Source organism: Ammospiza caudacuta, chromosome 19 (genome assembly GCF_027887145.1).
Source record: "Ammospiza caudacuta isolate bAmmCau1 chromosome 19, bAmmCau1.pri, whole genome shotgun sequence".
In the NCBI taxonomy this organism is placed as follows: Eukaryota; Metazoa; Chordata; class Aves; order Passeriformes; family Passerellidae; genus Ammospiza; species Ammospiza caudacuta.
The window spans coordinates 2,854,784-2,992,232 of record NC_080611.1 but is presented as its reverse complement, the minus strand read 5'-3'; the positions used below and the strand labels follow the sequence as shown (position 1 = coordinate 2,992,232).

General features: G+C 54.4%; 8 protein-coding genes across 10 annotated transcripts in view; 5 read left to right on the top strand and 3 right to left on the bottom strand.

The window, feature by feature from the left end:
• Window positions 1-3,369, top strand: part of USH1G (USH1 protein network component sans) — a 9,133-nt gene extending 5,764 nt beyond the window's left edge. Inside the window, exon 2 of the mRNA XM_058817456.1 lies at window positions 2,133-3,369. Within this exon, the coding sequence (XP_058673439.1) occupies window positions 2,133-3,369 (1,237 nt within the window). The remainder of the gene's footprint in view (window positions 1-2,132) is intronic.
• Window positions 3,370-21,327: 17,958 nt separating this feature from the next.
• On the top strand, window positions 21,328-26,492 carry FADS6 (fatty acid desaturase 6). Its single transcript, XM_058817430.1, has 7 exons — window positions 21,328-21,343; window positions 21,694-22,046; window positions 22,826-22,992; window positions 23,244-23,424; window positions 24,225-24,412; window positions 24,958-25,137; window positions 26,012-26,492. Exons 2-7 carry the CDS (start codon window positions 21,698-21,700, stop codon window positions 26,159-26,161), a joined length of 1,215 nt encoding a protein of 404 aa, XP_058673413.1. The 5' UTR covers window positions 21,328-21,343; window positions 21,694-21,697; the 3' UTR covers window positions 26,162-26,492.
• A 2,679-nt stretch (window positions 26,493-29,171) lies between these two features.
• Window positions 29,172-38,877, top strand: FDXR (ferredoxin reductase). Its single transcript, XM_058817218.1, has 12 exons — window positions 29,172-29,386; window positions 29,478-29,575; window positions 30,670-30,765; window positions 31,937-32,059; window positions 32,580-32,693; window positions 33,205-33,306; window positions 34,540-34,647; window positions 34,836-34,920; window positions 35,539-35,741; window positions 36,034-36,205; window positions 36,605-36,778; window positions 37,461-38,877. Exons 1-12 carry the CDS (start codon window positions 29,356-29,358, stop codon window positions 37,589-37,591), a joined length of 1,437 nt encoding a protein of 478 aa, XP_058673201.1. The 5' UTR covers window positions 29,172-29,355; the 3' UTR covers window positions 37,592-38,877.
• Window positions 38,878-45,876: 6,999 nt separating this feature from the next.
• Window positions 45,877-60,700, top strand: GRIN2C (glutamate ionotropic receptor NMDA type subunit 2C). The gene is given in 14 exon segments (XM_058817366.1): window positions 45,877-46,103; window positions 46,105-46,476; window positions 50,529-50,952; window positions 52,481-53,076; window positions 53,599-53,713; window positions 54,271-54,482; window positions 54,598-54,766; window positions 55,105-55,258; window positions 56,591-56,716; window positions 56,802-57,031; window positions 57,264-57,424; window positions 57,973-58,160; window positions 58,674-58,906; window positions 59,306-60,700. Coding segments are annotated over 14 exon segments (4,602 nt in total).
• A 3,595-nt stretch (window positions 60,701-64,295) lies between these two features.
• TMEM104 (transmembrane protein 104) lies at window positions 64,296-107,936 on the bottom strand. 3 transcript variants are annotated; one of them, XM_058817262.1, is made up of 10 exons: window positions 107,902-107,936; window positions 106,532-106,656; window positions 104,624-104,745; window positions 102,646-102,727; window positions 101,655-101,757; window positions 101,184-101,264; window positions 96,739-96,838; window positions 95,860-95,968; window positions 79,552-79,645; window positions 64,296-67,815 (listed from the first exon to the last, which is right to left on the bottom strand). In XM_058817262.1, the coding sequence occupies exons 2-10, from the start codon at window positions 106,574-106,576 to the stop codon at window positions 67,055-67,057; spliced, it is 1,497 nt and encodes a 498-aa protein (XP_058673245.1). In that variant the 5' UTR covers window positions 106,577-106,656; window positions 107,902-107,936; the 3' UTR covers window positions 64,296-67,054. The 3 variants fall into 3 exon arrangements, with proteins under 3 accessions (XP_058673245.1, XP_058673247.1, XP_058673246.1); XM_058817264.1 differs by having other exon boundaries at window positions 95,860-95,965; XM_058817263.1 differs by lacking the exon at window positions 107,902-107,936 and adding an exon at window positions 106,819-106,860.
• Window positions 107,937-108,458: 522 nt separating this feature from the next.
• NAT9 (N-acetyltransferase 9 (putative)) lies at window positions 108,459-111,931 on the top strand. The gene is made up of 6 exons (XM_058817356.1): window positions 108,459-108,786; window positions 109,446-109,555; window positions 110,533-110,667; window positions 110,888-110,947; window positions 111,120-111,214; window positions 111,302-111,931. Exons 1-6 carry the CDS (start codon window positions 108,710-108,712, stop codon window positions 111,446-111,448), a joined length of 624 nt encoding a protein of 207 aa, XP_058673339.1. The 5' UTR covers window positions 108,459-108,709; the 3' UTR covers window positions 111,449-111,931.
• A 2,254-nt stretch (window positions 111,932-114,185) lies between these two features.
• NHERF1 (NHERF family PDZ scaffold protein 1) lies at window positions 114,186-123,860 on the bottom strand. The gene is made up of 6 exons (XM_058817327.1): window positions 123,435-123,860; window positions 117,403-117,564; window positions 116,505-116,658; window positions 115,971-116,011; window positions 115,333-115,434; window positions 114,186-115,240 (listed from the first exon to the last, which is right to left on the bottom strand). Exons 1-6 carry the CDS (start codon window positions 123,825-123,827, stop codon window positions 115,088-115,090), a joined length of 1,005 nt encoding a protein of 334 aa, XP_058673310.1. The 5' UTR covers window positions 123,828-123,860; the 3' UTR covers window positions 114,186-115,087.
• Window positions 123,861-125,971: 2,111 nt separating this feature from the next.
• On the bottom strand, window positions 125,972-133,600 carry RAB37 (RAB37, member RAS oncogene family). Its single transcript, XM_058817274.1, has 9 exons — window positions 133,447-133,600; window positions 131,483-131,593; window positions 129,442-129,483; window positions 129,229-129,295; window positions 129,091-129,143; window positions 128,550-128,615; window positions 127,823-127,879; window positions 127,481-127,557; window positions 125,972-127,371 (listed from the first exon to the last, which is right to left on the bottom strand). The coding sequence occupies exons 1-9, from the start codon at window positions 133,579-133,581 to the stop codon at window positions 127,266-127,268; spliced, it is 714 nt and encodes a 237-aa protein (XP_058673257.1). The 5' UTR covers window positions 133,582-133,600; the 3' UTR covers window positions 125,972-127,265.
• Between the last annotated feature and the right edge of the window lie 3,849 nt (window positions 133,601-137,449).

Genomic DNA, 137,449 nt, shown 5'->3' with positions numbered 1-137,449 from the left:
TGGAAACTCGGCATTGCCAGAGCACTATCAGATCCCTTCCCTCCTTCTCTTGGCTTCATGGCTCCTCAGCCCTGTGATCTCCTGCCTTCCCCCTCTTCATCACCCATCTTTGAAACCTCTTTCTCCTTCTATAGGAGATGTCAAAGGCTGTGGCTCAAAAGTCCTGAAGGGTTTGTGGTTTTTTTGGCCTTACAGAGTTTCAAACCTATTGATTAACTTGCTGAATTTGCCAATGAGCTCAAGGTTGTGCTTACTGTGTTTCTGTAAATTTAGTGAAAACATGTTTATGATGGAGTTTGCTGTTCCTGCTCCCACAGAGAAAGCTGAGTGCATCTCATAGCAGCTTTCAGGGAATGAACTTGGGAAGTTCATGCTCTGGGTGCAAATAATCTCCAGTTTAACCTCTGGACAGGCTTTATTGCTTTTCTAAAGCCTAAGGATTGCAAACTTGGCATTACACTGACCGGGCAGTTCCTCTCTGTCTCTGCTGCCCCTTGGACAGTGTTCCAAGCAGGCAGTGGGGTCCCTGTGTGGGGATGAATGTGCTGGATGAGGCTGTTTCTGGGGTTTGGGCGTTTGCATAAAGTGATGAAGGTGCAAAGCAGGAGGGTAAAGAAGTCCCTCTGCTCCTGTGGTCTCCTGCTCCTTCCCTGGAGAAGTTTTTGGATTCTTTGTAGTCAGACAAGCCATAGCTCAGAGCACATGGGATTTGGGAGAGGGTTCTGGGCTCTGCTGCTCCCAGCTCTTGCCAACACAGACCTTAAAGCAGTGAGGAGTTAAGTAATCTCTGCTGAAGGTCTGAATTGTGCATTTAAGGAGTTGGACCTGATGATCCTTGATGGGTCACTTTCAATTCTCTATGATTTGCCTTCTGCCCTCCTGGTGTCACCATGGACTGAGGTCTGTGTGGAGGAGGATCAGTGCTGGGCTCCTCTGCAGCTCACTGAAAGGGTGATGTGGGAACAGGCAGGAGCTGTGCTGAGCCAGAGCTCTGCCAGAGCCCTGCTGCCCACGAGGAGCGGCTCCTGAGGGTGGTGGAGCTGCCCAGCCTTAATAAAAGGCTTTGCCATATCCATGTGCACGGAGGGAGAGCGCTCTGTTGACAGATACTGCTGCTGGCTGCATATCATTAGCACACAGCTCGGGAGAGGGCTGGGCCAGCAGGGGTGTGAACTCTCTCTCGTTTCACCTGAGCACAAATACAGAGGAATGTCAGACTTCCCTTGAATCCCAGGTTTGTGTTTGTCCTGGCACAGGAGGCAGGAGATGCAGGCAGGTGGTTGTGTCCTGCCAGCAGCTTGCTGGGGCAGGGGCTGGCACAGTGTGAATGGAGATGCCACTGGCAGTGTCCAGCTCCTGAGGAGTGCAGAAACCTAATCTGCACTTTTTCTGAAACTGGATTCTCTGGATGTGCTAATACCAGCGTGCTTCCAGCTGTGCTATCGAGACCAAGCATGGTACAGCAAAATCTCCCTCAAAACCCTAATGCCAGAGCCAATGACAGCAAAATCACTCTTATCCTCTCATGCCAACATTCCTCTTTGTGCCACAGATTTCCCCAGGTGCCAAGGAACAGCTGGGTGGGAAGGTAGAGCAGCTGGGGGGTCTCAGAACCATTGCTGAGGATGGATGTTTCATGGTGGGATCCCAAGGTGTCCTACCCAGGATGTGGCATACAGAGAGGCATTTGGGCATGACCCCCCACAGAGGCTGAATGAAGCCAAGTTCTGAAGACAGATTCTGACTAGAATTAAATAGGATATTTGAAATTTTACAACAAGCTTAAGGTCTGAGATGGCATTAGACCCGTTGTCTCAGTTCTGGGCTATTCAGAACCTGACTTGCCTTTCTCAGAAGTTGGTTTGATGTGGGAACACATTTTTCTTGAGATCTAAATCCAAGTCACATTGCCACAGCCTTGCATGTGGGCCACATGATTCCTTGGCAGTAGTACACCCCCCCAGAAGACCCCTTTAAAATAACGTTGCAGGAACCTTAGGTGCATAGCTTGATATTTCAAGCAAGGAGGCAGCAGTTCATGGTGCTGATTTGCCCCTGCACAGCTGGGAATGTCTCAGTGAAGTCTGTTATCAATCCCTGCATGCTAAACATTTGATTTTCTTGCTGCCTAGGGGTGATCCAGACAAATGTGACATCTGGGGGAACACCCCCCTCCACCTGGCAGCAGCCAATGGCCACCTGAACTGCCTCTCCTTCCTCATCTCCTTTGGGGCCAACATCTGGTGCCTGGACAATGACTACCACACCCCGCTGGACATGGCAGCCATGAAGGGGCACATGGAGTGCGTGCGGTACCTGGACTCGATTGCTGCCAAGCAGAGCAACCTCAACCCCAAGCTGGTGAGCAAACTGAAGGACAAGGCCTTTCGGGATGCAGAGAGGAGGATTAAGGACTGTGTCAAGCTGCAGAAGAAGCACCACGAAAGGATGGAGAAACGCTACAGAAAGGAGATGTCAGATAATTCGGATACCATGAGCTTTTCCAGCTATTCCAGCAGCACCTTAAGCAAGAAGTTCCAGCACATGTCTATGGTGACTTCCCTGCCATATTCACAAGCCACCATCCATGGCACAGCCAAGGGAAAGACGAAAATACAAAAGAAATTAGAGAAGAAGAAGCAGGTGGACGGGACATTCAAGATCTACGAGGATGGCAGGAAAAGCGTGCGGTCTCTGTCTGGTCTGCAGCTGGGCAACGATGTCATGTTTGTGAAGCAGGGCACGTACGCCAGCCCGAAGGAGTGGACGCGCCGCAACATCCGCGACATGTTCCTCACGGACGAAGACACCGTCTCCCGTGCCATAAGCGACCCAGGTTTGCACATGGACTCGGCCCACTCCGAGGTCAGCACTGACTCCGGACACGACTCCTTGTTCAACCGCCCCGGGCTGGGCACCATGGTGTTCCGGCGCAACTACGTCAGCAGCGGGCTCTTCGGCATCGGCCGCGAGGACGGCGCCGCGCCGGGCGAGGACGGCATGGGCGTCAGACTGCGGAGCCGCCTGCAGCGCTCGCCAAGTCTCAACGACAGCATTGGCAGTGCCAACAGCCTGCAGGAGAGGAACGCCGAGGAGCTGCCCTGGGATGAGGTGGAGCTGGGCTTAGACGATGACGACGAACCGGACACCAGCCCCTTGGAAACTTTTCTGGCTTCCCTGCACATGTTTGAATTCATCTCCATCCTGAAGAAGGAAAAGATTGACTTGGAGGCCCTCATGCTGTGTTCAGACCATGACCTGAAGAGCATCAATATCCCTTTGGGCCCCAGGAAAAAGATTGTGGATGCCATCCAGAGGAGACGACAAACGCTGGAGAAGCCAGATGTCATTGTAGACACTGAACTGTAAGTGGGAGATGGGGTCTCTGAGGGGTTAAACCCTTCAGCAGGTGCAGATGTGGATAATGTAAGGTCTTGTTTTCAATCTGCTTTGGAAGAGTAGGAGTCCAGGTAACCTCAGCACTTCTGTGTGTGGGCAAATTCCTGCTCGTGTGGAAAGGATGAGAGTTTGGAGAGGTGGCAATAGTGTTAGTTCATTACTCAACAACCTTAATGTCACTGGGCAGGACGTGAAGCCCTTGTTTTGTTTCATAACCCATTTGAATGCAGACTGCTTTGTGGTCTGATGCTTCTCAGTCCATGTAGCTGAGATTTTCAACCACGCTCAGGCTTGTATTGACTCTTCACCTTTTGAAGACATTAGGAAATCAACCGCAATTCCTGGTGGGAGCAGGCTGATGGCAGTGCCAGGTGGCTTTGGGAATCCTTCCCCAAATGCTTGAGATCTTACTCAGGCCTCTGGAGATTGCATATCTGGGTTGAAGTTGTTGCTGTTTTATGGTGTCTCCAGGGTTTGGTTGTAGGGTTAAAGGACTGTGTACCTGTCAGAGAGGAGAAGGGAAGGCCACATGCACTGACACCCCAAATCACTGTTTTGTTTGGGCTTCCCAGCCTTCAGATATCTGTGTGCTGCTTTTACAGCCTTTCAGTACAGCTTGTTCTTGGATCCTCATGGTCCTGATAGATTTTTCTCTTTTCCTTTGCAGATAGCAGCAGCATCTTTTTTTTTTCTTTTTTTTTTTTTTTTTTTTTAATGCTCAAGAAACAAACCCAGTTCTAAGTTGCCAGAAAACACAAGCCAGAGACTCCCCTTCTGGGGCAGCTGAAAGCTACAGCCATCCCCACCAGTCCCACGGGACTGCTCCCTGCCTCTGCTCCCTGTCTGTGCAATGGTCCTGGGCAGTTCCTGGCACGGAGGGATGACAGCTGAGATTGGATCAGGCAGCTCCAACCTGCCAACCTTCAAGGGACCATGGTCTCCCACTCACTGGAGGAAGGAATGAGATGCACAGATGGCTGGGACACTGCTGTCACAGGCTGTGTGACCACACCAAGCCATGAACAGAAGGAGATAACGTGGTATTTTCAAAGGGACACAAAATAAATAATTACAATCTATTCTTCCCTGAGCAAGCGGTTGTTTTGGGGTTTGGGCTTGAGGAGCAGACAGTTTGGGAATTCTGCTCTCTCTCCTGGTTCTCCTTTGGTGAGAAGCATCATCCTGTCTGGTGCTGTGTTTTTGGAAGGGAGTTCTGATGCCATGGTCTCAGTTTGAGATGTGCCAGCTGTGACTTTAGCCAGCTGGTGCCCAACAGGTGTGTGAGTCTGCTCTGTGCTGTCTTGAGGGCAAAATCAAGAATGAAGATGGTGCTTCGAACATGTTGGTAGTTGCCTTCCAGTGTCAAATGGTTATTTCACAGACCAGTGTTTCTGTCCCATCTCTCCAGGGCACTGAGCTGTGACAGCAGTCTGTGTGCAAGGGACCTTGTCTCTGAAATCCAGCAATCTCCCAGGACTGAGCACAGCACCAAGCTGCAGCCCAGAGTCTCTTCTGAACATCCATGATGCATCAGTGCTCCAAGCACAGCTCTGAACCACAGTGTCAGGTGTTTCCACAGACCCATCCCAATGAACAGTGCACTCCCAGCTCCACTGCACCATTTTAGGTGTGATCTATGAATGGTTCCTGGGTTGCAGGAGTTTCTGGGGTGCAGCAGCAGGATGGGCAGCGACATATTCCACTGAGGGAGAGTCAGCAGCCTGTGACATGGGGTATTGGCCAAGTGCCTGTTCAGGCTGTGATACAGACTGTCAGATCAGAAAAATGCTGCACACGTTACTGGCCTTGCTTATCCACTTCATCTCAGGGATGCAAATGATAAGGAATGACCTGTGTGTGCTCATCCCAGGCCAGGCTGGGATTTGGACCACACTTAGTCCCTTTGGAACTGCAGAGGCCGTGGTTATGCTGGTTGGAAGATGGGGATTTGTTTGGTGTGAAGCAGCTGTGCTGCTCCCTGTCTGTGCTTGCCCTGGGTGTGGGTGTAGGGGAGGAAAATTACTCTTTGCAAGTTAGAAATACTCTGGCATTTCTCTGCCCTGCTGCTCCCCAATGGCTGAATCCCCACCAGGAGAGTGTGGGGTCCCAGCCTCAAGCCACTGCACACAGAGATGCTCTGGCATCCCCTAAACACCATCACTGCACCGAGGGTCTGAGATCTTTCTGCACAGATGTAAACTTATTTGGCTTTTAAAAGCATTTTTAAAAACCTAACAGTGCATTTATATGTGGAATTGCAAGTTCTGAACAACTCTTGTCTCAATGTACAGGCAAAAGGAATCAGATGTGCTGAGTCAGTTCTCCACGAAGGCTGCACTGCCCCGGCCCCAGCTCTGTTTTCTTTGGTCCCTTTCCAAAGCCCGGGGCTGGTGCCCAGCAGGGACAGCGATGTCTTGGCTGATGCCACAGCTCCCTCTGCCGGGACCAGGCCTGGGAGAGCAGGACAGGGCCCGCAGCCCGCTGGGATCCCCTGTGCCAGCAGCACCTGCACCCTCGGGACAGTTTTCACTAAATTCACCCTGTTCCTCATGCACATGTGAGCCTCATCCAAGGCCTCTGCCCCTTCTCTGGGTAACTGCCAGAGCATCAGTGCCCACCATGAACCAGTCCCCAGCCCCAGTTTCCCCGGGGATGGATTGTGCCTTTGGGTCTGTGCAGGGTGCAGGAGGGGAGTGATTTGCCGTGGCTCACTCCACTGCCACTCCCATGCAATGGCAACCAGTTTATCCCAGCAGATCACAAGGAGAAGTGGATCTATTGGCTTGGCACCCACTGGAATTTAGCAGGCCAGGCACTGGGATGTGGAGGGTATTTCAGAGGTATAGGCACCTGGGGTGTGCACAATCCCTGACTTTTGCTGTTTTGCTTAGGAGCACCCAAGCAGTTGCTGATGTTGAGCTGATGTGGGCAGAGATCCTTTCTCCCAACTTGTCTTTCCTTCAAAGAGCCAGTGAAAGGTTTGGTGACATGACAGCACCCAAGTGCCATTGGACATGTCCCTGCATAGCTAAGACCAAGCCCAGAAATGCCACTTGGGATCACCAAGCCCTGAGATCAATGTGGTCACCTCTGTAACACAGGGAAAAACCAAAACAGCTGGGGCATTAATGCAGTGTGGCATTGAGATGGGCTCTGTGGGATCAGGAGGGTGGTCTGTGGACATAGGGGGGCTGTCATTGGCCCCAAAATCTCCAGAACAAGCACCTGCATTTGGATCTCATGCATGTTCTTTGTCTCAAGGTTGGGTCCATGGTTTCCAACCAAGTTTGTCCCACAAAATGTGGGGCCACAGCCCTTGCAGGACACAACATCCAAAGCCCTGGCCGAAGAGATGTTTCCTGCATTCCAAGCCCCCCATCCAGCTGGGTTGCACCATCCCACTGGGCTCATGATGGAGCATGAGATGGGAACGTGGCTGTGCCCAGGTTCTCAGAGCTCAGCTTGCCCTGTGGCTGCTCTGCCCATCGGAGCTTCCACGGGGGAACCTCACGGTGCTCATTACACTCCACAGCCGAGAACAACAAGCTCCTCTTGGAGAGGGCGCTTGTGAAAGCAGGGTGGAGGCCAGGGCTGGCACACCCTGGAGAACACCCTTAAATACCCTCCCAAACAGAAACCCAGGCAGGCAGCAGGTTTCCCCGACCCGCTGCTGCCAAGGAGCAAACACTGTCCCTGCCTGTGGCACCGGAGCAGGCAGACACAGGGCAGGTCCTGCAGTGCATGGCAGCAAGTGCCCATCGGGGAACCAGTGATCATGGGGATGGTTGTCCTGTAACCTCCCAAGCCACAAACCCCAAACCACCCTGTGTCTGTGTTAAACGGGGCTTCCCAGCAAAACCAGTCCCCTGGGTTTAGCTTGGACACGTGTTTCATTGTCCCTGACGGTGTTGGAGGTGGTGTGTAGGGAGTGGAGAAAGGCCAATGGGCCATGCCAGTGGTCCAGGCATGGCTTGGACACTTCATCCTTGAGCTGGACAGCCCCAGCTCCTCCACTGAAGGACAATTGCTCACTAAAGTGATGCTGATTCCCAGGCCCTGCCTTTATCCCCAGGCAGCTGCTGCAAGGGGAGTTATGTTTGCACTCATTAGCACTCAGATGCTCCAGACCCTGGTCTGGAGTGGGGAGAGATCAGGGGAGGTTTTTGGGCAAGACTGAGGTCGTACAGTGGTGTTGTTGGAGATGTGGGCTTGCAGGATGGCAGCATTGCAGCATTTCTGCTTGGCTGCTGGGTACCACTGCTGGCCCGTGGGGACGGGGCTGCTCCTCCAGGCTTCTGGCAGCACCTGGATGGCACATGTGCTCAGCCTTGAGAAAGGACACCAACCACAGGACACCAGGTAGAGCCCACAGGACACCAGACAGCTCCTACAGGCAGAGAGGCCCAGGGGGAGGCATTTCCATTTCACTTGGGCTGGAGCATCCTGCCCTCAGCCCTGCCTGGTGCTCCTCTTCCCCAGGCTCGCCCAGCGTTGGTGACAGCCTTGGTGCCCACACCAGAGCGTGACTCTGGGGTCTAGGACCTGCCAGGCCAGCATGGGCCATTTCACCCCACTTGCTTAACTATTTCCTGCCCATCCCACCAGGGATTCACTTCCTGGCCCAGCAGCTGAGTAATGCATGGCTACAGGACAGAGGCAAGGGGATTGTTGCAGAGCACCTCCTGCATGCTCTGGATTTGCTGAGCCTTGCATGGTGACCCCTGGCAGCCCAGCACAGGGATGGATACAGCACTGATATGGCCTGGGTTGGATGCAGCACCTCACATTGGGCCTTGCAACTGCTTTTGGGAGTCTCCATGGCCGTTCCCAAAACCGAAGTGCCCCAAAAGGCAGGAGCATGGACGCAGCTCAGCATGTCTTCCCAGTGACAGCTGCTGAATGAACTGGGAAAGTGGGAGAAGCTGAGGGCCATTTTATTTAAATTCTGACTTAAGAATTTACAGAATTTATTCTGAATTCAGAATTAACAGGGAAAATAATTTTCTACATTTGCAATTCATTAATTTTCTACTTAATGCAATTTATAAATACTAGCAAAGTATCAAGCAATGCCATGGATTCTGACACCAGTTTTTTCAGGGCTGGTGTGAACTCCCTGGTACTCATTGTCCTTGTACCCATCATCCTGGCTTGCTCCCAAGAAGGAGCACAGAGCCACACTTGCAGATATCACTGAGCATCCCAGGGGGGAGCCAGGGCAGAGAAAAGTGTGAGGCATCACCAGTGCCCTGGGCCCACTCTGGATCCATCCCAATGGCCACTGACAGCACAGCTGGGAAAAGTATGCTTGGAGCACACCTGAGCATTCCAGGTCATCACCCAGGACATCATCCCCAGCTGCTGAACATGCCTGGTCCCCTGTGAGAGCCAGGCTCTGGCACAGCCCTGAAACCAGCACTGAGGATGGGCTCACAGGAACACTGCTCCAGGGAAACTGAAACTGGCAGCTATTTTAGGAGGACTTGACTTGAGCCCAGTGGTGGAGCTGGCTCTGTGCCACTCCACGTGCTGGGGTGAGAGCTCTGAGCAGTCAGGCACAGCCCCAGCACCCCCTGGGTGAACAGAGGGTCAGCTCAGCAGGGACACGTGGGTCCCAGGGGTGATGGCAGGTGGGGAACCCTCAGAACAACACCAGCAGTGGCTCCTGAGCAGTGCTGGTAGCTGTGACCATGCTGTACCTGGGGCAAACACCTGCCCTGCAGGACTGATGCTCTGGATGGCCTAGGGATGCTGCTCTGCACACTCTGCTGGGGGAAAAGGCACTGAGGGGGCTGTGGGACCCTTGGCTGGTGTGGGGCCAGGCCAATGACTGTCACTGCATGTACTGTGGCACTGCCTGCCCAGGCACCAGGGATCCCTGCTCACAGAACCTGAGCTCCGGGGTGGCTCTGAGGGCTGTGCTGACCCCAGCTTTCATCATTATCCCTCACTTTCTTGGAATGACAGAGACAACCTTCCTGCTGCTCCTGATCTCTAAGCTTTAAGGTTTCAGACAGTACTTTGACAACAACTATATCTTCCTGTTGCAGGACTCCAAGCTCTAACACATCAGCACTCTACACAGCCAACTGAGGCACCCAGCCCAGAAAGTCCTGGTGGGACCAGGAGCAGCCATCACCAAAGGAGACACCTGGGTGAAGGCTGGGCCACCCAGCTCCCCATGTAACTGCACTGGCTGGAGCAGCAAGGGCAGGGCTGCCAGGGTGGCATCCAGCCCAGAAACCACCTAAACCCAGACAGTGAGCAAGCATGGATGGAATTTCCAAGGGTCCCATCTCCTCTCTGTTGAGGCTGCAGCCACCACTGCCTGGGCAGAGGCAGCAGCAGGCTCAGCACTGCTCTGGTCCAAGGACGGGCTCTGCCCTCGCAGGAGGCGCCGGCGACAGATCTGTCTGCCACAACATCCCTTTGTTCCCATCCATTATCTCTAGCCCAGGAAACAGCAAAACTGGGCAGGCATGACCATGTCCAAGCAGAGCCTGGGACCCTTGCCCATGCTCATCCCCCCAGGACACTGCCCTGGGCTCTCTGGCTGTTTTGGAAATGCACTCGTGTCTGGGATGGCCAGACCCGACACGTCCCCATCCCTGGAGTGCAGTGCCATCACCTGTGGGCAGTGCTGGTGACCAGTGTAGAGGAATGTGCGGGAATTCCAGAATGCCAAAAGGCCTGAATAGGGCAGAAGGCGGATTCTGGAAGCCAGCCTGGTGCTGCCTTTTACGTCTGAAAACCCCACAGCCTGGTCCTTCTCCACAGCCACCAACAACCCCTGAGCGTGGCACTGAGGCTCGGCTGACCCGGGCTGGCTGCAGCTCACAGCACCGGAGCCAGACGGGGATGCCACCCCCAAACCTTTCCACATCCCTGGCGCTGCAGACCTCCCATACCAACACCCCTTGTTTCAGCACTTGACCCCACTAGTGTTTGGGAGCAGATTTCCCGGGGCAGGGGGATCCCCTGGGGTCCCACGAGGCCAGGGAGAGCTGAGCAGCACGGAGGAGGGACGGGGAGCTGCACAGGGCATCCATGACCCCATGGGAGCCGCTACCTGCGGAGGAGCAGCGAGCCCAGCCCTCGGCCCCGCTCAATAACCGAGCTAACGAGAGCCGCTGTCAACAAGTCCGCGCTCCCCAGGCGGCGCAGGAAGGACGGGGACCCGGGAGGAGAAACCTGTTTCACTGACCTTGCTCCATCACCGCCTTCTGGCTGCGCCGGGGGCGTTGGGGGCTGCGGCGGGGGGCGAGGGCCCCTCAGGGGCACGGCCAGGAGCAGGAGCAGGAGGAGGAGGAGGAGGAGGAGGAGCGGGGCCGGGGCCGCATCGCCGGGGCCGCGTCGGGCGGGAGAGGGCGAGCCCCGCTGGGTCGGTGCCGGCGCTCGGCGCTGCTCGCTGCCTGCGGAGCCTCGCTCCACCCCTCCCCGCTAATAAAGCCTCCGCCGGTCCCTCCTTTGCCACTGACTCACGGGCTGACCCAGCCCCGTCCCCGAACTGCCCCGCACTTCCATTTTCTGACCTACAAAGCCCGGCCCGTCCCCGCCGCTCTCCTGCTGCTTTACATAACAGCGCCCGGCTCCGAGCGCAGCCCCGCGGCCCCGGGACGCTCTCCAGGGATGCCCGAGGGGCGCTGTCCGGGCTCGGTGGGTGCTCGCTGGGTGCCCGGTGGGTGCCCGGTGGCGGTGTCCGGGCTCGGCCACCCCTGCCCAGGGAGGTGGGCCCGGCTGTGGTTTCGTGGGTGCTGCACAGCCCTGGAGGGCTGGCACACGCAGACAGCAGCTCCCCGAAGCAGGGGCTTTGCTCGCTAGGAGGGGAAGGTGAGCAGCAGGTGCTGTTCTTGCACGGTGTCCTGCCTGCTTTAGTGCCAGGGAATGCCTTCACCCCACTGTCCTGGTGCTTTGGCACCCCTCCAGCACCCCGAAACCCGGACAGTCGGGTTTGGAAAGCAGGCCAGAGATGGTTGAGGAGGTGGAGGCTTTATGGGCACCTGTCAGACAGTGATGGGATGTGCTGGACTCATCCCCACATTTCCACTGCTGGTTAGGGATCAGCTCTGACCACATCCTGCCCCTTCTCCTCTCCTCTCACCTGGGAAAAGCAAAACAGCAAGCTAATTTTTTTTGGCCTTTTTTTTCCTTTCTGCCCCCTCCCCACTCCCAGTTGCTTTCACAAACAATGACAAATGCTGCTTTGTGTTCCCCAAAAGGTCCTGAGGTGGAGGATGAGCATCCCTGGGTGACAGCACCTGCCAGCATCCCTGAGGGAGGCCCCGGGGTACTCAGAAGACGCAGGGATGCCCAGGGAGTGGGAGCCCCGAGCTTTGTGTCCAGGACTGGGTGCAGAGCCAGGCCAGGGTGCGCTGGGACAGGAGCTGGCCTGATGTGAGGGGTTACACACTGCCGGGCAGGCAGCAGCTGGCAGCAACATCGGCGTGTCCGTGACCAGAGCCCTGCTCCGGCCCCAGGGCGGCACCCACGGGAGCGGGGACAGCCCTGCCCGTGCTGGGCACCCCTCACACACCCGGGGAGGCAGCGGGGGCTCCCTGCCGGCACCAGGAGGCATTTTGGAGGTGCCAGGGCAGGATCCCGGTGCCAGCGGAGCGGCGTGGCTCCTCCCAGCCGGCACCAGGTGAGAGATCAGACCCGGTGTTGGAGGCAGGCGCTGCGGGTGTCGCTCACCTGGCCCGGGGCTGCTCCCTCGGCCGGGCAGGGATGCCACGGGCTCGCACCGCCTTTCCCAAGGGAAGATCAGCTCTCCATGCCAGGGGGATGAGCAGCTCCCCAGCCCTCCCACGATCCCACAGACACCGGGGGCTGGAGGAGGTGCCATGGAATGGGTGTCTCCTTCTCTGAAGGGCACCACGAGCTCGCTTTCTCACCACCCCAGGGGCAGGGGATGCCAAGGACCATGCCAGCCCTGACAGCAGGATAAGGCTGTGATGGAACTGAAGGCTAAAAGAATTACCTTTTTACACTGTTCCTTCCCAAAATTACTATGTGTGTAAAGAAGGGGTGGGAGCGGGCAGCCCTGACTCTCTCTCCTCAGATGTCCTCCCCATCCTGGGTCCCCACCAGCCCTGCCACCAGCAGGGACTGAGGGCAATCTGCCCTGCACTCCCACGGGACAGGGAACGGGCACGGGAGCCCACTCACAGCATCACTGCGGGCTTGTCTTTTGGAAAGGCAATTTTGTTGCCCAGAGGACTTTTTCTGTGGGAAAGGGAGGCCTACTGCTGGGGAAAGCAGAGCTTATTGGGATATTTCTTCTATGGCTGACAGCAGGTTTTCTCCCACTCTGGAGCAGATGGAGTGCATTCCTAGGTGACAAGTTGTCCTGTGACACTGGGAAAGCCATCAATCCATGCTCAGGCTGAACCTGAGCTTTCCCATGAGCTTCAAGAGGCTGGTTCCACCTCTTTTTCCAACAAAACACAAGTCTTAGTCACCTTTCTTCCGGCGAATTTCCCAGTTTTCTGAGGATATCACCTTTGCCACGTGCTAGAAATAAACATCCTTCTTGGAAGCGGGCTCAGGCTGGGCAGCAGGGCCATTCCCAGAACTGCCTCTGGCCTCTCTTGGTAAATGCTGCTATCAGCTCCCTGCCTGCCTCCAGCTGGCCGTGGCCCAGCCGGGGATGGGACTGCAAGATGCCTTCTGTGTTTTCCAGTGGATCCAGCTGCCCTTGGGCTGGCAGGTGCCAGGGTGGTGCCGGGCACCTTGTGAGCCCTGTGTGTGTTTCAGAGGAGCCCTCTGGGCTGTGGAGCCCCCTGTGAGCCCTCTGTGAGCCCTGTGTGTGTTTCAGGGGAGCCCTCTGGGCTGTGCCAAGGGCCCCGTGACGCTCGTGGTGCCACCGTAGGCGCTGCAGGAGGCCAGCCTTATCTTGCCTTGTGCCAAGCTTGGCTCATTGTTGATTGTTCTCTTCCCAATAGGGAAGAAAGGTAAAAACAAACCCTACGTTTTCTGCAGAACTGCTCTCTGAGTCCCCATTCCTGGTGTGTCACTGTCCAGGTCTGACACTTCTGGGGCAGTAAGGACCCTCTGGAGCCACGTGGCCATCTGATGGACCAGAAGAGCCCTTGCAGGATGAAGCAATGGCTTTAGGACTGAGCTCTTGTTCATTTTGCACCCAGCCTCATCCCTGTAGTCCTGCTCTCCCTGAGTCCTCCAGCACAGCAGCTCCCAGAACCAGGGGATGGAAACCCTGGAAATCTGGTGAGGATGCTGAGGATGGCTCGGAGGCCCTCTGGTCCCCTAGGCTGGCAGAGCAGAGCAGCTCTACCCGCCACAACAGCCTCTACACCCACAGTTTAGCCCTAACCTGGTTTCTATTCCCTACTTTTTTTTTTTTCTTTTTTTTTTTTTTTTTTTTTTTTGTGGCCCTCCTTCCTCTTTTGCCATGCCCCACTTTGCCCTCCCGCCAGTGAGCTCTGGCTGCTGCTGACCCTGATCCCAGCAGGACCTGGCTGAAGTCAGTAATAAAATGCACCAGTGAGGTGAGGTTGCTTGGGTCAGGGTGGCTCCTGCTTCCCCAGGCTGGGATTAAGGAGCAGCACATTGGATTTACCTGCAATGGCTTACAGTGGGAGGGGAAAAGTAGGAGGAATGGGGCCAGGGAGACTTTTCCTTCATGGGAAAACCAGCTGGAGGATTAGCAGCTTTCCTGGTGCTTGTGTTTTCTTAGTGGGCTGAAAAATGCTGTTTTTAGGGCACTGGGGATGGAAGGCAGCTTCTTCACCCAGTGCTGCTGGCAGGACTGGGTTTGAAGCCATGTGCCAGCCAGAGCTGCCCCACAACCTCCTCAGGGCTCCTCCAGATATTCCCTTGGTCGACTGGGATCCAGAGCACCACTTCTCCAAAGGTATCATTAGAAGAATCGTGTTTTTCCAAGCTAACTGGTTGTATGGGTCTGGCTGTGCTGATGAAATAGCTGCCAGGCAGCATGTGAGTTATCCCTCTGGATGGCAGGGAGCATTGGGCACTCGCTTGGAACAAGAAACAAAAACTGCCCTTGGTGAGTGCCTGGTTCAGCAGGGCTCTGGTGGGCCACCTGTGCCAGCTGGGAAGGATGTAATGGACCAAGTGGGCACACTGGGTGCTGCTGGGATGTGTTCCATCAGGATGGAGCTGAGACAGACCCTCTCCTCATCCCCTCAGCTCAACTAGAACCTCTCTGCAGCCACCAAAAGTGGGAAATAGGTTACAGCCACGCGGGACCGGCGAGGTGGGGATGCATTCTTGGAGTCCAGCTGGATTTGGGCAGCCCTTTGGCTCCCAACCACGTTCCAGTGACGCAGCACTCTGGATTGCCAGCCCGGCTCGCTCGGGCAGCGCTGCCTCCGGGCACGGCGTTACATCACAGCCCGCTGCCCTCGCCTGCCCTGCGGCCTGCCCGGGCACCAGGGCACCTCACTGCTGCTTGCACCCAGGCTGGCACCGCCCTGCCACGCCGGGGAGAGGCACGGGCACATGCCCAGAGCAGGGCAGTGCCCATCTCGGGTGCAGGGGCTGCATCGTGCAATCTCTCCTGTGTCCAGTTAAAGCTTCTCAATGAGCAGGGAGCTTTCTGTCTTGCAGGAATTCCTGGTTTCCATGAATTCAAGGTATCCTGATACCACAAAGAACAGGAACAGAGTAAAGACACAGCTTCTGGTCAGTACCCACCTTACTCTGGTTTCTTAAACTGGGCAAATGCAACAGCCCCAGCAGAGCCTGTTCAAAAACTCCTGGGGGAGAAAGGAGGAGGCGCTGGGCCTTGAGCCCTGCACTCCCTCCCCACCCCTTTCCCTTCTGGCATGTGAAGCCAGCAGTGGAAGCTGGCAGGGGGAACTGTCCCCCAAAAGCAGCTGTGGGTAGTAACACTCAGCCACCCTGGCAAACCACCCTTGCTCGGTCACGGACCAGCCCAAGGTGGCGAGTGCTGGCTAATGCCATCCTGGGGTCCACATCCTCCTTCTGCACACTGAGGAGGCTGGAAACGTCCCTCTTTCCTCGAGAGGGCAGAGGATGGAGCCTGGAGTTATGCTGCCTGCTCTGAGTGGTAAAAATGCTGTGTGGGCGTCTGATAGGGAGCTGCTGGCCCGGGTGCCTGCCTGCAGACACCTGTGTGTGGCCAGCCCCAGTGGCTCTGGTTGGGACCAGAAGGACACCTGGGAACTGGGAAGGCTGGCTTGGGTAGTACCACGTTTACAAGGAGAAAGATTTTCAATTTTTGAAGACCGGAAGTGTAGGGTTGTGTCCAGGAGCATAATTCCAATCACTGGCTGCTGACTGGAACTGGAGCCGTGGTGGTTCCCTCCTCAGGGCTGATCCTTGCCAGGACAGGACCCCACAGAACTTCAGCATTACAGAACACCTGCCAGGCTGGCAGGAGAGGAGACTCAGGCATCCCTTGGTGACACTGTTGGTGGCAGGCTCAGCATTGTGGCAGCAGGGAAGGAGGGAGCCCCTGGCATGTCCACGGTGCACCTGCGTTGGGTAACACCGGCCAGGCGGTGACGCCAGGGACACGGGTGGGGGCAAGCAGTTTCGGTCGGGGCAAGAGCAGAGGCATCCAAACCAGTGATTACCTTGGCCCTGAGCTGCTAAGTGGAGGAAGTCTGTGATTAGTTGACACCTTCAGCCAGGCTTTGGATTTTAAGCTGGGCTGGAGCAGGAGTGGATGACAGCTGCTTTATTCACTGCTGATACAGTGAATAAAGCAGTGGTGAATAAAACTGCAGTGAATAAAGCAGTGATAAAACTGAAAACACAGCCTAGGTATGGTATCAGGGTATGCTGGTGAGTCCCCAGGGGCCTTGGGGGTGCTCATGGGGAAAGTTGGGTTTTGATGCTGTGGCTTTGAGCCCTGGCTGCAGTGTCCAAGGGGTCAGGGCAGGAATTTGTGTTGGGTTTGGTTTTCACGTGCTTTGAATAAACCTCCCTTCACCAGCCACTGCTGTGAGTCTCATGCAGCCTTGGAAAGTAAAGAAATCACTTCCCAAGGGTAAGCTTATCCCTGAGCTTTGGGATTCTTGTATTTGTAGGTGGCTACTAGAGAAGGAAGAGGGGAGGTGGTTGTGTTTGGACATGTGGCACAGCTGATACCAGGCCTGTGTTTAACTCCATGCAGGGAATAACCTCCCACTCTGTCAGGCTGTCCCAAGGGTCTGTCCCCACTCTGCAAAGGCAGCATTATTCATGGTCTATCCCTGCAGCCCAGCAGCCCTCTGGCCTAGCCAGGACCCAGAGGACCATTGTCCCAACCCCAGAGCCAGGAGGATTGCCATGTAGCCCCCAAAGCTTGCCAGAGTGAGGAATTAGGTTGATGTCTCCATACCTGGCCGCTCCTGGCAGGTAAATCCCAGCTGTTCTCACCCTGAGTGAACATCACTGAGGTTTGGCACACCAATTCCATACCTACAACCCCTCCAGCACCCATCTTAGGGTCAAATGGATGAGAAAAACATAGAAGCAATGAAAAAGATGGTGAGAATGACACTGAGGGTGTGGAGCCTCCAAGCCCTTTCTGTTTGTCCTTTGTGGGGTTTTGCCATTCAGCCACTTCCATGCGGAGGTGTCAGGGCAGCGCAGGGCAGCACTGGAGCAGCACAGCGCCTGGAAAAGGCCAGCACAGAGCCTGGAAAAGGCCAAGCATTGTCCACACTGCCTCCCCCGCAGCCGGTGCGTGACCCAGGGCTCTCCCGCCCCGTCTCGCCGCCGTCCGCCCGTGCCGTGCAAACAGATGGGCCAGATTAGCCAGACGGGATCCAGCCTCTTCCCGGAGCTGCCCAGCACGAGGGGGAAGTGTTCTGGGGCCTGAAGTGGCCATTTGGGCCGTGCAAACAGCGAGATATCCTGGAAAGGGTATTTATTTAAGGTTCAAAGCATGACCTTGCCAAGGCTGGGAGGATGTGGGCTGAAAACCAGCCCTTGATAGATCTGGGATCTCAGCCCCGCCAGCTCCGTCCCAGCCTGGCACCACCGGAGCTCTCACAGAGGCTGTGGCTGCACCCAAGGTCTCGATCCCCAGGAGAGGACTGAGCAACCCATGGAATGGGGCTCAGTGGCTTTGTTCCCCCAGCATCCAAGGTTTTGGTCCCTGGAAGGAGACTTTGCATCCCATGGGTGAGGGCCTGGCGGCAGTGCCAGCTCTGGCAACCACTGAGAGCTTCTTTCCCTGGCACACAAATCAGGCTGGGTCTCATGTTTTGGAAGCCCAGGAGCTCAGGACTGTGTCCCTTGGGATCTCACCAGCTCGATCTCCTGCACTTTGGCCAAACGACAGGCGGAGCAGGCGCTGCACAGAGCTGTGACTCCCTCTGCTGCCTGCCTCGTGGTCCTGAGCTCGTCCTCCTCTCTTTCCTCATTCCACAGGAGGGAAGGTTTGGGGTGCCCCGCTGGCCTCAGGGCATCACCTTGGATGGGTGAGCGGGGAGCAGAGATAAACTCGTACCTGGGCAGCAGCTGTGGGAGCTGCTCGGCTGTGGGATGTGCCGAACACCCGTGTGCCAAGGCCCCAGTTTGGGGGAGCCGCGTTCGGGGCGATGGAGGCAGAGCTGCGCCTGCAGATGGAGCTCCGCGCTCGGCCGCTGGCAGCAGGGAGAGGGGTGGAGCGAGCTGGCGGAGCCGGGGAATTTCTCCTTCTTGAGGACCCCACAGCTCTGCCCGACCCCAAAAGACAAAGACAGGCGGTGCTCAAGGTCCCCCTGCTGGGCAGGGGGTGGTGGTAATTAATCCCTGATTAAGTTAATTACCCAAAAGCGTTTGGTCTGAAAGAGGTGGGAGGGAGTGCTGCCCAAAAGCAGGTATTATAAAAGTGGATCTCGATGGATGGGATGGATGGGATGGATGGGATGGATAGGAAGGAAGGAAGGAAGGAAGGAAGGAAGGAAGGAAGGAAGGAAGGAAGGAAGGAAGGAAGGAAGGAAGGAAGGAAGGAAGGAAGGAAGGAAGGAAGGAAGGAAGGAAGGAAGGAAGGAAGGAAGGAAGGAAGGAAGGAAGGAAGGAGAGGAAGGAAGGAGAGGAAGGAAGGAGAGGAAGGAAGGAGAGGAAGGAAGGAGAGGAAGGAAGGAGAGGAAGGAAGGAGAGGAAGGAAGGAGAGGAAGGAAGGAGAGGAAGGAAGGAGAGGAAGGAAGGAGAGGAAGGAAGGAGAGGAAGGAAGGAGAGGAAGGAAGGAGAGGAAGGAAGGAGAGGAAGGAAGGAGAGGAAGGAAGGAGAGGAAGGAAGGAGAGGAAGGAAGGAGAGGAAGGAAGGAGAGGAAGGAAGGAGAGGAAGGAAGGAGAGGAAGGAAGGAGAGGAAGGAAGGAGAGGAAGGAAGGAGAGGAAGGAAGGAGAGGAAGGAAGGAGAGGAAGGAAGGAGAGGAAGGAAGGAGAGGAAGGAAGGAGAGGAAGGAAGGAGAGGTGTTGGTTTTGGGAGTGTCTGGCTGAGGCAACCAGGGGATCTGGTGGTGTCCCAGCACCTGCAGCCTGAGCCTTCCTCCCCCAGGGAGAGGGATGAGGAGGGTGTGCAAGGTGGGCTGTAGGGAGGGAAGGGCTGCTGAGGGCGCTCTCCCTCCTCACCACAACCCTGGGCTGCAAATACTGCAGCCTTTCCAGACTCCTGGATTTGGGCTGGAAGCTGCGTTTCTGGGACTGCAGCAGGTGCTGTCCCACGGGCTGGGGGGACCCTGGGAGGGCTCAGCAAGGAAGCACTTGCAGCTGCTGGTGTCTCAACACGTGTGTCCTTGTGCCAGGCTAAGATGGCCCGTGTTCTCCTCTTTGGGGAGCAGGGACATGGGAGGACCTTGCTGGGAGCCAGATTTGGGTTTCTGGGGACAGAGTGGGTCAGATGGGGACAGTGGCAGGGTCTGCTTCCCGTGGCTCCCTCGGGATGGCAGATGCCTGGGGAAGCAGTGGGAGCTGCCCGTGGTGCCCAGGGCAAGGGAGAGCCAGTGCAGGGGGCAGCAGCTGCTGCTGGCCTGAGCTCCCTGCTTCAGGGATTACACTGATCCTCTCCAGCTGCCCTGCTGTGTGCTGAAGGATTTCTGAGTCTTACACATGTTTTCCCTGCTAAATTGGAGGTGTTTGTGTCCACAGTGCAAGGGCCAGGTCAGCATTTGCTTTGATCCCTAGGATTCAGCTGGGTCAGGGGAATTGTGTGACTTGGCCTGTGGTGGGAAATCAGAGGTTTAAAAGTTTCTTTTGGAAATGTAGCTCTGTAAGGCAGCAGATTTAGGGCTACCATCCTGAACCTGCTGACTGTCCTTATGGCTCTGCAGGCTCTTCTTACAGTGTGTGGTCTGTTGTCAGCATTGTGACTCCCATCTTGGCTGTACCTCTTTTGAATTCAGCACTTTTCCTCAGAAATCAAATTTCAGCCTCTCCCATGCAGTTTCCAGCCCACGATTTGTTCTCCTCTCCCAGGTGGCCTCTGGTCCCAGTGGTGCCACAGAACTGGGTGATGCCATGCCCCTGCCTCTCCCTGTGCCAGCTGCAGTGGGATCCTCATGGATCATGTTGGTCTTGGATGTGTGGGGGATCCCCACCCCCTGCTCCCCCCAGCTGCCCCACATAACCATTTCTGCCCCATTGTGCAATGGCAGCTCCAGCACAGCTCACCCTGCCCGCTGCCAAGCGGCGCCCTCGGAGCAGGGCTGTCACCCTCCTGCCACTGTCCCTCGTGGTGCCATCCCAGGGGTGACACTGCAGCTCTGTGTCCCTCAGGAGCGGCCCCACCCGATGCCCCTGCCTCCCCTGGCCTGGCAGCACCCATGGGTGCTCTCCCAGCTGTGGGCAGCTGGCAGAGCCATTCTGCCCATCAGAGTGAGTCCCTGGCTGGGCTTCACACATCCCCTGACTCCTCAGTGCCCCTGTCTCTAGAAATGGCCTTTCCTAATGCACACTCATACAGTGGGAATGAAACCTCAGCAGGTCTCTGATGCACTCTCAGCTCTGCCCCTTTTGCAGCAGCTTGGATTTTTTTTTAATTGTTATTAATTTTTTTTTTCCAGAGGATGATGACAATTCCCTGGGGTTTGGTGTAACTTGGGTGTGAGGTTTGCTTCCCTGCAAATCACAGCAGTGATGTGATGTTACTGGAGGTGCTGAGCCCATCCCAGTTTGGGGCTGTGATATCCAATGATGGGTGTAGCAAACCGGCCTTATTTGTTGCAAGACCATATCGATTTTATGGATGTCAATGTTCATTAGGGTTTTGGTGCATCAGTTGAGCTGATTTGAGGTTTGGCAAGGAAAAATAACAAAGCAAGAAGAAATCCAGTGCCACGGCGAGGGACAATGTGATTTTAGCTTTCCTTCATAAAAAAATAGGGCTTTGGAGGTTCTGGTCTGTTCAGGGACATCCTCAAAGCTTTTGGATGCCAGTGTCAGGGTGACGAGTCAGGAGGCAGTGATGGAAAATGGGGGAAATTCATACAGAATCAGGTCGGAAGAGAAGAGAGACCCCGCGGGGGTCAGAGCTGGGTGCCAGAGCTGCGAGGGACAGATTTGGGGTGTCCTGGTCCCTGGGGTGCCCCCGGCAGAGCGGGGGTGCTGGAGGCCCCGCGGCAGCAGCAGCCCCTCCCTGCTGCAGCCTGCTCCTCGCTGTGGAAAAGGCCGATTTTCTCCCCAAAACGGCTCCCACGTGGGACACGCAACGTTTGCTCCCTCTCCCTGGCAAAAGCGAAACCCTATCCCTGTCCTCAGTGCTCCGCTTGGGTTTCTCAGGGCTGTTCCTGGCACTCGGCTCCTTCGCCTTCCACATTTCCATCGCCTCTCTCCATCTTTGTTCCACTCCTTCCCTCCCGGCGCCCTCCCCACGGCCCCGCTGCCCCGGCCGCTCCCCTAAATGGGCCACGGGGCGGATTGTGGGCACGGCTCATCTGCACCGCCCTGCTCCTCCTGCTCCTCCTCCTCCTCCTCCTCCTCCTCCTCCTCCCGCCCGCAGCCGGAGCGCCGGGAGAGCCGCGGGGCTGCCGTGAGTAGGGGGCTCTGGTGGCTCTGCTGTCCCTGTGCTGGGAGGCTGGGTGGCTCTGCGGCCGGCTCCGCTGGCTGCTTCTCCTCGGATTGTTTATTTTCTTCCACCCCTGCCCTTCCCGTGTCCTTCGGCGGCCGCAGGAGCCGCAGCCCGTCCGCGGCGTGGCCCGGGCTGGCTCCCTGCGGGTGACACGGTGGTGCCGGGGCTGGCTCCCTGCGGGTGACACGGTGGTGCCGGGGCTGGCTCCCTGCGGGTGACACGGTGGTGCCGGGGCTGGCTCCCTGCGGGTGACACCGGCGTGGCCCGGGCTGGCTCCCTGCGGGTGACACGGTGTGGCCTCTGCTCGGCAGGGCGATGCCGCTGGAGGACGGGGACCCGCTGAGCCCGGGGGCACGGCAGGTCCGCGGAGAGACCAGCGGTGTCCCCCGGCTCCCGGCGATGGGGGAGCCCTCGCTCCGGGGCACGACAGCGCCTGGTGGCAGCAGGACAGACGCGGTGGCCGAGGGCTGGGAGCCGGGGCCAGCGCTGGGTGATGGGGATGTGACCCCCGGGGCAGCCCCACGGCGAGCACGGCGGCCCGAGGAAGCCCTGATGACCGAGCTTTCGGAGCTGGTGCAGAAGGTGGTGAAGAGCAGCAGCTGGTGGGAGCGGCACGGCGTGGACATCAGCATCCTTGCCTGCAGCTTCCTCCTGCTCCCAGCAGGTAACCTGGCTCAGCCCCCCCAAACCACGGCCGGGGGGTCCCCAGGGCTCCCACTGCCTCCTCATGTCTGCTTTGTGCTGGGAGCCTGTTGGCACCTACTGAGGTTGTAACAAAGCCACAGCAACTCCTTCAGCCCGTGACTTGGTGCACTCTGACCCCACAGCAGGTGACAGTGACACCCAGGCTACAGCCTGGGCTGAGGGGACAGTGATCTCTGGGGTACAGCCTGGCCTGAGGGCACAGTGGTACCCGGGGTGCAGCCTGGCCTGAGGGGATGGTGCCCACGCAGATGTACACAGGGCAGGACAGTGGGTGATGTGTCCCACCATGGGACAGGGTGGTTTTGGTGGCAGTGGCCCTGGCTGTCGTGGGTGCAAGGGAAAGCAGTTGAGTGTGGGTCTCTGGTGGCACGGCTGGAAAGCTGGGACCTTGTCTTGCTGTTGAACTCCTGGGGACGCTGAGATCCTGGCAGAGTAAGGGCACCAGTGGAATCCCACATCCCAGAGCTGGGGGGGGGGGATCAGGCACCTGCAGCACTCTTTGCCATCGAGGCTGGAAGTGGCCAAATCTTCAGCACAAGGGTGAGTGTGGCTGATCCAGTCACGAGGATGATGAGGAGGCAAACTCTGGCTTGCATGGTTTAATACCTGTAACTACGGCTGAAGAACAGGTTTAGGGCCGTGGCTGGCGTGTTTGGGTGTAGCAACACCTCCAGCCTGGCTCGGAGGGCTGCAGGACATGAGCATGGCCCAGCTCCTGCCCGGCTGGTTTCTCCACAGGGTTCCTGTGCCTGCGGTCAGCCCAGGCCATCCCTTTCCTGGCGGGTGTCCTCACCCTTGGCGTGGTGCATCACACCCTGACCGTCAAGGGCAGCCACCTGGCCAGCCACAATGCCTTGACTGAGTCCAAGTCCTGGAGCAAAGTGTGGGCTATCTTCTTCATTGAGGTGAGTGGGGCAGCCCCCAAAAACACCCCATCAGCACCCTGTGGTGGTGGGAAGTGTTTGGAATGGTGGGAAAGGTTTCTAGTGCTTAACTCTTAAAAGTCCATTCCAGACTGGTTTGGGGTCTGTGGGGTGTAGAGCATCTCCTCATGGTGTTTCATTATGAAACACCAGAGCATCTCCCCAGGTTCCTCCCACACAAGCCCAAGTCAGGCAGTGCCCAACCCTGGCAACTTCTCTCTCTCCTCTCCCAGCTCTGCTCAGCTTTCACAGTCGAGCAGGCCACCTACAATCATGTGAAGATCCACCACGGCTACACCAACGTCATTGGCCTGGGGGACTCCAGCACGTGGAAACTTCCTTTCCTGAACCGCTACGTCTACATGTTCATCGCTCCTCTGGCAGTGCCCATCCTAACCCCGCTGGTTGCACTTGGTACGTGTCCCACGTGCCTTGGGACAGGGTGCTGGATGTGGGAAGCTCGTGACTGCCCAGGTCTCACCCCACCCAAGGGTCCTGCTTTGTTTGGAGGCATCACATTAACTACACCAGTTCCTGGTGGGACACTGCAGGAAGGGCAGGAGATGCTGCACTTGCTCTGGGGACCACATCTTCTGCATCTACTGAGAAAACACTTCACCTTTTCCTGGGCTGGATGTTGAAATCCCTGGTAAAAGACATCATGAGCCTGCAGCACCCCAATTCCATTCTCCTTTAACTCAGATCTGTGGCCATAATGGGGTTCAGTCTCACACTCAGGTTGATCAGAGCATCACACGAGGTGTTTGATGGCTGTGTATGGGGTGGAGGTTTGGGGCAATGCAGGGGCAAGACACAGGGCAGGAAAGGTGGTGGCTCCAGGGAAATAATGGTGCCAGAAAGCAATCAGGGAGAAGAGCCCAGAAAGCAATAAGAGGCTGGGGAAGCAAAGCTCTCCAGGCTGCATGACCCAGCTCTGGGCAGTGCCAAATGCGCAGCCAATGACTTGGCAAAGTGTGAGAAACGAAGGTGCGTCCAAATCCCCTGAGTGATGCTGCACAGCTGGATCTGCTGCTCTGGGGAGTCTCCCAGCAGTTTTATAGGGTTTGGGCCAACCTGGAGGATGGGAAAAGTGAGTTCATGGGCTGGGCTGGGCTGTGGGGCTATTGGCACAGCCTGACTGCTGGAGCAGCAGTGGTGATGGGGAAACATCAACGCCTCTCCCATGCGCTGCCTCCTCTTCCTTTATTGTGCAGATTTATTGAGGAATGTGGAGTGGAAGGCAGCTCTCCGGACCCTCTGCTGCATGTTTCTGGGGTTTTACTGCCATTACTGGCTCCTGCTCCACGTCTCGGGCTTCCAGTCGCCGTGGTCTGCCCTGCTCTGCATGCTGGTCACCCGCTCCCTCCTGGCCCATCCCTACATCCATGTCAACATCTTCCAGGTAGAGACCTGAAGCTTCAAGGTATCCCAGCAGTGCTGGAGACAGGCAAACCACCACCCAGTGCCCTGATGCTGCTGGCTGGAGCTTGTGTCACGTTAAGGCGTGTGGGTTCAGTTGTCACCTCCCTTGTGCTGATGTTGTCACCAGGAGAATCAGGCTGGTGGTGCTGGGTGGGAAGTGGTGGCCCTTGGAAAGTGTCAGGGCAGATGAGTGCAAAGGGTGTGAGGATGACGGGTGTGAGGATGATGTCCTCTGCAGTGGCTGGGAGGGCTGATGTGTTTCAGGTGGTGTTACAGGCCCTGGGGTGGGGAGAGCCTGCTGGCTCTAAGTGTGGATGTGCTGGGAGAGCAGAGCCCGGGAGCTCCCTGGTGGCTCCATGGACAAACACAAGATGGGGTGACTTCAGGGACAAACCCAGCTCTTGGGCTGACAGAGAGACCCCAAAATGCGGCTCCTTGTGCCCACACACAGGCAGAGCTGCCATTGGCTCTGCTGGGGTGGCACTGGGGAGGTGCCACAGGGTGCCCACCCTGCCTGTCCCACAGCACATCGGCCTCCCCATGTTCGCCGCCGACCGCAAACCCCGGCGCATCCACCTCATGAGCCGGGGCGTCCTCAACCTGCCCCGCAACCCCCTCCTGGACTGGTCCTTCGGCCACTCGCTCATCAGCTGCCACGTGGAGCATCACCTCTTCCCCAGCCTCTCTGACAACATGTGCCTGAAGGTGAGGTGACCCACAGGGTGGCTGGGAGGTGACACGGGGATGAGAAATCTTCCCACCTCCACTGCCAGACCTGTCTGTGCTGCTCCTTCTCATGTTGGAAACTGCTTTGCAACAGTCCCTAACCCATCTCCTGCCATCCCAGTCCTATTCTCCTGGGTTTCTGCTCCCTGCTCCTTCTCCTGGCCCCAATTCCAGCCTGCAGCAGCCTTCCAGCAGTGCAGGATCCTCCCAGTGATTCCATTGGGAAAGTATCCCCAGCATTGCACAGTGCAGTTTTTGGTTCAGGCAACATCCAGGCAAATCTCTTATCGCTCTGCTCATGCCCTTACTTGCTGCTCTGGGGTGTGGGGTGTGTTCAAAACGTGGGCTCTGAGCACTGCCCCGGCTGGAGGGGATCCCAAGGCAGGTCCATACAGGGTCCTTCAGCACAGGATCAATGCTGTGCCCCTGTGTTCAGTGTCCTTTGCTTGAGCTCAGGGGGCTGGCAGGACCCACCTCCCCCAGAGAGGTGTCACAGGGAAGGACGTAACTAAACCTGTGGCAGCCTCCCAGTCCCATCAAGGAGCTGGCTGTGTGGGCCAATAATGATGGGTGTGAACGATGAGCATTCGTGGCTGCCTCTCATTAGAAACCTCATTAGGGCATCTCTCCTAATTTGGAGCCCTCCAAAGGCGTTTTGCCAGGGTGAATTCCCTGTGATGCTGCAACTGGAAACCACCTTCCTCTTAATATTCCCAGCAAAGATACTACAGCTGGTGCTGCCTGCTCCAGCCCAGCTGTGGGCACGTGGGATGGCTTTTCTGGGCACGTTTCAGGCACCTTGTGCAAACACAGGGCACCCTGCACAGCAGTGACATCTCCTTTGCCCTTGCAGATCAAACCCATCGTCTCCCAGTACCTGAAGCAGAAGAAGCTGCCCTACAACGAGGACACGTACAGCTCCAGGCTCTGGCTCTTCCTGCAGAGATACGAGGAGCTGATGGTCCATGCTCCCCCCATAACGGAGCTGGTGGGCATCCAGTGAGGGCCCTGGGGGCTGTTTCCTGCAGGGACATTCAGAAGGATGGTTCCAGCAGGACCAACACCTCCATGAAGTCACCATGTAGGAAACATCCCTCCCTGAAGTTTTTGCTTTTGGCTAGAAAATGGTGCACAGAGCCACTGCAGGGGGAGAGCCTGGTGGGGCAGCACCAGGGACAGCATTCCCCACAGTTGTTCCCAGTTTATCCACTCTGCTCTCACACCTGGGGAGAGGAACCCACCCCATCCGTGGGGAATGTGGCACCAGTCCAGGACATCCAGAATTGAGAAGCACCAGGATCTGCAGGATGGAGCTGCAGCTGTTTGGTTGGGGTCTCAGGGAAGGGGTGGATGTGGGGAGGGGGCTGTGACACTGCTGCTTGTGCTTTGCCTGACTTTGGGCTAAATCGGCCCCTTCTAGGAACAAAGATTTGTTTCAAAGATTTGTTTCAAAGATAAGTTCAGCCTTAACATTTTGGGCTGGATTTCCTTTATCATTGGGGTTTTTTGCTGGAGGGAGTCTGACTGGTGTCCTGTGCTGCCCAGGGCAGGAGTGGGGCAGAGACCCTCACCCCATGGGGGTGCCAGTGTTGGGGTGCCAGAGGTGGCCCCAGCCTGGGCATTGCTGTGGCAAGGATTTATCAAGGGAATCAGAGGCAGGCAGGCAGGGCCTGGGAGGCTTTCCCTGCCTGGGGAGGGTGAGCTCTGCCCCCTGTGCTGCTGCCAGGGCTGGGGTGCTCCCGTGGGCATCTCTGGGGAGCTGTGTCTGCCTTTACCAGGTGCTCTGCAGCACCGACGGCAAAGCCCAGCCCAGGGGAGCTGGCACAGCAAAGGCAGATGGCCAAACTGGGAGCAGGGGCTCTGCTCTCAGCCTGGGGTTGTGCTCTTTGGTTTGAGTGTTCTCCCATCCGGGCTGCACCCCTGCAGTGCCACGTTGGGGATTTATGAGGCTTCACAGGCAAATGTGCCCCAAGGCTCAAGGATGCTGTGCCCTGGCCCTGGCCCGTGGCAGAGGGCAGTCCATGGTGTTTTACTCAGCTTCTCCTCCAGCACGTCCAGGAGCCTCCTGAGAAGCACAGGAGAAGGGTCCCTCTGGTGTGAGGGGCCCTGCATCCATCCAGTGTAACCCTTTGGCATCAGAAATGTTGAGTTATTGATTTATGCTGGGCTGGGGTCCAGTGCTGCTGATGCACTGATCTGGTGTCATTGCCACCTCTCTGCAGGCCCATGTGGGTCATCGATCTGGGCGTTGTGAAACACCCAGAGGGCAAATCCCACAAATCCCACCCTCTGGGCAGGGCTTGGGCTGGGGCTGGAGCTGGGGGAGCAGCTGGAGGAGCATGGCCAGAGCAAATGGCCTGAATGCTCTGGGGGGTCTGACACCCTTCCCCAGTTCATCTCTCAATTGAGCATCAGAGATAAGTTAAGATAAATGTGACAAATTATTGACATTCCCAGCTCCAGCCAGGGGGTGAGGGAGCATTAGAGGTGCTTTTGGTTCAGGCAGGGTAATCTTAACCCCACATGTTCCTCTGTGTGGGCACAAAATGCTCTTTTGCCCGCTCTGCTGCAAGAGATCAAGCCCCAAAATGTTCCCAGGCATTGGTCAGAGCAACAGCTCCTCCCCAGCTGCATTTTGTGGATGTTGTTTAAAGCAATGCCAGCTGAAGGAAAGTGTTTGCAGGTCCCTCAGCCAGCAGGAGACAGCCTGTGGTTTGGGAAATAGATGGATTATTCCCTGCCAGAACTGGTGCATACAGAAGTTAAAGGGGAAAGGGAGAATTCTGGAAAAAAAGGAGGATTCTGACTCCTGGGTTTGGAACCCTCCAAATTTAAACCTGCTGCTTTTGTGGATGACCCCTGTGGTGATATTTGGAGCCTTCAGCCTTGCTCCTCTGGGCAGGTCTCAGTGGTTGCTGTGCTGACCTGAGGATGAGGGTTTGGAGCTGCTGCAATTCCTGGTCCTGGCCACAGCCCTCCTGAAGGAGCGGGTGCAGAAGGAGGCACAGAGCCAGCTGCTGTTTCCAGCGTGCCTTTGCAGAAAGCCATCAGCTCACTTCCACAACCAGGAGAGAAAGTGTGTGAGTTTTATGATCCATATTACAACCAGCTCCTGGCTGTAAACTCCTCATGGTCTTAATTGCATTTTAAAAGCCCCGTCAAGCACTTGCCTGCGTGCTCTGGCATCTGGCCAACTTTTCAATGTCTGCTGGGGCCGCTGAGATGATTTTTCTGTCTGGTGTGTTGTGCAGTGGCTGAACAAGATGGGATGTAGTGATCCTGCATGGAGGTGAGAGCACCAGCATCTGAAATGCGCTCTGATGGGGATGAAGGAGGAAATAAAGCAGCGACCGTAGGGACGCTGGGGCAGGAGTTCTGCCAGCATCATTTATCCACTCTCTCTGGCGTTAATGTTTTACTCTTTACTGAAGGGCGCTGGGGTTTTCTCCTGGCAAGAGCAAGGTCACTGTGCAGCGCATGGTTAAAATCAGTCTGAGGTTCGCTTTCCCCGGCAGATCTCGGCAGCTGGTCGCTGTCTGGGCGGCAAAGGGAGGCAGGCAATCAGCAGCATCAGTGATGATGATGATGATGCTGCTGCGGGAGCGCGCCGGGTACCGCGGACGTCTCACCATAGAGAGTGGCGGTGCGAGCGGCCGCCAGGCGGCCCTTCCTTCCCCGCCTCTCTATGGTAACACCGCGCTTCCGGTCCGCCGCCGTGGGAATGGCGCGCTGCCATTGGCTGGCGGGGCGGGGGCGGGGCCGGGCGGTGACGGGAGGAGGGGCTATGCTAAGCAAGGCGCTGTGTCGCCTCACGATTGGTCAGTGAGGATGAGGGGCGGGGCCTGGCCGGTGAGGGGCGGGGCCCGGTAGCGGCAGCGGAACGCGGCCCGGGGAACGCGTGCCCTGGGGGAGCGGGCCCGGAGCGGGGCAGCCGGGGCTGAGGGAACCGCGGGGCTGAGGGAACTGCGGGAACCGCGCCCCGCAGGCCCTGCTCCACCCCTGGGGCTGAGGGAGCCGCGGGAACCGCGCCCCACAGGGCTCTGCTCCACTCCTGGGGCTGAGGGAACCGTGCGGCCCCCGGGACCCGGTGCGCGGGCTCGGGCTCTCGGTTCTGGGCTCTGCAGCCGTTCACACCCGCCCGCCCCCAAGCGCCAAGGCCGCTGTCGCTGAGCTCCCGGTGCGGTGCAGAACTCGGCCATGACCGGCGCGGGGGGCCGAGCCCCGCTGGGTGGGTGCCGGGCTCCGGGGAGGGGCCGTGCCGGCCCTGGCCGGTGCCGGCTCCGGTGCCTTCACGCCCTGCCTGTCGTTCTCCCCCGCAGGTCTGCGGCGGTGGCTGTGCTCGGCTGCCCCGGCGCCCCGGGTCTGCGTGGTGGGCAGCGGCCCCGCCGGCTTCTACACGGCTCAGCACATCCTCAAGGTACCGCCATGGGATCTGCCCGCGGGGGAGGCCTCTGCCCTGCCTGCCTCTCAGCGCTGCTGGGCTGGGTTTGTGGGCTCCTGGCCCTGCTCCAGCCAGGTCGGTGTTGTTGGGAGGCAGCTTGGGGCTGCCCAGACCCCACAAAGTCCTTCTGGGCCTATTTGGTTGGGGTCGGTGCCACTGCTTTCATCCCTGCCCTGCCCCTGGGTCGTCCATTCAGGACTTTGGTTGCTGTGAGTTCATCCCAAGTGACTTTTCTAGAATCAAATAATCAGCAGGAATCTGCCTCGCTCAAAGCTGTTGTCACCCAGCAGGAATGACATTAACTGTGTGTTTGAAGTGGCTGTGTGGGACCTGCTCTCCTCCCCCAGCAGAATTAAGACACATGGGTGATGCTTTACCTTATGTCTGCAGATTCCAGTGCTCTGGGCAGTCAGGTCTGTTGGGAAATGAGACCTGAACACAGAACTGGGCTACTGGCACCCTCCCGAGATACAGCAGCTTAACCCCATCATTAAACCATGCTGTGCTGTCTCTGGAACGTGTTGGAAAATAGCTGTTACTAAGCCTCAGGGACGAATTTCAGGGCTGCTTAATCTCGGGAAGAGGCTGACTCAAAATACAAGATAACAAAAGCCTTGCAGCCAAGGGTCTGTCTAAGGCTCTGACCCTGAGGTGACTCAGCCCAGGCCATGTCAGGGCATGGGCATCTCTGCTGGGGACTGGGAGATGTCTGGCAGGTCCCCAGCCCCCAGGGTGCTGTACTGGCTGCTTCCCAGCTGGCCTGAGGCTCTCTGATCAGCCCCCCAGGTACTGGAGACCCACCAGGGTAGTGTGGAAAAGGAGCTCAGGACTGGGCAGGGAGATGGAGCCCCACAAGATGGACTTGATGGTGGCTGGGGTCACTCTGTGCTACATCTTGTGGTCTGAGCTGGCAGTAACAGGTGCAGCATCATGGAAGGGTCTGGAACAGGCTGTGTCTGGCTTGCTGCAGCCCATCCTCCTGCCCTGTATTCCCCCAGCTGCAGATGAGTGTTGCTAGGCTGCTGAGACCTTTCTGTCCTCATCCTGGCTGTGACTTTCTCCTCCTGCAGCACCATGGTGGGGCCCTGGTGGACATCTATGAGAAGCTGCCCGTTCCCTTTGGGCTCGTGCGTTTTGGAGTGGCCCCAGACCACCCTGAGGTCAAGGTTGGTGCTGGCTCCCTGCCCTTGCTGTGTGGTTGAGTGTGGGGACAGTGGTGGGTGCAGCTGAGGTGGTCACTGTCCTTCCTGGTGCCCCAGGCTCTCTGTGACATGGAGCTGTCAGGCCAGAGAGGTCCAGGTCTCCTCCTTGTCCATGCTGAGGCCACAGACGGGTGACATGGGACACTTGCCATAAGGGCTCAGGACAGTGGGCCACAACCAGGGGCTTGTGATAGGAAGTGCTGCTCCTGGTGCTGGTCAGCCTGGCTCAGAGCAGGGCCAAGGAGCACAGATGGGTTTCTGTGTCCCTGGGCTGCTCATTGCTGCTGCTGTTTGCCCCTCAAGCAGTACCCATTCTGGGAACACAGAGATCTCATGGGGGCTGTGGAGTTGAGCTGTAGGGGCTCCCCTGGGCAAGGAAAAGATAAAGCAAGGATTTCCCAGCCATTTTCCTTTGCCTGGCAGTGAGTGGTACCCAGGAGTATCTGCTGTGTCGGAGATGGTTGGAAGGGTAGGACACAGAAGATCCAGACATGGAGATCCAGACACAGCAATATCTTGCAGTGATTTCCTCTAATCCCTGGAGACCCAAAGACCAAAATGCCTGGATCCCTGTGTGTGAGAGGGGAGGAATGGACATGCTGCAGACACTGCCCCAGCTGTTGTGGTGGTGTCTGTCCTGTCCCCAGGCTGAGTCCATCTGGGGCTGCAGGGCTGGGAGGGGTGGTTTTGCTGTGTAGCCCTGATCACTCAGAAGAAAAAGGCCTGGATGCCATTGTGCCCTGCATCCTCTCTCGAGGAAGGGGCTTTCAGGAAGGGTTGAGATGAGATGCCAGCAGAGGGGACCAGGTGGGCTGCAAACCTCACTTTTGGGAAGGAGTTTTCCCCTGCAGTGGGGTTTATTCTGAGGGGCTGAATGTTCTGGGAAGGTCCTGTGCTCCCTAGGTGGGTACAAAATATGGATTTTCCTTTCACAAAGGGTGGTGGAGAGAGTGCCAAGTCGCAGCTGTGCTTATCTCCCCGTGAGTTATCTCTGGCTGCTGGTAGATAAGAGTCTCAGAATACCTTGATTGGGATGAGGCGGTGAAGATCTCAAGGCTGCAGGGGGCAGGCCCAGGGATGTGCTGTGATCAGCAGCCTTGGCCTGGCTGCAGCTGTGGCTCTGTGCTCTCTGCAGAACGTCACCAACACCTTCACGCAGACGGCGCGCTCGGGGCGCTGCGGCTTCTACGGGAACGTCGCCGTGGGCAGGGACGTGACGGTGCCGGAGCTGCAGCAGGCGTACCACGCCGTGGTGCTGGTGGGTACCCGAGCCTTGGTGCCCCACGAGTCCTGGGGAAGGTCTGCAGGGTTATTCTCCACTGGCATAGTGTTTGGGCGAGGTGTTTCTGGGTGCCTTGTTACCATGGGCAGCTCTTCCCAGCCTTGGGACGGCGCAGGTGCTCGCAGGCTCATCCAAAGCCCTTACAGGGGGTGTGTGCTGGAGCATGGCATCAAGTGCAGGTCTCTGAAACTTCTCCCTGTGCTGGCCACTGCTTATTTTAGCCTGCCATGGATTTGTCCTTGCTGATCAGTCCTCAGCTTGTCATGCTCTGCCTTGGACCAAGGACATTGAATTTGGCTCTGGAGCCCAGGACGATGAGGTGGATGAAGCCCCTGTGCTTAGGCTGTGTTTAGCCCTTCCACTGAGTAGCTCAGCCTTTGGGAGGGGATATCACAGCTGTGCAGTGACCCTGGAAGCAGCTGGGAGGGGAGATTTGTGTTTTGGTGTCAAATCCTGCACATAGTGACATCTCTGACTGTGCCTGCTGCCTCCTCAGAGTTATGGTGCTGAAGACAATCGGGTCCTGGGGATCCCAGGGGAGAACCTCCCTGGTGTTTACTCAGCCCGAGCCTTTGTGGGCTGGTACAACGGGCTGCCTGAGAACCAGGATGTGAGTATGGCCCTGTGCTTCCCTGCCCTTCCTCCCATCCTTCTTTCCATCCCAATACAGGCATTCAGCTCCAGATTAAGTCCTGAAAGGCCTGTAATTGGAAAAGATTAGCAGAAGCCATGTTAAATCCTTCTTAGATGGTAGAAATGTGAACAATTTGCACATCAGTGAGAGTGGATTAGCTGGCTGTGCACGTTGGCAGCACATTTTGGCAGAGCCAGATGGGAACCTGTAGGGGTGATGCTCTGCTTCCTGAGGAGCCTTTTTGGCCAAAACAGCTCCTGCTCCCAGGAGGGCAGGAAAGGAGGGAATGGGGATCATCTGGGGTGCCTGGAGCAGCTGTGTTGCTGTGTCTGCTTGGGGAGGGGGCTGGTGTGGAGTTTCCCAAGTTGCATCACCTCTTTTTGGGGCAGAGCAGGGTGGAAGGGAGTTTGGGTGGTAGGAGCGGATCTAAAGGGCTGGACATTGTGGAGGCCATGTGGATTCATCACAGCTGGGTCTCTCCCCACAGCTAAAGCCTGACCTGAGCTGTGAGACAGCACTGATCCTGGGTCATGGCAACGTGGCACTGGACATTGCCCGCATCCTGCTGTCCCCACTGCAGCTCCTCAGGGTGAGTGATGGCAGCTCTGCCCCATGAGGGCAGCCCATGCCCTAGATTCCCTCCCTGCTGGGTGGCTGCTGGCTCCCACCCATCTCAGGTAAAACCTCAAACTCCTCTGTCTTTGGGATGTTTCCCCGGGAAGGCTGCTGCCTCTCGGGTGCACCCATGGATTCACAGTCTGTAGGGAGTGATCCAAGGCTGTGGCCATGACTTGGGTGATGCTGCAGAGGCCTCTGGATTGCTCTGCTGGCATCCAAAGCATTGGAAATTGAGCATCATCTCTATGAGAAGCAAAAGAGGAGCCACTTTCTCTCTTCTGCCACCAAAGCAGAAACTTCTGTTGAGGTTTATCTTTTTCTGCTGGAGCTGAGGGCAGCAGCCTGGTTTCAGCTGGTGGCACTGGGCAGACTGGTGGACCTCATCCCTACAGACAGCTGGGAGCTGGTGTGCACCAGCTGCTCCATACAGCTGCTGCCCCAGATGTTGGCAGCAAAGGCTTTCCCTCTGGGAGAAATGCCACAAGGTTTGTTACACCTGTGCAGCAGCTTCCTGTATTAATATCTAAATTAAATTATAAAAGCCCCTAAACTTGGAGACACTGCCAGCCAGTGACTTAAGCCAGCTGGGAGCAGTGCTGCAAAAGACGTGGCACTGGTATGAGTGCCAGGGTGGGCAGGTAGTTCCTGACAGGAATATTGGTCTGGAATGGTTTATCCTGGTGACCTTGTGTCTCTCCCGTCGTGTTTTCTCTGGAAAAGATCTTGCAGTCTAGAAACAGAGCACAGGATTTCTGTGAGGTGCCAGTGCCAGGCTGAGGCTTGTGCTTGTGCTGGAGCTGCCTGGGGCAGGCAGGTGCTGATTTGAGCTGTGGTTTGCAGCAGGTTTCATCCAGAGCCTGGGAATTTCCCCAACAGCATCTGCAGGCACCTCAGGATGGAGCTGAGTGAAGGCTTTGCTCTGTTAGCCCCAAGGTGAACCTGCTGGGTGGATCCCCCGAGGCAGTCACGGGCTGCTGGCTCGTTACCTCTGGTGCATTATGGCCTCGGAAAGAACATTCAGTGATGAGGGACCAGCTGTGCAAATAGCTCTGTGCAAAGGGAGATGACTTCTTTCCCGTCCTCGCCCGGGCTCTCTGCATGCACAGCCAGCTTTTCTGCTGATTTTTCACCTTCAGAGGCTGTGCCTTCTCCCCAGCTCCCTCCAGATCTGCCCTCATCCCACTCTGCTGTCTCTGTTTTGCAGAAGACAGACATCACTGACAGCTCCCTGGCAGCTCTTGCCTGCAGCAAGGTGAAGCGTGTCTGGCTGGTTGGGAGGAGGGGACCTCTCCAAGTTGCTTTCACCATCAAGGTGAGGCTGGAGGTGCTGCTGTTTCCCAGAGCTGAGCCCCAAACTGCCTGTCCCTGGTGGGGAGAGGTGGTTTGGGGGTGAGTGTGGATCCCAGGCATCCTCCTTCCTGCACCCATTTCCTGACTCCTGGGGGTTTGGGGCTGTCCTCTCTCTGCTGGAGGTTACATTTTCCTGCCCACAATTGCCAGGAGCTGCGGGAGATGATAAACCTGCCTGGTGCCAGAGCTGTCCTGGACCCTGCTGACTTCACAGGCCTCGAAAGTGCTGTCAAAGGTGAGGGAAGTGTGCCATGCTTCTCCAGACAGGGACTCACCTTGGCAGGTGAGCAACCAGGAGTGATCTGCAGGTACCCAGAGTGTACATCAGAAAAAGTCTTGTCCTGTACTTAATGCCTGGCTCATGAAGGCTGTTACCATGGTGTGTCATGTCCTCAGAGTGCCAGGAGGCACCAAGACAAGGGAACATTGTGTATCTCTGTTTGTGCAGCCACTTAGTGCTTACACTCTGAGTGATGAGGGCAGGAGGCTCAGGAGGGCTGAGGGAACCTTGCAGGGGAGATCCCAAGGCCGTTGATTTAAGAGCTTCCTGCAGACCTGAAAAGAAAACACTGAGTTCAAGGGTGTCCAGAGACCTGCTCTTCTCCACAGGCTGCTGCCTCCAAGCACCAGCAAGACAGGAAATTGCAGACTTTGATTTGTGTGTCCCACTGGCCTCAAGCCTCTGGAGGTGCTCTGGTCACTTTGACTTGCATTTTGTCATCTCAAAGGTGTCAGGCTCCCACCAACATGACCGACTCACATAGTGACACTGCCCTGCCATGGCCTTGGCCCAGTGCTGTGTCTCAAGGGGTTTTTGCTGATTCCTGTTGTGAAGATTTCTCTCTTTTCCTAGATGCTTCCAGGCCCAGGAAGCGACTGACTGAGCTGATGATCAAAGCAGCCCTAGAGAAGCCAGTGGAGATGCAGGCAGGGGCAGCAGGGGCAGCAGCCCCCCGGGAGTGGGGGCTGAAGTTCCAGCGCAGCCCCCAGGAAGTGCTGCCCAGTGCTGATGGGAGCAGGGCGAGGGGCGTCCGCATGGCCCTGACCCGCCTCGAGGTACCGGGGGGCTGGGGTGGAGCAGGACACATCCATCCCTTGGGAATCTCCCCAAAGACACCTCTGTGTTCCCTGGCTGTCAGGAGTGGCCTCTGGCAGGCTCTTAGGGAATCTGGTACCTAAAGAGCTGGTACCACGAAGAGTTTTTCCAAAGGGAGCTCTTTCCCTGATGCTGCTGCAGAATGGCCTTTTACAAATACCCAGGGGTCAAAGATGCCAAAGGGGACTGGAGAGGGCTGTTGCTCTGCAGTGGTGACTGTGGTGGTCAGCAGCCTTTTCCTCCCTCTCTCAGGGCTCGGGTGACTCTGCCAAAGCCATTCCCACTGGAGATGTGGAGGAGCTGGAGTGTGGGCTGGTGCTGAGCAGCATCGGCTACCGGAGCCTGCCGCTGGACCCGGCCGTGCCCTTCGACAGCCAGCGCGGGGTCATCCCCAACAGCTCGGGCAGAGTCGAGGGTGTCCCAGGTCTGGATCCACAGGGATTTGCATGGGTCCTGCTGAGCACAGCTGCTGGGCTGGGGGCTTTGGTGTGGGAAGTTCATTCACCAAGGGTATGGGTATTGCACACCTTGGAGAGTGGGAACTGAGGGCATGAGGTGCCTCTGTCAGGGGTTAAGAGCTGGCCAGTCTCCATCTCTTTAGGGTTGTCTGGTTTAGCACAGGGGTTTTACTGCATCCTGTTACTAAAGTGACACAGCCCATGCAGCTGCTTTGTGCTGATCTGTAGGTACACAAACTCCTGCCACAGCACTGTGTAAGAGTCTGTTCACATCACCTAGGTGGGGAAGAGGGCAGGGACTTGCAGCCGGAAGAGTCCAAGGCCACATGCTGACCTGAGCCTGGCTGCTCCATGTGCCCCTGCAGGTCTGTACTGCAGCGGGTGGGTGAAGAGAGGACCCACAGGCGTGATCATCACCACCATGAACGACAGCTTTGACACTGCCCAGTCTCTGCTGGAGGATCTCCAGGGGGGTGTGCTGGATATATCCCCTTCCAGAGAAGGCTTTGGGCTTGTGGAGAGCATCCTGCACAGCCGAGGTCAGTGTGAGGGTCGGTAGCAGCCAGCAGGAGGGATCAACGCAGCCAAACTCCTCCTGGATCTGTGAGGGAGCAGAGTCCGAACTATGGGAATGGATTATTCTGCTGTTTTGATGTTCCAAAGCCCAGGGAGAACAAGGCTTGAATTCTCTCAAATATCTGTGTCATTGCTGAGGTTAATGACCACTTTCTGGGAAGGGCCAATAAAAGCAGCACAGACCTTGGGTAAAATGTCAGTGTCAGCTGCCGAGACAGTGAGCTATTGCTCTTGAGTGGTTTTCCTAGTAATCCTTCCAAGCAAGTTAGGGGAAAGATTAAAATGCCCAGGAGAGTAATTTGCTGTAGCTGTGTTTAAAGACATTCAATTAAAGTGTGTGTGTGTGTTTTGCCTCTTAAACTGTCTGAGGTTTAACAGTGAACTGGAAGCATTTTGTCCCCCGAGGTGGTTTGTGCTCGCTGTTGTTACGGCTCACAAAGGTCTGACTGATCCGAGCCGACTGGAACCTGCCACCCCTCTCCTTGTGGCATTAGGAATTATTTCTCCTTTGCGAGGCTGAGCTCTGACACCGTGTCGGAAAAGGGCAGCTCTGCTGCCGCATCAGGGCCCTGCCAATGGGGAGGTGAGGCTGAACTTGTTCTTACTTGGTTAAGTTCTCTCTCCTGTCTCTCACCATCACCTCAGGGGTCCGTCCCGTTTCCTTCTCGGACTGGGAGAAGATTGATGCTGCTGAAGTGGCGAGAGGCAAAGCTGCTGGCAAACCCCGGGAGAAGATCGTGGATCCTGCGGAGATGCTGCGGATCATCGGTCACTGAGGCAGCCCTGGTGGGGCCCTGGCACTGCCGCAGTGGGACCGTCCTGGGGCAACACCAGTGGGTCATGAGCAGAGCCAGGAGCACAGGGCTTCTGTCTGGGGCTGGTGGTGGCTCTGGAGGGGTGTGTGACACTGGGGCCTCTCTGGTAATAATGAACTCTGGGTTCCCAAAGTCTCAAGACCTGAGGCTGTTGGCTGGCCCCACATCCCTGCAGCCAGGTACCATTCCCGGGGGTGATTCTTGTCTGTCTTTGAAACATTAATGAATCATGCAGTGCAGGTGAAGGGAGGCGTGTGTGCACCTGGGGAACTCCTGACCAGCCACTCTACCACAGCAGGTCGCATGGAGAAGTTTCCCTGTGTCTTGCTGCCTCCCCTCTAAGCCACAAGCCAAATGGGTTTGTTGCCTTGTCATTCATGCCAGAGCAGGCATCTTTTAATAATGATGTTTTTTAAAAATAAACCCTTACAGGGAAGCCAAAATGGACCTACAACTTGAGTCTGGGCTCTTTGTCTGCCACTGCCTTGACCTCGGAGCTGCAGGTCCTGCAATGTCCCAAGGCAAGGCAGCTCTGGGTGCTCTCCACTTGTGAGCTCTACACAAGTAGAAAAGGGCATTAATTTGCTTTCTACTTCCCACAGTTAATTTGCCTTCTGCTGCCCACAGTCTGTCTTACGGGGTAGATTGGGATAACAAGCATGTAATTGCCTTGTTCAGGATCATGAGGGATCCTGTGTCCATTGGTACCTGCCAGTGCTGACTGGTGCAAGCAGTGCCTTGAGCTCTTTCTCTCCTTTCACTGGTGGGGTGGTTTTTTTTGTCTGTGTGTTTTGAAGCCTATTATATGCTTCTCTTAGCCCAGATTGCCTACGGTGACGGTGTCAGGTTTTAAGCCAGATTACAAGCCGTGAGCTGTAATCTCCTTTTATCCCTGGCGCAGGGGCAGCGTCAGCGGGGCCCCTTCCCTGGCTGTCCCCAGCCCCCCCGTGCTCCCTGCCAGAGCACTGCAGGATTGCAGCCCCTCCTCCCTGGCCTGTGGAAACGGTGACAGTAGCAGTGGCTCTGTGATGGAGGCAGAGGAGAGATCAAGCTAGGGCAACCTCCACCTCAGCCCAGCCCTCTCACGGCAGAGGACTTGCCCACAGGGCACTGTTCTCTCACCTCATCTCTGACTCAACTCAAGGAAGGGAGATCTCTGACTTCTCCCTATTTTTCCCTTTTTCTCTCCCATACTTTTCTATTTAAATCTCATTTGAAAGCTCATTAAGAAACTCAGGAAATGTGATAATGGGAACTCGTACTCAAACGAGCAATAAAGCTTTTGTGGAACAGCTGTTTGTGTGATGTGGCTCTCCTTACGTCTCGTGGCTGATGCAGTCCTAATGCTGAACTCTGGAGCAGGAGATTACATCAGTGCTGGGTTCCGAGGTGAATCAGAGCTTTGGGAAGGGGGAGGGAGGCGAGGGGGCTGCACCTACCACGGGGAGCAGCAGTTCGGCTTGGCAGCCCAGCCAGGAATGTGACAGCCAAGGGCTTGTTGTGGCTGCATCAAATCTGAAGGTTTTGGGAAGAGAGGAGATGGATCCTCCCCAGGATTTTCTTCCACATCGCCTTGAATGTTGATGCCAGGGTGCTTTTGTAGCGGTGGAAAAGGCCACTGTGCTCATGCTGAGCTTGGCACGTGGCTGTTCCCAAACTGAGGATGCTTCAGGGTAGTTTTTGGGCTGTGATAACAGATTAACAGGAGCGTCTGTCCTTGCTGAGCTCAGTGACTTTGCTCAACCCTGAACTTGGCCAAGGCCCTGGGGTTAATGCTGGTCTGTGGGAAAATCATGGGATGATGAAGGTCAGTGAAGGGCAGGGACAGGGGACTGAGCCTCATGGGCAGAGGGAGGATGGCTACAATCATGTAAATTTTTATTCAACGCTTCCAGCTCCCTTTCCTCTTCTGCCTACGAGCCCAAGCCCCAGCCCTGTGTCCAGGGTTCTTCTGCCTCCCCATCGCTGTCGCCGCCCTCCATCCTCCTCAGGGCTCGGGGATGCATCCCGCTCAGGAAGGTCCCTGTCCCTGTCCCCGCCCGGGAAGGTCCCTGTCCCTGTCCCCGCCGCCGCGTCGTTAGGTGGCGCTGGGAGCCCGCACCGGGGAGCGTGGGGCCGGGCGGGGATGGGGTGACCTGGCACCCCCGGGCCGGGGCTCCGGGCAGCCTGGGGCAGCCCTGCAGGCTCCCGCTCGCATCCGGGCTCTGCTTTCAGGCAGGAGTAACCTTGTGTTTGCCCCTGGTGTGTTCCCAGCGCGGAGGGGCAGCAGGGCAGCCTGGCCGGGCAGCCATCCCCTCGCCCCCTGCTCTCCTGAGCTGCCACACAGCAGCTCCAAAGCCATTTTCTGATGCAGGTGAGGAGCTGGAAAGGCGATGCTGTGAGTGACACCCGTCTGCTGTTGGAAAGAGGCCTGAAACAGTGAAAGCCGTCGCTGCCAGCTCTGCATGTGGATTGCCCTGCTTGGATGAATTATGGCTCAGCTTAGCTTTAATGAGGCTGCACAAAGCTGCTGGAGGTCAGCATGTGGTGAGCGATGGCCTGGAGAGTGGCTGGACACGGCTCCCTGCTCCCACTTCCCTCCCTGTCTCCCGTGTGCTTCTCTGCAAGGCAGCCAGGCTGGCTGTGGGGCCGAGCTTGTCACACTGTGGGGTGGTGACATGGTTCCATTTGGGTCTTTGCAACTTCCTCTTGTAGCTTTGCACTGCCTTGCCTCAGTTTCCCTGTCTGAAGATGTCCGGGCAAGCTCTTCAGGCTTGTGGGCTGCCTGTGGGCTCCTGCCTTGGAGCAGCAGGTCTGGCACATCCCAGAAGTCCTGTTGATGCTTCACTTTCCAACCATTCCCAGAAGACAAGAGCAGATCTCTCACTGGCTTGGCTAGTTGACTGCCTGCTGAAGTTGGCCTCTTCCAGTGAGTATTTAGAGCCCACAAAGCAGGAGGTTTCCTGCGCTCTCGAATAAGGGAAAAACCAGCTGGAGTTGGATCTCTGGCCTGGCACTGAGGAGCTGTGTTGCTGTTTAAAAGCCAGCTCACGCGACCAGAAGAATGGTTGAAAAGGCTTTTCCCCAGCGTGGCTAATTCTCGATTTTCCAGCCCCATCCCCGTGGCGCAGGGGCGGCGGCCGGGCCTGTGCCGGCCCCTCTCCACAGGAGTCACCGAACTGCGGCACCCGGAGCCCGGCGGGCCCAGAGCCGGCCCCTCTCCACAGGAATCACCGAACTGCGGCACCCGGAGCCCGGCGGGCCCAGAGCCGGCCCCTCTCCACAGGAGTCACCGAACTGCGGCACCCGGAGCCCGGCGGGCCCAGAGCCGGCCCCTCTCCACAGGAATCACCGAACTGCGGCACCCGGAGCCCGGCGGGCCCAGAGCCGGCCCCTCTCCACAGGAATCACCGAACTGCGGCACCCGGAGCCCGGTGTGCCCGTCTGCACCGGGGCCTGGCCGGGAACAGATGGCTCCGGAGAGTGCTGACCTCAGCGCCTTGGCTGAGCACAGCTCCGGGCCTGCCTTAACCCACCCTCACTCTTTGCTCTCCCGGGCACATCCCTCATGCGCTCTTCCCGTCCAGATCCATCCCCAGCCCTGGGCAGGGATGGAGAACACGTTGGCTCTGGGGTCACTGGAGTGGGACACCAGCCCCACTGTGCCCAGGAAGCCACTTCACTCAAGGCACAGCATCATCCCTCCTCCCAGAGGCCCCCAAGCACGTCCTTGACTCCAGACCCACCACAGGCTCATGGTTTTCCTGCCCAGTCTTACAGATCCAGCCTTGCCAAAGTCTTTGCTTGTGGTTGAAGGGCTGTGCAGGGTCAGGTAGTGGTGCTGCAAGTCCAGATGTTTTCCCTCTGCTTGGGATGAATGACTTTGGAAATTGGGACTGCATGAGCCCATTTCTCAAGGTCAAGAGAGGAGCAGAGGTGTAGGAGATGCAAACTCCAAGCAGCTGTTTCCAGGAGTTATTTAGGGATACGACAGCAGCAGATAAAGTTGTTGGTGGGTGATGGCTGAAAGAAGTGATTTCCTTCCTTCCTGGGAAATTTCCATTTCCAGCAGCTTTGTCTGCCTCATTCCCAACCTCTGGGGCAGCCCTGCAGGCACATGCCACCGCAGGGGGAGGGATTAACCCTGCAGGGATAAAACCATCCTTGTTTATTTTTGCTCCCTTAATTACTGTGAGGGTAGGACATGGTGGCAGCAGAGCTGTGCCAGGTTGGAGCTGCACCAGACCCATGCCAGGCATGCACCATGCACAGCACCATCCCCGTGCCTTCTGTCCCACCCTTCTCCTTGCTCCACTCTCTGCCTCGATTGCTTTTATGGCTGCTGGGATCCAAGATATCAGCCAGCTCTGTGTGACTATTTAAGCACTGGAGCCCTGAATTCTCTGTGGGATGGAGCAGACAGGGGAGGTGGGAATGGAGGGGTGGCCCTGTCAGCTCAAGGTGGCACAGTGTGGAGAAAGGTGATCTACACCTGTGTTTACATCTGAAGTGAGACCCAACAGGAGAGGGGACAGGAATAGGAGTACCTGGGCTCAGACCTTCTTAAGTTTTGGCCAGAGTTCTTGGGAAGGAGAGGTTGGCAGCCAACAGGAAGGACTGAGATGGATGCAGGGTGGGGATGAGTGCAGGGCAGGGAATGGAGGTAGGTCCATGGCCAAATCCCATGTGCCACAAGTGTCACCTGCAAGACTCAGCTCTGGCAGAGGGACCTGTGGGCTCTGATGTCAGATGCCATTAGCAGGCTGCAGATGCTTGTGGGGACAGCCCAAGAGAGCTGTGTCACCCAGATGCCCCTCTATATTTGCAGGGGCAGCTCTGGCTTTGTGCTGGCCATGCACAAAGGTCCTCTCCTTCCCCAAGTACTGGTCTAGGATGCACATGGATTAGAAACCTTACACTGACCCTCCCAGGAACAGGAGCTGATGCTGGGGTTTGTCTCTCAGAGCTGGAGATACCAAAGCCTTGGTGTGCTGCTCTCCTGGCTGGGGGTGGGCGCTTCTGAGTGGCTCTGGGTGCAGGTTTGTGCTGGAGGTGGGGGTTCCCAGGAGCTCTGCAAGGCTGGAGTTCTGGGGGAGCCAGAATGGAGGGGGCTGGGGCAGGATGTGGGGCTTTACCCGAGTTTAGGGTGTGAGATGCCAGCGGGGTGCAGTGGGCTCTGAGGAGTCTGCACAGAGCCCAGGGCACTTCTCTGACTGGTGTTGGCCTAGATGGGCCAGCGCACACCTGGGCAAACATCAGAGTCCCAACACGAGCCTTCCACATTCTCCTTGCTCCCCCAGCCTGGCTGCCAGCGAGCTCTTCCCTGCAGGAGGTGGCTGCACACCAGGAGCTGTCAGAGCACCATGCCTTGCATTTATCAACCTGCTCACAGAGCCTCCTGCAAGAGGAGATGCCAGGGGAAGGTAACGAGGCGATGGAGAAGCTGGCCCTTTGCTGGGACTGCCATGGTGAAGGGACCAGCTGGACGCCGAGGGTCACACACGGGGCCACAGCCACAGCAGTGGGAAGGAGGAGGATGAAGGTGGGGAAGGGCACTTGGTGCCTGTGTTGTCCCCACCCAGCCCAGAAAGCTGGGCAAGGAGGGCACAGCATCCCCTGGCAGAGTGGCTCTAAGAGGAAAAGTGCAGCTGCATTTCCTGAGGCTGTGGGCTCCATCCCAGGGTGCCAGTGGTGCTCCTGTTTCAACCTGGCCCTTCGTAGCCATCAGGGCACTTTTTTTCTTTTCTTGTTTTTAATATAGAAAGGACCTTAGGTGTTTAAGTGCACAAATGAATTATTTTGATGATGCAGAACAGTCCCCACAAGCTGCTTCATGTCTGGTGACCCAGACCCAGCAGCAGGTTGGATTTGGGAACTTACTGCTTTCTCCCAGAGAAAAATGTTGAGGTTTTCTTTTTTAAGACATTGAAGGACTTTGCCAGGAAAACTGCAAAACTGAAGCTAGGCTCTCAGGGCAGTTGCTCACTGCGAGCCACTGGACCCAGTGGAGAGGAGATGTGGCTGGGGGGCCTGGCATGAGAGTGCCACCACCAGTCCCTGCCCTCCACTGCCTGTCCCCACTTCCAGACACCTTCCAGCTTGTCACCGACATCTTTCATAAAAATCCTTTCTTTAGGATTTTTCCCCCTTCTGAGAAGCGGTGGCCTCAGCAACAAACTGTAAACAATGGTTATCTGCTGCTGTGGAATGCAACAGGTGGATCCATGATTGGTCTTGGGTGAATGTTTAGATTTACTGACCACTCACTGCAGAGCTGGGTCTCACTCTGTGCTGAGACACAGATCTTTGTTGATTCATTCCTTTTCTATTCTTAGCTTAGCTAGCTTCTGAGAACTTTCCTTCTATTATTTTAGCATAGTAATAATGTAATATATATCATAAAATAATAAATCAACCCTTCTGAACATGAGGTCAACATTCTCATCTCTCTCTTCACCTGAAGACCCTTGCAAGCCCTGTAACATCAGCTATGCCCAGTTGGTGTGCCCAGCTGACCCCAGACTTGGGGTTGTCTCTGTCTCATGTGTGGGGAGCGGGCTGTGATGGGGATCTCCATGGGATGGGGATCCTGGGGAGTCATGGATGTGATGGTGGAGCTGGGTATTGTCCCAGGTGTGGGGTTGCTGTGCTCCCCCAGCCCACCTGGAAGCTCTGCTGGGAAATATTTGTGAGCCAAGACCCTCTGAGGGATGCAGTCCATGGAGCAGTCAGTCCTGGGAGAGATAAATGAAGACCCTGAGCTGCTGGAGGAGTACTAAAGGCATGGGAACATCTCAGTGCTTCTATGCCAGCCCCAAAGGACCAGATCCGTGAACACTGGCCCAGATCCCTGGAACGCTGTCCCACAGGCTCTGTCACTCGAGATCATGAAGGCAGCAGAAAGGGTTAAATGCAGCCACTGCCTCCTTCAATGGTTAACCCAAGATCGTCCCTTTTGTCACCTGGGAGGAGAATTTGAGGTGTTGAGGACCTGTTGCCAACCCTTAAATCTGCCTTTGGGCAGGAGAGTGGACAGTGCTGCCAGAATCAGGCAGAGGTGGGCAGCCTGAGGCTGAGGAGCAGGACATGGCCAGCAGGTACCCAGGACAGGACAGATCCTGCATGCCCCATTGCCCTGAGCCCTCACACTGCAGCAACCTGAGAGATTTGGCTGAGCTCTCCTGCAGAGAGCGGGTGCTGCTTTACAGGGATTAAAACGTAGCCCTAGATGCATTTTCCTTTTCCTTTTTTTTTTTTTTTTTTGTTTTGTTTTTGTTTTTTTTGTTTTTTTTTTTTTTTTTTTTTTTTTTTTGTTTTTTTTTTTTTTGTTTTTGGTACCTTTGCACCCCCGAGGTGCCCCAAAGGCACCCACAGCACCCGGGCAGAAGGTGGCCAGGCTGTCTCGGGGATCAAGGATGGTGTGTGGAAGTCCTGCATCAGGCAGCTCATGGCTGAGCACAGACAGAAGGATTTTAGGCAAGTTGAAACCTCTCTGGAAAGGGCCTCTCCAGGCCCAGCAGCCACAAGGATGCTGTTGCAGGTGGCTGCAGTGCCAGCCTGGGTGGCAGACGCCCAACACCCATTTGGGTGGCCCTGTCCCTGAGCCAGGCGTCTGTCCCCGGGGAAGGCAGAGGGGCAGTGCCTGGGCACGGGCGCTGCTGGCACCTGGCTCTGTGCTCTCGGGGTGATGCCCAGGGTTTTGGTGGCTCTGAGCCGGGACATGGGGAGGTTTGGGAGAATCTGCCCCTCACAGTGGGGTCTGAGTTGAGCTCCGACTCCTGCCAGGTCCTGCCAGAGCCGTAGTCCATCTGCCTGCAGCCACGGCTCATTTTGGGGCACCACCCAGGACAAGGGAGCCCCAGCAGGGCCCTGCCTGTCTCCCCCCTTCCTTTACTGTATCTCTCCCCTTTTCTACCCCCCCGCCCCAGCCGGTCCCCCAGTCTGGCTCGCTCTAAACCAGTGCTGCGGGATCAGCTGATGCTTTAATACTGGCGACAGCTGGAGGATGCTGCTGCCTGCGGGGGCTTTGCTCAGTGTCACCCCCCTCCCCGTGACCGATGGGGACCCTGAGGCTGTCCTGCACCGCCCGGGGGGCACCACGGTGGGCAGCTGGCCGCTCTCCACCAGTTCAATCAGCAAAGGGATGGGAGATGTTGGCGGGAGGGAATGAGTCCAACCGCATTCCTCCAGCCCTCACCGGGGCTGGGGACGGGCACTGCCCAGAGAGGGAGTCTGTGCCATTTTACCATGGGTTTTCCCTCCTGGAGATGGAGGAGAGGGGCGAAGGAAAAGACGGGGTCTTGCCGCCTTCTCTCTCCGGCCGCGGCGCCAGGAGAGGCGGGCCGGTTTCGGGAGGGAGGGCTGCCTGTCCCCCGTGCCCCCCCTTCCATCGGGGCTGGCGGCCAGCCCCGAAGTTGCGGCGAGGCGGGAGGACACACGTCCTGTCCTTCCACCGCCCCCGGGCTCCCCCCAGCCTCCATCCCCGCATCCCTCCCCCGGCCGTCCCGCCCGGGCCGCCCCGCCGCTCCCGGGCCGGGGGGAGATGGCTGCCGGCGCTCGGAGGTCGCCGAGACACCTGCTGCCACCGGGCCCCCCCCCGTGCACACCCGCTCCGCTCCCGCTCCCTCCTTCCCCCGCTGCCGTCCCTGCCTCCAGCCGCCGCTGCAGAGCCGCCGCCGCCGCCGCCGCCGCCAAGGACGAGCCGGGACCGACGGCGGCCGCCGGAGCCCCCCGCCAGCCGCGGCGGGCGCCGACCGTGCCCCGGGGGGCTGCCCCGCACGAGGAGAAGCTTTGGCAGAGCCGAGCCCCCGGTGGGACGAGCCCCGCCGGAGCCGCGGGGGATGTAGGCACCGGGCAGCCGCGGTCCCGTAAGTACCGGGCGGGCTGGGGGCGTCCGGGGCCCGACGGGCTCCGCTGCCGCCCCGCCACCGCCGCCAGCAACTTTCCGGGATGGGGCGCTCGTTTTTTCTGGGGTGGGGGTTTCCCTGTCCGTCCTCCCCTAGCTCAGCATCCCCCGCATCCCGGAGCTCCTGCTCCCCATCCCGGGCACGGGACAGGAATGAGCCTCAGTCCTGGGCGCTCTTCTGGGGGGTTTTGGGGGGAGCGTGTGGCAGGAAAAACTGAGGAGACCTCTCTGGGTGCCACCAGCCCTGTGTCCCCCGCCGCCACCTTGCGTAACCCAGCGGCAGGCAGGACACTTGGCGTTTATTTTTGGTTAATCCATATTCGACCTTTTTAAGCTGCGTTTCGGTGCGTGCGTGTGGGGCCCTGCCCATGGCCCCGGCCCGCAGCCCCCGGCCCGCAACTGTTGCTGTCAGAGGTGCGGGCGAGCAAGGGGAGGGTGGTGAGGAAGAGGAGGGTGATGCCGAGTGGCGACAGATGAAGGTTGAAAGGAGACGGGGCTTGCCGAGGGCTGCCAGTGCTTCTCTGTCCCGAGTCATCCCCCCTGCATGGGCACAGAGAAGGTGACGAGTTGTCTTTGAGGAGGTTTTGCTGCTTTATCCCCTTCTGAAGGGCTTCATCGAGGTCTCCTTGCTGCACAGGGATGTCCCCATCGGGGCAATGACAAGCCCTGGCACATCCTGGTGCCCTCCTCAATGCCCCCTCTCCTCCCCACAGGGCTCCCGCCAGGTTTGGCTTTGCTCTGTCCTTCCCGTTCGCCATCCCCTGGGGCAGGCTGCGTTTTCCCTCTGATTTCGGGCTCGGAGGCTTTTTTTGGGGACATAAGGTTTCTCTTTCCTGAATGATATTTTGCATTTTGGAATTTAGTTTTTCCCATTCCTGAGGTCAAAATATCTGCATGAGCTCTCCCTCTCTTGGAGCAGAGGAAGGAGGGAGGGCAAAAAAAAGGAGGTTTAAAATGAGGAGCAAACTTTCCCTGTTGCATTAAAATGGCATTTCAGGGTCTGGTGAGAGGTAAGGGTTCTATTGGTGCCTTTAGCACAAGGTTTCTGTGAGTTGGGTGCACCAGGGGAAGTTGTGCCTAGGAAGGTGGTTAACCTGCTCAAAACTACCCCAAAGCAACAAAAAACAAGTGGCAAAGACACCAAGCAGCTTTGTGGTGTCCTCTGGTCCTTGGGGAGGCTGCCAGGAGGTGGCATTGCCTTGCCCAGGCTCCTGGCCGTGGCCACCTTCCTCCTGACCCTGACTGGCCACTGGCCTTTCACCCAGCTGGAAAACCTCCCTTTTGGGAAAGTCTTTTCCCCAGGGACCAATTCTGCACTGTTTCCTACAAGGGGTTGGGAAATGTGGAAGTTGGCAGGGGCTTTGCTGCGTTGTGCTGAGCCCAAGAGCAGCCCCAGCTCTGGCAGTAGCTCCAGAATGGGCTCAGTTTCTCCTCAGCCTCCACCACTTTCCTGCAATCTGTCATCTCCCCCAAAAAGCCCCAAAATTCTCCTGTACCCCTCTAGGTCAGTAGGAGAAACAGTGGGCTGGAAACGCATGGTGCTAGCTGGGCTGGAGGAGGTGGCTGCCCTTTGCCTCCCAAATTCGGCCATTTTGGAGCAGCCCCATCTCCAACCTGCACATGCAGCCCTTGCCAGCCACAGGCTCTCTGGCCTTAGACCCCTCCATGTCCACCAAAGGCTGTGGAGAGCCAGCCTGACTCTGCATGGAGGCACCAGGCTCCTGGGAAGGATGGAAATTCATTGCCCTGGATGTCTCAGCACGGGCTGAACGATGGGATGAGCCCACGCCCACCTCCCCTCTGCTGCTGCCATTGCATTTCAGCTGTGAGGGACGGGGATGTTTTCCACCTGCGGCTTGGTCCGTGGGAAACCAGATTGCTGAGCCCTGTCCCCAGTCAGAGCCAGGAGCAGGGGGTGGCAGAGCTTAGCATGGCAAGGGACAACCACTGGTCTGTGCCTGGAGTGCTCGGTACTGGAAGAGGCTCCCGAGCTTAGGCACGACTGAGTTGAGGAAGAGGAGGATCAGGTCCTGGAGTAGGTGAGGTGCCAGGGCTGGCACAAGCAAACCCAATCAATCACCACAAGGGCCCAGAGTATATTTAAATGTCCTTGAGGAGGGCTCAGACGGGCAGTGCTGCTGGCAGGGCGGTTCTGTTTGTTTTGGGTGGCGTGTTGCTCCCCTTCCTCTCTGCTTGGGTAGCTGATGCCGGATTCCCAATGAATTATTTATCACAGGACTAAAAATACTTGGGAATTCGCAGTGAGGAGCAGGCAGTGCAGGCTGCCCTGCCACTGAGCTGGCCGTGCCGGAGCATGGGCCGCTGCCAGCATGGCATGACTCACCTGCTGCCCTCTCTGGCCAAGGGGCCCCGGCTGCGGCCGGCGCTGTGGCGTTGTGGCTCCTGCAGCTCCACCAGCTGCGACAAGCAGTGGGCTGGGAGATGCAGTCAGGTGGAGTGAACCCCCTGGGTGGTGCTGGGTGCTGGGGGTGGATGATTCCCTGAGGAAATGCAGCTGCTTGAGAGAGATTCCGCCTGGTGAGCATCTGTGCCCGGACAGGTGCCTAAGACTTCCTGGTAGCCATGGGGTACAGGAGGGAAATGTGTGGTTTGTGTTCCCTGGAGGGAACAGCCCCAGTGCTCAAATCTGCACCGAGCAGCTCTTGCAGGGTGCCCAGCCCAGCAGCTGTTGGGTTTATATCCTGCATTTTCAGCACGCTGGCAATGTTTTTGCAGTGTGCTGAAGGGGTGTCCGTCACTGCGGCAGGGAGGAGCGTTGGGGTGCAGGTCACCAGGGCAGCCCAGACCCCAAAACCAGCCGGGACTCAGTGAGAGGAGCATCTGGCTGTGCTGGAGACACATTAAGCAACAGCAGCTTTTAATTGCAAGTGACGTTTCTTAGCACCAGCTGGCACCTTGCTGCATGAAGCAACACTGGTGCGTGGCTGGTGCCACTGTGGAGGGCTGCTTGTCCCCTCCCTGCTGCCCCACTTGGCACAAGGGTGACCGCCCTGGGGGAAATGGGGCTCAGAGGGGCTTGGATACCCCTGGCCACAGGTTGGTTTTGCTGGTGGTCTCTGAGAGGTGAACTCCAGCACAGGGGTGCATCACTGTGGGCAGGCATGTGTCCCACTTCAGGGGACTGTCACCTCAACTGCTGTGGCGTGAGCACCCAGGGGCAGTGGGGAACTGGGGACCTGGCAGGGAGCGTGTGCCCAAACAGCCCCTGAGAGCCTGGATTTGGGCTGCAGCCAGCACAGACACAGTGTGAGGGTGTCCCATCGGGGTGGGCACTGCCAGCAGGGGACACACACTGGGGGCAAAGAGAAGGAGGAAAGCAGAAGGATGCTGTGGAATACTTGGAGGGAAAACTTGGAGATATGGAGCCAGATAGGTGCATTGGTTGGGATTTTGTGGCAGAGAAGGGGCTGAAGTAGGGTGATGGGCAGGAGACAGTCAGCGGGACAGGCAGGGAACCAGCTACTTCAGTGACTGTGATTTGCAAAATCTCAACAAGCAGGGTGCAGAGCTGAACCATCCGTCAAGGGCAAAGCCTTTGAATATTGAAGGTGGCTGTCTGCTGCAGAGAGAGGCACCAAAGAGCTCCCAGCCCCTCCTGGCATCTCTTGCAGCTGTCTCTGTCCCTGGCTGAAGGGATGACATGGACCAGTGCAGCAGTGGTGGCTTTTGGATGGGGTGGGAGGGCAGTGGGAGGGAGATGGTGATGGTGAGATGAGGACAGGGTGGTGGTGGGAAGCAGGGGCTGGCTGTGAAGGGTTAGTGGTTGATAAGACTGGAGACAAGTGACACAGCACCGAGGTGTACAGTGGGCGGTGAGTACAACCCCGTGGTCATTCCTTCACCACATCCAGTGTCCAAAGGATGAGGGTCCCCTCGTTCCCTGGGGTCAGCTCTCCATGGTGACGCCCCAGGGCAGTGGGGAGGGCGGGGGTGAGCGGGGCTGAGGGTGCTGGTGTGCAGCTGGATGCGAGGGGCTGTGTCCTGTGCTGGCAGGGACACGCTGGTGGACATGGGCAGAGCGCCGGCGCACGCTCTGCTCCTGTCGATGGTGCTGGGCTGCTCGGCTGCCTTCACGGACATCCTGCTGCCGGGCCCCGAGGAGCCCGTGGTCAACGTGGCCGTGGTGTTCGGGGGCACGTCCTACCCCCTGCACATCCGCTCCCGCCTGAGCCCCCAGAGCTTCCTGGACATGCCCCTGGAGATCCACCCCATCACTGTTGTCGTCAACAACACCAACCCCAGCACCCTCCTCACCCAGATTTGCGACATCCTTGCCGGCCACAAGATCCACGGCATCGTCTTTGAAGACAACGTGGGCACGGAGGCCGTGGCCCAGATCCTTGACTTCATCTCATCCCAGACCCAGGTCCCCATCATCAGCATCAGTGGAGGGTCTGCAGTGGTCCTGACTCCAAAGGTGAGGTACTCACTATTTCCAGGGGGGATGAGAGAAATGAGGAACTATTAGAGTGGTGTAGGTAAGGGATGTGGAATGCTGGAGGGCAGAGGAACTGCTGGACTGCAGCCTTTGGGATCAGGGGCAGGAATGGTGGATCAGTGGCTGTGGCAGTGTGGTTTACTGGGGTGGTGGGACATGGTGGGGACTTCAAGGAGGAGCCCCGTTAATGGGGTGGGGGAGAGGACCTCAATACCCAGTGGAAGGACCTTCCCTGGTGTGCTGCTTCCTGTGCCCACCACGGGATGTGGGTTGGTGGCACTGTGGCCGCTGGGGCACTGGCAGGGTTATCACAGGGTTATCACAGCCTTATCTTCCTGCCGCCCTGCTGGGGCTGGATCCAGCCCTGGAATGGCTGCGTGGGCAGCATGGAGAAGCCTTGCTCAGCTGTGCCACTGATCTCAGGTGCACTGTGGCTGACACAGGGTTTATGTCTTCTCTGCTCCTTGCTGGCATCAGACACTGTCAGTTACTGTCACCTGCCTGCTGGGAGCTGCTGGTGGCAGGGAGAGCTGGAGCCAGGCTGGAGGGTCCTGGGCATGGAGATTTGGGCTATGTCCTCAGCCTGCCCGGCCTGGATGCTGGAGGGCTTTCAGTGCTTGCTCTTTCCTGTGGCTGAGATCCTGCCCTTCTTCAGGGAACAGATTTTGTGCTTTTCTTGCATAGTGGCTTGGGGTCCAATCCCCCTGGACTGCACTCCCACAGCCCTGTCTGTACTCACTGGTGCTCATGGAGCCCCTCGAGCGCATTGTGGGTGGGTGGCAGTGGGTGTGGTGGGCTCTGGTTGGTGCAGTGGACTCAGATGGGTGTAGAGGGCTCAGATGGAGCCCGGAGCAATGGAAAAATATCCATGGCTTTGCTGCCGGGTGATTTTCTGCAGCTTTCTCCAGGGGCTGCGTATTTCGGGGTCAGTGGAGGGATCTCCACCTCCTCCCTGTCTGGGATTCTCTGGGGCTCACCCCAGACTATTTTTCTGGAGGTGGGGAGGGTCTGGGTGGCAAAACCTGCTGCCTGCACGTGACCTTCGGCAACTGCCATTCGTTGAAGCATTTAAGACAGAATCAGACCAATTAAGGTTTGCTAATGAGAGGCCAGATGGCCAGGGAGGTGGAGCAGGAGGGAAGGAGCCACACAGGCTCTGACTGCAGGTAGTGAGATGGAGCAGGGATGGGATTTAGGCTCCTGGCAGAGCTCTTGCCCACCTCCTTCTCCTGGCTTAAGGAGAAACTGATGATCTCCTTTGGAGGATGGAGACATTTTTGGTCAATATGCTAAGAAATGGATGTGAGGCTGCAGGAGTTGACCGTTTGCATGGGGTGAAGTTCTTTGGAGGAGCATTAGTGTGATTTTGGGTATCTCCAGCCCATGGACCACACCAGTTCATGGCAATCTTGAACTTTTCATGATGGCAAATGCAAGGAGGCTTGCATGGGTGCATGACACCTGGATCATGATGCCAGAGCAGCCCCTGATCCCTCTCCTCCCTCAGGAGCCCGGATCAGCTTTCCTGCAGTTGGGTGTCTCCATCGAGCAGCAAATCCAGGTGATCTTCAAGGTTCTGGAGGAATACGACTGGGGCTCCTTCGCTGTCATCACCAGCCTCTACCCAGGCTACAACATCTTCCTGGACATCATCCGCTCCTTCACGGATGCCAGCTACTTTGGCTGGGAGCTGCAAGAGGTGCTCACCTTCGAGATGAGCCAGGAGCAGAGCAGCTCCAGGACGCAGCGGCTCTTGCGCCAGATTGATGCCCAGGTCCTCATTGTTTACTGCTCCCGAGAGGAGGCCGAGTATCTCTTCTCCATGGCAGAACAAGCCGGGCTTGTGGGGCCAGGATACATCTGGATCGTGCCCAGCATGACAGTGGGCAACATGGAGGTGCCGCCCTCGTCCTTCCCGGTGGGCCTCATCAGCGTGGTGACGGAGAGCTGGAAGCTGAGCCTGCGGCAGAAGGTGCGCGACGGCGTGGCCATCATTGCCATGGGGGCCGCCAGCTTCTTCCGCGCCCACGGCTACCTCCCCGAGGTGGGGCGGGACTGCTGGGCCCCCACCAGGGCCACGGCCACCAACACCAGCTTCTACCGGTGAGGAATGGGGAGCCCCTGGCGTGGGTGTGAAACGGGAGGAGCGGGGAAAAGGGGAGGGAGAGGGCAGGGGAGGAGGGGGATGGAGCTGGCGAGCAGCAAGGATGGTGCTCGCTGAGGGCTACAGCTGGTAGTCCGTGCCTCTTGGCTGTGATTCTCCTGGAGCATCTCCCCAGGGATGTCCCAGCATGTCCCTTGCCTTTTCCCATGTTTCTTGGCGACTCAGGAACCCTGGGGGTCTCAGGGGGGGCTATCACAGCTCTGTGGCACCTCAGAGCTGCTTTGGCAGTCTGTCCATCCTCAGCCCTGCAGTGGGCCATCATCCTTGGTGCCTCCTTGCTAGAAGAGCTTCCTCCAGCTCCCCTCTGCCCCTTGCATGGGTGTTAAAGCTGGTCCCCAGCTCTCAGCCCCACATGTCTCCATGGGACCTGTGGCAGCCTGGGTGAAGGTGGAGGAGGAGGAGGAGGGCTGTACAGTGCAGGGCTGCACAGCCAAGGGCTTACAGGCTCTGTGTCCCACCAGGCACCTTCTCAATGTGACATGGGAGCACAGGGATTTCTCCTTCAATGAAGGTGGCTACCTGGTCAAGCCCACCATGGTGGTGATCACGCTCAACCAGCACCGGCTCTGGGAGATGGTAGGACCCCCAGGCCCCCTGAAATGGGCACACTGCGGGGTGGCTGGGCAGGGTGAGCCTGGGGCCTTGCACAGGCTGGGGTCCCATCCTGGGGTGGGTTGTACCATGCAAAACCCAAAAGTACCATGGCTGGTCCCAAAAGTACCCATGGTGCCGTGGTGGGCGTTTGCAGCAATGATGAGCACCAAAGCTCTGGCAGGAGTTGACAATTTTTCCTTGCAATTTGGCTGATAAGTTCAAAAAAAGTCAGAAATGCAGATGCCCACTTCTGGAGAACAGCAGCCAAACACCTAGATCTGAAACAAGATGCATGGAGGGTATTTTTGTAGTTTGAAAGTATTTTGGGTAAAGTTTGGCCAGGTCTGTGCTCACCTGAGTGTGAAGCTCGGGGCTCAGGAGGAAACACCTCACCCCGTGGTCCACGGGCGTGTGGGGAAAGGGAGGCTGAGATGGGGCTCACAAGGAATAAGCCCCAAAGGTGGGAGGATGGATATGGGATCACGTGTGACCCCCAGAGACCCTCACAGGGGTGACCATGTGCTCTCCCTTGGGGGCAGGTGGGCAAGTGGGAGAAAGGCATCATCCACATGAAGTACCCGGTGTGGCCCCGCTACGGCTCCTTCATGCAGCCCGTGGTCGACAACCGCCACCTGACAGTGGCCACCCTGGAGGAGAGACCCTTCGTCATCGTGGAGAACACGGACCCCAGCACGGGGGTCTGCGTGCGCAACACCGTGCCCTGCCGCAAGCAGACCAACTCCTCCCACAGGTGGGCAGGGACACGGAGCTCGGCAAGGCCGGCCACCACTCCCTTGGCACGTGGTGTCCAGGGTGCTCAGAGCATCTCTGTTTGGTCCAACCCATCTTTCCTGGTGTGTTTCCAGTGGGGATGGCCTTGTGGATCCCTACACCAAGCTGTGCTGCAAAGGTTTCTGCATTGACATCCTGAAGAAGCTGGCCAAGGCAGTGAAGTTCTCCTATGACCTCTACCTGGTGACCAATGGCAAACATGGCAAGATCGTGCGTGGGGTCTGGAATGGAATGATTGGTGAGGTAGGGATGGGCATGGCTCAGACCCCGCTTTGACACTCCCTGGAGGGCACCACTCACTCCTGACCTGGGGCTTTCCTGGTGAAGATGGGATTTGTGGTGGGACTGTGGGCAGGGCAGAGCTTGGCATGAGCTCCTCCCTGGAGGAGTCATCAGATGAACACTTACAACTGCACAGCAGGTTGTGTCTGTGCCCCTGATCACTTAGGAAGATAATATTTTTTTAAAAAGTCAGAAATTAAGACTGGAAATGTTGGAGATGAGGAAATGCCTGGGGGAAGTGGTCTGGGTCCATCCGCTTGTCCCTCTGCCCATCCCAAGCTCACCTGCCCCTTTTCCAGGTGTACTACAAGCGTGCAGACATGGCCATTGGCTCCCTCACCATCAATGAGGAGCGGTCTGAGATTGTGGATTTCTCCGTGCCCTTTGTGGAGACGGGCATCAGCGTCATGGTGGCCCGCAGCAACGGCACCGTGTCCCCCTCTGCTTTCCTGGGTGAGCCCTGTGTCCCCTTGTCTTTCTGCAGGCTCATCCCATGCTTCCTACAAATGCAAATTGGAAATATTGTTCAATTTTAACAACTTTCAAGGAAAAAAAGCCTAAGTCATAAGGGAAGGAGATTGTGCTGTCGGCTTTGGGGCTTCTTTCTTCCCTGCCTGAATAATCCTTTTATTATGGAGATGGAGGCTGGAGACTAACGCTGGGCTCAGTGGTTTTCTCCTCTTCATTTTGTGTGTGGAGGAGGGAGGATGGGGACATGGGAGGATTTGCCAGCTTGGATCTCTGCTTTGGGGACCCATCTCTGCCACCATCACCAGAGCCAGTGCTTAAGCCAAGTGTGGGAAACCACCAGTGCTACAAGTTTTATTTAATGAGTTTTACACCAGCAAAGCTGCAGCCTAGGTAGGGGGGATGGGCCAATGTTGTCATGAAATTCAGCTTGAGCAGCGCTCTCTGCACTTGGCAAGGGCACAGCATCAATGTCCCAGCTCAGCTGGCACTGGGCTCTTGTGTGGGGAGGGTGCACAAGGGTGCTGGGGATGCCATGGAAGCTGGGACCATCAGCCTGGGCACATCCTCCTCATCTTGTCCCCCCCCACCACAAAGTCCAGACTCCCATGGAAGCAGGGTCACCTTCACCAGCCCCAGGGACAGATGGAGCATCCTGCCCTGGTTTGGCAGGGCTGGGGTCTGCTGTCCCCATGTCCCTGTGTCTCCTGCCTCTGCGCTAGTGAGCCACATCCCCATCAGGGGAGGCCTCTCCTCCCTGACAGCGAAGGACGCGCTGATAAATGGACCTCGATGGCTGCACGTTGATGGCTCAGATGCATCCCCAGTGCTCCTGCTGCTCCATCCTGTGCTCCTGCTGCTCCATCCCACATCATCTTGGGCAGGCAGGGGCTCATTGCCTGTCCCCACTCACAGGGGGCTCTCCCCAGGGCTGAGCAGGGCTGGGGGGCTGGTTCTGTGCCTGATGCAGGCACAGTCCTGTCTCCAGAACCATCATGGGGGACAACCTGTAATCCCATGGGAAACCCTCCTGCAGTGACCCTGGAGATGGGTAGCATTTTGTAAAGATCTCCCTGTTGGTGAGAAGCTGATTTGGTCTAGGCAGGGAAGCATGGCTGCATCCCCTAGCTCTGTAGCAACCCCCTTCCCTCCTGATTCCCTGTGAACCTGCTTGGCCATGGTGGTGCCAACCTCCAACTCCTCTCCAAGGAGGGGCAGTATTCAGGATGAGCCCCATCCATCCAGGAGGGCTCCTGGCAGTCCTCAGAGGACCAGGGGATGTCTTTGGAGGCTCACAAAGTTCTACTTGCTTTGCAGAGCCTTATAGCCCAGCCGTGTGGGTCATGATGTTTGTCATGTGCCTCACTGTGGTGGCCATCACCGTCTTTGTGTTCGAGTATTTCAGCCCCGTTGGCTACAACCAGAACCTCACCAGTGGCAAAAGTGAGTTGGGAAGGTGGGAGCTGGGAGAGGGGGGCACATCCCTGGCTGGGCTGACAAATGTCCCCTCTGTTCCCTGTCTCTGCAGGGCCAGGAGGTCCCTCCTTCACCATCGGCAAGTCCGTGTGGTTGCTGTGGGCTCTGGTCTTCAACAACTCCGTCCCCATCGAGAACCCCAAGGGCACCACCAGCAAGATCATGGTGCTCATCTGGGCCTTCTTCGCTGTCATCTTCCTCGCCAGCTACACGGCCAACCTGGCTGCCTTCATGATCCAGGAGCAGTACATTGACACTGTGTCAGGGCTGAGTGACAGGAAGGTGATCATTGGGGTGGGAACCCTAAAAAATCATTGGGGTGGGAACCTAAAAAAACCCTAAAGACAACCCTTTTTGAAGTTACCAGCAGTGATGTGTGTGGAGCTACACATCACTGCCAGTTGGCTGGGCGTGAGTGTACAAGTAGAGGGCTGGCTGCGGGGAGGGGACATGCTGGGGACATGGAAAGACATGGGCACTGTGTGATGCCACCCCCTGGGGCTCCCCATTGCAGTTCCAGAGGCCACAGGAGCAGTACCCACCCTTCCGCTTTGGCACCGTCCCCAACGGCAGCACCGAGAGGAACATCCGCAGCAACTACCCCGACATGCACACCCACATGGTGAAGTACAACCAGCGCTCTGTGGAGGACGCCCTCACCAGCCTCAAAATGGGGTATGGCTCCCTGAGATGGGGTATGACCCCCAGATGGTCTCAGAGCTCCCCCAAATGACCCCCATATATAGCACCCCCAAATAACTATGGCTCCCTGGAATAGGGTACAGGACTTCCCAGATGGAGAAGGGATTTCTCAACTGGGGTACAACCCCCCTGAAGTTAATTGTGAGCCCTCCTGGGTTCAGCTCTCCCAGACAGGGTATGGCTCTGTGCATCTTCCCTGGATGAAGTACAGGACCCCCAAACACGGCACAACCTGCTGCAGATGCAGTACAGATTCCTACAGCTCCCCTCAAAAGGCATGCAGCTCACCCCAGATGGGGCATGGCTCCCCCAGGTGGTACAGCTCCCCCCAAGATTGGGTACATCCCCTCCAAGTGTGGTTACAGCACTCCAGGATGGGCCAGGGACACCAAGAGAACATAGAACCCCCTCCAGATGTGCCACAGCTTTCTGAAAGGGATAGAGCTCCCCAAACAGGCGCAGCCCTCACCCACTAACAGCCTTTCAGCCCCCTCCTCACCCTTCCTCCTGTTGGTGGGCAGGAAGCTGGATGCCTTCATCTACGACGCGGCGGTGCTCAACTACATGGCGGGCAAGGACGAGGGCTGCAAGCTGGTGACCATCGGCAGCGGGAAGGTGTTCGCCACCACGGGCTACGGCATCGCCCTGCAGAAGGACTCGCGCTGGAAGCGGGCCATTGACCTGGCCCTGCTCCAGTTCCTGGGAGATGGTGGGTGTTTGAGCGAGCTCCTCCTCGGCCCTGTCCCCATCCTGCCCCACCCCTGCCCTGCAGATTAACCCAGCGAACGGGGTTTGGCCCTCAAACCCTGTGCAGCCTTCACAGCTGACATCCTCATGGCAGGATGGCACTGAGGGACTTCACCAGCTCCTTTCAGGGGTATGAAATCCTCTGGATGTTGTGTGTGTCGTTCCCTCTGGGGCTGTAAAATCCTGGAGATGGCTGTGCACAGCATTTGAGGGTCCTGAGGAGAAGCCTTGGAAGAGGACAGTAAGCGCGGCTGGCTGGCACATGGGTTGGGAACAGAGCCAGGAGAGGACCCTGGAGAAGGATGGGATACTCAGGCCAATGGCAGCAGCAACATTAAGTGATTCTAGCTCCAGAGGCTCAGGGGTCTCTTTATCTTCCTCCACCCACAGCAGACTGGAAAGGGGCAGGGATGTGCTTGGAAAGATGATTCCCAGGGGTGGATTTTCAACTCCTGCACTGTTATGCATGTCCCAGGTGAGACCCAGAAGCTGGAGACGGTTTGGCTGTCAGGGATCTGCCAGAATGAGAAGAATGAGGTGATGAGCAGCAAGCTGGACATTGACAACATGGCTGGGGTTTTCTACATGCTGCTCGTGGCCATGGGGCTGAGCCTGCTGGTCTTCGCTTGGGAGCACCTCGTCTACTGGAAGCTGCGTCATTCTGTCCCCAAGTCCCACAAGCTGGACTTCCTCCTGGCCATCAGCAGGGTGAGGGATGCTGACAGGGGCTTTCGAGGGGCCCAAATGTCTTCACACGGTGTCACAGAGATGGACATGGCTTGGTGGGCATTATCCTTTCGCCTGCATGGGAAGGAGTGGAGATGTTCTTGTTGATATGAGATTATCTCTTGGTGAGAAAAGCCAGGTTTCAGGCAAGGGCTCAGTCCCGGGAATGACCCCACACCCTTATCAGCAACCCTGGGGAAAGGGGTGATAGAGGATAGTGTCACCCACGTTGACAAGCTCTGGGGATCCTGGGGAGGGGGCGTCAGTGCTCTGAAGCTCCCTCAGACTCAGCAGCATGAATTCAGCTCAGCAGGGTGGGCTCAGGGGGGCAGGACTCCACTGACCTTGCTGATGATGGGGGGTCCCCATTTCCCCCCACAGGGTATCTACAGCTGCTTCAGTGGGGTGCAGACCCTGTCGAGCCCCGGGCGGGCGCCCACACCCGATGTCACTGCCAGCTCAGCCCAGGCCAACGTGCTGAAAATGCTGCAGGCGGCCAAAGAGATGGTGACGACGGCCAGCGTGGGCGGCTCACTGGAGCAGGCCACCCGCACCATTGAGGACTGGAGCAACCACAGCGAGCGCCTCCAGACCACCTTCTCCCTGAGGACACCCCAGCTCGTGGTGCAGAACAGCACCGGCGCACACCGGGGCCCGCACCCCGCCGACAGGCTGGGGAGAGTCTACGCTGCCAAGGGAGCTCCCCTGGGGCTGCCGCTGCCGCAGCCCATCCCCGTGGACTCCCGTCTGCACGGGGAGGAGAACTGGAGAGGGGAAAACGAGCACCCCCACCTGCTACACCCCCTGAAGTTTCGGGGTGGCTGTGTAGGGGATGAAGCTCTCACAGGTTTCCCCCACCTCCTGGTGAAGACTTCCCCAGGAGGGGATTATGGGGAGCAGATGCTGGTGGGGAACCATGTCGGGGCTCCCCTCCCGCCCCCCACATCCCCCCGGGACCTCCCGCCACCGGACATCTACAGGGAGCACAAGCGGCCGTCGGGACGGGGGGACCGGCTGCAGAACAACCCCTTGCTGCAGAGGGACGGGGCACACGGGGGCTCGGGGACTCTGCCCCGGCTGCTCTCGGCAGCGGAGAAGAAGCGGGAGGTGGGCAGCTCCTTCCTGCCTCCGTCCTGCTCTCGCGGGGCCTTCCCCAAAGTCACCAGGACTTGCAGAGCCAGGGGCGAGCCGGCGCGGCCGGAGGCGGCGGGGATGGAGCGGGAGAAGCTGAGCCGGTGGGCGAGCTCGGCCAGGGCGCCCGGGGAGCGCGGCGAGAGGCGGCGGCCGGCGGGGCTGCGGCGCTGCGGGGCCCCGCGCCCGGCCCGCGCCGACGTGCCCGACCTGTTCCCCGAAGCCGAGCCCGGCCACGGCTGCGGCTCCCGCTGCCCGCAGGCCGCTGGCCGGCTGCCACCGCGCTCGCCCGTCACCAGGCTGCCGTCCTACCGGGAGGCTTGCCGGCAAAACCCTCGGGCCGCCTTCACCGTGCCGGCGTGCGCTCCCCACGCCTGCATGAACTCCTACCCCAACCTGCCCCTCTACGCCGGACACCTCTCGCGGGGCTCCGCGCCGTGCCGGGAGCAGCCCGGGGCGCACCGCTGTGACCGGGGCTCCGGGCGCTGGGACGGCGCCTGCAGGGACTGCGGGCGGCGCGGGGAGCCGGCCTGGCTGCGGGCGGCGGCGGCGGAGCGGACGGAGCCGCCGGTGGCCCGCGGGGTGCCGAGTCCCTGCGCCGGCGGCTCCTGGCGGCGGGTCTCCAGCCTGGAGTCGGAGGTGTGATGGGGGACAGGGGGGTGTCCGCACCCCTCTGCCTGCCCTGTGCCCGGTGTCCCCAGGGCCAGCCAGCGGCTCCCGGCCGGGCTCCGGCCTCCCGGGTCCCGCACCGCCGGCGGCGGGATGCTCCAAGCGGCTCGGCGGGTCCCGGTGCGCTCTTTGGGGGGTCAGAGGAGCCTGGCAAGGGCTGGTACGTGCTGGGTCGAGTTGTCCCTATAGGCGGGCTGGCATCGGGGACGCCAAACGCATCGCCGCCGTTTTGCCGTCGCGTTTTGGTTTCATTTAAAAGACTCGAAACGCCATGTCCAGGTCATTAAAAAGACATTTTCAGCTGCCTGGGGACCTTTCTTCCGTCCTCCGGGGCTGCCCTTGGCATCATGGATTCCCATGAATATTCGTTGTCCTGTGCACCCCCTCCCCGTCCGCGTCCCGTTACTGCCGAGCCGCGGCACAGACTCGTCCCACCGGCAAGGGAAAGATGGAAAAGAAAAATGGCAACTGCTCCGAGGGTTTAACTGGGAGCCATCAGCCTGTGCAGAGGCTGGAGCCGAGCACCGGAGCCCCCTGCTCAGGCTTTGGGGTGCCTGGGCTCGGGTCAGTGAGTGATGCTGTCACGGCAGCCTGGCCGGGATCTCCAGCTCGGCACAGCAGCCCCGGGAAGGTGTGCTGTGGAGAATGAGAAAGGGAAAAATTCCTCCCACCTTCCCAGGCTGATGGAGCCATAAATCAGGTGTGATAGATGAGCCGGGTTTAATTCTTCTCTTCGTGTACGTCTGACACAGCCCTTTCCCTGCCGGGCTGGGGCGCGACCAGAGGCGGCCGTGACTCACAGGAGCCTCGGGCAGGGGAGAGGGTCTTTGGGAAATGGAAATTGAAGCTCCGGGACCCGGGGCTACAGCCAGGGCTTTGCCGGGCGGTTCCAGCCCCATCCCAGAGCAGCACCACCAGCACTACACGGAGCTGCCCGTGCGTGGCTGGCGGGCTGTCCCAGGGAGATGCCAACCCTCAGCCCCTCTTCTCAGCTTTGGCATCACCTTCCTCCATAAATGTCTCCCTGGGAAGCTGCTCTAGAGCAGCGCTTTTCTTTTATTCTTTTATATTTTCTTTTCTTTCATTTTTATTTTCTTTTATTATCTTTTCTTTTATATTTTCCTTTCCATTAAAACACAGTTGTTGGGGGTTGCTGGGGGCAGTAACAGTGAGGGGGTGATGGCAGGGACTGCTCCGGGACACCCAGCCCTGCCCCAGGGATGGCTGCAAAACCCCGAGGAGGTCCAGAAGGGCCTGGCCACGTGTGGTCCAGGCTCAAAAGCATTGGCAATATCTGTCTGTCCATCCATCTGTCCGTCAATGCTTCAACCCATCTGTCTGGGGTTAAATCCAGCCAAGCCCCCCATCCCCCAGCCTGGCTGCCATCACACACTGGTGCCGGTGCTTTAATTCCCTTTTCTTATTTATCATTGCAATTGTCTCTTAATGGCTTTGGCAGCCCCTCCAAGCCTCCTGGCGAGGGTGGGAGATGCCAGTGTATAAATAAAAGCCATAAGTAAATAAATCCGGTTGGAGAGGAGGGTATTCATCCAGGCTGCCACAGGTGATGGCACCCATTCACCCGGGGCAGCTTTTCCCAGCCAGTGCCCCAGATGCCCCCTGGGGTGACAGGCTGGTCCCCAGAAAGCTTCAGGGTGGCCTTGGGAACCTTCCCTCAAATTGTGGCTCTCTGGCTCGAGGAAGCCAGCATACACAGCTGCAGTCAAACCTGAGCTGAGGCTGGGGCTGTGACAGCAAAGGGGAGCAGAAAAAAAAACCCAGCAAAAATCCCCAACCCACGTTTTAAATTAATTAGTGATGTCCCTGGTGACTCAGCAGAGGCCAAATGGAGCTGCTTCATGTTTTATGGAAGGGCTTTGCTGCAGGAGACTGAGGACAGCAAGGGACAAATGGGGTGCAGGGGGTGCTCCCAGGAGAGGTGGCCCCAGGGTTGGGTGTCAGCACCTGGTGTAGCACCAAGGCTATTCTGGGTGCCCCATGTGAATGCACAGGTCCCTGGCCACCATGGTGGCATTTGCATAATCATCTTTACATGCCAATTGGGATGGAAAAGCAGAGCTTTTCTCCCATTTCTGTGCCAGGCGCTGGGCACTGGTGGGAAAGGAGGTGTTGGGGCATGACCAGTCCAGTGCAGGTGAGATCTGTGACCTTCAAGGACCAAGGAAGGACCAAGCTGCTGCTGCAGAATTTCCCTGCTCGTGGGTACACCAGGGACAAGCCTTCAGGGAAGCAGCAGTCTGGAAGCGCCCTCTGGCTAGGCTTTCCAAAGAGGGGCTGGGTAATTTAGTGTTTAACAGACGTTGAGAAATATTATTTCTTTTTGGTGAAATTGTCTAATCAATCACTTTTTAATTCAGCCTGCTCTGGCACCCAGGGTACCCTGGGAGGCTGTGGGCTGCTATGCAGAGAGAAATAAGGCTGGATCACTGCTGGGTACCCAACTCTGGGGCTCAGCCCCATGGAGGGGAGCAGGCACTGTCCTCCCAAACCCACCCCCCGCCTCTGCCAGCTCTGACATCTCCACAGCACACCCTATTTTCACTGCCCCTTTGCTCAGCATCCTAAGAGCCATCCTGGTGAGGAGAGGGGGAACAAAGCAGGCCAGCACAGTGGGAAGGGGTTCCAATGGCAAGGACATACTGCTGCTGCTGGGGGGAGATGGTGACTCAGGTTAGGGCAGAGGGAACTGCTTAAATCACAAACCAGGACGCATACGGGGCCAGGAGGGCGCTGAGGACAGCTGCCAGGCCTGTGCCCAAGGATGCCTGAGGGAGCAGCAGGTGCAGCCACCTCCTGGTTCCTGCCTCCTGCCAAGGCAAAGCCATGGCACAAAACCTTCCCCAGCTGTGACCCTGCAGCAGGTGCCCTTTCCTGACCCACTGACAGCTCCTGGGCTGACCAAATCCATCCAGGGCAAAGGCTGGTGGGCACTTTCCTCAAACCTTCAAAAGGCTGAATCCCCTCAGGGACACGTGGCTCCTTGATGGTGGTGAAGCTTTGCCTAAAGCTTCTTCCTAGGTTCAAAGTTTTTCTTTCCCTGGCCATTGCTCCTCCAAGTGCTGCAATAGACTGAATTCCTCCCTGATGCCAGTTTGGCCTCAGATTTACAGCCCAAGCCCCAAAATCCGCTGCTGCTTGTGAGGTCCTTCGAGAGAATCACAGTAGAAAGTGTTTATTTCCATCATAAAGATCTGCTTTAATATTTTAACATAAATCAAGCTGCGCTTTATGGTGATAATAAATTTGCTGGCAGAAACTGCCTTTGCAGCCTGAGGCATTGGAGCAATTCAATTTGTTTGGCTTTAAGTGTAAGGAGCCGTAATTGAGAAGGGGGAAGTACAGATGTTTTAATTGAGTTTGCAGCTTGCACCCAGAGTTGCAGTAGGCTAATAGAGAAGAGGTGAGGGTCTCCATTACCCTTTCCACTTGCCATTTCTCCTTGGCCTGCAGACCCATCCGTCACGGCCATCCCCTCCAGGAATAGCTGCTCCGTGCCTACGCATGAGGAAGAAAGGGATGGAAAAAGAAGTCAGACTAAACCAGATGTATAATGTGCATTTTATTGGTTTTAATCCCGTTTTTAAAAAAACTAATTACAGTCAGGACAAAGCATCACGTGTGAATCTGCAATAATGAATTGTTACTGCTGATAATGGCCAAATAAAAATAGACTTATTCACGATGAGTGAGAGGAGAGAGCTCGTGCCCTGCACCACGGGGTCACCCAGTGTCCCCTCAGCCAGTGCTGGCTGCACTGAACCATTCCCTTCTTGCTTTCTCCAGTAATTTTTAAGGCATTGCTATATCATGTTTTATATAAAAAATGTTCTCTGCTGTAGAGCTTCTTTCTGTTAATCACCCCAATTCCTCGGATATATTTGTTTTGCTGCTGTGCAAGGACAGCAGGTGTCTGGGAATTCATGGTTATTTATTTGAGAAGCACTCATGCTCCTTGGGGAGCACAGTAAGGTACCATGGCAAAGGCTGGGGCTTTGCAAGTGCTCAGCATCCCATTCCATCCAATACCTGGATCCAAGCAGCTCTTGGAGGTGCAGCCCCTCACAAGTCACTGTCACACATTGTTGAGGGGTACAGGGGAACACACAGGCTAGGGAAGAGAAGGCACATCTTTAAATGTAAGAGATGGCAGGAAAGAGGGTGCCAGGCTGGGCTCCCTCCTTCCTGAGAAGGTAAGGGAGGGTGAGAGGAGATGAAATAACAGAGAACAGCCCTGTTTCCTGGCTGCAATGAAATGTGAAGGCAAGAGACTGAAATGGGCACGTGGAGGGCAGGAGCTGAGCCAAGGGCCTTGCAGTGCATGGGCAGCTCAGGGCAGACAGCCCTCAGCCCCTCCATGAAGCCACATCTGCACACTCACGCAGAGGAACAGCACCCTCAGCCTCTCCAGCTTCCAAAGGCTCATTTCATCAGCATTCAATTCTCTCTCCAGCTCTGCCTAGCTCCCAGCTGCCACGCAGGTGGCTCCCAGCTCAACTGCCCCATGATTCTGCCCTCCAAACTACTGCTTCCTAAAAAAGACACCAGCACCAGATACCTCTAAAATACCTTCTTAATTTGGTACTGAAGACACCACATCAGCTTTCCAGGAGCACTTGGGGATGCTTAAACCCACTAGCAGGGGCTGCAAATGCCTGTTTAGGATCAAGCTGGAGAGAAGATGAACAATCTCTCCAGATTCTCTCCAGGCAGCTCAGCAAGGACGCAGTGGCGGTGCTCAGGCTTGAGAGGTGCAGGGTTTTGCTTTAAAAGCTATGAAGTGGTTTTATACAGCTCCAGGTACTTGCATATTCCCCCAGGAGGAGCACTTCAGGTCATATGGAAACCAGAAAGTCCTACTTGAAAACAGAGCTTGATTAGAAAGAGCTGCAGTTCAAAGCTTGCTTTAGTGACTGATGACATTTAATACTGCAGCAAGTGCAGAGGGCAGGAGGATCTGATGTGCACCTGGCTTTGAACCTGCTTTGATAACAGGGGGTTTAAAATAGTTCAGGTGAAAATTTTTAAAGTTCTTTCTCCTGTCAGGAAACCCCTTATGATCTGTGCCCCAGGGCTTCTGAACACAGGACCCGGTGTCAAAGTGGGGTCTTACAGTGACCACAGTCATCCTAAAAGCAGAGCCTCTCCTGGAGCTGCCTAAGGTAGGAGCAGCCCCAAGCCCACCTTAGCCCTGTGCAGAATGACACGACAGGGTCAAGCCCAGTTCCAGCAGGGTTTCAGGTTTTGCTCCCTTGTTTCGGGAGCGCTGCTGCTGCAGGCAGGGCTGAGCCAGGGCACAGCCGCTCCCTCCTGGCACCACTCATTCCCCTGAGTTAACACCCACCTTGTTTCAAGGCTAATTACCCAACGGGAGCCGGGAACGCTTCAGTGTGCACAGCCGAAGCCTCTGGCGTGTCAGCAGTGGGTAATTAGCACCTCCCCAGCCCACACCGATCCCGATCCGCTGGAGTTCAGGCCTGGCTGCTTGTAGCAGCCCCGGGCAAAGCTGAGAAAGGGAGAAGGGCTCTGCCAGTGGAAAGCTCCGAGTCCCGTGCTGGTGCTGAGGGCAGCAAGGCTGATTTCCCTTCCAGTGGGAAGAGCTGTATCCCTGCATGCAGAGGGGCATTGCTCTGCCCCAGCTGAGCTGTCACAGCACAGGAGAACAGGATGGAAATGTGAATGTAACTCCCGTGGCTGGAGAAATCCAGCTCTAAGCAAAAGATCCCCTATTCCAGGCAATGTGCACAAACATGATAATGCTTCTAGAAAAAGAAAATGTAACAGCACAAAATTATTTCCTTCTGAATTAGGTCTATTTCCACCCTTATGCTTTCCTTCAGCTGGCACAGGAGGTTGGTCTGAAGGAGTCTCAGCAGAAAGAGACTCAGTTATCCCAAACTCCTGCTGGATTCTGCACAGCACATTCCTGCCTTTGGGAGCAGAGACATTTAGTGATGCAGTCAAGCCTGTCTCTCTCCTGTGTGCCGAGACCTGCAGCACACACAGAACCACAGAGGGACAGACAGAGAATGTGCTGCTCTGACAGAGCCAAAGGCAGGAATGGCTGGACGCTGGTTAACGGTGCAGGCTGCCAAGGGCTCAGCCCCAGGGCTTTGTCCGAGAACCAGAACTGTAACAAGGCTGAGTCCACTCCACCCACACCCAAAGTGGAGTGAAGAAAGTCTGTGTCACCAAGCCAACGGCCTGGAAACTTCCCTTCATACTGCCTCTCCCCCTCAGTGCACAGTTCCAGAGGGGGAGCTGAAATGCTGGAGTCTCTGGAGCTCCAGAGGGAGTGTGCTGCTACCCCCATCAGAGCTTTGACTCACTCAGGACAATGTTTGCAGTCACAAATATGAAGCAAGAGAAACCCCAAATGAGCACGAACACAATCCAGAAGCTGTGCCGGAAAGGGGAGAGGTGCTTGTTCACCGTCCCGCTGCCGAACACCAGCTGCGTGTCCTTGCGACTGCAGTAGGCCAGGAAAGCTGGGATGAGGTACTGGATCCCATTGCCAGCATAGGCTCCCGTGATCCCCACCAAGGACTCCAGGTCGTGGGTGCAGAACGCCACCAGCACTGGGGGAACCAGCGTGATGGCAGGAAAGACAATCCTGTCCACCAGCCACGGGTAGGTGCCCCCCTCTCTGTGGAAAAGGGTTTTCCAGTTGTTGCGCAGGGTCACTGCAATGATGGGGAAGTTGGTGCTGATGGTGAAGACCGGGAAGAGGCCCAGGAAGTAGCGGATGAAGGCCACGCTGACGATGTCGCAGTTGGTGAAGTTGAGCGTGTACATGTCCATGAGGGTGTCGTTGCGGAAGCAGTAAATGGCAGTGAAGGACAGGAGGCTGTAGAACGCCAGGATCAGGACGTAATCGAGCAGCACGAGCTTGTTGACGTGCTTCTTCTTGGAGATGGGGGTGATGAGGGATGGCAGGGAGTGCTGGCACATGAAGGAATAGACGCACACCCCAAAGAGATTGCGGATGCCCGACAGCTCGGCCATGGACGGGTGACCTTCAGCTTGGCCTCTGCTGATGCGGATGAGGGCCAGAATAATCATGAGGATGAAAGCTGGAGAGAGAGAGAAGGTCTCAGGTCAAGCCCAGGCCCGTGCTCCTCATGACCTCCTCCCATAGCACTGGCAGTCTTGGCACCGGCTTTCTCCTGCTATGCAGAGCATCTCCTTATCTCTTTGATGCACCACCTTATCTGAGGGTGCTACATTAAAGGCAAGGTGCACAGGAATTAATCGTGATGTGCTGTCAGTGCCAGTCAGCAGATAAGGGAATGGGCTCAGGCATCTCCCTCCAGTCTCCTTCCCACAGGGACTCACCCTCCCACCCCAAGAGCACAGGGCTGTGCTGTGCCCTTCAGAAGCAGAAGGCTGGCATGGCTGGTGAACCCTAAGCCCTCAAGGGTTTTGGTCTGTGGATGCTTCTGCCCCACACACACACTGCTTAAATGCTGTCATTTCAAAAAGGCTGAAGTATGTTTGGCTCCAATCAACCCCAGTAATAGTCCTACACATTTCTAACTGGACTAGTGTTTTCAAGATCTCCCCTACATGCACAGAAGCAGCAGCTACTAGCAAGCTTTCCTGTCCCTGGGATCTGTCAAGCATGATAGAGCAAGAACTAGCCAGCCATTTCCTGGGTAGAAGGAACAGGCTGTCTGTAGCTAATCCCAGGGTGGAGAAGCCAGTCTGGAAGGGACTAAAGCAGCACTGAAAGACTGCTATTAAAATTCATCATTTCTAGACACAAAGTCTGCTTGTCTACCCTTCACTTATGTCAGGGAAAAGCCTAACAACATTTTACAAAGCTTATTACAAATAACAACATGCCAGGGACAACATGAATTGAGGAGATTGAGCTAATGCCCTTATTACTCTGAGGGTGGAAATTTGAGCCAGAGCAGTTACTGTGAGACTCTCATTCCTACCATGGCATATAAAAGCAGTAGAAAATTAATTCTGGTGTCACAAAAATTGCATCAACCTAGGAAAGATGATCATCAGCTGCTGGAGTTAACAAGCAATGGGGAGAAAAGGACCTGCCTGGCAGGGCAGCAAGCAGTGAGGTTTACAGTCTGGTGCTGCAATGGGTGAGCCACTGTGGCTTGCACAGAGCTGTCCTTGCACCAGTCTGAGGTACAGGAACAGAGCTGTGAATTATCAGGTAATGAAAAAATCAACAAAATGCTGAAACAACTACTACAGACAACTTTGAATGTCCTTAATATAAATCCAGAGGAATTAAACAGAGCAGTGCACAGTTCAAGTCCATAGCAGGCTGGCAGCAGTGCTGGGAGCTGGGCAGGCTCACCAGGGGGTGACAAGATGACAGGCTTGCTCTGTGCCCAGCCCTGCTCCCCACAACAGGGGAGATTGGGAAACCCTGCCAGGGATGGGACTAGGGAAAACAGTTACAGACCAGTTAGGGAATGCTGCCTCTCTTGTGCACAAAAATATCAGATTATTCTCACTGAACATTGCCTCCCATATATCCCCAGCACTCCCCACGACCCTCTCTCAGAAATTCACGTTCTCCTGCAGCAAACAGCAGCTCCATGCTGAACCTTTCCCAAGCCACATGCTGCATTTCACCCTGTGCTGCCTCAGGAAACCTCATGCTTCCAGCTGTTCCCAGTGACAGGGCACGTCTGCCAGCCCTCCCCAAGCACCACACTGACAGCAGCAGATCCATTCCTCCACCATTCCACAAGGCCAGGTTGTTTTGGGAGTGCTAGGCTCTACTTCCTCCCCCAAGGGCAGTCACACAGAGCTATGGAAGGCAACAGCTCATTGCTCTGGGGGTGTGCAATTCCCCTTGCCTTCACTCAAGCCAAGCAGGTGAGGGGCACTGAGAACAGGGTACAGTTGTTGTGCCTCCCCCACTGCTCCCTGGAGGGGAGATGCTTGCCAGCCATATCTGCTCAGTAAGAGACCCAGAAGAGCTGTGTTCCAGGTGATGTGACATGGCTGCACTCCCTGGGGTTGCACAGGCTACAAGGAAGAGGAAAGGATGCCCTGAGTAATAAGACAAAGCAGGCTGGGCAGCTCTGGAAATGGCTGAGACTGTTCCTTTCCTTCTTGCCTGGCAGAGGTGGTCAGGCTCTGCAGCCCCATCCTGAGCTGGTCCTGTACCTGGGCTAAGATGTGACTCAGAAGTCTCACACCTCTTCCCCTGCACACCAGGACAGTGGATCTCCTCATGCTCTGCTCAATCTATTTCCATCCCCCAAACCCACTCTCACCATCGGCTCAAAGCCCCACTTTCTGCATCAGTGCCAACAGGACCAGGGAAACTTTCAGGCAGGCAGCACCCCATCCTTGAAGCATCTCCCACAGATGCTCCTCTGCCCTGACATGTGCTTTTCTGGCAGGGAACACTGAAGGAGTAGAATTCTTGTGGACTCCCTAAATGATGGATGGTCTTTGGCTTATGCAACTAGAATTTAATCTATTTGTTTTTCATTAAATATGCATTTCAGAAATTTATTATAATTACAAGGAGTGAGGATCCAATACTAAGATCCAAACTAGTTTTGCTTCCAGCAAGGCAAGCTCTGCTTCCCTGCCCGAGCACTGGTGCACTGCAGATGCAAGACCCTTGAGAGGACAGGTGCTGAGTAAACTGGAAACCCCCCTGCACAGCTCCAGCCTCAGAAAGGACAACAAAAGTGCTGCCCCATGGTTGTTTTCTGTCAGTCCCTGAGGCAGAAGAGTTTCTCACTCCTGGAACTGGAGAGCTAAAACACTTGCCTGTCAAATTTATCTCTCTGTCCCTGAGAGGAGGTGAGCCAAAAAATGAAACTCTGAAACCTAGATATGGTTTGGATGATAAGTCATAATGAAAGGAAGATGACAGGCTGATGGACAGGCAGCTTTGAGCAGAAAAGAGGCAGCACAAGCTCCTCGGGCACACACAAAGCTCCCACTCACTCCCCTACCTGGGACAGCAGGCTGAAGGCAGAGTCACATGACACTATTTCATGTCACCTACTGTTGTCACATCAGCTGTCCAACAGCATTCCTTCAGCACAAGAATCCTGGTGAAGACATGGATTCACAAAAAACCCCTTGATGCATTCCTCTCCACACAGAACAGAGGACACAAGCAATGTGTTCCAGGTATGAAACACTCTCAGACCATGATCAGCAGCACTCAGAGCCACAAAGCAAGGTTGACAGTGATGGCATCTTGGATTGTTAGATGGTTACATTAAAAATTTGCTTTAAGCCTTGTTTTATATAAATGCTTAAAAAGCAATCAAGGGTTTTGCTTGTCCTGATTTTTCCACAGTGTTAAACCCACTCCAAACCCCCACACCACAGGCTTGGCAGTCAGCAAGGCACAGAGGCCACTTCTTGTCTCATCTTGTCTCTTCTAGATGTTCAAGCATCATTTTTAGTGAAGGATTTAAGTGAGCCTGAGGAAAAAAATAAAGAGGGGGTATGCCATAAAGGAAAATTGTGATGAATCTCATCCCAGCCATCCAACTGCCTCTCCTGCAGACTCTCTTTGCTCCCCTCACTATCTGAGGAACAAATGTTCTCAGATAAAGCAGACCTTGCAGTCACCTACTGCTCCTCTCCTGCTTGACTCAGGAGATGTTGATTCAGAGACAGGGCAGTTCTGCTCTGGTTCTTGCAGGTGAAGTAAGGATGAATATGGATGAGCAGACGTCCAAAGTAGTACAGTTTGGGAAATATGTGAGTCTGGGGATATTAAGAAATACATTTTTGTGCATTTTGATAGAAACATAACAGAGCTGCAGAGAAGCAGAGAATATAATTTAGCCATTCTGAGTTTAAGGATCATTTTACAGAGTCAGAGAAAACACCTCTGTAAATGAAAAATGGTGTTTGTACATGAGTTTCATCTCTCTGCAGAAAGGCTACTGAAGAAAAGAAAATAAGTCCAAGCCTCAAACACATTTTTTTCCCCTGTCATGGTAGGTTCCTGCAAGAACTGATGCTCAGAATGAGCTTCTGGTTTAACCCCCCTTGCATCCCTGCAAGACATGGTACTTGTGAGATGTTCCCATCTTCTCCAGCCAGCCCTGTCGCTGCTCCCATTCCTCCCTGTGCAAGGAAAGCCTGAAGAGAACATGACCCAGCTGCCTGCCCCCCTTGCAGGGCCCAGAGATCAGTGGAGTGCAGCCACCCCACGCCTGGCTGCTCCCCTACCCCAGCCATTTGTCTGAGCTGGGGCTGTGACACGTTTGTGGCAGGGCCATCCGTCAGCGGCGGCTGATGGCGTGACAGAGCTTTCCTGTCCAGGCAGAGAATCAATATGCCAGGAAATAATGATAATGGATCACCCCAGCCCAGTGCTGGCTTCCCTTTCACACATTAGGCACAATGATGGATCCCAGGAAGAAGACGTTTTCAGGAGCTTCCTAAACCCAGCTTCCCAAACCCAGATTTCTCCCCACCTCAATCCTGTATCGAGTCAAAACACAGCAGCCCACTCTTAAACAGAGGAATAGATCTCATTTAGTTTAACCTTAGGCAGTTTTTTCATAGAAAGGGCACAAAGCCAGGAGCATCTGCTCTGTACACACTGAACGGGCGAGGAACACGTCAAGACAGCCCTACCCTCTGCATCCCCACCTGACACTGGTGCTGTCTACTTCCCTGCTGATGTCTTTCTAGGATGTTGGAGCCCCTTCTCAGAGCCATCTGGCTTCCAGCAGTGATGTGGGCAAGCTGAAGAGCCCACTACAACTGTGGAATCACCAGGCATTCTGGATTCTTTGTCATTTGAAGTATTAAAGCACAGCTGGAGTCCAACATGCTGGCAGAACAAAGTACCTAAAATTAAGACATTGATTTTTAAATTTAAAACTAATTTAGCTAGTTTCTCTTGCAGAAGCTATATCCTGCCACTTGTTCATGACCTCCAGTTCTCCACAAACTCCAGAGCAGCAACTGATTAACTTCTCCAACCTTCAGAGGGGGTTTCTATATGAATTGACAGTAAAGAGGTAACATGAAAACCAGGTTTGCTCCATTAGATGGGGGAGCTGGAGAAGTTAAGGATCGGATTTGACAATGACAGAGCCTAAAGCACCATCTCTAGGAAGATGAAGGATTTATGAGTGCAGAGACTGTGGGGAAACAAGATGGATATGTTCATAGAAGACAGGAATTCTCCAGAGAGAAACATCAGAAGGAAAAGAGGAGGGAAATTACTTCCCAGAAAAAAGGTATGAGCAAAAGTTGTGGAATATCACTGTGGCTCCTTCCTCTAATGGGGAGCAGGGACTTGTTAGGACAGTGTTACCCTCCCTGCCCCACAGGCTGAGGGAGGATCCACATGGCACAGGACTGATGCTTATACAGACAAGTGTGACACAGCTTACCAAGAAAGCAAGAAGAAGCCTCTCGGGCACCTCCACTCCTCCAGGCCTGGCTTGCTCCTGCTGCAGCCAACTCAGACACTGATCCTTTGGACCAGGTGGACCCCCTTTTCTTCACAAAGGCAAATTCCATTTAAAAAGTACTACCAGGACTTTTTGGCAACCAAAAGCAGTTCAGTGGAGCTTCTCTGCTCTAAGGGCATCATTTCCCTGCTTTTCTTCATCAGGCTTGCACTACCATAACCAAGATTTACAAGTCGCTTCCCCAGCAGCGCTAACAACGCCTGCCATGAAACCAGCACAGCTGCCCCATCTCAGCCCACATCAGCTGCTCCCACAGACATCTGCACACCAGCAACAGCTCAGGGCAGAAAAATGGCCTTGCACTCAGGCATTTATCACAGATGCTTTTTCTCAACATATGGGAAGGAAAGAGGAGCCAGTGAGGTTTGTTTGCTTCTAGGGGAAAATTGCCCATGTAGTTTATGGGCCTCTCTCTGCCAGTCACCTTTGGCAGAAGAACCATAAAACCTCTGCAACCAGGACTCTGCTCTCAGCTCTGCTGCTGGCTTGGCCTATTAGCTCTGACAGTCACATCTCTGTCCATGTCATAATTTATTCTTCAGAGAGAATGGAATAATAAAAGTAAATAATAAAAAAGACACACTTTGGTGTCCCTGTGAGCCCAAACTACAGCTGTGCATGCTTTGGAAAGTACTGGCTGCAGAGCACCCATGTCCCATAACACCCAGGTGCTCTGCAGACTCAGCCACATCATGTCCATCCTGCCTTGGGCCCTACACAGCAAAGTTTTTTATCATCTTGTTCCACCAATGTCCACTCTGAACAGAAAGCAGCTTTTCATGCCACAGCCCCACTCTGAAAACCTGAGTGGGCACCATCATCCAGACCCTTTTGCAGGGTTGAATATGCCCTTAGATGTCCAGCTCCCCTTCCTCAGCTCTCAGGCCCATCAGTGTCTGTTGCTGCCTGAATAAAGTGCTCTCTTCAGGAGCATCAGCTTCTCAGGCAGGATCTCAGTGGTCCTGTCCAGACCAGCAAATCACTCTCCATCTGTGTCTGCAGCTCACAGGGCTCTTCCTCTCACACAGGCACTGCTTCACCCCAATGCCTCCCACAAACAGCCCTGAAATGAGCTCCTCAGCCAACAATCCCAAAAGCAGGCATGACAGAAGCACAGCATTTTAACTAACTCTTCATAAATATATTCACTTCTCTTAGTGAATTATTTAGCCTGGGCTCTAGCAGGAGCTTCATCTGCTCCAAAAGGGATATAAGAACACGAAGTAACTTTGTTGAAGCAGCATGTCAGAATGAACATGCAACAGTGTCCTGATTTACAGACCAATTCCCTCATCCTCCTGTATGCCCTGCAGTGTGAAAGGAGAGGGGCAGAGATCACAACGATCCTCCTTAAGCTATTTGCAGAAAGCTCAATTTCTGATCTGAAAAGAGGCCACCCACCTTGAGGACTGTGGGCACTAGCAGGCTAATTTCTCAGCAGGAGACTGGAAATGCAGGACTTCAGATAACTGTCACCCCCTCCTAAATCAGCCTCCTCTGTAATTCTCAGTCTCAGTACTTGAAGGGATGCAGCACAGTGACTCCAGGTTTCTGCAGTAAGTCAAGCACAGACAGCTCTGCTGCTAAGGATGGCAGGGACAGTTACCTGAGACTGCTCACAAGGTGAGATGGTCTGAGACCACTTCTCTGCAGAGCAGTGCTGTAAACAGCAGAGCTCTGGTGGAAAGAGCAGAACTACCAGAGAAACCACCAGATACAGAAAGTCAGCCCCACTAGCACGCTCTGGACAGCCCTTTTCTAGTTTCTGCCCCAGAAGCCTTCTACCAGGTATCCTGGAAAAGGACGGGATGGAGTAAAGAAGGGTTTAACACAGACTTCCCAGAAATTCTGGTTTGCTTTCCCTCCACCTTATCAGCCAGGGGAAAGAGCTGGGGTAGAGATTTTACTCCTGTGCATGTAATTGTGAGATCATTGTTTGGGCAGAGTTGTGAAGGCTCTGTCTCAAGGGCTTGAATAGATGTGGTGTGATCCAATAGGGAGAGAGAACTGAGCCTGTTCAACCAAACCCAGAAGTTTATTACTCTATGAACTATCTCTTCATTAAAATACAATACTTTCTAATAACTACAATACAGCACCATGAGCAGCACACAGAGCACAGGCCCCACGTGGGAGCTGTCTAGGAACATTTGGCAGAGACAATTTAATAACAGCAGCAATAATCACACTACCAATGTCTTTAGAGCCAGCAGTCCTCACCTATAGAGCTGGACATCTCAGGCTGCAATTAATCGGGTTAGCTGCTAATACACAATAGCCCAGTGTTTGCTGCTCAGCTCCACCAAGCTCTGTCCTTTTGTTATCTTTCCTAATCCATGTCCTATCCCATGATGCTGCTAGACAGTTATTATCCAATATTATCGAGGTAGGGCTGTGCCCCAGTGAGCTGCATCCCCTCTGCTGAGAGAGGTGTATGGGACTTGCCTGGATCAGTCTCTCTTGTTGGCAGCACAGCGTGCCCTTCAGCAGCTGACCCCTAACAGCACCCACTTGATCAGGATTGAAGAAATGAGAGGAAAAAAAAACCCAGCTAGATAAGCAAGTCTCTTTAGAGAGCAATCCATTGCCACCATAGATTTAAACCCTCCAGGAAAAAAAAAAAAAAGTGTCTGAAATCCAAACAGCAGAATTGGAAATACCAACAGCTCTAAATTTATTGATGGCTCAGTTGGTTTAGCCTTTGCAGGAAGCTCTGCTCCAATAACTTTGTAAGAGACCTGGAAACAGGCTCCAAAACTGGTAAAGGAATTGACCTAATAACAGCTCTACACTTTTCTGAGGCTGAGGTGGAAGAGAGCTGAAAGAAAGGCAGGAATTACACTTTGGGGAAGGACCTTCCTCACACCACAGGAACAATTTGTACTCACATGGCCTCACAGCTGGGTGAGCCAACAAGGTTCTAACCACAAATCAAAACAAAGCTTCACTGTAGGAACCATTGTCAGGATTTAAACCAAATGATATTTCATGACTGGCTCTCTCTCCAGGGAAGCACAGCAGGGAGGCTCCCTGTTGCACCCCTTAGGGTGCCTCTGCTCCATCTCCCAAGGCAGCTGAGGTACCTGCAAAAGGCTGACAAAGCATTCTGAGGAGCTTCTGCACTGGGAAAGGGATGAGAACTTGGGTAGGCAAAGCCTCACTCATCTGCCAGCTCCTGGAGAACAGAGATCTCTAAGCCAGGGTAAGGCCAGCAGTTCAAGCAGCAACTGCTGCACTGAATTTAACCATTGGCACTCAGCAATGCCAAGTGACAATCAGTTCTGCAGCCAAGTGTGTAAGTGCTACTCTTCAGAACACTGGCAACAGCTCGATTCTTCTGGAAGCCCTCTCTGCCACCAGCCCCACTGCACCTGGAGACACAGACCCACCCTCTGTGCTCCTGTCACTGCTGGCAGGGAAGTGCCTTGCCATGCCAGCCTTCCTTCCAGATGAGCTGTCCCTGATCAACAGGCCCAGACAGGGAGAGCCCATCTGTCTGGGCTCTCCAGCAGCACAACACTCGGCCCTGCAAGCTCCTCCTTCAACTTTCTCCTTACAGAGGCTTCAGAGGTGCCTGTCCTGGCTTAGTCCCTTATCCTGGGAGGATGCCAGATAAAGGGCTGATCCCTGGAACATCTCCACATTCTTTGAACTGGTCCATTTTTAATTTCCAGCTCAGATCCCAGTGTTTAAGCCTATTTTTCAGAAAGAGAATGATTTTTTTTATCTGTGAGGTGTGGAATAAGACTGCTGTAGGCTTTGATAACTGATGTGCTGCTTGTGATGAGCATAAGGCTCTGGAAGAGGCTGGTGACATTTGATTATCACTTAGATCAGGAGGAAGAGGGGAAGCAACTTTCAAAGGCAAGGCTGACACTGTTACAAACACCAGCAGAAATGACCTTCACACACAGCTAGCTCTCTCTGCTGCCAAGAACCCTCCTCTCAGCTGCTATCATCTGAATCACCAGTACACCTGGGGCAGTGCTGCTTTACATCAGCCTCTTCTGCTCAGAAATCCAGGGACTTTCCACCGGGCTGGGGAGAAGGGTATGTAGTGGGTCCTGTGACAGGCACATTGCAAAGTCTGTACTGACCTCCCAGCTTAGGGAGGTTCGATTTTTTTTCAAATCATGATGCAAAGCATGGGTCAGATTCCCATCCACAGCAAGCCAATGAGCACAGGTAAGCTGAATAAGCCACTGTCCACATGGGAAGGTTTTCTTTCCCCCACACAATAAACAGGTATGTGGGAAGCTGCAGTGCTGCTCTGCTGCTCAGAGTGCTTTGCAGAACCACCCTCAGCACCACATGGCTAAAACCAACCCAAGGAAGGTGAAGCAAAGGCACTGTTTATACCAGGACAGAGTTCACATCTGGCCATTGGCATGCAGGCAGGAAAAGTCCAGAAGACCACAAAACACTACCCAAACCCGTTCTTTAGGATCTAAGCTCTCTAAACACCAAGCTGTGTTTAACTCACAGCCCTGCGTTTGGAGGAGGGGGCAGCAGTGATGTGAGGACATGGGAGAAGCCAGCTTGACAAATCTCAGCAGTGTGGGACTGATCCTTACCCCAGGATTTGCAGCAAGAGCTTTTCCTCTGCTCCCTGCATCACATGACTTTTTGACAAATTGTCTTTCCCAATAAATCTATCCCTCACTGTACACATATGGAATCTGTTCTTCTAAGTAGCCACTGAGGTGCTGTCAGGGTCATTAACTATCATTATCTGGGGCAGCTGTTCCCCAGCGTGCTGACGCAGGAATCAATCAGGCTAAAACATGAATTTCCCCTACACTTCTCCAAACACTGCCTTTATCCCTCTCCATCAAGCCATGAAAGAGAGGAACAGTTCTGCCATCACACCAAGGTTTAGCAATCCTTGTACTGCAAGGAGCTGGCTAAAGGGAAACCAACGGCAGACGAGGCAGGCATCAGCCTGTCACAGAGACAGGATGAGGTCTGACTGATGTCTTTACCAGAAAAGAGGAGGCAGGGTGATTGGAATCAGGCCAGTCAGCTGAGCAGAGACCACTCTTATAAAGAAAAAAAAAAACAACAAAAAATCCCCATGCAAAACTTCCTCATTTCCTTTAGTACCCCTTAATGAGATAACTTCTTTCTCTGAAGAATGGGGGGGCTTTCAAACCTTTCATGTGCTCAGACAACAAAGGAGAAAAACAGGCATTCAGGATTTTCACACCATCCAAAGTCAGGATTCATTAACTCAAACTGTTCAACATCTTAGACTTGAGAGCTTAAAATCCAACTTAATTTTCCTGGGTGTCAACTGCTTAACCCCATCTCAGGATTTCTCTAGAACAGAGGATCTCCATTCCTCTGCAGCAACTGCCAGCCACCTCCAAATAGGATGAACTCACAGAGAAGGGACAATACCCAGCTGCAGTCTGGCCAAGAGTATGAGTGTAATGCGAAATAGTTAGAGATGCAGCTTTTCTTCTTATTCCAGTGATCGGTATAAACAGAGCTAATTCTGTGTCTGAATGGTCTGGATTTACACACCAGGAGACTGTTAACCTGCAGAAATGCTGATCATTAACCTGCAGAAATGCTCTTTATTAGCCCTGAGTATCAGTCACTCTGTCTAGGTGACACAAAAATAGACAAACCTGAACATAAACCTCCACAACCCACACACACCTCTCAGCCTTTAACAGCATGTACACACACAAGCCAGACATGAGGCAGCTGCATCTTTGAATAACAATGGCATTGGAGAAAAAAAAAACAAAACAAGAGTGATGTCTTACTTCCCTTAAGGGAATGATCTGTCTTCCCAGAAGTTCTTGGCAATATTTTGGAAAGAGCTTATGGGAGCAGGACTTCCCAAGGACAGCACACATCAGTTTGGGGGTTTCCAATACAGCACATCTTACCATAAAGGAATACTGAGGAAAATAAATGCAAGCAGATGATAAAACTAAGGGTGGAAAGTCTGAAAGAAATGCCTTTTTTTCTCGGATCAAAGCAAAGTTGTCCCAAGTCTGTTGAGCATATATGTGAGAATAAGTAACTTCCAACTGGTGGGTATCACAGCCAGCACCTAGGCAGGAGACTGCCAAACATCTTCTGCCCCTCACACAAACCAGACTAAAACCTCATTTACCAGCCATGTCTGATGGAGAACAATTTGTTTTGTTTTAATCGAAAATTTCATCCTAGACTAAAACCTTTCCCCTCAAAGATTTATTAGGCCTGCACAACTGTCCTCAAAGAGGTTGTTTTGACAAGCACTTGCTTCCAAACAAGAAGATCTTGCCAAAGAGAAGCATCAGTGGCATGACTTGGTTCCATCAATGGTAAAGAGGTGGCCGAGCCTCTGCCAAGACTCACCTATCCATCTCATGAGGGACGTCATGATTTGAAGGTACTTGGTCTTCTGCACATTGAAGAAGGTGAAAGGACCCAGGAGGAGCGTGAATGCTGCCTGGAAGGACAACAAAATCACACATTAGATTAAAAACCAGAAATTCTGCCAGCAAGATGAATTTATCAGAAGAGCAAAGCTTGCATTGAAAGTTCACCTCCAGACATGTCCGTTTGTCATGAAGCTTTCTTTGTTGCTTAATTTTACAGCTAAATTGGCTGAGACACAGGGGGTCAAGTAAGCTGCTGGGTATCAGAGAACATGCCTTGGGCAGAAGTAGAGCTCAGGATCCTCCTGGCTCTCAGCCGTTTGCTATCACTGCTACAGCCCTCCTTTACTGACACATTTCAGTAAAAGCACTCAGTACAGCCTTACAGAACATTAAATATTAAACTCTGGCCTCTTTGCCCAAGTACATGCTCAGTTTAGGTATGAATAGCAATAGCCCTCACCAGTCTACTTCTATTAGCATTGATGGGGTGGCTTCGGGGTATCCCAGGCTCAACAGCAATGGAGCCAAGTCTGCCTGGAACTTTTTCCACCCCTGCTTTAAGTCACCTGTGTAAAACATACAGGGTTTTTATAATAGTAAAAACAGATAGTGGGAACTACAGTGTAACAGTTCAGTTCTTGGAAGCTAAAACCCTATGCAAAATGAGGGAAAAAGTAATCAAAGAGATACTCAGAGAATTTAATTCAGTGTGGAACGTAAAGGTTCTTCAATGAAGAACTTCCTCACTCCCCTCTTGGATGTCTATTAAGAGACCAGTGTTTCATAGAATCACAGAATGGTTTGTGTGGAAGGGACCTTGAAGATGATCTTGTTCCATCTTCCTGCCATGGGGAGAGACCTTCCTCTAGACCAGGTTGCTCAAAGCCCAGTCCAACCTGGCCTTGAAGACTTCCAGGGGTGGGGAAAATTAAATTGGGGTACACTGCAGCACCAGTCTATTTCATCTCTTCCAGCTGGGCTGCAAAATACATCCAGCAAAGATCCATCCTAGGAATCTGGACTATACAGCTTCCCTTGAGAGCTTCTTCTAGCACCTCCTAGAGCACACAAGGCAACCATGCTATCAGCCCATGTCCTGAGGTGACATGTCCTGTGCAGCACTGTCACCTCTGCTCAAAGCAGCACTCAAGCCTTACCTACCCTAGAGAGAAGAGAAAAGGCTTCACTGCAAGAAGAAACAGACCCTGGAACACTGAGATGAGAGAAGCCACTTGTAAGAGGGAGACAAAATGGGTGTTAAGAGAAGAGAGCCCTGCCTGTCCTCTGTGGGATGGCACCAGCTAGCAATAAACTAACAGGTCCAAATGCTGTAAGCAGGCAGTGCTGAGAAAGCCACAGCACACACAGCGTAGGTTTGTAGAGCATCCCAAAGAGATTTTTAAAGACAAATATTCAACATTAATATTTACACATTGCTCTTTTCCATGACTTCTTAAAGCAGTTCAAGAAAAGGTGTCATCAGAAGCGAAGAACTGGGACTCAGAGGGGCAGGTCTGCCAAGCCTCAAGGTCTCTGTCAACCCCAACAGAGTCAGGACAGAACAGAATCCAAGCTATTTTAAGACTAGCACAACCCCAAGAAACCTTTTTTGAGACAGTTTCAGAATATCTGCAAGGCAAATTGGAAATGCCTCGCATCAGAAGTATTCTCAGGTGATGAAAGTAAACCCAGACGGGGAGCGGGGGAGAGAACTCTTGGTTTGACATGTTGCTTGGTGGGGATATATTCTGATCTGAGATCATTGCCTACACCAAGTCTTGCTTTTACTGCTCAGATTAAAAAAGAAAGGACAGGAAGCATGCTCAGAACTCAGATTTGTGAAGCAATTGATAGCTGTTGGATGAAATGCTGAAATCACACAGAATAGAATGCCACAGGCATAACTGGCAAGACTAAGAGCCAAATCAGGTTTAACAGTTATGGGACTTGAGGTTCTAACATAGAAGCAAACCAGTCAGTTACAAACCTTTTTTTTTACTCTTCTCCTCCTTGTTCCTTTATTCTAACTGGGACCTTAACTCCACTCTTTTCTCTTTAAATAAAAAACCAAGTTATGTTAAACCACGACACCTGCCCACTATGGACTGCCACTCTATCCTAGAGCAATACACAAACCACAACAGACTAAAGAAACCTTTGACTAAAAAGTGATGTAAGGGCAAGGGCCCAAAGCAAACAAAAATTGACACCAACTGTCTTATTGACAAGTATGTTTGAGTTTGTGACTAATCTCTTTCAACTTTCTCTCCCAACACTGCCCAACACAGCCTCCCCTCAAATCAGTTCATAGCTCCCGCATCAGAAAGCTCTGAACACAGAGAGATGGGCTGAGGATGTGATAATTAAGGAACAGGTGTCTGCTGCAAATGAGAATGCTCCAGAACCAATTGGCAAAACAACCCCTCAAACCACAGCAAGGATTGACACAAAATCACCAAGCACCAAAGCAGCTGGGTCTGAAACCCAGATTTGTCTCACCCACCAAGGAAAGGAGACACGTCAAGGTGGATTTGGGGCTCAGCTGCTGAAAAGCATCCTGAGGTACTGGAAGAACCTGAGTGTTCTGCACTTTTTGCAGAGCACCTTAAACAACCAAATCCATTCAGAATGGTTTTAAACTGTCCTCCTCTCTGGCCATTACTGCTTAACTCATTGGGAAGAGATACAAGTTGTGCTTGAATGGTCGAATGTCCCCCCCATCCTTTAGGATGATCAGTGTCTTCTGTTCTCAACCAGATCCTGGTCCAAAAGAGCCAAGCCAGAGATTAATTCTAATGCAACAGAAATTTATTCCCTTCTCCATTTGACACCCATTAGTGGTCAAAGATGAATATCCATGGATCAATACAAACAATGCTAAGGCCTTCAATGAGATGAGTTTGCCTTGCTTTGCAGGAATTTGTGCCAACCCCTCTTAAGGAAGGGAAGCTGCAGAACACACTGGACTGCTTGGAAGAAGAAAGCCTGAGCAGAACTGAACATTAAGCATGCAGATCAACATCATTTTGAAGTGAAACTGTGTGCAGCTCAACAGGATTGAGCACAGGGCAGGAAAAAGGGGCCGGTTTGCCACCAACAGCCAGGACATGAGGACAAGGACTCAGTCCCTGGATTAGAGCTAATCTCACCATCAACCATCAGGAGTCCCAAGGCCAGGAACTCTATTTAAAAACACATCCCCAAAAGGATGAGAAGAGACCACAGTGCTTAGCAGGAGAGTGTCTACTTCCTCTACCTCGCTGTGCCAGACACCTCGATCCTCTTCCAACCCATTAAGTTAATTAGTTTCATAACTTCTCCCTAAGGAAAAAGTAAGCCCAAATAAGCACCTCAGACATATACCCAAACTTTCTATCTGATGTTTTCCAAGCTCCAGTCTCTCCCAGAGGGAAATAATTCACAAAGTACTTCATTACACATGTAATTCAAACAACCTAAAACCTACATAGAAAACTGTACCAGTCAGCCCTGTCAAAAGTCAAATATACAGAGCCCTGGCACATGAAAAAACCCTCCCAAATTTTCCAGTTCACCTCTTGAGTCAGCTGAGGTATTTTCTAGGAGTTTATCATCCTCTTCCTAAGATTCAGCAAATAAACCCATCCAAGGCAGAATGGGCATAGTCTACTTTGATTAAGATTTTTCTGCTAGTGAAATGGTTTATTAGAAACAAGCAGGCATAGGGGGGTGATTCATTACTAAACTGAAACAGGGTAAAGGAATGCTTCCTTCAGCTAAGGAGGAGAACTGAATCTATTAACTGCTGTCTAAATTCACAGGATGGCAGAGAGAAACCATTACAGTGCTTTGGCACAGGGCTGGCTATTAAGAATGATTCCCTCATTCCCTCCAAGCTCCTCCATTAAAAGGGAAAGGCCAGGTAAATCACCAGGCTCATAGTGGAGGGTATGTGGAACCCACACACAGCAAGTAAATGCAAAATTTTTTATTTTTTCTTCCTTTCTCCTGCTAAAAAACAGCATGAAAATCCAGCACACTAAGGACTAAAAAAGACTGTAGTTTTGTTGCCTTTACTGACATTTCCAGTCCAAAAATGAGAAACCAGTGAGGGTAGAAGAAAGAACAGCAGCTTGTCACCCTGAATTACACTCTTCCCTGCAGGCTAGTAGGAGCCACAAGCAGCACACCAGCTTGCTCAACCCCTGGGAGGGTCTTCAAATCCATTCCTCCCACCAAGCCAAGCCACAGCAACACAGGCACCAAGGTTTGGGATCTTCCCTGAGCTGTAACTCAGCTGATACCACTTTCCCAGCCTCTGCACCTGTCAGCTCTCGGTATCTCAAAATGAAAAAGCAGGCTGGTCAACTCCAGTCTTCTTGCCACAGGGGAACTAACTAGGGCTTACCGTTGCCTGGAATATATTTTTATATATATTTATATATTTCTAACAGTATATTTTATTAAAGCTCTTATGTTAAAACTTGGTTACGTAACCTTGTTTATTGGATTATCTTCTAAAAGCAAGAGTAAGATCAAGCGTTAATAGGACATCTGGTTGGTTTTTATCAGCTTAGTTGCAGCCAAGAGGACCACCAAGACAGCTCTTAACCACTGAGGGATGGCCAGCTAATGCCAGGAGCCTTTCAGACCATACAAACATGCTTTAAGCCAGTCAGAGGGCTGTTTGACCAAACGGGGTCTTTATGGACCTGAAGGGTCCATCTATCACTCTGAACCAGTACAGTTCAATAGCTTTCATCTGCTGCTCAGCATGTGGCTTTTACAGCAGCAGCCAATATAGCTCAGGAAGCACAATTAGCATCCAAAATGTGGCTGATTCATGTATTAGATACAGTGGTTACAGCATTATGGCTAGTGCCTGCATACATTTGCAAGAGGACCATCTGAAAAACCAGCCCCATTCATAACTGTCATCAGAACTTGCTTGTTTTCATGCTACACAAACTCATCTGTAAGAATTGCATCTGTTTTTGGTGCTTGCCAAGTAGCAAATTAAAAACAGTAGTTATTGCTTCTTATTGATTCAGAACCTTGAAACTTTCAGAAAGATTGCATGGAAGCAGGGTATGTACCTGAGCAAAGTGAGACCATGATTTTTAAACGCAACAAACGTGCCAGAAGCAGTGCAAAAAGTGCAAGAGTTTTTGAATAAAATCATTTGTGCAGCACAGGGCTATCATACCAATGAGAAATTACTAAGTTTCAAATAACAGAGCAATGATCCCTCGGTTTTAATGTGAAGATGGAGAAGAGGTGTTGTAGCACTCATTCCTTAGATATCAATCTCCCTTTGGGTCCCCAGCCACCTCACCTTTTCCTTTCCTCCTCCCTGCTTTTTACACTCTCATTCAAACCTACAACCCACCCCAAACCATATAATTCCTTGGAGTTCTTGCTTCCCTGTGGCAGAAGTGACAACATCTCAGACAAACTTCACCTTAGGATGGTATCAAGCTCCATCTCTGCAGATACTGATGTTTAGATTTCACAGCTGTTGAGCAATGGTACTGCTGCCCCACAAGAGCACAGCAAATAACCCTACTCTAAAGAGGGGTAAGATAAGAGCTCATAAAAAAGTCACTGGTTTAATAAAATGGATCACTCTCCTTGGTAGACTTTGACACTTTTGCAGGGAAGCCAAGCGTTGAGTGCTTGATACTGGACTGTGGGTACACAACATTCCCACAGCAAAGCCTGACACCAATAAGACACAGACTTGACTGGATGAGCACTTCCCAAAGGAAGCTTTGCTTGATTCAGTGCTCAGATGCAAGGAAAGTCTCCTTGAGCACGGCAGGAAAAAGCAGACATTTCTTACATGCTGTCAGAAGTGGCAACTCTGACACTTGCTCTGCTTCTGCAAGACATCCCTGAGCTCAGAGCTATTTCACAACTCAGATGAGCACTAGAAGGGACAGATGAAACAATCCAACAAAACCAGACTGCGCAAGTACAGAGAGCAAACAAGATGTCAGGGAACTGGGATACTCTGTTCCCACCTCAGATGCTTTCCACTAGAGTGTGTCACATGCAGGGAAAAAGAAGTCCAAAAAGCAAACCTGCATTTATTGGCATGGGCACAGGTCAGAGGTTTTTTATTACTGGTTGGAAAACTGAACCAGACCTATCACCTTTCGTAATTCCTTAAGAACTGGTGTTCTGTTCACATTCTCAGGGAATTTTTAGGGCTGACTTTGGAGAGAAATGTTAAATGCATGGCGCATTCCCCACTCTTGTTTGGAACTCCTAGATAAAGAAAACAGCTTCATGGCATTTCAGACCTACCTGCAGCTCCCCCAAGCACACACCTGCAGCCTCTGCAAGCTCTTCTATACCCACTTCAAGTTGTGGCTACTGCAGTGCTACCCCAAGGTGGGCTCCAGCTACTCCTGTCAGGGCCCCAGGGCTTTTCAGCTAAAACACCTTAAGGGAAAAGGATCTTGAGTGTGGTGTCCCCCTCTGCCATCTCTCAACCCCTTCACTAGGGTGACAAGGCCATGTTTCTGTCCTACATGAGCTCATATCTCAAGCTACAGAGCCAGATGGCCCATCAGCAAGGGCGGCAATCCAAGCTTTCCCTGGTAAAGCTTTACCCCTTGCAGCGGACAGTACAAATATAAATACATGGAAAGAGTCTGATTGTTCAGGAAGGAGCTTTTTAGAGAGCTAAAAAAAAAAAAAAGCTGAAAATCCACAGCCTCTCAAGGCTGGAGGCAGGGCTGCAGCAGGGGCCGTGCTGATAGGCAGTAAGTTATCAGCAGACAAGCTGTTATGAAGCTCAAAGTTGGTTGAAAAGAGATAAACCAGCCACAGAACAAGGATTGCTCAAAGAAGTTGAGAGGCAAGAGGGATTTTAACCTCCAGATCCTCTGCAGAGTCAGGAAGTCACAATGGAGGGAGGCCACAGGCACCAGCCAATCCACAAGGAATATTTTTAGCTGAAGAAACAAGGGCAGTTATGCTTTGGGTACAGCAGGCAGCTGCCACAGCAGCTCCGGTAATTAACGCGCTGCTCTCGGGACACCTGGCAGAGCTCTACAATCATAACTCACATCAGGCACATTCCTGGCACTGAGGAGCCCTCACCCACCTTCTTCTCCTGTTCCTTTAGGCAGGGAGGAGGCATCCTCCAGGAATTAAGACCTCGGTTGCTGCCAGGGTGGTTTTTGCCAGTGTAGCAAAGAGGTCTTTCACCCACAGCACCCTTTAAGCTGGATGCTGCCTTCTACAGTTCCTGTGCCACAGTGATCCTAATGCCTCTTCCAAAATGGAAGACCTCCTGCAAGGGATGAAAAGAAGAGCTTGCATCCCCAAAGATACCAACTTCAGTGGATCAGAATACTATCTAGAAGTTTTCAAAGGCTCTAGCCCAGCAGCAGCATTTGATTCTAACTGCCCACCCAGCAAAAAGTGTAGTCATTCCAGCTCCTTAAGCTCTGATCTTGCTGGTGATCCAACACACCAAAAGCCAGCTGTGAACTGAGCAGCCTCCACATGGAGCACCTTGACCTTGGGAGGCCAAGGCAGAAGCAGCACATGGACAGCAAGGCAGCACTTGAGGGTGCTGCTCTCCTTTCCTCTCCCTATCCTTACTCAGGGCCCCAGCCTGTTTCTGAAGCTGGTCAATCTCTGAGCACCAGGAACTTTCCACTTTGGAAGGAATACCCTGAAATACCAGTTCTTTCTCCACTTAATTTGAAGGAATTCAGGCACAAAGTGTTCTCAGAAAGTCATTAGGTGCAAGGATTCTGTTCCTGGCATACCTGGGGTGTGCAGGATCACAGCCAGCGGCAAGCTTACACTCTCTGGGGTAAATACACTTCCATTATCATTTTTCACAACAAGAGAGAGATAGAGGCCAGCAATAACCCCGAGGTGACTGGCATCTAATTTTTCATCATTGGAGTATTTATGGCACAGCCGTTTGCAGCATCTTGTAATCACTTTACCGCCTCCTTGACCCCTGGCTCCCCCTTATTCTGCATCTCCTAATTGCATCTGAACAAGCAGGAGGGAAGCAGCAAAGTGGATAGATGCAGGAGAGCTGAATGCTTGGGTTGTGATACTTGGAAGGACAGCAGAGGAGGTGCAGAGCCAAATTTGGCTGTACCCCCCACCACCAGCTTGCTCTGATCTCCCACAGCATATGAAAGTGGAGCTTTCCTCCTTCCTGACACTGGGTGACCTTGAGGAGTTGTTCTCTGCCTCCCTAGTTCATTAGCATGGTATGAGAGATTAATGAGTTTGCTCCAAGAAAGTGTGAGGGCATCATCTCTATACACAAACACAGCCCCAGATTCCTGCATATTTGTAGCCTCTCCCGGCAGGGCATTGGCAACCACAACAATATTTATATTGACTACAAAAGCCCCTGGGTTAGACAGCACAAAGCAAGGGAGATGTGGACCAGCATGACATGGATGCACAGAGGGCCCTGCAAACATGTCAAGCTCCAAGCTGCCAGGGTTAGGAGGTACTTGGGTTCAGCAAGGATGAATGTTCCTGACGGCCACTAAGCCCTTGTCTGCCACAACACCAGCAGTGCTTTCACCACTAAGCTGTTATTTGTTCTCCCTACTTTTCTCCCCTACAAACTTCTCAGCTGAGTTTCTCAGGATTCTCCAGCTGCCTGGAAGATGTAGCTTCAGGGGCAGCATCATCCTGCCCACTGGGTGATGCAGGAGTTGCCTGAAGGGAAGGAAAGTCTCTCACTTTAAAACTACTTAGAACAAAGGAAGAGATAAAGCCTTGTTGCCCAGGGCTACTGGGGTGTCTGTTCACTTCCAGCCTTCTTCCCTGCACAGTGCACACCAAACAGGTGCAACAGGCTTGGGAGACCAGCTCTGCCCCAGAGCATTATACCAACTTCAACTTACAAGATAAATCCCAGCTGCATTATTTGTATTTATAGTCCTGCTTACAGAAGCATGAGCTACGTGTGGGATTTGCTGATGTAGTCCAAAAATCCACATTTTTGGACAACAGCGTCAGAGATCTCACTCAGACATACAGTGCAATTTAGGATGGAGTTAAGTTGCAGACTTATTTAGGCGTAAAAAGATATATGGGTCTGTCCAGAGCTTTCCTCCACAGCTTCTGATAATGTTCATAGCAGCAGAACTGCACAGTTCTGCAGTCCTGATAATTTCTACCTGTATATTAAAGAATTAAGTGTAATTTCAGGGGATGAGAGATCAAGACTGCTGTCTTACTAGATGAAAACAATGATGTGTATCAGGCAGGCAGCAAGGTCAGACCTCTGTTTAAAAACAATGCTGGTGCTAAAGCACCAAACAGAATACTGGAAAATATGCTGTTGAGAAAAAGGCTTATATTGCATTTCCCAGGGGATTGTTTAGCTGACTTAACACATCTTCTTCAGCTCTGGTTCCTAGGATGCTGTCACAATCACTGCAGAAAGTAACACTGCACAGGGGAAATCTATTTATCACTTATTTTCTACCAGTGTTCTGAAAATCTAAAATTTGTGGCTCTGCTGGAACATCCTAGCCCAAGAAAGGAATTTTAAAAGGCCCTTTTTAAACCTTTACCACTCAGTGTAGGGAGTGGGTGATCACATAGATTAGTTCTGACACCTGCCCTATTCGGGAGAGATTGGTCTCCAGTATCAGGAGAGAACAGTGTCAGCTTTGGTGCCTTGCTGCCCAAGTGAGCTGACTCCAAAGGACAGCTTTATTCAGGGAAAGCAGCAGCATGGCCTCTCAGCCTTGGCAGGGTGGCTGTGCTGTGCAGCAGGGCTGTGGTTTGAGCCCAACATCACTTCTGGTGAGCTTCCAAGTGCAGAATTTGCAGAAAAGCAAACAGAGATCTATGTAAAGTCACTGCTTCACCCAGTTTGTTTAGTTGGTTTGTTTCCAAGGTTCATGACCACCATCCAACACCACTAAGTCAAACCAAGCACTGAAGTGTACAGGACATTCTTCCTTGGGGAAGCCAAGAGTGTCTGAGCTCACTAATGGCCCTTGCCCATTGCATCTCTGCATCTCTTGCACCTTGCTTCTCTGAAGGGCTGGTAGCACCTGCAGCACCACAGCACCCTTCCCTTCCAGACAGCCCTTGGAGCCTGCTGGAGGTACCAGAGAGACACAATTGGTCAGCATCCAAGTGACAAGCACAACCCAAGCTCCACTTAGGAAAACACACTTCTCATTGTGAAGTGAACAGACAGCTCTGTACAGAAAACACATTCCAGTTCCCTGCACTATTGATTTCCCAGTGAAAAGAGACAAGCTAATCCATTAATGTTAGTTGCTTCAAAGTGTGGTCTTGCAGTTGCTTCAGTCTGGTCCCAAAGGCTGATTCTCTCACCCAGTGTTTGCCTTCTGGCTGGTATTTCTTTTACTCAAAATGCCATCAATTACAAGGAAGCAAGAAAAATCACCCATCAGAAGCTGAACTCCAGCTCTTAGGTCACTGGCACAACAAGTTTATATTTCATTTCCACAACACCACACTCATCTGCCTCCTCCTGATGGCTCAGGATGAACCTCTGTTTCACAAGTCCAGTTATTATCTGAAGATCCCTTTGCATTAGGAAACACAAGGAGTGTGGCAACCTCCAGTAAAGCCAGTTTATCTGTCACAGGCATATGATGAGCAAGCAATTGAAAGGATTTATTGGTGAGTCCACAGAAGAACGGACCAGGATGAAGGAGGAAGGATTTATGCCATATTAACAAGGCTGTGTGCCAATTTCAACCTATTAGTTGCACAATAAAAAGAGTTGAGACTTGCCTTCACATCCCACATCCAGACACCATTTATTTTAGCAGAACTTGGCTCCTATCCCTCTTCAACCACTTCAAACCAAAGCAACAACTTAACTGACCTTACTTTTTGGAGGCTGAATAGACAAGGGGCATGAGAAGACTCCAGTCAGCCTCTGAGACACAGCTTTTAGCCAAGCAAAGCTGTACTTCAGGGGCACCTATAACAATTTGGCCTACTGATATTGATACTTAATGCAGTACTAATTCCTCTCGTGTCACAGCAATGCTTCAAAACTCAGGTGCCCTGTACACACAGAAATGGCACAACATTGTGGACTACTGAAAAGCTTTTTTCTTATTTTGAAGGCTTTCAGAACTGCCTTTATGCACAGAAGTAGCAGCTGCCTTTTTTGTACATTTATTTATATTTCTATATCAGTATCATAGTAAACCACATCAAAGCATTTGTGGTAAGGAATATAATGCAATATTTTTGGCAAGAAGGCCTTACCATGAATAACTTCTTATAGGATATGCAGGGTGACAAGCTAATAGTGCCCCAGTCCTGCTGCACCCTTACTGCAAGCTGAAGTAACCTAGAACACAACAATGCTACAGTTTAAGCAATTTCTTTAAACAAGATAATGACTTCACACCATCAGGATAGACTACCACCAGCTTTCCTTCCTTTTTACTGGCTTGCTCTGGGAGCCCAGGACAAGCGCTCCAAACCTTTTAGATTGATGTGCTGTGAAATCAGCCCTCCCTGGTCCAGCTCCTAACTCTGAGGCAGCTTTCCTCCCCACCACAGGTTCTCAAGGTCTCTAGACATTAAGACCTGTAAGAATAAATATCCAGGAGACAGCAGCTGTGACCCATTTATTACTGAGTGTTGCTGCAGGGCACAGCTGAGGAAGGCAGGGCAGAGGAAAAGCACTTGCTGCAAAGGGAACGGTGGAGAAAACCCAGGTGCCCTTGGAAGAAGCACTCTGCTTGCAGCACTGCTCCAGCTCTGTTGCTCCAGCTCCCAGTTGGAAACAGACAGCTTAGATCAAGCATGGATGTTCAAGTACTGCCTTGAGAGCTCCTCTCATATCACTGCTGGGAGGCAAAATATAAAACAAAACAAAAAAAACAACCCAAAAAAAGGAGAAACCAACAGAAGCCAACAATGGACTGAGAGGCCACAAGAGCATCGTGTACCAAACAAGCTGCTAAAACTGCCCCAGTGCAGGTAAATGCATTTGGAAAGATCTATTTTGACAATAAAAATCTGAGACACCTTTACCCAGAGCAGGGCACAGGCAGAGGCAGGAAGGAGAAATGCCGTGGAGGGAAGCAGAGCACGTAGAGCAGGCACACAAAGCCCAGCACCCCAGCCTGCAGCTGGGGAAGGCAGCACCGCGCCGAGGCCGACGGGATCCACATCAACCCTTATCAGTTCAGCCTCTGCATTTGCTGATTAAGTTCTGCCGGTCCCCAGCAATGCTACAGCAGCACGTGTGTCCTCAGAGCACCCCCTCCCCCTGCACAGCCTCCTGCAGCTGCAGCCCGGCCCCGCTCTGGTCAGCGATCAGAGCATCGGGCCGGGGTGACATTGTCCCCTCCTGAAGAGGGACAGTAAGCGCCTGTGAGCCCGCTCATTTTATTCACTGCACAAGCACGTTTCCAACTGGGATAATCTCCATTAAACCATCTGCGCTCCCATCCTCGCCTGGCCTGCACCCGCTGGGCTGCCTGCGATACTGCAGCATCTGCGAACCGGCACAAGCGGATGCCACGTCCCTTTCCCAAGCAGCTAAAAAAACCAACAGAGACTCAGACAGAACAGATGCACCTGGTGGCTTTGATGCTCTACCGAGCCAGGCTACCAGGAGTACCTGTGCCAGTGCCTCTTCTGAAAGGCACATGGCTCCCCTTGAGAATTTAAGCCATTTCCTTTCCATCATGGGAAGACACCGTGTCCCAGATTGCCAGAAGAGGAGGGCTGAGAACAGAGTAGAGGTTTCAGCCTCAACGGCTGCCCTGGTGCAGAACAGAAGCATTGTTTGCCAGGTCATGAACACAGTTTGGATCAGACACTCTGAATAGCTGCTGATCCCTAGGATTTAATCTCTTATTTATCTCAGTACCCGCTTTCTAGAAACAGGGACTATCATATCACATTCCCACATGACTTCGACAGAAAGAAGGAAGTGTTACAATGAAAGATCTGAAACTTAAATCTGCTGCACCGTCCCCACGACCTCCCCAGCACAGCCCAGTGGAACCTACAGAGAGCATGATAAAGCAGCTGCACTGAAGTGTGAATTCAGCACTGAGAGAACGTGACCCTCTCCTCAGCACTGCCAGAGACAGCCAAGGGACTTGGGAGTCACTCCAGCTGTTGAGGACGTGGCAGGGTGGTAATGGGTCTGAAGCAAAGATAGAAAGCCATCGATCTGCTTTAACTGTGATCACTGCCTGCCTCAAACAAGGTCGCTGGGCTGCCCAACACACACCTTTCGTGGAAGAAAATTTGTCCTGCAGGGTCTGGCCCTCACAGGAGTGGAACAGCATAGCAAGGCTCACCCTTCAAACCTCCCAGGTCTTTTACGGTCCCAAAAAGGAGGTAAGTATTAGCAGCAGGTGATGGGACAGGAGCAGAAGTCTATTTACATATTTCCTGCACTTGCCTTCACTTATTTGTTTTGCAAGTTTTTATTTTCCAAAGCAATTTATAAACAAGAAGCGAGACAACCATTTGTTCAGACAAAGGTTAATAGGGGCCTAGCGGTCTCTGAAGACTCTGCAGACACACTTAGGTGTGAAATCTTGGAGCAGCAATAAAGATGCTGCACAGACAAGAAAGTCTCAAGAGAAGAATTTAATCTGTCTAAATATTCTCATTATGTACATAGTTTTCAGCTTCCATTCACAGTAATCAGAGCAGAGACAGCTTCCAGAAGCCTTTTTAGACAATAAGGCATGAAAAAGGATTTTTACGTCAGCCATTATTCCTCTCTTCATCCCCAGCTTGAAGAGTCAATGTTTGAAATGGTTTTTGTCAAAAAGAAGACACAGTGTTGGGAGAGAAAAAGTTGACAGGAGGAAGGCAGCACGGGTCTTTGGCAGACTGGTGGGACTTGGCACAAAGCAGCTCCCACTGGCACCATTTGTCCAGAAAACCTCAAATAGATTATTCTCCTCCAAAATAGGTTTTCTGTAGGGTCATGCACAGAGTATGAAATATAACACTACTTCCAGAGAACTGCTTCACTGCAATGAGCAAGACATTTCAGTTACATCCACACATCTTCCTCCTGGATCACTTAAACTTAAATACAGAACTAAGATAAGGTAGGAAAACTAGAAGCAGGCATCTAGGACAAAAGGGCTGATCCAAAACTCAGCTGCTTTCTTTTGGGATCACAGTGTCCATCTGTCCCCTTGCCACAGGGGAACTTGTTTGCAAAAAGAGACCTTGTTTGTCCACTCAAACGTGGAACCTGAATTATTCCATCAGGCAAGAATTCAAAATAGAAAGTTAAGAGAATAGTTCTCTATGGGTATGATCTCCTGGGACCAAGAGAAGCTGTGCTCTTGATGCATCTCTCCCCTCCTCACTTTCATGTTGCATTTTCCCCTTCAGACAGGCAGGTTTCAGCTTTCCTGGCATGTTCAAAACTCCACTTCTATACATAAGAAGCTTGGACAAAATGTGTAGAGATAATCACAATGGTTTACTACTAATTTTTTTTTGCTTGAAGTCAAATGACTTCCTTGCCCTCCCTTCCCCTCCCCCAGGTTTCTTTTAGAAAGTTTGAGAGCTCAACTGGTCACTAGTTGTCCACGCTACAAACAGGACAGTGGGAAAAATTTTTACCAGCACAGCCACTTTGGAGGCAGCCCAAACTCAAAGCCAGGGTCAGTACTGTGATCTGAGTGTTTTATAAATTATTACATCTCTTATCCCTCTCTAAAGAGGTCACCATCCTCTCTGTTTTCTGGAGAATGAAATCACACAGGTCAAACAGGGAGTGGGACCAGAAGAGCTGGAGGCAGAACAAGTTCCAGTTTACTCCCAGCTTCACCCAGTAAGAAGCATTAGAGACTTTTAACAGAAAAGCAGAACTTAGAGATAATGCTGACACCCAGAAGTATCCTGAAAATAGTGATTGTGAGAATTGACCTCCACCAGTAACCCACTACAGACCGGTCTGTTCTCCCACAAACAATCCCACCCTCCACCTAAGAGGGCGTAGAGAACAACACTGAAGCCTCATCCCAGTTACTGAGCAGAAAAGGATTAACCACTAGCAAGACTTTGCAGATATTTATTCTCCAAATCCACAAGACAAGCAGAGGGAAAAGCTCCTCTGAGAGTTATGTACACAGACTTCAAGTCTAATGCTTACAGAGTCTTAATTTTTTTAATTTTGCAAGTCCTAACAACAATTATCTTCATGAATTATAGACACAATATCTGAGAGACACAGGCAGTAATTAATGCATGTCTGCCTTTTCTGACTAGCTCCTTCTGCTGGGTCAGGGAGAGTTATTGAAATTCAGGAAGGAAATCTTCAATCTTCTAGAAGTTTTAAAGAAACAGACCAAGACAGAATTTAATAAAGCAATAATATTTTTCTTAAATAATTAACTAGTTTTTGACACTCACTAATATTTCTGAGGCCCAGCTCTTACTTTTGCAGTGACACTGGATGTGATCCACTGCATCTCCAAAATGTACTGACTCTAAAATTACCTCTGGATTTCTCTGCATACACGTAGCCACCCTCATTCCTTTTACTTAAAATTCTCACTGAGACCCTTAACAGAAGCCATACTGTGCAGCACTAGCATCCTTCCCTCCTCCCATTCTGCCCTACCGACATCTGTCTCCAAATCCAAGCGCTCAGCACTCCCCAGGCTCTACAGAAGCCATGTTCATCATCCTCTGGGAAAAACCCTGGGGTCAGAGCAGAACCCCAGCACAGCTTTAGATGCAATAGACAATCCTGAACTAGACAAAGCTATTACTAAGGCAGTGTTCACCACTGGATGTTATCTAAGTGGTTGTTTCCATCATCTTTCAAGCAGCAGATTCTCCTGCAGCATTAACAATTTTATTCACATAAAGAATGGACTCAATCATCCTTGTGAGTCCCTTCCAACTCTGGGTATTTTATATTCTAAAGCACTCAAGTGAGTTTGATATACTTCAGTATCTTGACAACAATTACCCCCAAGCAAATATTAATTAGCTAGACTGAAAAAAAAAACTTTGGCAAAAATATCTCACCTGCTTAAGCAATATAAAACTACACACCAAGATGGACAGGACTCAAACTCAAAACCATAAGAACCATCCTGATGGCCAACAAGTTCAAACACAGCCATGTCACCAAGAATAGGGAGGGGGTATTTCGGCAAAAAAGTCAAACAGAACCAAAAGTTTAATATTCTGTTGTTCACTTGAACTGCGTAATTTCTACAAGAAAAAAACCTCCCTGTGCACTAGAAGCAGAGTTTAAATGGCAACAGTGGTCATCCCAATTGCAGGAGCTCACCAGATACAGCCTGTAAGCATCAATCCTTCGAATTGGCCCCCAGCACTTGTCCGTGTCGTTGTACTTTGTGCTGTCTCCAACACTGCAAGAATGGTTGCCAGTGACACTGCTGGGAAAGGAGGGAGAAACAAAAGAGAATAATTAACTCCTAGCAGATGTCTTCCCCTCTCCTGCAAGAAAGAAGAATGAGAGGAGGCCAATCCTCCTCTCTGTCCCTGGTCACATTCACTTCCTGACATTTTCTGGACAGCGTAACACAGCGAGTTGCTGAGTTACACTGCCTTAAACCAGAGGTTTAAAGGCAAATTCTTGGCTTGCCTGCAGTTTTTTGCAAGTTTTGCCACTTAATCATCAAGCTGGTGAGCTTAGATCTTTTATGGATCGCTGAGGTTTTCCATTTTTAAGACTGAAGTACAAATCCAGCCCAGATTTGATCAAACCAATATATTATCTGTTTCTTTGAGAAAGGCACCACTCCCAGCGCAGAGCTAAGTCCACGTACCAACAACACCCACTGGCCTCAGGCTTAGTAAGCATCACACCCCTCAACTCTTACCCAAAGGGAGAGAGAAGGCAACATATTGCAGAGTACTGCAATCAAACTATGGAGCAACAAGTCTCATGTCTGCACGTGCTGGAAACACTGCACACCTGAGCACTTGTCTGGAATCAGGTCAGCTACTTTGCAGTCAGGCACACAGGTGGGGAATACAAAACAACTTCACCACCCACCCACAAGAGATGAGCTGTCCTTGAGTCATTTCTCCACCCCATGCTTTGGAAAGTACAGCTGATCCTAGTCAGACTTATCACCCCACCAAAGCCCAAGCCTGCCCTGTTCCCTGGCAGCACACAGCCCTCAGGAGTAGGCACACTTACCAGGTCACCTGCATTAGGGACACTGGCACCGCTGCTGCATAGATTGCCAGGTCTCCATAGAGGTAGATAATTATGCAGAAATAGAAGAGGTTGACACCCACTGCAGAAAAAGAAAATATTGTCCAGATTCAGCAGAGTACACAGAGACTCTTGTTCTCTGCACTTCAAATATACAAAAATTTTAAGATCTTAAATCACCATTTGCCTCCATGGTTTCTGCAGCAAACCACCCAAGCTCAGGGAACTTACCATGGAACAGGAACTGATGGGGCATGAGGGGTCTCAGAGCTCCACTCTGCCACCTTCAATACCTGGTACTGACACTAAATAAACCCTCTAGTTCGAGCCCACCCTGCAGTCAAGACCAACAGGTCTCACATAAGTCACCTGCCAGACAAAGCTGTCAGCTCTGAACAGCCACAGGCAAACATCTGGGTGATGCTCTCAGTGTGAGCACAGCCTGACACAGTGAAATGCAGAGGGAATGTTTCTAGGCTCTGCTGATTCCAAATCCTCTGACTGCAAACCTGCAGGACCTTCACAATATGGACTTGTAGGGATTTAGCCCTTCAGAGCTCAGATTGCAATGGGCTGAACTGGAGCTGCTCTGGGAGATCCCCTACCACTAGCAACTTGAACCAAGGTACAATCCTGCAAAGCTTTAAAACTGTTTCTGCATCCCACTTACCCTGATGCCACCACATATACACTGTACATGTTCCTGCCCCTACTCATTTTTTGGGATAATTTTTTTCTGCTTTTTTAAAAATTATTTTTAATTTAAAGCTTGCCCTGCCTTCACCTATGAGATTAAAAGAAAATCTTACACAAATTAACTGGGTGCACAGATCAACCTTACTGAGGCACAAGAAGACACCACTTTAAAGAGCTAAAATCTAAAGGGATAAAGAAATGCTTGATGAGACTCCAGGATTCTCTTCTTGCAAGCAAGTCTGTATAAATCTCACCAACAAGTTGGAAGATAATTTATTTCAGAGTCAGATGAGTTACAGAATAAAAGCCTCACATTTATTTAATTTAGGAAGTTGACATTGAAGGAAAACAGCTCAAGAAACCTGCCCATAGTTTCAAGTTGTGATGCCACCTGATGCTTAATCCCAGTGCAGCTTGAGCAAACCTCACACTCACAGCTGTGACAACTATCAAACAAGGACAACACTGCTGCAGGACTGAAGACTCATTCCTACAGTGCTTGGGTGCTGCAAAGCTTTGCCATGTTCTGCTATCATACTGCCCCTGGATCTCTGGATGTCAGGAAACATGATTAGGCACTCTCCTTTGTTTAAATAAATTATTCTATATGCTGAGCCTGCTTAGCATGACAGGGGCTGTATCAGCTGCCCTGCTTCTGTACAGTAGCACACTAAATCAGTGCTCTAGAGTTGTTTCTGGAGACAAATGGACTTGCTACAGAAATTGTCAGATCATTCCATATAGCTCTGCCATTGTTTTCTTGCTCTGTGAAAGATGTCTTCACAGTTAGGGAGTCTCTGCATTGTTCTGGAGACAGCAACAAACTACCAACCAGTCTTTTCCAATTTCCCATTAAGAAGGGTTGAAGGTTTTAAAAAATACCTAATATAGGACAGAAGCTGCAGAGACACAAAGCTGAGGGCTACACAGACTCAGACAGATATTCTGTTTTGGGATCTGTGACTGGTCTCAGGACTCAGCTACCCCTCCCCACACACACACAAAATAAAGCTGACATGACCAGCTCAGCCTCAGCAGCACCCCCATTCCATTGCAGACCTCTCTGTCTGCAGGAAGCACAGGTGACACTCCTCTCCAAGACAGGAAGACTTTAACATCAGTTATTTTATAAACTGCTGCTGACCCTCCCTGATCAATACTTTCATTACTTGGCACAAAACGAGGTAAAAAAAAAAAAAAAGGCAATTACTTCCTGTGAGGACACAGCGTGATAGATGTGCCTAGAATCTATTACTGCAATAAATGACTGCTCAGTTCCAGAAGAAAGCACCCAACATTAAAAAGTAAAAAAATCAAATCAAGAAAAAAAAGTAGTTTCTCAGAGCCAGCTCTTTCAAAAGAGCACATAGTCTCTTCACAGCCTAAACCTAAGTCAGCTCCCTTTAAGAAAGCAGACAATCTGAAATTGAGATTTATCCCCAGCTTACCTCCTAGGACTGCAGATTCAACTCTTGTCAGATTGTTGAAAATAAAAATCAGTCAAGGGAAAGGAGCAGAGAACTCACTAGAAATCAGGGGTTTTGAGGTCTACTGCACAGCTTTCATCAGCCTTCCCTCTGGAGGCTGCAAAGCCCTCCATCACCTTGGGTTTGGATCCATACATTGTATATCATCAGTAAACACCCAGACATTTGCCAGCTGTGAAACCTCACAGGCTGGTGCTTGGAGCTGGGAACTCCCCAGTGTGGCCCAGTTTCTCAGCACTAAGTGGTCACTGAGCTGCTGCCCTTGCTGAAGGCCTTTCTGTGCAGCTGTGGGGAGGGAGCACCTCAGCAGGGACCTGCAGAGGGAGGTTCTTCACCTGTCTGTCCCTGCAGCCACTGGGGTGTCTCTGAACCAGTGACAGGGATGGAGCCCCACAGAGGGTGTCTCTGAACCAGTGACAGGGATGGAGCCCCACAGAGGGTGTCTCTGAACCAGTGACAGGGATGGAGCCCCACAGAGGGTGTCTCTGAACCAGTGACAGGGATGGAGCCTCACTGCTGAGCCCTGACACAGGGAAAGCAGCACATGAACTACACCTGCCCAGGTCCTTTGCTGTGGGCACCTCACCCCATCTGGAAGTCACAAGTAGGGTGAGGCCATGGCCTGCAGCTGCTCCAGCCACCTTCTTGCAGATGGATTCATCCCTTGTGATGGGCTGAGCAGACCCTGGGGAGGATCCCTAACACAGAAATCAGATAACTCTGGCTAAAGCAACATTAAGAAGAGGGATTAAGATTTAAGAGTACTAAGCAGTTTATTTCACTTTGCTCGGAAGCTCCATCAGTGCTGATGGAGAGAGGACACAGATTCCAGCACCCTCTACTGGCTGAGCACCAGAGAGGCCCAGAACCTGCCTGGCTCCTGGGGGTCCTTTCCAGCTCCCCTATGAAGCACTTGCAGAGAAGGGGCCTCCTGAAACTCAGTGAGAATGCTCTGACTCCTGTGATCCCCATCCTCAGCAATACAGCTAAACCCTGTTACATGATTGCTCTCAAAGTACTTCTCAAATATTACTCCTCAGAGGAGCATCAAGAGACAGGGATGTGTTCACCATATTTTACACACAGCAGAGCAAACAAGCAAGAAAACTTGCCTCAGGTCATAACAACTCAGTGGTACAGGCAAAACCAGGAACAAGATGTTTCTGACACACTTCACTTCTCTGACTAAAAATGTGGCAGCCTAGTCCAAGGTGGATTATTTTGATAGTCCTAAGTGATTCAAATCTACAACATCCCAGAAGAGGCATGCAGGAAAATTTAAAAGTTTTTTCAATTAACTTTAAAAGCAAAAAATAAAGTTCAAAGAATATTCACTCCTTAAGCCCAGCTGTCCTTCAGAGGCAACAGCTTTACACTGGTACAACACTGATGTAATGTAGTGGAAAAAACCCAGCCTTCCATTACCTCTTTGCAAGCCAGTGAACAAGGGAAAACATCACTTTCCACAAAAAATGGGGCCTGACAGGCTCAAAACTGCACAGCCATGGTGTCTGATGATATTCTGGCTCTGCACAGCATTTCACTGTCCTGCTTTCCAGGTTTCAGAAACTTCATCACTGTGGTTTGCATTTCTATCACACGCAGCAATGGATGGGCCTTTATTAGAGCAGGGTTACAAGTTTGCTCCCTGGCATACAAGACATTTAAAAGCAAAAAGACAAGCCAGCTGCCTATCACATCCTCAGCAGGGACCTCTTCAGCAGTTTGTGTCCCAGCTCTCTTAATAATTCCCCAGAGGCAGACAATTCCTAGAAGCTCCTATCAGAAGTCTCTTTCCTTCAGGCTGCTATCTACAAGGCTCAGAGAAGCCTGAATGCTTTATTCTCAAATGCTACAACCAAAATGCAACTGGCAAACATTACAGCTGGGCCCTACTGCCTCAGAAAGTGGAGATGACAGAGGACACATGCAGTTCAGAGGTAGGTGAACTGCAGTCAGAAAAGGCACTTGCCTTTATCAAGGCTGCTCCCATAACCTGCATGTTTGGCTGGTTCCATGCCCACCACAGCAGGTTCTGGCCCACCTGGCCCATAAAATACCTTACAGAAACACCACACAGGAGGATGAATATAGTCCACAGTGAGAAGGAACAGCACATCTGGGTGGAATCATCACAAACTTAAGATGCAAACCCACACTGAGAAGCATGCAAACTTACAGAACAGCTATACACAAAACATGCAGGAGGACCCAAAGGGACTTTGGAAAATGTTCATCACTTACCTTTATTGAAGAACATGGAAGCCATCTGGCCCATTTCCACCCTCTCAGTGATTTCAAAGATATTGGCTGAGCCACGTCTCTCTGCAAGTTAAAAAGTAAGAAGTGTTTCAACCAGTGCCTCCAGTAAGCCCTAAGGCCAGGTTACCTGGATACTTGGGAACCTCTAGCAGCAGTTTGAAGGACAGTATGTACAACTCCACAGCTGCAGAGTCACTGGGCCAATTACTCTGCTGAAGCTAGTCTAAGGTGTTTAGAAAATAAGATGTTCTCATCTTATTGACGTAGAGGGAAAAGATCTTTATCAGGCTGCAGAAGGCAAACTGAATTCTCAATGAATCTTATCTTACAAGTGCTGAGGACTTTGGGATGAGAGCATGTGGAACTAAGGGTGAAATGGACAGAGGAGCCCACTGGAACAGTGTCTGCAGAGGAGAGGCCTCACAGCAGTGAAAGCATGAACTGGGTACTCACGAACTGACAGGATAGGCCGTGTCTCTGCTCGCTCGTAGCCATCTTGGAGGAGAACATCACTGTCAGACACTCCAGAGGAAGAATCCTCATCCTCATCATCCTCCTGGATGAAGAGATCACTGCTGAGATATCTGCTACCCACAGTACAGGCTGTGCCACCCCACGTCATGGTTACTTCCAGACACTCAGAGGAAGATCCCAAGCAGGAGGGGAGGACATGCAAGGAAAGGCAATACCAGGGAACCCAGAGGATGCTGTGGAGGGCAGAGGAGGACACCAGCAGAGCAGGCTGAAGTGAGTGACATGTACCACCCCCAGGTCACACACACAGCAACACTGCCCAGTTCATGTCATGATAAGTGGCACAAGGAAGTTAGAAACTTCAGGAAGATCTGCAGCGTTGCAGAACTGGGAGGAAAAAAGTAACCCAAGCATATTTAGCTAGCACAAGCAGGTCTAGTTCCTAACTCCATCCCACTAACACCAAGCCAGGGGTCTAAATCAGTGCAAACAATTATGCCTCCCTCTGATCCAGTAAAGCCACAAGTAAGTTTCACAGCCAAGGACATAATTCAGAACTGTCCACAACCTGGGATACTGCCCAAGCAACAGCAAGGACATCCCAGCCTGTCCCAGTTAAATGACCTGAGATCAGCAAGGATTTATAGTCCTCAGCACACTCCAAATAGCACCAATATATTGGCTGCCACCTCTCCACATTCACTGAGCAGCGTTTCTGGGCAAGGAGAGCGTGATCAGTAAGAAATGTGAACAGCACAAGAGATTTTTCAAAGCAGGAGCAGAAAATCCTGTCTTTAATAAGCAACCCCACAGGGAACTAACAGCTATATTTTATTTGGCAAAGTTAAGTACAGTAGAAATTTATTTCCTTAGAGTTAGTAACAAGACAAGGCAAAGATGCAGAGGAATGCCAGGAAAATCCTACGTGATAAAACAACAGGAGGAAAAGGAAAATTAAACCCACACAAACCTTGCGTTTTTCCATTCTCTTCCATCTCAGCTGGGCATTTGCAGCAGCCATGGCTTCCACCACAAAGGTTGTAGTCATATAGCTACAGAGAGAAGAATTCAATTGATATCATCAGTAATAGTCAAGAACTGTCACTGAACAGAGATGGAGAAAAATTCCCATCTGTTTGCAGGAGAAAACAAACAAACCAAAACTGTCCTTTTGCCAGTTCCCCACACACTATTTTGACAGTGTTTCATCTCAGTTTATTGCTTCCTTCTGCTCTTGAGATTCAGGTGTTCAAGCAGATCACAATATAACACACCTTCAGATATAGTAAGACATTTTAGATATTTGGAAGGCACATTCCTGGTGTTCCTGTGGGTTGAAGACAGCAAGAGAACTTTGATCTTTCTTAGAAAGCAAGTTTCCTTCCTCTTTTTAGAACCTATGACAAACCCAGCTCTTCTCTGAAGCTCATAGCAAAGATACTCTGGTCCCTTAAAGAATCTTACACATGGCATCAGAAGCAAAGCAACAATATAAGAAGGAGCACATAACACATGCAGGCAAATGCTGGAGGCCAGTGGAAAAGCTGTCCAGGGAGACACTGATGGAATGAATATCATTATCTCAGCTAAAACCAGTCCTATAATATTAATAAATAAATTTTAAAACCTCCTCAAATCAATCTTATTTAAGGCTTTAAAGTGGTTTCTCACTACTTCAGGAACTGGACTTGCCTATTGAGTTCAAGTAAGAGATGAGTTTTGCAAGAATAAAAGGAAGTGCTGAGGCCTGTGTAGCAATTTCTGCCCAGGCTTTTCCTGTGCCAAAGGTGCCCAGTGGGCATGAGGAAGTCCCAAGTACCAGAACAAAAGCAAGAGCTCCCCAGGCATGCAGCACTTTGAGCTGTGCCTTCTGAGCTTAATCCAGTGCAGTTCTGGTACACAGCTTTGGAGGTTTGTGCTCTCCTGCTGACCTTGAAGGATTGTCTGCTGGTGCTGAATTCCATATGCTGAATTTATGCTTTTAAACAAACGTAGCTAAAAGGAATTTCTCCTAAAGCTCCCAGTTACTGGAAACCCCACAGATATCATTTTACCAAGCCTTTGCAGCACCCAGCTCTGAGGTGGGGCAGTCACAAGCATTTGACCATACAGTCTCCCTGCACAGCAGCACAGAACAGATGCCAAAAGCTCTGCCTCCAAATCAAAGGCACATTCAGGCTGGCAGAACTGCTTACTGAAAAGGCTGGCACTTCAAAAGTCCATTTGTACAAATGGCAGGAGGGAATTTTGTTTTGTTTTATTTTGTTTTAAAGCCAAGCAAGAAGCAAGCAGGGATTCCCAGCCCACCAGAAGATGGCAATTGTAGCAGCAACTCTTCAGCAATCAGTGCTGCATCCACAGCCTTCAGCTCCACCTGCTGCTCCAGCAGGGAGGTACCTGGGCAGCAGCTCACAGTGAACCAGTGTGACAAACAGAAGACCATCTCCAGAGTCTTGAGCAGCAAAGGTCTGAAGGGCCTAAGACAGGCCTGGCTATACAGGAATTTGTGTTCCTGACACTCTTTCAGCTGTGAAGGCATTGCCAGAAGCCAAGAGAAAGCTTACACATCTGCAGGTCACAAAGCAAAGACTTGACCCTGTGCCACCTGAGACCTGGTTGGTGTTTGGGGAACTGATCTGTGACAGAGGCAAGCATGGAATGTATCACAGTGAGGACAATGTCAGAAAGGTAGAGGGGATAAAGGTCCCACAAGACTCTGGACTGGAGGAAAAGTCCTTCCCATCAGTCAGGAAATGGGATGTACCAGAGAGTCAGGAAGTGCATCCTTCCAACTCAGGCAACACCCCTGCAGAAATCAACACTCGAGGAGCAGAGGGACAGAGCACACAGGAAAACAGCAAAAGTCTTTGCAGTGTCCTCACCCAGCTGAACCTCCCAGTCCCCTAAAGAGACAGACAGACAGAAACACACACACACACACATCCTACCTCATAAATCCCAGGAACATCAGGAGGACGAGGCTGACGAGCCACCCTGCTGTGGCAAAGGCCTTGGGCATGGTCAGGGCTCCTGTTCCAACAATGAGGTTGAACATGTACACCAGGCCAACCTGTAATCAGCCACATGATCCAGCATCAGAGTGTGCAGGAATCATCCAAAACACCCCACATGCACCCTGATTTAAATGGAGAGGGCAATTCCTGAGCCAGCAGGGTGGGAACAAGTCCATGTGAGAAATACCTGGAGGAAGGGACTGAACTCCAAAGAGAACAATGTAGGTGTCAGCACATTTCTGGAGAAACAGCTATTGCCCTCCATTTTCTAATTATTTTAGATTATATTTTTTCTCTCTAGCTTGTAAAGTTATAAAGTGCATGAGATTTGTTTGTTTTCAAATCACTGCCTTCTACCAGAAGGTCTGTGCTGTGGGTAGGGGTCTCTCCTTTTTATCTGACCTGAACACAAGCAGTTATGGCTATGTACCTTTCAGGACCTTTTATTCTCAGTCAAGCAGGAAATATCCAAAAAGAATTCTAATTCAAAGCCTGCTTGCTATTTTACCAGTAAGAAGCTGAGCATATTGTGAAGAAAGGATTTTACTTCCTGAAGGGAAAGAATTTTATCTTCTCTGGCAATGAGCTTTTTCAGTGTCCAGAGACAAAAGAGAACTCTGCACATGGACAGGACCCCCCAGGCTAAGAATTTAGCTCACTTAAAGATCAAAAGCTGCCAAAGTTGTTGTGCTTTAGTGGGGCTTTTTTTTAATATAGGTCAGAGTCCTCCAGAGAAAACCAGTAAAGAGCAGTGTATGAGCAGACTTTTCTGGGTGTGGAGCAATTAACACCAGGAGAACGACTCCCCAGTGACCCTGAGAGCTCTCACTGGCATAAGCACAGCAAATTCATCTTTTGCTGAACATTCCAGAGCCATGACTCTCCTTTGGTCAAGCAGAAATGAGAATGGTGCCTGGAACGTTCAGCCAGGTTAGACATCTTCAGGGAAAGAGGAGAGCCTCAGCCTTTGAAATTGCTCCAGGAAACTCATGCAGCACCAGCATAACAATGTAAGAGCAGGTGACACTAATCCTTGAGGGTCCAGACATCCCAGTTAGTGTCTTCTCCATTTTCTCAGCTGTGACCTATTTCTGCAGCCTAATATCCACTTCTCCTACATCGAATCATTAACAGGGAGATGAAAATTTTAAAGCATTTAAAATCCAATACATGGATTTCTGGGCTGGTTCTAAATTTATTGAGTTGACTTAAAAAAAAAAAAAAAAGCGTTTACAAAGTGGTGTTTTTAAAAGCTGACATTTTGTGAAGACTTGTGGCTATGAAAACCGGTATTTCCAGTAATATAGGAAAGCAGTAATTGGCTCTGCAGTTGCACAGGACACCACATTACAGGGAAGAAACCTCTAAATTACTCACTTCCACTGAAGTGGTAGAAAACAAATTACTGCAACAGCTGCAGCTAAGTAAGCTTCGAGCAATTCAGGGGAAAATGTTTACATAAAGCAACAAAAAGGAAGAAAGTGGCGTAGTTTCAATGTCCAAGTCCCCCCTGTCTATTCCAATGACAATTTGGGTTGATGAAAACATTAACAAAATGTAAGAAAGTGGGCAGAAGGATGAAGAGCTGGTATGGGACATGAAGCTCTTTCTAGCACTTTTAGATCTATACTTCAAGCACACATCATCCCTTTACCTTATGAAAAATCACCTGTGATGTCAAAAAACCCCACATAACTACAAACACTAAGCACCTTTGACCCCCATAATCTCCTGAAATGCTGAGGTTATGTCCATGAGGAAGTAGGATTTGCAAGCAAAATGCTGAGGAAGGAGGATTTTGAAAAGAATCTTGTGACCAAACGCACAAGGAGCAGAACTTACATAGGGAGAGTAAAGCTCTCCGGTGTCAGTGATGCCACCTGCCATCCTGGAGAGGGAGGGGAAGCCCAGAGCAAAGCCAGAAGGGTGTTTGTGGAAGGGTGTTTGCAACTTCTGCCACCTTTAACCTAGGGAAACATTATAACACTGTGTTATCTTTGCTGGGAAAAGGAAGAACTCACAAGTTAGCTTTGGCACATCAGTTTTCTGGTATTTGAACAGATTTCAGCAGGATCTTGCCCTTCAGACAGACCCCACTTGGTTCAGTACCCTGTGAGAAGTTTTCGTACCTGTTAAAACTGGTTTAAAAGCAACCAAAAGGCCCTGCCCTTCCACAGCATGTGATGACCAAACTTCATCTTCTCCAAACAGCCAGAGGGGCTGTTCCAGACAACTAAAACCTCAAGAGGAAAAATTACCGCCTTGCAGATGATCTCAAACTGCTGCTTCTCATGCAGCTACTACTCCTTGCAAACATGTGCCTCCCACAAATCAAATAACCAGCCTAAAGTCTCTCCTCCTAAATTCAAGTACAGAAATAAGTAGACAAATTAAAATATTGGACCTATTAAAGACACACCAAGATGTTTTTCATGCACCAACATTTCCAAAGCAGAAGTATCTGGGAAGCTTTACATTGTTTCTAAAAAACTAGACGTGTATGGAGGAACTGAAGCCTTCTGGAAGGTTTCTGTGTCAATAATTAGCCATAATTGCATTAAGGGCTTCACACTTCTACATGTGCTCCTACTCAGCCCCACCAGCTGGGACAAACCATCAGCACAAGCTGAGCTCCACGACAAAGCCCAGTTAGAAGCTTGTACACCCACGCTGAATGTCAGGAAAGAATCAGGCAGCGTAACTCACTGAGGTCACAACTGACCAGCCTCAGAAGGAGAGATCAAACACCGCCTTTTACAGCAAACCTCGGCTCAAAACACTGAAGCCAAGCTTGGTAAACACGGAGCCAGCAGAAAGACAACGGACGCTCCGGGCCGGGGCCGGGGCCAGCCCGGGCGGGGGAAACCGACACCGGGAGCCCCGAGGGCACCAGAGCTCCCCGGCCCTCCCCCGGCCTGCACCACAGGCGGAACGCTGCTCGCACCCCCTGCCCTCCCCGGGGGAACTCCCCCGGCCCCACAGAGCGCCGGCAACCCCGGCAGCCCCCGCCTCACCCCGGGACGTTCTCCCCAGGCCCGGGTCCCGCCGCTCCGGTGCACACCCCGGCCCGCAGCAGGACCCTCCCCAGGCCTGTCCCCGCCCGTCGAGCCCCCTCCCGGCGCTCGCCGCACGCTGTCCCCGCTCAGGGCCGCCCCACAGCCCTTCTGAGGGCCGCGTCCCGCCCGGGCCCCGCGGGACCCCCGGCCCCTCACCAGCGCCAGCGGCTCGTGCCGGCGGCCCCGCCCCCGGCCGCGCGGGGGCACTCACGGCGCACGCGCTGCCCGAGCGCGGGGCCTTCCGCGCACGTGACAGGCTCGCGGGGCGGGGCGGGGTGAAGACGGCGATCGTGATTGGGTGAAGGTAGGGGCGGGGCGTGGGAGGGACGGGGTGGGGCCCCAAGGGGCGTGAGCACGAATGGGCGCGGCCCAGGAGGGGGCGTGGCACGGAAAATGGGGTGGGGCAGAAAGGGGCGTGGGCGTGCCAGGAAGGGGCGTGTCCAGCAGAGGGAGAAGTGGGGCGGGGATGGAGCAGGGGCGGGGACAGGGGGAAGGCACCGACCGTGATTGGGCCACAGGAGGAGCGGGGCCGTGCGAGAGGCGGGGCCACGCAGGAACACGGGCGGGGAAATGGGGGTGGAGTCGTGGAGAGGCGGGGCGGGGGGGCGGGGGGGCGGCACGAAGGGGGCGGGGTCACACGGGGCGGAGCGATGGCGCCACACATTCCGTAGCTGGACGGCCCCGCGGTCTGTGCGCATGCGTGGGAGGCCGTAGGGCGGGCGCGCGTGAGCTCCCGGTGCCGGTTCCCGTCGGTCCCGGGTCCCCTGCCCAGCCCCGGGGTCCCGTCGGGATGTCGGACCAGCGATTCGGGCCTGTTAATGCGGCCGCATTGGTGCGACCTGGGCCATCCGCACTCTGAGAGCCGCCTCTCGCTCCCGGAAGGCGCCAGGCCGCGTTGCCCCATCCCTTGGCCTCGCCGGGGACACGGAGCGGGGTGCCGGGTCTCCCCCTCAGTGCAGAGGCCATGAAGATTAACCAGGACACGGTGCTGCGGGGCGAGAAGGTGACGCTGGTGCCCTACACCGCTGCACACGTGCCCCGGTACGTACCCGTGCCCGTGCCCTCCTCGGACGCTCATGCACGGTCCGATTCCTCTCCTCCCTTTGCAGACAGTGCTGGGTCGGGACAGGGCCCGCTTCCCCCGGAATCAGCCAGCGATTCACCCTCAGCGCCCTGGGGTGGCAGCGCCGTCCCTGTCACGCTGAGCTTGGTGCCAGCTCTGCTGTCAGAGCCTCACCTGTGCCGCTGGGAGATCCCGGCTCTGAGGGCACACCGCAGTTCTTGCGTTCACTGAGGCCTTTCCCCGGTGACGGTGCAAGAGCAAAGCTTCAGCGTGTAAAGCCAGGTGGATGGTTGATGAATTAGGCATGCCAACAGTTTGTAAAGTAAATCAGCACAAAGATAGCAGCGTTAGTGTTTTGTCAGTGTCCAGGAGGTGCCGTGTCAGTGTTGCTCGGGATGAAATGCATCAGAACTCCAAAACATCAGGTGTGCATTGGGCACTCCAGACAAAGCCACAGGACAGGCAAACTTCCTAAATTTCGAGAGGGCATTGTGTTCTATAAAGGACAGAGGCTTGAAGATACATTTTAAGTTGCCACAAGAGCCGGGCTGGTGTTTCCAGAGCTGACCCCTGGAGCGCTGGGAGGGATCCTGAGTGCTGCAGTGGGGCAGCGATGTGGGGCCGGCTCCATTGCCAGGTACCACGAGTGGATGCAGTCGGAGGAGCTGCAGCGCCTGACGGCCTCGGAGCCCCTGAGCCTGGAGCAGGAGTACGAGATGCAGCGCAGCTGGCGGGACGACGCTGACAGTGAGCATCTGGAATGCTTTCTGACCGAGGGTGGGAGTGGTGAGCAGGTCCTTTCCCTTCTGGGAAGGACTCTCAGTGAGCTGTGAGTGCCCTGTGAGCGAGTTCCCATAAGCCAGAGGGGATGTGACACTTTCTACAACAGCAGCTTGAACAGGTTTTCTCATTACAGCTGGTATATATTGAGGGAAGTGGAGAATATCCACTTCCTCGAGCTGTTTGTGTCTTTTTTATGCAGTTTTCCCAAAGACTGTAGTGATTCATTCCCCACAGCATTTTGTGCTGAGCTAAAAATCATTAAGCATCACTCCTGCACAGCCAACACTCCCCAGGTCTGATCGTTGCAAAAAAGTAGAAGGATATACAACAGGTAGAAAGAAATACAACAAAGGTTGTATTTATCCTTGATAAATTGTACAACTTTATGGTCACCTGGTTGAGGTGTGTTGACTAAATTGGTTCCTTGACTCTCCTACAGGTAATGAATCACTGCCCATAAAAGCCTGGTAGAAATTTAGTGAGCTGAAAAATACTGAAGCTGGCAAAGAGCTCAGTCTGGAGCATTTGTCTTAGGTGGCATAAAAAGACCTTACTCAGAGTGGCAATAATGTGGACCAGGTGAATCACTCAGTCTCAGCCTCTTGTGCACCAAAACAATTCTTTGCCCCAACTTGCTGCTGAGTAAGACAAGGCAAGGAGACCTCAGACATAGGAAGGAAGTTTTCACACTTCTTCCACAGTCTTGGTGTCTGTGTCACCCTCACAAAAGGTTTTTCCAAGTATTTTTTCCTTTCTGCAGGTGGGAACAGGCACACCTGGTCACCTGGTGTGGGAAGCCAAATTATTAACTCTTCCTTGCTGTTAACATGTGTAAACTGTTATTCCTCTGTCCATTATGCACCTTTAATTTCATTCTTTGGTCATTTATGAATAATTATCAGCACACTCTGAGGATGCTGCCACATTTTTGTTTTCCCCAGAGTGCACCTTCATCGTGCTGGACTCGGAGCTCTGGCCTGGGCAGGAGGAGGAGAACTCCATGGTTGGGGATGTGAATCTCTTCCTCACCAACATCGAGGACCCGACTGTGGGCGAGATCGAAATCATGATTGCAGGTCAAGTTCTGCTTCACAGCTTGGGGCTCTGTCACTGTGGCTGCGGGCTGCAGAGAGGTGTTGATGTTCCTGCATCAGCTTTTTATTCTCATGCTTTACCATGGCTGTTCAGCCCTGATCAGCCCATGGCATGCCCAGGTCACAGCCTCCTCTGACAAGTGCCTGCTGTGGCTGGTTTGTCTCCCCCAGCTGGATGCTGACTCTGTGCTGTCTCTTTCAGAGCCCAGCTGCCGTGGCAGAGGGTTTGGCAAGGAGGCAACTCTGCTGATGATGGCCTATGGTGAGGGTGGCTCAGTGCACAAACAGGAGTGTGGGGGGCTGAGGTCTGGGAGCACATAATTCCCAGTGATACAGGCAGGGTAGCAAGGGATCTGGCCCACAGGACAGGAGTCTTGTGCTTTTATAGATGTGGCATGTAATAAAAGTGCCTCTCTTTCTGATTTCTCCTGCAGGAGTGAGAAAACTGGGGATCACCAAGTTTGAGGCTAAGATTGGTCAGGAAAATGAAGCCAGTATCTGCATGTTCAAAAAGCTTCACTTTAAGGAGGTGCAGTAACAGCCCATCTCCCCAGAGGATGTGAGCAGCATTTGCCCTGTGGCTGGGCTTGAGCTGCTTTCTCTGTGTGTGCTGCAGGTTGCTGTGAACAGCATTTTCCAGGAGGTGACCCTGAGGCTGGATGTCAGTGACCAGGAGAGACAGTGGCTCCTGGAGCAGACAAAGCACGTGGAGGAGAAGAGTTACACTGAGCTGAAGCAGCCAGCTGGGGTGCAGGACAGCTGACAGACACCTCCAGACACCAGCTGGGTTTCCAGGGAGAAGTTGGACGTTGTTGCAAGGTCTGGGTGTGGAGGACACCAGAGAGCCAACAGTGGAGCTGTTCTGTCTCCTTCAGCTGCTTTGTCATCTTGTCAACTTTGCACTTTGCTCCACCAGCCAGGATTACTGCCTGAAATTTGGACCTGGGGAACAGCCACTAACTCATAGGTTTGGCTAGGAATGACTCTGACTTTGGTTTGCTGTTCCAACAGAGCCTAAAATCACCAGCAGTTGATTCCTGGACAAGCAGAAACTTCTCCCACTGCTCTTAAATCAGGATTCATCAGCGAGGAGGTTTCATATACTGGCAGCTCATTCTTTTTTACTCTTGAATAAAAAATAAAAAAATCACAAAGATTCTGAAGTGCCTGAGCACTACGTGTGGCTAAGCTGCTTTCTTTGGCAGCTCAAAAAGTGGCTCAGAAGTTGTAAAGGACAGCAGAGACCCTTTAAACCCAGTTTCCTGGGGTGTGGTAGGTTGCAGGGGGGCACTGCTGGGTCCTGGCAGGGAGGAGCTCAGATGGGGGTGAGCACAAACAAAGGGCAAGCTAATATGATGGAAATTGTTGATATTGGCTGATCAAGGCTGGAGCTGAGCCCCACCACTATGAGGGGGCTGAGAGCTACAGGAGGCTTCTGAGACAAACCCCCTCCAGCTTCAGGGCTGAAAACCTCAGGCCAGCAGTGATGTTGCACTTCATTTTCCTTGGCTGCTTTGCTGAAAGAAAGGAGAATGCACTGAAAGGAGACAGCTCCCTTCTTCCCCCAGCTCAGGACTCACTCTGCTGGTCCTGGAGGGTCCATTGCTGCTCTCCACTAAGATAAAGATGAACGTGGGGGAAAGATCTCTTGCTGGGGGCAGATATACTTAGGGCAGGAGTTATCCAGCCTCTAGATCTGAGGTCCATGGATGAAAAAGAGGCACTTGCCTGACTCCCACTGGACAAACTTCCCTGTGCAGTGACTCGGCCTGACCTGTCCTGCCCTACACACACTGTCCACAGCAGAGAAGCTGCTAAGAGTAGAGGACAGAAGGTAAGAAGGATAACTGATGCTCCTTTGTGTTTTCATACTGTAACAGCAGCTCAAATCCTAGACCGCAAATTATCTGTTTCAGTGATAGAAGATCAGGTAATAACTTTCAGATTTGCCGAGGGATGTTTTGGAGATTGGCAGTCTGTGGAATTTTTATTGTTGCTGTGCCTGTGTTTGTAGGGCCTGGGGGCTTTAGTTTTCCAATTTTAGCTAATTTAAATACATTATTCCTGTGACTAATATTAAAGCCAAGTACGGGAACACCGTATCATGGCATTTTAAACAAGTATTTAGTGTGGATTTAGTTGTAGTGAAAGCTTTGTGTGGTAATAAAGTGAAGAGCTGCTCTACTTCCTTCTGGGATTACCATGACAAGGGCTGGTAATCCTCCTGCCCCTCAGATTTGCAGAACCTGCTGGGTGAACTGCTGGCTCTGGTGCTCCTTCCGTGAAGTGTCTCATCCCTCTGCCAGAGGAGCGAGGCCAAACCGGCAGGAGAGATGGAGCTGGGCTGGGATTTGCTCCCCTAAAACCCGATCAATGTGGGAAAAATAATTTCTTTTCCCCTCTGCTGCCGGGGGAAGGGGCAGGGTGATCTCCTGTGCCCGCTCCTGTGCCCGGCTGGTTGCTCTGGAGGCAGCGAGGGCCCCGCTTGGCATCCCCGGGCTCGGCAGGCGGCTGGGAACAGCCTTTCCCTGGCAACCCTCACAGAGCTGGGCATGGCCCGGAGCTCAGCCCACCCCAGAGGCTGGGGACAAGAGTCCTGGCAGGGCTCACACAGGGCTCCCACAGGGAACCAGTGCCCAGCTGCTCTGAGCAGGCCAAGAGGCAAAAGATGCTGCTGGGACCCGCTGGGTGCCCCCACTCCTGCCCTGCTCCCTGTGGCATCCATGCCAGGTAGGGGTGTCCTGCTGCCCCAGTGGGATGAGGATGGGAAAACAGAGGATGGGGGCTCACCTTCCCTCAGAGGACACGTCTTTGGAGGATGAGACAAGTTGGAATGGGCTCCCCCTGCTTCCAGGAGCAAGTGACAGCCTGCACATCCCCAGGAATCTGGTGGCACTTTGTCACCTAGGTGTCACTTGAGGCGCAAAGATCTGTGACCGTTTGTGTGCTCAGGTGGAAAAGCTTCTTTGCAGATTTGGAGCACAAAACAAGAGTGTGCAGAAGGGGAGGAAGCAAAGATACCAGACAGAGGCCAGGCACAGCCCTGCCTTGTCCCACTGTGCCACCAGTCTGGCCCCACTGTGCCACCCAAGGCTACAACCATTCATTCAGAGGGACAAGCACCCCTCCCCTCACTGATCCCCCTGCCTTCCCTCAACCCAGGTGCAACCCAGACTCATCCCAAAAACCCCCATAGGGGCTGGGGGCACATTTGGGCTGCCCCAAACAAAGCTCCTGCCCTCCAGCCTGGCCAGCAGACCCAGATTAGAGCTTTGCATCACCCCCCTCACTCCCCAGGGATTAAAGCTCATTAATCACCCCGAGGCGTTAACCCCCACTGGGACCAGCCAGTGCCTCCTCAACCCCCTCAGCCTGTCCCCATCACGTGCTAGATGTGGCCCAGTGCCCCCAGTTACCCATTTTCCCCCCAAGCCCCAGAGGGCCACAGCAAGCCCCCTGCACCCTCTCAGGCTCTGGAAGGATTTAGCCTTAAACCAGACTTGTGAAGTCAGAAAGGTTTATTCCAGTAAACAGAATTTCTCTTGAGCTCAACAGTACAACAACACCTGATTGCAGCACATGGAAACAAAACATCCACAGGAAGAATTTCCACAAAATACAGGTTAAAAAAAATAGATGTGATTGGAAAAACACTCATTTCAGAAAAAAACCAAAAAGTCTGTGAGAAGCTTTTAAATTAAACAGTGTTGGATTCAAACCCTGATTGGCTCTGTCTCCGGGAGTGTGCAGGAGCAAAGGAGACTATTATTGCTTGCTGTGCTGGCTCCAGACACCCTCTCCTCTCCCAAAATTTGCCCCAGGGCAGGGTGCTGGGCACTCCCCAGTGCTGGGCACCCATACCCCTCCTTGCAGCTGCAGAGGCAAAGGGACAGGGTCATTGTAGACGGAGCTTGCCAGGCCAGGGGGAAATGCCCTGGCTGTGGTCAGTGGCTGGGCAGGTGGGGTTTGGGAGAAGACATTAAAGCCTCAGGTTTTACAGCTAAAGGGTAATTTGGGGGGGGAGGGATCTCAAACAGAGATGAGGTTTGGGGTGGGGGAAGAAACAGGGAACGGTGGGGACCAGGAGTGTTGGGCATCAGGCCACCCCAAACCCTTGATCCCTCCCAAACCCTTGCTTGTGCTTACCAGGGTGTGCAGGGCTTCGAGGCAGGGCTGGAGGAGCACCCTGGGGATGAGCTTTCGGGAGGGGGCACCCCCAGCACCCCCGGGCCAGAACCCCTCTGCAGGGATGCTCACTGGCCACCAAGCCCAACTCTTGGGTCAGGGTGGAGGGAGCAGCCCCACATCTCTACCAGGAGCCCCTGGCAGGGAGGAGAGGAGTGCAGGAGAGGTGGGTATGGGGCTGGGGGGTCTAGAAGACACCCACCCTGCCTCAGGGCCTTCACAGGTTGCTGAACAGTTCGTTTTTCTTGCTCCAGTCCATCTGGGGTGCCCTCTTGCTGGTGCGCTTCTGGTGCGCGCGCTCCTTGGCCACGGCCAGCGGGATGTCGAGGTCCAGCAGGGAGCCGGATGCTGAGTGGCGTTTGTCACCGTCCTGCGGGCGAGGCTGGGGCTCAGAGGGGCGTCAGCCCCACGGCGGGGGTAACCCAGGCCCAGGCACCGCCTCCCCCACACTCCCAGCCCTACCTGGCCGCGGCTCTCGCTGGGGCACGGCGGGGACACGGCCGGGGCCGCGGGGCTGCGCGGGCGCTCCGACACCGACACCGGCTGCGGCTCGGCCCCGTTCTCCTGAGGGGAGCAGGGACACAGCGTGAGCTCCAGCCCCGGGGCCTGACAACAGCCTCCAGAGCCGCAAACCCCACCCAGGGGGCCATGAAATCCGTCCTTGCTGCATGTAATCCCCGGCAAGCTCCAGGCACATAAATACCTCCAGCGCTGCCCATCGGGGCGGGCAAGGATTAAACCCCGGCCTGACTGCCCTGGCTTTAGCAGGAGGAGGAGGAGGAGGAGGAGGAGGAGGAGGATGGCTGCAGGGCTGGGTGCTACTTCCCTACTGCAGCACAAGGGCTCCCAGCCCTGGAGTATCAGAAGGCAAAAGAGAGCAGGAAAACAGCCACCTCCATCAAACTCAGCACCACAAGCTGCGTTTCCCCTTCCTGGAGGACACCAGGTCCCTTCCCAGTGGCACCAGCTCTTGTGTGGCAGGCTGAGACCACTGCAGTATCTGGTGGCATCCCCCACCCATGGGCACAGGGGACATGAACAGGAGGGTCCCTGACTGGAGATGGGCATACATGGAATTAAAATCAAGACAAGGCTCTTACCTTCCCTATGTCACCATTGGCTACTGGTTCTGGCAAGGGACCTGTGGGATAAGGACACAGGGTGAGGATGTGTTTGCTTTGTCCCCTTGCCAGTGGAGGGCAAGCCAAGGCTGCACATGGCCAATGCTCACACAACACTTCCAGGGTCTGGCCAGGTCCTGAATTTTTTAACCACCCGCTGCAGCCAGCCCCGTGGCACAGGGGAATGGTGGCATCCACATGATGGCAGCTGCGATGTGGAGCCCTGTGAGACCCCTTCCCCATCCTTCTGGAGAGCAAAGGGCAGCTGATGCCTGTTTGCTGCCCAGGCCATAAACCCTGCCAAAGTGCAACCCAGGGCCATAAACCTGCCCACGTCAGCCCTGCATGGGGCCCTTGGCTAAGCAGGGAGATGCCAAAGCCAGGTGATTCTGCTTGGCCCCAAGGTGATAAGGCCACCTCCCAGGGCTCAGCACCCTTAGGTTTGGTGAGAAGGTGACACAGAGCCGCCAGAGGTGGCACAAACCCCTCCCAGAGGCACAGTCCCCAGCCCACCTGTCAGGTGCTGCTCTGAGGGCACCACCTTGCACTTCTTGAAGAACTCATCTGTGAGGATGTCCACCACCAGCAGCCTGGTCTCATCACCACTCGCCTTGATGGCTGCCACCACGTCACTGTGCTGCTTGCCCTCCATGCACACACCATTCACCTGCAGGTACACATCACCACTGGAGCTGGGGGACATCCATCCCTCACAAGCACCATGCAGGGGTCAGGTACCAGCCTTGGTACCGCTCATAATCCCAGCACAGCCACCCCATAGCCCCCACAGGCATTCATGGCCTCACAGGGATTAGCAGTGAAGCCAGAAAAAAAACTCATTAAAAGCAGATTTTCCTCTGAGTAATTGGCATGGGGTCAAATGGGCAAAGCTGGCAGGGAACTCCCAACAGCACATGGACCTGGGGCTGGCTCAAACCCTTGTGCCAAGTGAGGGTCTCCAGAAACCCCACAAGCTTCACCCCAGAAGAGGCAGCAGCCCCACACCCCGGTGAGCAGCAGGGCTGGGGCTCAGCTGGTCCTTGCTCTCATGGATCATCATCCCACGTGGCACAAACCTGAGCTCATCCCCACCCTGGTCACACCTGACAGCAGGAGTCGCCATCATCATGCACCTTGTCCCAGCCTGTGCCACCCCAGGGGATCCCCGGGGACAGTGCCACTGCTCATTAACCCCCAGACTGCTCATTAGTGCTCAGTGCCAGCCCTCCCCAGCGCTGCACCCGTGGGTGGGGACCGGCAGGCTGGCGCAGGTTGGGCGGCTGTGCCGTGAGTCACCAGCGGCAGCAGGGACACTGTGTGCCTCCCTGGCCAAGGGCAGCTGCCTCCCAGGCTGTGGGGGAGTGCCAAGGCTCCCGGAGAGCCCCCCTGAGCTCCCCTGGCCCCAGCACACCTCGATGATGCGGTCCTGGGGGGCCAGCCCCGCCGCCTCGGCCGGCGAGCCGGGGTCGACGGCGCGCACGTACTGCCCGGGGCGGCTCTTGTCACTGTGCAGGTTGAAGCCGTAGCCATCGGGGCCCTTCTTCATGTGGCACAGCCGAGGTCTCAGCTCCTCCTGCAAAGGGAACAATCTGTGGGTGAACTGCTCCTGGACCCCCCAACACCCCAGGACAGCAGCAGGAACCCCAGAGAGCTGCTGGAGCACCAGGGACACCTTCCTCAGGTGGCCACCTGTGGGCACTGACACCTCAAGACAGGATGCAGGGTGCCAAACAGCCTATGACGCTGGACTCCAATTAATTAATTAGGTTCAGGGCACACTAATTGCAGTGAAACATTGAAGAAACTTGTCATTATATGTGTGTTCCCAGACCACACTCTTCCTTTTGGGACCAGGGCTGCAACTGCCATGAAGGTGGAGGAGGAAACCCAGCCCAGGTGGCTGGGGAGCACTCCCACTCCAGCCCATCCACTGGGAAGCTTTGGCCACTGGAGAGGTCTCAGGTGCTGGCACAGGTCCCCTGCATCACCCCCCTGCCAAGTGCCCCTCCTCATGGCAAACCCAGCCATGGGCTCAGCCCAGAGCACCCCACAGCCACTGGCAGCAGGGCAGGGGCACACAGGGCTCAGGAAGGCACCCCACAGCCCCTGGCAGCAGGGCAGGGGCACACAGGGCTCAGGAAGGCAGCTGGAGCCCAGATGGAGCAGCTGTAATGCTGAGGCACCTCCATGCCCCAGCGTGACCTCCCAGGATTGCAAAACAGAAACCAGCTCCACTGGGGCGGCGTGACTGCGACGTTCACCTCTCCAGGAGGCCACACCCAGCTCATCTGAACCTGGTTTCACCTTGACCTGTGGGTCCACCAGTACCTGGAGCCAGGGAGCCCCACTGGGGCAGCCACACTTGGCCCCCCTGGTGCCCTCTAAGCTCCCCACACAGTGAGCAGCAGGAAGAAGCAGGAGCATCCCCAGGAGCCTGGCACACAGGAACTGCCCTTGCTCAGCCAGCAGGGAGTGGGATGTCCAGGAAGCATCAGAGGAACCAGGTGACATAAACCAGACACCTGCAAGTCACACCGTCAGAACTGCTCTGACCCTAGCACCCAATACCACTTTTACAATTTATATATTAAATGGTTTGATCCCACCTTGATCACCAGAACCTGGGCTCTGGTTGGGCTCTCCCAGCAGCCAAGGCTCACTCAAACTGCCAGAATATTCCTCACCAAGGGGGTGTATTTAATCTTTCATCTGAGATAATTTTTTCTCTGTGGGTGCCCATAGCATCACTGAGGACAGGCACTGCAGGAATTTGCCCTCCCACACCTGCACCAGGGTGCTCTTTACCCCCTGTACAGCACTCTTGCATCTTGGCACGGAATCACCTTTGCCCACAGCAGGGAACACCTGGGTCCTGGGGTGCTGACAGCCCATATCTGACACACTGGTGTGGCACAGGGTCCCACACGGGCTGGGGTGACACATTTACAATTGCTAAGCCCAGCGCTGCAATAAAGCCCTGATAAAGCCCCATCCTCTTGCACAACACCTTCCTTCATGGTCAAGGCTGGCCACCACCCCAGCAGCACCTGACAACGCCCTGGGAAGGGAGGTGCAGGCAGCACCCAGCACATCTGCCAGGAGGGAAGGTCATCCCCAGATGCCTCAGCCCTGGCATGCAGGACTTGGTCTCCACGTGTGCCAGCTGCACATGCCCCATGCAGCAGCCCAGCTGTGGATTCCCTGCCTGGGTGGAGCATTGTGACCCCCTCGACTTCGCCCCTTCTGCCCTCCCCATCCCCACGCCGTGCCCAGGTTCACAGGGGGGCACAGCAGAAATCCCAGGCAACAGTGGGGACAGACAATACCCAAAATAATGACAAAGGGCAGGAGCTGCTGGATGAAGGTGGCACCTTCCCAGACCCCTGCCCTGGCTCAACCCTGAGCAAGGGTTCAGGCTCTGGAGCTGCCGGTGCCCTTGGCAGCTCTGTGGGGCTGCTCCACGCCGATAGCTCAGGACAAAGCCAGAGGGAGCACCCAGCAAGCGGGGCTGGCAGCGCTCCCGGGCGAGGAGGAGGAGGGAGGGCTCTGCTCCCACCCATACCAACAAAGCCCTGGCGGCCTGAGCTCGCTGAGATGCTGGTGCCATGAGTTTTGGGGGGATGGGAAATCCTGCAGGGTGGACAGATGTCTCAGGACACAGGGACAGGTCACAGCGGTGAGGGAGGCACTGATCCTGCAGAGGCAGCTGGCCAGGGCAGCAGCACTTGCTGCAGGGCAGCCTGGCCAAGCCATGACCGGCCCCCAGCAGCCCCCCAGCCCAGCATGCCAGGCTGCCTGACCCTCCCCCAGCCACCAAAACCCTGCAGGCAGCCACCATTCTGCCATCCAGAGAGGAAAACAAATGCATCTGATCCTCCAGCAGCCGTATCCTGCCCATCCACGGGGTGAGCACCCCATGGCAGTGCATCCTTTCAGCCCCAAAGTCCCCTCTGCGCTGAGTGATGTGAGGCAAGGGGGTTTGGGGCCAACAACCCAAGGATACCCGTGGCTATGGAGCTGGGCAGTGGAAATGCCCCTAATTTCTCTAAGCTGCTGCATCCTGTCCTGCAAGGCCAGCAGCTCTCCTGCCGCGCTGGGATTAGCTGGCAGAGCCTTGTTACAAGCAATTACACCCTCAGGCAGGGAGGGCGGTGGGGGGAGCTGCAATCAGCCCTGCAGAGGCATCCCACGCCTCCCCTCTGACCCAGGGAAGGCAGAGAGGTCTCTGTCTGCAGAGATGCCCGCTCGGCATGAGGACTTCAGGAGCACTGCACGGCTGCTCCTACCCTGAAACAGGATTTGGGGCACACCCAGATGTGTGCTGCTCCCCCCGCAGCACCTTCAGCCACCTGGCAGGACCAGCAATCCCAGGATTGTGGGGACCTCAGCTGCACAGCATGTCAGGACTCACACCCCATTTCCCAGCCACTCCATAGCGATTCCAGGACACCTTTGAAGCCTCAAGTCCCAAGAAATTCCCTGCAGCCCTACAAGCAGCATCAAGCCTGCTGGCGGCAGCAACCTTCCCAGTTACTCAAAGAGAAACACAAGAGCTCTGAGGATGCCTGAGCCAGCAAATTCACACGGGTCCCAAAATCTGGCTCACACATTCAGGCTTCATACAAAGGGGATGCAAAGCAGCCTCCTTTGCAGCATCCCTGTCACGTCCTGTTTGACTGGAGCTGCTTTTCATGCAGCTGCCTTGAGAGGAAATTTAATTCATTTCCTAATTAAACTCCAGCTACCCCAATGCAACGCTCCCAATGCTGGGGGAACTGCTCCCTATTACACTCTGAAACCCAGCCCTGGGAGGCTCTCCCAGGTTTTACAAGGAGGGATGAGCCTTGCTGGCAGGAAGGGCTCTAATTGAACACCAAATTTGCAAGAGGGAAGCCTGAGGCTGGTAGCAAATGCCTTGCCCTGGTAGCAGAGCACTGTGCAGCTTGTATGAAACTTTCTCAAGCCACTCCCGAGCAGCTGAAACCTCCGGAAATAAAGCCGGAGGCAGACAAACTGTCACAGTTTGTCTTGGTGGGGAGACATCCCCATGGCACAGGGCCCCAGGAAATGGGGCTGACCTGAGGGCTGTGAAACTGTCACCACACTGGCTCAGCACCGCAGACAGGAGGGCATGGACCGGCTTCCCAGGGAGGCTCAAAACCTCCACCACAGTATCAGGGGGATTTGCACACTCAGGGTTTGATAGGAATGAAAAAGGAGCCTCCCACAACTGCCTCAGGGACCTGTGGGGGTATCTGAGATCCCTGGTAGTCCCAGTCATGCAGGACCCAGAACAGTTTGGAGAGAGAATGGATTCTGCTGGAAGGTGGGAGACATTAAACATTGCTCACCACAAGCAGCTCTCCCAGCTCCTGAGCGTCTCCAGGCTTGTTAAACAAATAAAGGCAAGTCCAGCCCAATAAAGCAAACAGAACTCTGACACGTGCAAATCTCCTGCTTCCCCTGTGATCCCAGGAAATCCTACCAACCCACAGTGATGGGATGGGGCTGCAGGGGGATGGAGCAGCCAGCACTGGTTGCCTGCCAGTGGCCAGAAACAGCCCAGCAGTGTGTTCCTGCCTCACTGGAGAGAAATCCCTTTCTGCCTGCTCTGGCTGGGCTCAGCATCCCACCCTGCTTGGTGGGTGCCTGGCCTGGGCGATGCCTCCAAAGCCACTTTTCCGCTGGGCCCTGCCCCCAGCCACAAGATTTCCTGCTGCTACCTGTTGAGAAACCGTCTGGGGCCTTGTGGCAATGTCACCCCATGTCACCTGCTTCCTGATCTAGTGAGGAGAGAAACCGCTGGCAGAGAAACCGCCAGCAGTAACCGTGCATGGGCTGTGCCCTGAGCCTGCTCCCCAAAACTGTGGGGAGTCTTCAGCCAAGACTGTCCCCCAAAGCCATGAGGTATCTCCAGCTGGGGCTGTCTCCCAAAATCCTGTGGGGCATCTGCTGCTTCCTAAACTCTTTCCATCACTCCAGCCAACACAGCGAGCAGGCAGCAGTCCCACAGCGTGAGAGGGCTCCATCCTCTCTGGGGACTGCACGTCCTTAGCCCCCAAGCTGGGCAGGGGACTCACCTGAGCTGCATTAAGAACACCCCCTTTATTTTTCCCAGCCCATGGAGAGGTGTGGGAGCAGAAGGCAGAGCAGAGTCTCACTAGCCCCTGGGAGGGAGTGCTGGCACGGTGACACACGGGAGATCAGGCACGTTCTCCCTGCATGGGGCAGCTCCAGGGCCCAGCACGGGGCCACACGTGAGGGACCTGGGATCACACAGGGGACAGCCAGCAAGACAGCAGGGGACAGAACATGGCTGTTCCCACCCAAATAAGCCCATTAAGGAGGTGCTGGAGTGATGTTTTAGCCAGGCAGTGATGAGAGCTCTGCCTGCAGTGGATCAGCCCAACCAGGGGAACAAGCACAGGCCAAAGTCCCACGGGAGATACAGCTCAAAACCACCTAATCCTCAGCAAAACCTTATGTTGATAGCAGCTCAGCGGGGCACCCAGCTCTTCTTGGGGCTCAGCATCAACACTGGGAAGGCTCCACTACACCAGCCTCTCTGGGAACAGGTCATAAGATTTCCCCAGAAGGTTCCTCACACTGGGAACTCAAGAGGCTGCTGCCCAGGGAGCCATCCACGTGTCTGTTGTAACAACAAACACGTCTTTGCTGGGTAAATAAAAAGCAGTATTCTCTCCCAGAGCCCCTAGCGTTTCTTAGGAACCGCTTGGGGCATGAAAGGTCAGCTGTTTCTCAATTCCTCACCTTTCTACATCACTTTGTTTGTGCAACTGCTCACTCCCACGCGTGCTTAAGGCCAACATTCCTGAGTTAGGAAGCGTCTGTGGGGACTGACTGCCGGGATCGAGCCCCCAGCCCGGGAGGAGCTCTGCTATCTCCACTCCACAGCAGGAGCGACTACTCAAAGCACGAGTGACTACTACCAATACCTGCAGTCTAAGCCCCGAACAACCTCTGCCACGGGATTTTTGTTGTATTTTGGGGTGGGTTAGTGCCGACCCCCCTCAGCCCAATTCTGGGCTCAAAGCTCCCTCCCCGCGTTGCTTTCCTCACCCCGTTTTACCGGCCCCGCAGCACAGGACCGAACGGGTTCCGCGGTGGGTCCAACCAGCCCGGTTCGCCCGCCTACCCCCGCCCGTCACTGGGAGACAGGACCATTTAGAGGAAAAAAAATATTTAAAATAAAAAAGGCAAAGCAGCCGGGCGCGGCAGGACCCGGGGCTTCTGGGGAGCCGCGTTTAAAGCAAAGTAAAAAAAGAAAGAATCGAGACCGAAACCACACACAACGCCCAGGGCGGCCGCGGCTGCCGCTCGCTCGTTCGGAAGGCGACCGCGGCCGGTCGCAACCCCTCCTCCTCGGACAACACCCTCCGCCCCGAAAACCTCCGAGCCCCGGTCCCCCGGCCGCTCATTTACCCGCTGGTCGCCACCACCGGGCTCCCGCGCCGCGGGCTCCACCGGCACCGGAGCCGCCTGCCCGCCGACCACCGGCGGCTCGGCGCCCGCCCCGCCCTGCTTCGGCAGCTGATCCTCGGCCGTCGAGTCTACGACGAGGAGACTGACGGTGCCGGCGGCGGCGCGGATCCGCTCCACCACCTGCTGATGGCTCTCCCGCTCCACGTTCTCGCCGTCCACCTCCAGCAGCCGGTCCCCAGCGCGCAGCCCCGACCGCTCGGCCGGCGAGCCCGCCTCCACCAGACGGATGAACTGGCCCGGCTTGCCCTTCTCGCCGTGCAGGTGGAAGCCGTAGCCATCCGGGCCGCGCTCCAGGCGGCACAGCCGGGCGGCGGGGCCCGCGCCGCTGCTCATGGCGGGGGAAGCGGCGGAGCAGCAGCGGGCCCGTCCCGCCACCCGCACTCGGCGCACTGCGCGGCAACGGGCCCGCGGCAGCCTTATATAGGGGGGCGGGGCGCGGGCACGGCGGCCGCCAATCGGAGCGCGGGACGGGATGATGCCCGCCAAATAAGGACAGTGACGGGGCGTGGCTATGCAAAATTTAGAGGTGCGGTTATGCAAATTAGGCGGGTGGGTATGCAAATGTACCCTCGCCCCGGCGGGGCGCTCCGGGCGCGGCGCCGCGGGGTCGCGGTGGCTGCAGCGGGACCGGACCGCTCCCGCTGCCCTCCCACCCTTCCACTGCCCCGCAGCCACCCGAGCCCATCGCGGCAACTCCCGATTCTTGCTGAACTCCCCGCGCCGGGGATCGGCTCTGCCGCCGTCCCGGAGACAGCCCCACCACGGCCGGAGATCGGCGGGACGCTCCCAGCTGCTCCTGCTCTGCGGCACGTCCCGGGTGGCCTCTCGGGGAACATCCATCCCATACCCTCACCCGGTCCTTGAAGGCTGCAGTTGCTCCCAGCGCTTCTCCGACGTAGAAGGTGGAGGGATGCTTGAAGTAAAACAAAAATAAGTGAAATAAAATCCCCAAATCGAAACTGCGCGGGAAGGCGGGCTGGGAAGAGGGCAGGTAACTCGTTTTGCAGGGGAAATGAGATGCCAGCCCTGTTCCCCCAGCCGCCCCTGAACCTTGCTCAGCCCTCCGGATCTGATGGCCCGAAGTGGGGAAGGCGGAGGGAACCCCAGGGGATTTGCTCTGCCCTGGCTCCGTGTTCTCTGCTCATGGACTGAGAAGCACAAGTAGCTGCAGGGGATCATGAGCATGTGAGATCCTGGGGTTTGGACTCAGACGGGACAGAGCAAGGCAGTCACCAGCGTGGGCTGCTCCGGCCATGCCGCAGGGCTGCTGGTGCCAGGCAGAGCTGGCTCCTGGGACTGTCCCAGAGAGGACAGCACAGAGGTGTCTCCCAGCGCAGGGCCGGGCTGAAGGTCCTGGGCAAAGGCCCTCGGGGCAGCCAGGACCGAGTTTACCCGAGCTGCAGACCGCAAGCAAGGAGGGCACAGCTGCATGCCGTGGCACAGGTCTCTCACAAGGCGCTCTGCCCCAAAACCCTGCTCAGGGACCCCAGCGGCCGGAGAACCCCCGTGTGCTCGGGGGGGCGTGCTGCAGCTCCGTGGGACGCAGCTGCGAGCGGAGGGTGGGCTCATTTGTTTCCTCCACTCGGCTGAGCATTCGCCCGCGGCCGCTCGGCGCTGAGAAAAGCGGCGCAGAGGAATCCCACGGCAGCCGGCGGCAAATGCCTTCGCAGGGGAAAACCAGGGCAAGCGTGCTGTGGTACGGCCCCAGGACAGGGGATCTACCGCCCGTGCACAGCCGTCCCCTTGGTAAGGGGAGCCCCACAAGTGAGCTCTTTGGAAGGGCAGATGCAGAGCGCATTTTGGGTAGCCTGTGCTCAGCCAGGAAACAAAACCCAGCTCCAGCAGGGCTGGTTGGAGCATGGGACCGAGATAAGGAAGAAAGGCAGCAGCAAAGGAAACCGCTAAAGCTGCTTTTGGGTCCAACAGTGCCTGCGGGATGGCAGGGCACAGGCAGGACCGTCGCGCCCCAGCTGCCTCCTCCTGCCCTTTGCATCTTGGAGTGAAGTTAAAGGAGCTCGGGCAGGAGGGGGGAAAGAGAAAAGAGCCAACGTCTGTTTGTGTTGAAGCCATCCAGCATTTTTTTGCAGACATCAGCCAAGCGGCAGCAGCAATGCCATTGGTGGGAAGACAGAGTTATTTGGGGAATGCTGGACTCCGCACCATGAGAACAGCAGGGGAGGAGGTTGGTTTTAATTTAACAGGCGTGTTTACTCTTCCCCTCTCACCTTTGGTCGGTGTGAAATGTGCGGTGGGAGCCCCCCCGGCAGGCAGGAAGGGGCCGTGGGTGCTGCCCCCTCCCCACGCTGCCCCCAGGCCCGGGCCGGCCGCTCTGCAGCGCTGTGTGCAGCAGCCTCCCACGGCGCACACCCAGGGCAGGGAATTCTCACGCGATGAACAATCAGGCAGATGCAAAGCCTCAAAAAATACTCAGCTTTAATCTGTAAACTTGCAAAGAGAGACCCAGGGGCAGAGCAGAGGTGAAGGAGGCACCGGGGCAGGTGAGACACGGGCGGTCAGGTGCAGAGCCAGAGAAGATGCTGATGGGGACAGATGTGCTGGACAGTCCCTGACTCCGATGTGCAGTGCCGTACCCTCCACAGCTGCTCTCTGCATCAGTGCTTCAGTTACACAACCAAATATTCACCATCTGACTGCTCAGAGGAGTGGACAATGTGCTCGAGGGAGCAACAGAGCTGGGCTGAGCACCAGGGATGTCCCTGAGCCCCACCAGCGCCCAGCAGAGCAGTTTGCTGGCTGGAAGATGCCGACAGTGGGTTCCAGCTGCTATTTGCCAGCAGCAGGAAGGCGTAGTTGTATTACATGGACAGTGACAGGAGAGAAACCCCGCCTGGCCTGGGAGGCAGCAGGGCTGAAGCATTGCCCCAGGTGATGCCATCATGGGAATCTCCTGCATGAGGCTGGAGATGGTTCAGTCTGGAGGCATTGAAATGAAAAAGCCTTTTCTTGTTAAAAAAAAAAAAAAAATCTCTAATTTCTGTGGCTACAACATGGGGGAAGCAAAGTTTTTCCAAATTGCTGTGTGTACCAGAAGTGTCCCAAGCATTGCTCAGATGCTCCCAGGGGAATTTTATTTCTCACACCAGCTGTGTGGGCAGGAAGCAGGTTTGGCTGGACCCTTCCCCATCCCAGCCCTTCCCTCGAGCAGAGCCAGGACACAATGGGGACATCATTGCATTTGTGGTGGCAGGAGGATAAAAGCCATTGGCAGCAACTGCAGAAATGAGGAGCCACAGCCGAGCGTGGGCACTGGGGTGTGGGGCAGCCTGGGGAGACAGAGCTGAGGATCCTTGGAGGGAAGCCAGAGCCTGGCAGCACCAGGGACAAGGGGGCTGGACCAGGCCCTTCCAGTTGGACAACAGCAGCACTGTGAGCAGGAATAGCTGCAAGGGAGGCTCATCCATGGCACAGCTCCTCCAGCTGCTCCAAGGATCCCTCAGTGAGGTGTGTGGCTGTGTCCTGCACCCTGCTCGAGTGGCGGAAGTGATGGGTCACCATGGCTTGCTGGCCTGGCTGGCAGTCACCACACCATAGTGATTCCCACGATGGCACAGAGGTCATTGCTCTGCAGGGCAGCAGGATCTGAATCCTGGCACCAGGTCAAGGGCCCTCCTCACGCACTCTGCTCCACTGTACTGTGCCATCCACCTTGGCTTGTCAGAGCTTGGTTCCCTCCAGTGCTTGAGAGCGGGATAGGGCCCCACTCTGCTTCACACCCGGGCCCCCAGGCCTGCCAGCTCCTCTGGGCCACCCTCAGGAGAAGGCACAGCAGCTGGATTTCTTCTTCTGTGCCTCGATGTAATCGTGGATCTGGAAGTGGGGCTCATCCAGCGGCTGCACCGCGCGCTGCTTCAGCTCCCTGGAGTGGTGAGGCTGTGTTACCCCTCCCACACTGTGCTGGGGTGTGGGAGCTGGTGGGGCTGCAGGGAACACCTTCCTTGTTCAGTGCCCTGGCCCCAGGTACTCACTTGGCAATGGCCAGGAAGGCCAGCTCCACGTTCATGCCTGTCTTGGCACTCGTCTCCATGAAAGGCACTCCGTACTCCTGCAAGAGCAGCACCACCCCATCAGTGGCTATGCCCAAGGTGTCCTCCTGGCCCTCTGAATCACCCCTGGAGCCTGGACAAGGCTTGTGGGTCACCCCCTCCCTGCCTTGCCCCAGGTTTTGCATGCAAGTGACTGCTGTGCTGCCCTGCAAGAGCCAGGCAGGCCTGGGCACTCAGAGGGGATGGCACGGCTGCACGGGAACCCTGGGTGACCTGAAATTGTCTGGGGGGGCTTAAGTTGGGTTAGACCATAGCACAACTCACCCTGGCCAGTGATGCTCCATCCTCTGTCCTCACAGCTCTCTCGCTGCTCACATCAGCCTGCCAAGGGAAGGAGAATGTCCCCACACACCAGAGCAGCTGGCACCCTGGCATGTGGCAAACCAGCAGTGTGGGGTGTTCAGGGGGCTGACAGGAATGAGGGGCAGCATGGACCCAGAAGTATCCACAGCCCAGAGAACCTGGGACCTGGTGGCATTGAGGGTATCAGGGGCAACCTGGGGACACTGAGGACCTGGGACAGTACCTGAGAGCATCCAGGACCCAGGGAGGGTCTGGTACCCTGCTGGGCATCAAGTACCCAGCATCATCCAGGATCTAGGGGACATCCAGTCCCAAGGGGAAATCCAGTCGGGCACTGGGCACCCAGCAGCATCTTTGACTCCTGGAGAGAATCTGGGACCTTGTTGGGCCTTTAGGGCTTGGGGTTACCTGAGGTGCAGGGGTGCATCCAGGCCTGGGTGGGCATCCCACACCAACGCATCCCATTCGAGGAGCGCCCCGTCCCTGGAACCTCAGGCTCGTGCTGCCACCCGCTGGCTACCGGGAACACTGCCCTCCCCGAGCCCCGGGGACACTGGGGACAGGGGAGCCGCCTCTGCGCTCGGCCGGGCCCAGAAAGCAGCAGAGCCCCATCCCGGCACGGCCACGGGCACGGCAGGGGCACGCACAGCACAGCGAAGCCCAGGGCGCACGGGCACCCTGCACACACCTTATTGCCCAGCAACATGATCACCACGTCCTTCTGGGCGTACTCATGGATCTCCGTCAGCCAGGCCTGTGGGGCAGCAGGACTGTGTCGGGGTGAGGGGTACTCCTGTCCCTCCCAACTCAGCCCCCACCCCTCAGTACCCGCTGCCTTCCCTCTCAGCCCTCGCATCCCCTCAGCACCCCCATCTCTCCCCCACAAGGACAGGGATAATGACTTTCCTTGGCACAGGAATTATCCCAGCATCACAGATGAGCAGTCCTGAAAACGCCCTGTCTCCTGGCTACAGCCCAAGCCGTAGTTCACATCCTTCCCAAACCACGTTTTCTCCCTCAGGCATTCACCGTGTCCTCAAACAAAACTCACGCAGCCTTGCAGCACCAGCCAGGTGCCCTGGGATGAGCTCCCAGCTGCTGGCTCTGGCCAGAACAGCCAGTGCTCGGGGGTACAGCAGGCTCCCAGCTGCTCCCACAGCCGGGCAGCCAAGCAGGGCACCCTCACTCCAGGCCCTGGGAGAGCTCCCCCAGCCCGGGGTGCGACTCACGCGGATGTTGTCGAAGGACATCCTGCTGGTGATATCGTAGAGCAGGAGCAGGGCTGCAGGGGAACAGGCAGAGGCATTGCTACACTGCAGGAATGTGCTCTGGATGGTGTCCCCATCCCTGCTGGACCCCAAACTCACCTTGGGCATCCCGGTAGTAGGCGTGGGTGACGCTGCGGAAACGCTCCTGTCCTGCTGTGTCCCAGATCTGCCGAGAAACTGCCCTGGTGAGAGCAGGGAGAGCAACCTCCCCCAGCTGGGTCTGCTCCCGTGGCTCCCAGCCCTGCTGGACCACCACGCTCAGCCTGAGCTGGGTTTCCATCTGGAAGCTTCTTCCCCCCTCCCAAAGCTCACCTGCAACTTCACCTTCACACCATCCACGGCCACCACTTTGTTCTGCAGAAGACAAGGAGAGCAGGTTTATCAGCCCAAAGCATGTCCTGGTGCATGTACCAGCCAGCCCTGGCACTGAGCTGGCATTCCACAGCCCCTCAGCTGCTCTCCCTGGGCCAGTGCAAAGAAGCAAGGCTGCCTGTGGGGCTGGACATCGAAGCCTCATTGCCACAGACCGTGATCCCGATTGCTTGGCAGCTACAGGGACATCCCAGAGCAGCAAGCCCTCGAGGCAGAGCGAAGAGCAGAATCAGTGCAGAGGAGACAGCAAGATCCCAGCCTGCCTTGGATCCAGCGCCTCGTTCATCTCCCACAGCCAGGGTCCCTGTCCTTGGCTCCCTAATGAGCACTTAATGACCTTGGCTGCCCAGCAGGTGCCAGGAACACCGACCTGCTCCGGCTCCTGCTGGGAAGCTCTGGGATTGCAGCAGCCCCGGGAAGCTGGCAGAGCTGCGGAAGTGGGGAAGCATGGATGAACCACACATAATTTTGCATTTATTATTAACATGTTGGTGTGCTTTTATGTTTGCTCACCAAAAAGCCCTGATCTTTCTGACAGGACTCTTCAGTTCCATGTGCTGAGGGACCACTGCTGCACTAAAAATATAGCCTGTTTGCAGTAATTTAAGGGGTTTGGATGCTACAAACTGCCTGGGCATGTGCACTGGGTGATGCTGGATGTCCTGCTCAGGTTTTCTTGCTGGTGGAGCCTTGCTTGGTTCTTAAAGGAGGTAGAAAACACTGAGCTAGAGGGGCTGCATGTAGCACACAGCTGTATCCAGCACGGCAGGAGGAAATCTCCTGGGTTGGGTTTGCAGCCAGGCTGGGCTGGGACCAGGAAAGGAAAGAAGCATTTCCAATTGAGTTGGGAAGGCAGCTATTGAGGCTTAAGCAATCGCTATTCTCATCTCTGAAGCACAGGGGCTTCTCTCCAGAGGCCAGAAAAATGAAAAGCAAAAACTACTGAAAAGCTATTTTAAGACTTAAAGAATCATACTTGGAGTCTGGAAAGAGAGGACCCCTATAAATAATTTGGTTGCTTGGAATTGTTTGAAATGGAAATTCAGCCCATGTGGTGATGACAGCATTTGAGCAAATGGGCTGGATAAAACAAAAACATGCCCCAGGAGACTCTGGAGATTACCTAGAGCAGTGAGCCATGAGCTGCTGGAGGGGATGCTTGCGCGAGGCAGAGCAGGCACCTGCGGGCTGGCAACGCCTCTGGGAGAGCAGCACCGAGCCCGGCAGTGGGACACGGCAGATTTTCCTCCTTTCATGACTTTATCATAAGGACAGGCCTCGTGGCCTCCTCTAACCAAACCCACAGCCACGTCTCTCCCCCAGCCCCTGATCACCAAGGCCCAGGTTCCAGCAGAAGCCAAAGGCAGCTGGGGCAGCAGAAGGGGCAGCAAACAGGAGCAGCTGCGGGGGCAGAGGAAGCTCTGACCGCACTCGACACGAGCCGGGGGCTGTGGGCAGAGCCCTGCCCGGGGACACCCCCGTGACTTCCTTCCTGCTCTGCTTGTGCTCAAACAGCTGTGCCTCCCTGGGCGCTCTTAGAAAGATCCTGCAGCTGAAATTTGGTGAGCAGACAGCAGTGTGGGGGTTTAAACAGCCCATTTCAGCCCTTCTCAGCAGCCCATTTCAGCCCTTTCAAGGCATGAAGTTACAGCAACCTGTGTTTGTCCCCCCCCAGCTGTTGGCTTTGGCCTGCATGGTGGAGCGTACTGGCTGCCCAGCACACAGCCCCAGACCATGAACACAGCTGGGATGGGCTAAACCTAGACCCTTTACTGATTGAAAGGTAAGAGGCAACAGTACCAGTGGGCTTTTCTGTCTGTTACTGCTCTCCCAGGGAAGGGTTCCAGCAAGAACCTGCAGCTGGTTGGAAGATAACTGGAGGTACAGAGGCTGGAATCCCCCATTGTCCCTGCCCAGCACCCTGTCCTGGCCAAGGTGCAGGTGGAGGGGGGCGAGGGGCTGGACTCTGTGGTGGTCTCACCCGGAAATCTATGCCCACGGTGGCAATGAACGTCCCGGAGAGAAAGGCCCCGTCTTTGAACTGGAGCAGGAAGCAGGTTTTCCCCACGCCCGAGTCTCCAAGCAACATCACCTGCAAGATGGGCGCAGGGAGAGAGGTCAGCAGGATGGGAGGGAGCAGCAGCCCTGGCTGGGGCCGAGCCCGCCCCGGTTCCTTCTCTCCCCAGGGCTGCTCCCGGTGTGCCTGGAGAGCCCCGCGGGGCCGGCTGTGGGTGGGAGCCCTGAGGGTGCGGCCAAGCAGCGCCCAGGGCAGCCGGGCAGCCCCCGGCCATGAACGAGGGGGAGAGCCGCTGTGAAAACAAGTACTGCAGCGAGAAGAGAAATCTCCTAGCCAGGCCCTAGAGGCTCCTAGAGAAGCAGCCACAGCTCCCAAATGCGTGCAGACACCCACGCCCTGCCCCTGGCCCGGGTGTGCCCAGCCCAAGGGCTGATGCGTGGCTTGGGCAAACCCCGCGTGTCCGGGACTCTCTCCCCGCCGGTGCCTGCTGCAGACACCAAAGCAAACATGGTGCCTTTCCCCTCCTGCTAAGCAAACAGGATCAGCCCAGGCTCTCCAGCCACTCCAGCACCACTGGCCTCAGGCAGGGAGCAGCCAAGACCAACGCTGGGCTCCATAAGCACAGCCTTTCCCAATGCTGTGTTCTTTCTGCCTACCTGCAGCAACCTGTTCCTGCCCAGCAATCATTAACCCGACTGCATCATTTTTCACCCTTATGAAAAATATCAGTGAGCAGGACTTCAGCAGGAAGGTCCATGCCTGCATGCCCACCTGACAGGATGCTGGAGCTTGCAAAGTAAACCTCTGCAGCCCTGCTGCCCCTGTGGACCATGGCCACCTTCCACAGGGATGGCACAGCAAATGCCAAAGCTGGGGGCTGGAAATGCTCTGCCTCCTGCTACCACTTTGCTGGTCAAATCTTCCCCAGGACTTATGGGGAGCTGGGAACACTGCTCAGTTCTGCCTCCACCTCACTCTAGACCACGCTGAAAACTGCTTTTCTCCCTCAAACATGGAAATTGTCCTCCATGAAGAGGAGTCAGAGAGGGGAGGATAAAAGCAAAGGAATAAAAGCAGTTTAGAGAAGGTGACAGGGTGCAGGGCCACTTTGGAACTGGCTCAGTGAGGCAGCAGGGGGTGTCGGGGCTAACACCGTCAGTGCTGGGCTCAGCCTGAGGCTGTAAATGAAATTTTGGGGTAAAAGGTTCCTCAGTCCCGTGCTTCCCCTGAGCTGCTCGGATGAGGAAGGTGCTTCCTGGGGCAGCCCTTGCCTGGGCTGGGGAAGAGGGGGGCACTCAGGAAGGAGGGCTGAAGGGGGGTGAAGGGGACCCTGGGCTGGATCCAGGGCTGAAATGCTGTTCCCACCTTGGAGCACTTGGGGTGCTGTTCCCACCTTGGAGCACTTGGGGTGCTGCAATGGCCTGGACGGGGCCCTGCTCCCCCTGCCCTGTGCCATGGGGGTCACTGTTGTGGGGCTGGCAGGAGCCCCTTGCCCTGGAAAAGGTCTGGCGGGCTTTCAGAGCTCGGCCACGCTCCTCTTGCCCCGGGAGCCCCCCAAAGTCCCGCTCCTGCCGCTGGTCCCTCCTGTGCTACCTCCTATGGAGATGGCCGCCCCATCTGCACCTCCCGGGGAGCAGAACCCCAATCCCGGCTGCACCGGGGGCTCCCGGGGAGCAGAACCCCAGTCCCGGCTGCACCGGGGGCTCCGGGACAGAGGAGGGCAGGGGGGATCAGCTGCGGCTGCCGCCTCCTTCCCTTCCCCGTTTCGCGGCCGCTTCCTGGGCGCGATCGCAGCAGCGGAGGAAGCGGGCGGCCCTCGGGACCCTTCCTAAACCCTGAACCCCTCCTGGTCTCCCGCAAGCCGGGGGGCGAACCCAAACCTTCCCCTCTGGCGGAGCTCGGAGGCTCCATCCCCGCTCCCCTCGCACCTTGCCGGACAGCTGGTGATCGCGGGGCAGCGCCGGGGGGTCCCCGCTGCTCTTCGGGGGGTCCCCGCTGCTCTTCGGGGGGTCCCCGCCGCCCCCCGGGGTCTCGCTCCCCGCTGCCCCACCGGGGCCGCCCATGCCGCGTCCGAGCGGAGCCGCCGAGTCCCGGCGGGAGCTGCGGCCCCACCCGCCTTCCTCCTCCTCTTCCTCCTCCTCCTCCCCGGCCGATGCCACCCCCGAGGCCGTGCCCAGGCCGCCTCCCTGCCCAGCCCGGCCGCGGGGTGAGGAGGAGGAGGAGGCTGAAGAGTGAGTGGGCACCTGTGCCCCTGCACCCCGCCGTGCTGGGGTTTGCTGCCGGCTCGGCTGCCCGGACAGCGGCAGAGCCCCGGCACGTCCCTGCGGACACGGCCTTGGGGAGAGCAGGAGCTGCTCGCCCCGCACACGAGCAGTCACCCCGTCCCTCACAGTGCGCGCTGGAGACCCCGGCGCCACCAAATCCCACCGTGCCACGCCGGGACAGCGGGGATGGCAGCTCGCACTGCCAGGGTGAGGGTTTGCCCCCTCTGCTGCAGCCCCAGCGGCGCTGAGCTGGGCCTGGGTGAGCAGCCGGGAGCCGGAGCGAGCGGAGCCGGTGCCGGAGCCGGAGCCGGAGGGAGCGGAGCCGTTCTCCGGGACCTGAGCTGAGCCGAGCCGGTTCCCCGGCGCCCGCCCCTCACCCGGGGCCTCCCGCTCCCCCGGCCGCTCACAGCCCCTGCATCCTACACCAGCCACTGGGGCCCAGCTCATACTGCACTTCATTTAGGAAAAGGCCAAGCATGGGAATGTGGGAGAATTCCCTGGAGAGGGATGTTGTGTTACCCAAAACCCTACCCCGTAAAAACTCATAAATCCATGAACTACAGCTGGTCAAGGTCTTCAGCCTTACAGGCATCACTTCATGTATAGGAGCCTTGAGCCCTCCGCAGTCTGTTTTCCCAGGAATATTCCATCTCATCTCTCCCACATCAGGGCTAATCTCAGGGCAGCCCCCATCCCTGCTCACACCACTGGGATCCAGGGCTGCAGGGCTCCAGTGCTGTGCCCCTCTCTGCAATCCAGCTGAAGGCCACACGTGGCTGCAGGAGGTCCAGTGACAGAGATGCCCTCTGGAATGGCATCCACCTCCTGCACCAGCCAAGCCCTCCTCTGCCCCCCGGGAAACAGAACCTGTATTTCCAGTCCTGTAACTGTGCTCAGACCCAGCTGGGGGATTTATAGTTTATATGTGCTCTTTGGCCAGGAAAGTGCCCACAGCTGGAGCTGGTAGCTTGGAGCTCCTGGAAGTGGCTGAGCTTCCCTGCAGCAAGATGGGGAGGGGGCTGGAAGGATATGGAAACTGTGCTGGGCAGGAAAAACTCCTGGCTGAGCATCACTTCCACACACTGGCATTTGCTCCCAGAGAAACAAGGCAGCCGGGAGCTGGAGGAGATCAGTGGCGAGGCTGAGCCTCCTCTGTCTGCCCATGGCTCAGGCCCCTCAGCAGAGGCACCTTGGCTGCTGGTCCCTGGGCTGCTTGGCCCCAGACCATCCCCCCACTGGGGCCACATTTTCCTGCTTCCTTGGCCTGGACTGAAAAGAAAATTCCTGTAATTCCTGGGTAATCTCATCCCCATAGGTACCAGCCCCTTGCTGAGTTCCAGCTTTGTCACAATGCTGAAGGGGTGACAGTCTCTCTGGAGTAGGGTCCCAAGCACTGTGCCTGTCCTGAGCTTGCCCCGGAGAGGGGACACACACATCAGAGCCACTTGGGACCCCAGGCAGCTCTGCAAATAGGAGAGGGGACACACACATCAGAGCCACTTGGGACCCCAGGCAGCTCTGCAAATAGCTCTGGATGGCAGCCCAGTGCTTTTCCCAGCACCGTCACCATCTGCCAGGGCCCCGGGCTGGACACAGGCTGGACACAGGCTGGCATCTCCCTGGCACAGCAGGGCAGCTCCAAGGGCAGCTTTCTGTGTGTGAAGCACAAGGCTGCACTCGGACACAGCCCCACCAAGGGATTTGGAATATGGTGCTTTACCCATCCTGCATCCCCCCCAGCGGTCCAAAGCATGCCAAGAAGCACACAGCCAAACCAAACTCCTCATCCAGCAGCACCAAAGCAAGGTATCCAATTCTTTGTGCTTACCACGGATTCACAGGTTCTGATTCCCCAGATAAAGCTGCTCCCCAAGGGTGAGTGCACAGCCCAGGGACCAGGGACTGGGCTCTTACCGTAAACCCAATGCCCACGGTGGCAGAGAAGGAGCCAGGAATGAACTTGCCCTGGTCAAACTGGACCAGCAGTGATGTCTTCCCCACGCCACTGTCTCCAACCAGGATTGTCTGCAAGGAGCACATAAAGAGGCATCAGTGCAGGTGCAGGCGATGGGGGAGCTGGGAGCCAGACATTTGGGTGGGTGTGCTGGGGGAATGTGGCAGCAAATGCAGCAGGATCAAGAAGGACCCACCCAGCCCCTGGATCTCTCACATTTGGTTCTGCCACTTGCCCAGAGAGGAATTTCCACCCCTTTGTCCATCTCTGTAATTAATGAAATGTTCTCTGAGATGAGCTTCAGGCCTGAAACCCACTGCACCCTGTCCAAGAGAGGAAAGATGGGAGGGAAAGTAAAGCTCAGGCTGTCATGGAGAGTGAGCAGGAGAGAAGCTCCTACTCCAGCTCAGGGAGCTGCCGGGCAGAAGCAGCCTTGGCTCACGCAGGCCTGCTGGAAAACCTCTTTGGGAGGACTTTGGAGTCACTGGATCAAGTCCAAAACTGTTTAGTAAAGAGAGCATCTCCTGCAGCTGCTGCACACAGCTGCTGCCACAGCCACACAACCTCGCCGGGTCACTGGGCTGCCTTTGTGCTGCCTTAATGCCGTGGACCCACAGCACTCCCTCCTGGCAAAGTGATGGCTTTGAAATCATGGGGTGCCTCTGCCTCTCCAGCCTCCCGGGGAAACCCCAGACCGCTCCCATGCCTGAGCAGAAGGGACAGGAGCTGGGCTGGTGTCGGAGCTGTCACCTCTTAAGCAGCTCCCACACTGCCAGTCCATAGCCTTGGTACCCCTGGGGAGCTCATCTTCCCTTCTGCTCCTCGAAAGCCCTGCCCTAAGGGAGACCTGCAGTGCAAACAGAATCCCTCCCTTCCCTCTGCTGGAATCTGGGTTTTGTTCTCAGAGCCACTGGCAAACATTCCCATCCTTTCAGGAAACTGAGGCACTTTCAACCCTTTCGCAGGACACAAACTAAAATAAACACTCTGCTACGAACCTTCTACGAACCTTAGAAGTGGTTTGGGCTCTGCCTTCAGGACAGGGGTGGTCCTGAAGCTGCAGTTCTGGCAATCATGGATTGTCCCCTCTGTTACTGGTCCCCTGTCACCCCTGAGGCTGCAGGCATGAGTCAGTGAGGTGCTGGCACTAAACCTCCCCAGCCTCTGCATCCACCTCTGCTACACTTGCCTGCATCTGTTTTACCCCTGCCTGGTTTGTGTTTGTGCAGCTCCAGCAGCCTTGCTCCATCCTGCAACACCTCAGCCCTTTGACTCCAGCCTGAAGGTGCTTCAGCACCTCCCCAAAATGCAGGGGAGCCGCTGTGCACATCTGGTCCTGTCCCTCCTTTGTCCCCAAGTGCCCTGGGGTGACACCAATCCCGGCACTACTTCAGGCACTGCACTTCCCCTTGTGAAACACAGGCTGAGTATGAAGGAATGTTTAATCAAATGCCTGAACAGCCCCAGCAGAACAAGACCTGATTCCATACACTGGGAGGCCACGTGGGCTTCACAGCCCCTGGTGCCACGATTCCTGCACCCCACAGATCCCAAAGAAGTGGGCTGAAACCAAAAGCCAAGGAGCTTGAGGAGCCCAAACCATGCAGGGATGTGGACTGGCAGGACATCAGCGTCCTGCCTTGCATAAAGCACCCCCCACACCCTGCCTGGAGCTGCTCGCAGGTGCTGATGCACCTCAGTGAGCGCTCGCCT

Bases quoted from the DNA above. Each gene is read 5' to 3' on its own strand.
- FADS6 (XM_058817430.1), top strand. From the start codon at position 21,698: ATGCCGCTGGAGGACGGGGACCCGCTGAGCCCGGGGGCACGGCAGGTC. The intron at 22,047-22,825 runs GTAACCTGGCTC...GTTTCTCCACAG, and splicing joins CTTCCTCCTGCTCCCAGCAG to GGTTCCTGTGCCTGCGGTCA. The intron at 25,138-26,011 runs GTGAGGTGACCC...TTGCCCTTGCAG, and splicing joins CTGACAACATGTGCCTGAAG to ATCAAACCCATCGTCTCCCA.
- FDXR (XM_058817218.1), top strand. From the start codon at position 29,356: ATGACCGGCGCGGGGGGCCGAGCCCCGCTGG. The intron at 29,387-29,477 runs GTGGGTGCCGGG...TCTCCCCCGCAG, and splicing joins GGGGGGCCGAGCCCCGCTGG to GTCTGCGGCGGTGGCTGTGC. The intron at 36,779-37,460 runs GTCAGTGTGAGG...CCATCACCTCAG, and splicing joins GAGCATCCTGCACAGCCGAG to GGGTCCGTCCCGTTTCCTTC.
- TMEM104 (XM_058817262.1), bottom strand. From the start codon at position 106,576: ATGGCAGGTGGCATCACTGACACCGGAGAGCTTTACTCTCCCTAT. The intron at 104,746-106,531 runs GTAAGTTCTGCT...GGCTGATTACAG, and splicing joins GAGAGCTTTACTCTCCCTAT to GTTGGCCTGGTGTACATGTT. The intron at 95,969-96,738 runs GTAAGTGTGCCT...CTCCTTTCCCAG, and splicing joins TCCCTAATGCAGGTGACCTG to CAGTGTCACTGGCAACCATT.
- NAT9 (XM_058817356.1), top strand. From the start codon at position 108,710: ATGAAGATTAACCAGGACACGGTGCTGCGGGGCGAGAAGGTGACGCTG. The intron at 109,556-110,532 runs GTGAGCATCTGG...TGTTTTCCCCAG, and splicing joins CTGGCGGGACGACGCTGACA to AGTGCACCTTCATCGTGCTG. The intron at 111,215-111,301 runs GTGCAGTAACAG...TGTGTGCTGCAG, and splicing joins AAAAGCTTCACTTTAAGGAG to GTTGCTGTGAACAGCATTTT.
- NHERF1 (XM_058817327.1), bottom strand. From the start codon at position 123,827: ATGAGCAGCGGCGCGGGCCCCGCCGCCCGGCTGTGCCGCCTGGAGCGC. The intron at 116,012-116,504 runs GTGGGCTGGGGA...CTTATCCCACAG, and splicing joins CTCAGAGCAGCACCTGACAG to GTCCCTTGCCAGAACCAGTA. The intron at 115,435-115,970 runs GTAAGAGCCTTG...TGCTCCCCTCAG, and splicing joins CCAATGGTGACATAGGGAAG to GAGAACGGGGCCGAGCCGCA.
- RAB37 (XM_058817274.1), bottom strand. From the start codon at position 133,581: ATGGGCGGCCCCGGTGGGGCAGCGGGGAGCGAGACCCCGGGGGGCGGC. The intron at 127,880-128,549 runs GTGTGTGCAGGG...TTCCCTTGGCAG, and splicing joins TCATGTTGCTGGGCAATAAG to GCTGATGTGAGCAGCGAGAG. The intron at 127,558-127,822 runs GTGAGTTGTGCT...CTGCTCTTGCAG, and splicing joins ATGGAGCATCACTGGCCAGG to GAGTACGGAGTGCCTTTCAT.